Raw genomic sequence first — 121,896 nt, forward strand, 5'->3', positions numbered from 1 at the left:
ATATGTAAGTATATCAACTAAAAGGGATCCGTTGAATCTGACCAGTTTGTGGATGTATTTTATTCCTGCTGCTCCCCTGTTGTTGTTTTTTATTAGTCCCTTAGTGGCCAAGCTGATTTTTCTCAGATCTCACAAGTGTCACTTTATGTGCCAATAACTCTGGAATGTTTCAACATATTCCAGTAATTTTTTATAACGTTTTTTTCATGACACATTAAACTTTATGACCATGTTCATTTAGTCCAAAATGTTTTGCATTTATTTATGAAAGTAGCAGAAAAAAAGAAGCAATTTTCAAATGTTTATACCCTTAATCCAGATAGTCATACCACAGAAAATAGTTGCTAAATAACATCTACCTTACATCAACAGCATTTGTCAAATGTCCTTGGATTTTGATAGGTTTAACAATTTAGCAGCAATTTTTATTTTTTTCAATGAAAAAAAAAACATTTTTATAAACATCATGTCACAACCAACATGGTTAAGTTCAGCGGACGACACAACATATAGCAACAACGGGATGGAATGGGGCGAGGAAGGACCTAACTGTAGGGAACGAGGGATTGGGCACCTCCTGAACTCCAGCCTCAGCCTGTACCTAAACTCCCCTAACGCCCTAAGCGGGTCCTTCCCCCGCTGCAGTCACATTTATAGTCCCCGATTGTCACCTCACTATTCCCTGGCTGGCGCACTGGTCGGCAAGGACGCTAGCCTCACCAATGGAGATGTTGTACAACACAGGGAGAGTGACAAGACAGACAGAAAGAGGGGAAATTATACTTAACGACTTGCTCTTCTGTAAAGCACCACACAGCAAGGGATAAGGCTCCAGAAATCCAAACCACCTCCAGCAGCAGCTAAGTCACTGACACCAGATAGCTCCCAAACTCCTAGAGCCTAGACTGGTCGGCAAAGTAAACTCAATGATCAGTATTCGCTGCGGATTGGACGCTTTGTACAGCTGCAGCGTCCAAATGCACCAGAGTATCCTGAAGCCTAGATGACAGACATAGCCCCTAAGAGCAGTATCATTCCACTGTATGTCAGTGGTCCATCTCCAAAACTCTGAGTAGTACTCCTCAGCCGGCCCCCCTGCAAGATTTTACAGAGTCGATACTCAGCCAGGAAGATGCCATCAGGATCCCCATATACCAGCGCCAATGCCGCAAAAAACTCGTCCACTGACAGCAAAGATGGTGGATCTGTCGGCAGGGAGAAGGCCCAGGAACCATAGCTGCCAAGAATCCAAAAATGAATCGGGACATCACCCTTCAACATATTCAAAACTGCTACCAGGTAGTTTATTAACCCTTCAAGTGTTTTTCAGGCACTATTGCAAAGAGGAATGACAGGAATGAAAACATTTATTTTTACCATTGCTAACACACAAACAGGCCACTACAGCCTGCAGACCCTAGAAAGCTTGACCATGTATTTAGGGGTCTAAATGGCCATGGTCGGTGCTAATATAAATCGTGGCTGATGCAGCAGGGTGCCATCTATAGAGTACACCTGACTGTCATTTTCACCTGTCGGGGGATGCTAATCACATCTTAGGTGAGTAAAAAGGCATATTGGTGGTCAATAAGAGGTTAGATCCTCCACCTGGTTCCATTTATTTGGGCTTTTTTACGTAGAGCCAATTTTATTGTGTTTCCAAAGAACACAAGGCTACCGACAGTAACATACATAGTAACATAGTTAACAAGGCCGAAAAAAGACATTTGTCCATCCAGTTCAGTCTATATTCTGTTAGAATAAATCCTCAGATCTACGCCTTCCTAAAGAACCTGATAACTGTAAGATACAATATTGTTCTGCTCCAGGAAGACATCCAGGCCTCTCTTGAACCCCTCGACTGAGTTCGCCATCACCACCTCCTCAGGCAAGCAATTCCAGATTCTCACTGCCCTAACAGTAAAGAATCCTCTTCTATGTTGGTGGAAAAACCCTTCTCTCCTCCAGATGCAGAGAATGCCCCCTTGTGACTGTCACGTTCTTTGCTATAAACAGATCCTGGGAGATATTTGTATCGTCCCCTTATAAACTTATACATGGTTATTAGATAACCCCTCAGTCTTTTTTCTAGACTAAATAATCCTAATTTTGCTAATCTCTCTAGGTATTGTAGTTCCCCATCCCCTTTATTAATTTTGTTGCACTCCTTTGTACTCGCTCTAGTTCCATTATCTCCTTCCTGAACACTGGACATCATACAGTAGACACGAGACTCGGTCGCGGACATCACATAAAATACATAGACTGCTATATACATCATGGAGGTTGAAGTATCAGCTCTCTCTCTCACTTCCCCAGTTATAATTAATCCCATATGTTCAATGTGAGGGTGGTATGTCCCCTCTCTGGGCATGTCTTTATGGATTTTAATTTTTCTCTAAGACAAGTTCCAATCTCAAGTACTACACTATTGTGCAAAAATTTTAGGCAGATGTGCAAAGAAATGCTGCAAATAAAGCTTTAAAAAATAGTGTTGTTTATTTTCACTACTTAACAAAATGCAAAGTGAATGAACAAAAGATAAATCCAATCAATATTTCGTGTGATCGATCCGTTGCCTTCACAACAGCATCAATTCTGCGAGGTACTCTTGTACAGTTCTTGAAGGAACAAATAACCACCGATCTTCTGTGGATGTAGGATTCCGCAAATCCTTCTGTCCGCTACACACAGGGGAGGGAGAGAAGGCTGTGTGCACAACATGACATTATGGTAGTTCTTATCTCTTTTCTTTAACACTTAAAAACAATTATTTTTTCTTTTTCCCCACAAGGGACAAGAACATGCAATCGTTTCATCCCATCGAGAATATACTGTGCAACCAATGTTGCACAATGTATTATCTATCATCTCAGTGCTTTGCTGACAGTTATTATTTATTATTATAGCGCCATTTATTCCATGGCGCTTTACATGTGAGGAGGGGTATACATAATAAAAACAAGTACAATAATCTTGAACAATACAAGTCATAACTGGTACAGGAGGAGAGAGGACCCTGCCCGCGAGGGCTCACAATCTACAAGGGATGGGTGAGGATACAGTAGACGAGGGTAGAGCTGGTCGTGCAGCGGTTTGGTGTATCGGTGGTTACTGCAGGTTGTAGGCTTGCTGGTAGAGGTGGGTCTTCAGGCTCTTTTTGAAGGTTTCGATGGTAGGTGAAAGTCTGATATGTTGTGGTAGAGAGTTCCACAGTAGTTCCAGTTAGCCTATCAGGCCGAACACCGGCGTCTACATCTACACTACGTTCCAAATTATTATGCAGATGACATTTTTCTCGGATTTTCCTAAATGGTCGGTGCAAATGACAGTCAGTCTAATAAAAGTCATCACCGGTTAGATTATACATCGAATTTTATTGAAGAAACCTCCCAATGATAACAGTATAATCTCCAAAATGAATAAAAACTCAAAATGCACTGTTCCAAATAATAAGGCACAGTAGAATTTCTAAACATTTGATATGTTTTAAAGAACTGAACATTATTTGAAGTTGCTGGTGCCTCTGGAGTCCCTTGAACCTCAAGGTGTAGGATCCTTCAAAGGCTTACTGTGGTGCATAAACCTACTATTCGGCCACCCTTAATAATAAATAATCTTTATTTTTATATAGCGCTAACATATTCCGCAGCGCTTTACAGTTTTGCACACATTATCATCACTGTCCCCGATGGGGCTCACAATCTAGAATCCCTATCAGTATGTCTTTTTGGAATGTGGGAGGAAACCGGAGTGCCTGGAGGAAACCCACGCAAACACGGAGAGAACATACAAACTCTTTGCCGATGTTGTCCTTGGTGGGATTAGAACCCAGGACCCCAGCGCTGCAAGGCTGCTGTGCTAACCACTGCGCCACCGTGCTGCCCGCCCTTCTCCATGTCCCCCTCTCCTCCACACACGGCTCCCCATGTCCCCCTCTCCCACACCACTCCCCCCGTCCCCCCTCTCACACACCGCTCCCCATGTCCCCCTTTCCTCCCACACCCTTCCCCATGTCCCCCTCTCCTCCTCACACACCACCCCCATGTCCCCCCTCTCCCACACCCTTCCCCATGTTCCCCTCACACACCACTCTCCATGTCCCCCTCTCCCACACCCTTCCCCATGTTCCCCTCACACACCACTCTCCATGTCCCCCTCTCCCACACCCTTCCCCATGTCCCCCCTCTCACACACCGATCCCCATGTCCCCCTCTCCCACACCCTTCCCCATGTCCCCCTCACACACAGCTCCACATGTCCCCCTTCTCACACACCGCTCCCCATGTCCCCCTTTCCTCACACACCGCTCCCCATGTCCCCCATGTCCCCCTCTCCCACAGCTCCACATGTCCCCCTTCTCACACACCGCTCCCCATGTCCCCCTTTCCTCACACACCGCTCCCCATGTCCCCCTCACACACCACTCTCCATGTCCCCCCTCTCACACACCATTCCCCATGTCCCCCTCACACACCGCTCCCCATGTCCCCCCCTCTCACACACCGCTCTCCATGTCCCCCTCTCACACACCACTCCCCCCTCTCCTCCTCACACACCGCTCCCCATGTCCCCCCTCTCACACACCGCTCTCCATGTCCCCCTCTCACACACCACTCCCCCCTCTCCTCCTCACACACCGCTCCCCATGTCCCCCCCTCTCACACACCGCTCTCCATGTCCCCCTCTCACACACCACTCCCCCCTCTCCTCCTCACACACCGCCCCCCATGTCCCCCTTTCCTCACACACCGCTCCCCATGTCCCCCTTTCCTCACACACCGCTCCCCATGTCCCCCTCTTCCACACCCTTCCCCATGTCCCCCTCACACACCACTCTCCATGTCCCCCCTCTCACACACCCTTCCCCATGTTCCCCTCACACACCACTCTCCATGTCCCCCTCTCCCACACCCTTCCCCATGTCCCCCCTCTCACACACCGATCCCCATGTCCCCCTCTCCCACACCCTTCCCCATGTCCCCCTCACACACAGCTCCACATGTCCCCCTTCTCACACACCGCTCCCCATGTCCCCCTTTCCTCACACACCGCTCCCCATGTCCCCCTTCTCACACACCGATCCCCATGTCCCCCTCTCCCACAGCTCCACATGTCCCCCTTCTCACACACCGCTCCCAATGTCCCCCTTTCCTCACACACCGCTCCCCATGTCCCCCTCACACACCACTCTCCATGTCCCCCCTCTCACACACCATTCCCCATGTCCCCCTCACACACCGCTCCCCATGTCCCCCCCTCTCACACACCGCTCTCCATGTCCCCCTCTCACACACCACTCCCCCCTCTCCTCCTCACACACCGCTCCCCATGTCCCCCTTTCCTCACACACCGCTCCCCATGTCCCCCTCTTCCACACCCTTCCCCATGTCCCCCTCACACACCACTCTCCATGTCCCCCCTCTCACACACCATTCCCCATGTCCCCCTCACACACCGCTCCCCATGTCCCCCCTCTCACACACCGCTCTCCATGTCCCCCTCTCACACACCACTCCCCCCTCTCCTCCTCACACACCGCTCCCCATGTCCCCCCCTCTCACACACCGCTCTCCATGTCCCCCTCTCACACACCACTCCCCCCTCTCCTCCTCACACACCACCCCCCATGTCCCCCTTTCCTCACACACCGCTCCCCATGTCCCCCTTTCCTCACACACCGCTCCCCATGTCCCCCTCTTCCACACCCTTCCCCATGTCCCCCTCACACACCACTCTCCATGTCCCCCCTCTCACACACCCTTCCCCATGTCCCCCTCACACACCACTCTCCATGTCCCCCCCCTCACACACCATTCCCCATGTCCCCCTCACACACCGCTCCCCATGTCCCCCCCTGTCACACACCGCTCTCCATGTCCCCCCCTCTCACACACCATTCCCCATGTCCCCCTCACACACCATTCCCCATGTCCCCCTCACACACCGCTCCCCATGTCCCCCTCACACACCGCTCCCCATGTCCCCCCCTCTCACACACCGCTCCCCATGTCCCCCCCTCTCACACACCGCTCTCCATGTCCCCCTCTCACACCGCTCCCCATGTCCCCCTTTCCTCACACACCGCTCCCCATGTCCCCCTCTTCCACACCCTTCCCCATGTCCCCCTCACACACCACTCTCCATGTCCCCCCCTCTCACACACCGCTCTCCATGTCCCCCCCTCTCACACACCCTTCCCCATGTCCCCCTCACACACCGCTCCCCATGTCCCCCCCTCTCACACACCGCTCTCCATGTCCCCCTCTCACACACCACTCCCCCCTCTCCTCCTCACACACCGCTCCCCATGTCCCCCTTTCCTCACACACCGCTCCCCATGTCCCCCTCTTCCACACCCTTCCCCATGTCCCCCTCACACACCACTCTCCATGTCCCCCCCTCTCACACACCGCTCTCCATGTCCCCCCCCCTCACACACCATTCCCCATGTCCCCCTCACACACCGCTCCCCATGTACCCCCCTCTCACACACCGCTCTCCATGTCCCCCTCTCACACACCACTCCCCCCTCTCCTCCTCACACACCGCCCCCCATGTCCCCCCCTCTCACACACCGCTCTCCATGTCCCCCCCTCTCACACACCGCTCTCCATGTCCCCCTCTCACACACCACTCCCCCCTCTCCTCCTCACACACCGCCCCCCATGTCCCCCTCTCCTCCTCACACACCGCCCCCATGTCCCCTCTCTCTCGCTGACAGCAGCTCTGTATCTCTCTCCAGCGTCTTCCTCCATTCATTTCCCTCTGTAGATTGGTAGTAGCTGTAGTCCGGTCATGTGATCTGCAGAGCACGTGACCTAGCAGCGCCGTTTCATGGTAGACACTACCCTGCTGCGCTCTCGCGATATCTGGCCGTGTTTGTTTGTGGCTGTGCCGGGCCCTTCGCTCCGGGGTGGCTCGGCCTGTCAGTGGCAGCCGGCAGCCTGTATGTTGTGCGGGTCCCTCTCCCCGGGGAGCAGCGCCCACTGAGGCCTCTCCGCCCCGCGTGCACCGGAGCCCAAACCGGGGGCTGTCTCCACCATGGCGTCCGATAGTGACACAGAGGAGTTCTTCGATGCTCCCGAGGATGTGAACCTGACCTGCTCCCCGGCTGTGTGAGTGACACGTCTGCTATCTACTGTGCTGTGTACTGTGTGCATGTACCGTGCATGGCTGTATATACTGTGCTGTGTGCTGTATACTGTGTGCATGTACCGTACATGGCTGTATATACTGTGCTGTATACTGTGTACATGTACCGTGCATGGCTGTATATACTGTGCTGTGTACATGACCCCTACTGTGCTGTATACTGTGTACATGTACCGTACATGGCTGTATATACTGTGCTGTGTGCTGTATACTGTGTACATGTACGGTAAAGGGCTGTGTATACTGTGCTGTGTACATGACCCCTACTGTGCTGTGTGCTGTATACTGTGTACATGTACCGTACATGGCTGTATATACTGTGCTGTGTACATGACCCCTACTGTGCTGTATACTGTGTACATGTACCGTACATGGCTGTATATACTGTGCTGTGTACATGACCCCTACTGTGCTGTATACTGTGTACATGTACCGTACATGGCTGTATATACTGTGCTGTGTACATGACCCCTACTGTGCTGTATACTGTGTACATGTACCGTACATAGCTGTATATACTGTGCTGTGTACATGACCCCTACTGTGCTGTATACTGTGTACATGTACCGTACATGGCTGTATATACTGTGCTGTGTACATGACCCCTACTGTGCTGTGTGCTGTATACTGTGTACATGTACGGTAAAGGGCTGTTTATACTGTGCTGTGTACATGACCCCTACTGTGCTGTATACTGTGTACATGTACCGTACATGGCTGTCTATACTGTGCTGTGTACATGACCCCTACTGTGCTGTATACTGTGTACATGTACCGTACATGGCTGTCTATACTGTGCTGTGTACATGACCCCTACTGTGCTGTATACTGTGTACATGTACCGTACATGGCTGTATATACTGTGCTGTGTACATGACCCCTACTGTGCTGTATACTGTGTACATGTACCGTACATGGCTGTATATACTGTGCTGTGTACATGACCCCTACTGTGCTGTATACTGTGTACATGTACCGTACATAGCTGTATATACTGTGCTGTGTACATGACCCCTACTGTGCTGTATACTGTGTACATGTACCGTACATAGCTGTATATACTGTGCTGTGTACATGACCCCTACTGTGCTGTATACTGTGTACATGTACCGTACATGGCTGTATATACTGTGCTGTGTACATGTCCCCTGCTGGGCTGTGTGCTGTATACTGTGTACATGTACTCGAAAAGGGCTGTATATACTGTGCCATGTACATGACCCCTACTGTGCTGTGTACTGTGTAGGGGTCATGTGCATGTACATGTACATGTAGGGGTCATGTACCGTACATGGCTGTCTATACTGTGCTGTGTACATGACCCCTGCTGGGCTGTATGTACTGGGCTGTGTACATGGCCTGTATACATGGCCTGTATATATTCTGTGTGCATGACCATACTGTATATACTGTGCTGTGTACATGTCCCGTACTGTCTGTATACACTGGGCTGCATATACTGTGCTGTGTACATGACCCGTGCTGGGCTGTATATACTGTGCTGTGTACATGACCTGTACTGGCTATATATACTGTGCTGTGTACATGACCCGTGCTGTGCTGTGTACATGACCCGTGCTGGGCTGTGTACATGACCCGTGCTGGGCTGTGTACATTACCTGTACTGTGCTGTGTACATTGACCCGTACTGGGCTGTGTACATGACCCGTGCTGGGCTGTGTACATGACCCGTGCTGGGCTGTGTACATGACCCGTGCTGGGCTGTGTACATGACCCGTGCTGGGCTGTGTACATGACCCGTGCTGGGCTGTGTACATGACCCGTGCTGGGCTGTGTACATGACCCGTGCTGGGCTGTGTACATGACCCGTGCTGGGCTGTGTACATGATCCGTGCTGGGCTGTGTACATGACCCGTGCTGGGCTGTGTACATGACCCGTGCTGGGCTGTGTACATGACCCGTGCTGGGCTGTGTACATGACCCGTGCTGGGCTGTGTACATGACCCGTGCTGGGCTGTGTACATGACCCGTGCTGGGCTGTGTACATGACCCGTGCTGGGCTGTGTACATGACCCGTGCTGGGCTGTGTACATGACCCGTGCTGGGCTGTGTACATGACCCGTGCTGGGCTGTGTACATGACCCGTGCTGGGCTGTGTACATGACCCGTGCTGCGCTGTGTACATGACCCGTGCTGGGCTGTGTACATGACCCGTGCTGGGCTGTGTACATGACCCGTGCTGGGCTGTGTACATGACCCGTGCTGGGCTGTGTACATGACCCGTGCTGGGCTGTGTACATGACCCGTGCTGGGCTGTGTACATGACCCGTGCTGGGCTGTGTACATGACCCGTGCTGGGCTGTGTACATGACCCGTGCTGGGCTGTGTACATGACCCGTGCTGGGCTGTGTACATGACCCGTGCTGGGCTGTGTACATGACCCGTGCTGGGCTGTATATATTGTGCGGTATACTGTATGCATTGTGCTGTGTACATTGACCCGTACTGTATGTACTGTGCTGTGCACATGACCCGTACTGGGCTGTATATACTGTGCTGTATACTGTATGCACTGTGCTGTGCACATGACCCGTACTGGGCTCTATATACTGTGCTGTATACTGTATGCACTGTGCTGTGCACATGACCCGTACTGGGCTCTATATACTGTGCTGTATACTGTATGCACTGTGCTGTGTACATGACCCGTACTGGGCTCTATATACTGTGCTGTATACTGTATGCACTGTGCTGTGTACATGACCCGTACTGGGCTCTATATACTGTGCTGTATACTGTATGCACTGTGCTGTGTACATGACCCATGCTGTGCTGTATATACTGTGCATATGACCTGTACTGGGTTGTATATAATTTGCTGTGTGCATGACCCATACAGGACTGTATGTAATGTGCTGTATACTGTATGTACTGTGATGTGTGCATGACCCATGCTGGGCTGTATATACTGTGCATATGACATATACGGGGCTGTATATACCGTATACATGTCCTGTGTATACTGTGCTGTGTACATGACCCGAACTGGGCTGTATATACTGTGCATATGACCTGTACTAGGCTGTATATACTGTGCTGTGTACAAGACCCGTACTGGGCTGTATATATTGTGATATATACTGTGCACATGACCCGTCTTTTGCTATATACTGTGCTGTGTCCATGACACTTACTGAGCTGTATATACTGTGCAGTATATACTGTACTGTGCACATGTCACGTACCGGGCTGTATATACATTGCTGTATACTGTATGTACTGTGCTGTGTACTTGACACATACTGTACTGTATAGTTGTCCTGTGTATACTGTGCTGTATAGATGTCCTGTGTATACTGTGCTGTGTACATGACCCATACAATGCTGTATGTACTATATACATATCCTGCATCTACTGTGCTGTGTACATGACCCATACTATGCTGTATATACTTTATACATGTCCTGCATATACTGTGCTGTGTACTGTATATACCGTATTGTATACTGTATACGTGTCCTGTGTATAGCACGCTATGTACTTTGGTCGTGTCCTGCTTATATGTGCTGTATATACCGTGCTGTATATACCATGCTGTGTACTTTGGATGTTTCTTGTGTATACCACAATGTGTACTGTATACATGTCCTGTGTATACCATGCTGTTTACCGTGTATGTGTCATGTGTATACCGCGCTGTGTACTGTATGTGTGTCCTGTATATCCCATGTTGTATATGTGTCCCGTATATACTGTGCTGTATATTGTATATACTGCACTGTGCACCGCCGACATGTCCTGTGTATATTGTGCTTTACTGGCACATCTATATAATACATTTGCTGTATGCTACGTATATAATGTACACACATGTACTGTCCCCTTGACACATCTCATCTTTGCTGTGTGTCTGTCATCTATAGTCTGTATATACTCCACCCTATACACGTCTCCAATATACATCATGTATAGGATATATAAACTGCACCCTGACAAATCTCCTGTATACATTATGTATAGGGTGTGTATACTGTACTCCTGACTCGTTTCCTGTATACATCATGTATAGGGTGTGTATACTGTACCCCTGACTCCTCTCATGTATACATCTTGTATAGCGTGTGTATACTGTACCCCTGACACGTCTCCTGTATACATCATGTATAGGGTGTGTATACTGTACCCCTGACACATCTCCTGTATACATCATGTATAGGGTGTGTATACTGTACCCCTGACACGTCTCCTGTATACATCATGTATAGGGTGTGTATACTGTACCCATGACACATCTCCTGTATACATCATGTATAGGGTGTGTATACTGTACCCATGACACATCTCCTGTATACATCATGTATAGGTTGTGTATACTGTACGCATGACACGTTTCCTGTATACATCATGTATAGGGTGTGTATACCGTATCCCTGACTCCTCTCATGTATACATCATGTATAGCGTGTGTATACTGTACCCCTGACACGTCTCCTGTATACATCATGTATAGGGTGTGTATACTGTACCCCTGCTAAGTCTGCTGTATACATCATGTATAGGGTGTGTATACTGTACCCATGACACATCTCCTGTATACATCATGTATAGGGTGTGTATACTGTACCCCTGCTAAGTCTGCTGTATACATCATGTATAGGGTTTGTATACTGTACGCATGACACGTCTGCTGTATACATCATGTATAGGGTGTGTATACTGTACCCCTGACACGTCTGCTGTATACATCATGTATAGGGTGTGTATACTGTACCCCTGACACGTCTGCTGTATACATCATGTATAGGGTGTGTATACTGTACCCCTGACACGTCTGCTGTATACATCATGTATAGGGTGTGTATACTGCACCCCTGCTAAGTCTGCAGACATCACACTGCAGATCCCGTTTCATGTTGTCTGCTCAGAAACTACCACATGTTGACTGTGTATATTCTGTACCCCATGTCTACATGTTTACTCTATGCCAGGAGTCAGCCTGTCGTGGCAGTCCAGCTTTTGTGACAATACAACTTTGAGCATGCATGCATGGACATCTGCATGCTGGGAGTTGTAGTTGTACATCAGTTGACCTGCCACATGTTGCTGACCCCTGCACTACACTACGTACCCCTTGTATTACCCTGGCCTGTGTACGCTGTGGCACCAGGCACACACTACGTCTGTAATCGCGCCGCAGTCCTGATTTCCATTCTCACAGGAGCCATGACGGGTGAGCCGTGTTCAGTTATGGTGGGTTCTGCAGCTTACGGCTCAGTTCCTTCTTTCGGCGGGTCTGTCCTTAGCACAGTAGATGTCTGGGGCTGATCCAGCACCACTGACCCCAGCAGATCCATTGCCGTACGATGTGTCAGTGACGTACACAGCAATAGTAGCATCGTGTGCTGAGTATATATTCTCATATTGTTCTGGCTCTTTTCACTCAATCTGTGATGGAGCCTGCGGTACAGATGTGAACACGGCCTTGTGTGGGAAATGTCATGGGCGGCCTGTGGTTCTGCTGAATTTCTTCCTTCTCTGGTGTCGTTACACTGCCGGCTTTTAGCTGACTAATGTCTGATGGTGAAGTGTACACTCCTTGACAACATCGTCCTCCTCTTATAGCAATGAGGAGTCACTAAGATGCTTTCACTTTCTCGTTTTTATTAATTTATCTCTACATCCCCCCTTACAGCACCGTCTGTGTGGGGGGCTGCAGCACTTCACATAGGGTGGCCTATAACTGGATTGTATATAATGATGTATTACTTTTTAAATTGGTTTCATCTGATAGCATATTGCTAAGATGTGGCATCTATATATGATTGTTCGGGGTCCAACTTCTGGGACCCTCACTAATCCTGAGAGTAAGGGGGACACTGTCTGGTGTAGCAGTACCTCCCCTAATATTCTGTCTGTACAGCCAGCTTCCAGGCAGGGAAAGGTAGGCTGTAGTTCCCTTCCCAACCAGTGATATGCCATGGATAGATGAGGAAGGACAAACCTTTGTATTTAAAGCAACCCTCCATCCTCAGACTGGGAACTGTGGATACTTTTCTTATACCTAGTCACCCTACCTGGTGCCCTCCGTTTGCTCAGATTAGTGCCCCTTTCCTCTGGCTTCCAGGATGGCGCGAGGAGTGCGACACTAAGGCTGTGTGCACACGTTGCAAATTTTTCACGTTTTTTCGCTATAAAAACGTGAAAAAAACGCATACATTATGCATCCCATCATTTAGAATGCATTCCGCAATTTTTGTGCACATGATGCGTTTTTTCCCCCCGAAAAAAAACGCATCACAGTAAAAAACGCAGCATGTTCATTAATTTTGTGGATTTTTTTGCGGATTTCCCACTATATTATTGCATTGGGAACCTCCGGAAAAATCCGCAAAAAAGCGCACCAAAAACGCTGTAAAAATGCATGCTGATTTCTTGCAGAAAATGTACGGTTTTGCCCAGGAAATTTCTGCAAGAAATCCTGAACGTGTGCACGTAGCCTTACTACTGACTGCACCTCTCCTGCCTTTGCTATTCCGGGATACAGGAAAGCCATGGAGTCATGGGTCAGACACCACCGCACTCCTCATACTTCTCTGGAAACAATGTGCACACGTAGGAAATGTGGTGCAGAATTTTCTCCTCTGCATCTGCAGTTTCTGTGCAGTTTCTGTGCAGTTTCTGTGCAGTTTCTGTGCAGTTTCTGTGCAGTTTCTGTGCAGTTTCTGTGCAGTTTCTGTGCAGTACAATGTAAATCAATGTGAAAAGAAAAAAGCTGTGCACATGGTGCAGAAAAATCTGCGCAGAAACGCTGCAGAACTGCACAAAAGAAGCGACGTGCACTTCTTTGAAATCTGCAGCGTTTCTGCGCAGATTTTTCTGCACCATGTGCACAGCTTTATTTTTTTCACATTGATTTACATTGTACTGTAAATCACAGTGCAGTTCTGCTGCGTTTCTGCAGCAGAAAAATCTGCTGCAGTTCTGCACCAATTCTGCACTAAATCTGCATCGTGTGCACATACCCGAAGAAAGAAAGGCCAATCTGATGAGGAGAGACAGCGGGCAGTGTCTTTTTTTATGTGCTAGGGCGGAGGGCCCCTTTATGATGACCGTCCTTTCTCTGAGTTTTCCACACTCCTCTGTTGTGCAGCCTCCTCAGTCCACTATCCCGCTGTCTATCCCTATTCTCACACCTTTAATCGCTGACATCTCTGAATGTTGCAGATCTCCCATCACTAATCTGTAAGATGTGATGTCTCCCCAGGAGCGCCGTCTCCCACTGGCGTACCATCGCTTCCTCTTCATTCTACACATTCTTGCCTGTCACTGTGAACCCTCTCCCTTTAATTAGGTGCTGTCATAAAGCACCTGTGGCTCTCCGTACCCTTGTGGATGTTATTAGCAGCACTAGTGTGTCTGATCGGGGCCCCTCTCTCTTCTTCCCAGGTCCACGTCTTTTATTTATTGATGTTTTCCTACTAATGGAATCTGTGCTGTGCATGACAGGTACGCCCTGCTATTGTACCGCAGATGAAAAATCAATACCTCCTAATGTGCCATGGCATTTGTGCTTGGCTCCAGTTTACATTGCGTTGTGGGTTAGCCATAGTGCCCGGCCTGCCAATGGAAATGTGATGTAAGCGTGTGTTCACATCAAACAGAAATTAAAACCTTCAGGTACAGGACTTGGGGACTGTTAGAGTTATTTTTACTATAGGCCTAAAGGCAACAGGCAGGTAGTTGCTAACAGAAGCAGCGCCAGCTCACAGCGGTCAAGGAGCGCTCCTGCCAGCCATAAAGTTGCTCCACGTCAGCAGAGCAGCTTTTCCTCTTTCGGACTGCTCTTGACAGGTTTTGACGGGTAGTGACAATATTCTGATTGACCGCTGGCTCCCCGCAGTTAAGCAGCAGGGAGCCGATTGCCAATCGGCATGTCCTCGGCAGTCACTACCTGTCAACAGAGCAGAGCGGAAGAGAAGCCACTGCTCTGTCGACGTGATGCCAGTAGAATCTACTACCTGCCTTTTGACTCTTAGGCTTGTAGGGAAAATAAATATATAGTCCTGGATAACCCCTTTAAGAAGCACATGCCTCTTAATAGATCAGGCTCTTCTGATGAGCAGTGTGCACCTCTGTATGCCATGCCAGAGATCTTACTCCAACTCTGTCGCATGTGTGTCCTGCCCCAGCTCAGCCCATTTTGTCAGAAATAGGAAAAACTGCCACAACAACTCAAACAAAAGCTGCAACATTTTTTGGATCCGTCTTTTAAAAAAAAAAAAAAAAAATTTGTATCACATTCTATAGGAAAAGTATCATACAGGATGGTCATCCGATTAACATCAGTTTTTTTTTTTCTCTGCATATACCTGAATACCACTGGTGTTGTGACACCGCTAGTGAAAACGTTGTTTTTTTTTTTTTTTTTTGCCTTGTTTTCACATGTCCATTTTTTCTACTGGCTGTCTTCCAAGCAGATTCCAAATGAACTTGTGAACAGAGCTTCAGGCTATGTTCACATGTTGTCTTTTTGCTGCCTTCTTTGTCTGCAATCAAAACCTGCTCTCTTTGAAGGAAAGAAGTTCCTTACAGAAAAACCTGCTTTTTTGTGTGTTGTTTTTGTTGCATTATTTTTTTTTCTGCGTTTTTGTTGTTGTGCATGTTGACCGTTTAGTGCCTCCCCCCAAAACATGGTGCATCTTACTTAGGTTTTTGCACCAAAAACACAGCAAAAACTGATACCTGTTTTTTTGGGTTTTTTTGCTGTTTTTTTTTTACACTTCTTTCTTTCTATGTGTGAAAAAACTCTGCAAAAACGCTGAAAGAAGTGACATGTTGCAGTTTTGCCACATACAACAGTGTATATGCATGAGATTTCTGAAATCTCACAGCTTTTGCTGTTACTGTAAAACGCAGCTTAAAATTTGCACTAAAAAACAAAAAAAAAAAGCAACGTGTGAACAAAGCCTTGAAAGGGTTTTCCATTCAGGAAGGAAAAGTCTGAAGACCTAGGATTCGTGACAAAAGGTGCACAACCACAAGTTTGCAAACCGTATGCATGCTGTCACAGACCATTCTCACTCAGTTTGCCAAAAAACCAGACATGAATTGCACCATAGACCTGTTAGGAGTTATCTACCGTATTTTTTTTTTCGTGCCCTTTAGGGTATGTGCACACGTTGCGGATTTACCTGCTTTTTTGCAGCGGATTGGCCTGACACAATGGAAGTCAATGGGTGCAGAAACGCTGCAGATCCGCACAAAAGAAGTGACATGCTGCGGAAAATAAAACGCTGCGTTTCTGTGCGGATTTTTCTGCAGCATGTTGTGCACATCAAGTGTGCGGTTCCCATAGACTTACATTGGTTTTGCACTACATTGCAGATTTGATGCCAAAAAACGCTGTGGATCCGCAATAAAATCTGCAACGTGTGCACACAGCCATAAAGGTAATCTGTCAGTAGGATTTCACCCCCAAAGTGCACAGGTTTTTTTCCCCCCCAGCTGCGCTGTCTGGCCGTTCCCGTTTTCAGCAGTATGGCAGTCAGGGGGCTATCATCACATAAGGCAGAGTTGCTGTTTGGAAGCCGGGTGGCTTAGAGCGTCTGTCACTAGCTTTGTGGCCAGCATGGGGCTGAGCTTTGCAGACATGTCCATGCCAAAACTGTAAAGTTCAGTATTGATTAGTAAAGCTCTTATCAGCAATCCTGAGATGCTGATTCTTTGAATGCATTTTTTTCTTATTTTTATGCATTTTGGTGCAGGTTTTAAGCAGCGTTTCTTGGAAAAGCTGGGATTCTGCATATAAAACTATAAGGCTATGTTCACACGTTGCGTCCTGTCCTATGGGTTCTCCCGCAGCGGATTTGATAAATCTGCAGGGCAAACCCGCTGCGGTTATCCCTGCAGATTTATCGCGGTTTGTCCTGCGGGTTCCGCTGCGGGATTTTACCCCTACTATTGATGCTGCATATGCAGCAATATGCAGCATCAATAGTAATGTTAAAAATAATAAAATCATGATATACTCACCCTCTGACGTCCCGATCTCCTCGGCGCTGCAGGCGGCGGTCCGGTTCCAAAGATGCTGTGTGAGAAGGACCTTCGTGACGTCACGGTCATGTGACCGCGACGTCACCGCAGGTCCTGGTCGCACAGCAAACCTGAGACCTGACGGCCGCGTGCAGCTCCGAGACTTCAGAGGTGAGTATATCATGATTTTTTATTTTAATTCTTTTTTTTTTTTTACTCAAATATGGTTCCCGGGGCCTGGAGGAGAGTCTCCTCTCCTCCACCCCGGGTACCACCCGCACATTATCCGCATTACTTCCCGCATGGTGGGCACAGCCCCATGCGGGAAGTAAGCGGATCAATGCATTCCTGTGGGTGCAGAATCGCTGCGATTCTGCACAAAGAATTGACATGCTGCGGGTTGTAAACCGCTGTGTTCCCGCGCGGTTTTTCCCGCAGCATGTGCACAGCGGTTTGCGGTTTCCATAGGGTTTACATGTTACTGTAAACTCTATGGAAGCTGCTGCGGACCCGCAGCTGCAAAATCGCCGCGTTTCCGCGGTAAAAACCGCAATGTGTGAACATATCCTTAGGGTATGTGCACACGATGCAGATTTAGTGCAGAACTGCAGCAGATTTTTCTGCAGCAGAAACGCTGCAGAACTGCACTGTGATTTACAGTACAATGTAAATCATTGTGAGAAAAAAAAGCTGTGCACATGGTGCAGAAAAATCTGCGCAGAAACGCTGCAGATTTCAAAGAAGTGCACATCACTTCTTTTGTGCAGTTCTGCAGCGTTTCTGCACCCCTCCATTATAGAAATCCACAATGTTAAGATCTGCACAAAACACGCACAAAACATGCATAAAAAACGCACCTGCGGATTCTGCCAGGAGATGCAGATTTAGTGCAGAAAATTCTGCACCACATTTCCTACGTGTGCACATAGCCTAAGGGTCTGTGCACACGTTACGGATTCTCTGCGGATCCGCAGTGTTTTTTGATGTGCAGAAACGCTGCAGATCCTCAATTGATTTACAGTACAATGTAAATCAATGAGAGAGAAAAAACGCTGTGCACACTTTGCGGAAAATCCGCTGCGGAAACGCTGCGTTTTAAAAGAAGTAGCATGTCACTTCTTTTTTGTGAATCTGCAGCGTTTTTGTACCCATTCCATTACAGAAAACCGCAGGGGTAAAAAATGAAGTAAATCCGCCAGAAAACCGCAGCAAGAACGCACAAAAAACGCTGCGGAGCCACACAAAACGCAACAAATCCGCAGGTGCGTTTTCTGCCAGGAGAGGCAGAATCCGCACCAGAAATTCCTAAGCCTAATCCGCAACGTGTGCACATAGCCTAAATGTATTATTTTTATAACTTTTCTTCAGGAACCTCATTGAAGGCTACAGGAAAAAAAACACCCAGAGTCCTTAACGCGCAGTGATCATAAGTTTTCATTAAATTTCATCCACTAATGCTTCAGCTGTGAAAGGGAACCTTTCATGTCCCACCTTAATCTGCAGGTTAATAGTGCGGCGTCCGCCCGGCTTTAGAACGCTAACAGCCCGGCTGTTGGAAGGAAATGGACTTTATTCCTACTGGCATTTGGTGTCGAAGTGTACGCATCTCTTGGCAGGAAACAAGCAGGAATAGGTGCGTTTTTTTTATTCATGTGTTTTGATGCAGATTTTCCCCCACTCAGTAGTATGGGTGAAATCTGCAACAAAAACGCTGAAAGAATTGTCATGATGCAGATCTACAAGTGAATAATAAGCGTCGGGTGCACGAGACTCCAGGATTCCCATTCATTTTGCAGGCATCAGGAAACCCTTCAGATTGTGGGACAAATCTGCACAGGAAAAAATGCAATAAATCTGCAACATGTGCACAGGCTCTAAGTGCGGATGAGAGGCTGCGATTCCGGGTGTGAGAATTTATTTTTATTTTGCATCATTTCCTTCCACTGAGAAATATTTAAAATGTCCATAAACCCCCTTCAGGAGACATAAGCAGCTATTTTTAATTGTGCTATTATTTGACATGAAACACTGTGTCCTCCAGCATTTTCACAGATTGCTCTTCTCCCCATATGTTGTTTGTTTTTTATCCGTTCTGTCTGATCTGCCAGCTAATATCTATACATCGTTTGTCTGATTTCTGTGTGCAGGCCGCAGTGATAAAGGTGCAGTAAAATAATCCTACACCCTAGCAGATTTAGGCATTTCCTCCTAAGCTGCCACTGGACTCCCGAGCGTTAAACTGCTGTATAGTGGAGAGATTAGTCTTGTGTAGGTGTAGTCCTGGTCCCAGCCCCTGCCAGCGTGTAGTGCGAGATACATATAGCGTCAGCACTGCCAAAAGCAGCACATTACAGCGTGTCCTGGGTGTAGTGCGCGGCTGCGTTGTCACTACTGCTGTATACTGGCTACTTGGCTCATTAATAGGTACTTGCTGCATCCGCTCTTGTCTGTCCTCCCGTCACACAGATTTTCCAAGTTTAAAGGGTAGCAATCGTCAAAAAATAACCTATTGCTTAGATCAAATTTTTAGGTTGACTGTATTTTTTTCTTCAAATTTTGCCATTTTTCCATATCATAAAATAAAATTTTTAAATCTTGCAATTTTCACACTGTCCACTAGAGCAATTCAGGCTCTAACTTCCTGTAGTTTCAGGAAACAACACATGTACATGAACCCACCCTCTGATTTTTGTATTGAAGCATCTAATGAGCCTTTGCAAACATCACTGTGTACGGAGGGGGGGCAGGGGAGCTGTGACATCACCAGTTGTGATTGGTGGATCCTGTGTTATCCACTGTGTGCAGCTGTCAGTGTAATCCTTCCTCTATGGATAAGGAAACTCTTGTGATCCATTCCTGAAAGTACAGGAAGTAGGAGACTCAAAAAGTCTGTGGCCTGTGTGGAAAGTACAAGATTACTATTTTTTTTAAATAAAGGTTGTAATAAATAATAAAAAAAAAAAAAATACATGTAACACAGACCTGATTTATTCAAAGTCGTGTTTTATTATGATGATGATGTTGATGATTTCTTTTCACAACTGTTCAGCTTAGAAAATTTTCGTTAAAGTGAGAAATCGGCTGCCTCTGCAGACCCATGGGGCATGGTTAAGACTACCTTTTAGTCAATAGTTTTAGTTTTTGCCCCAAACTTATCATAGTGCTTCATGCTGTCCTTTAAATTTTGATGTTTTGAGACAATGTAGTCTTAGTGTGCATCAATACTGATGAGCGAACGTGCTGGGATAAGGTGTTATGTGAGCATGCTCAAGGTCTAATCGAGTGACTTCAGCGTCCTCGAAAAATATGTTCCAAGTCCCCACGGCTGCATGTCGCAAATCTGTTCAGCAGCTGCCACACATTCAGGGATATCCTAACAAACCAGCAATCCGTGCATTTGTTGCAACTGTCAAACATATTTTTCGAGCACGCCGAAGACACTCGGTTAGCGCATGAGCATGCTCAGATAACACCTTATCCCAAGTTCTTTCAATCTTTATTAAGTTACTTTGTGTCAGAAATTTATGGAATTTAGGCCAAATTCACCCGTCTGGTTTTCGCTCATGAGTGCTATCCATGATTTTCACAGATAGCGCTTGTATCAGGGTCATTCACATGTCCATGATTTTTCGTGGTCCAGGGAAAATTGCGGAGATGTTTCCCGGATTTTGATCCAAGGATCATAGCAAAATCGGCAGTGCAAATCAATGGGATTGGTGGTAGTGTGCATTGCACACACACAGTCACAATTCCCCTGTTTTCCCCATGCAGGTGGGCAATCATATGCCAGCACGTATGCAGTTGTTTTTTTTTTCGGTCACGTGTCAGCTAGACTCAACTGGCAATGGAAGAAAATTGAGAGTAGCGGAGGAGTCTGGTCAGCACGTGAGCCCACTGTGCACATTACCCCCTACATAGGAAACACAGGGGAATCGTGACTGTGGGCTCATGTGATTGTAAAGATGTATATTCATTAGATTTTGGATTTGTCCATCACTTTAATACAGTAGGAAGTGTCCTGTAATTCTGGATAGCAGTGGTTTTTCCTTCCTTTCTTGGCGACCCTTATGACAGCACTTGGCCCCCTGTTATCGCAGAGGATTTTACCCGCGTAGATTCTTTTTCAGCTCATCAGGTTTCCTGTTTAATTATCTTGTACCTGAGCAGAAGGTGAAGTAAGGACAGGTCTGTCAGCGAGGCTGTGTACATGATGGGTGTCAGCAGACTTTTTTTAAAAAACCTAATAAAGGCATCTTAATACTACTTTAGGCCTAGTTCCGATATCTTATTTTATTCCCTTGCACTTGGAAAAGTCAAAACTAGATCGATTTATATTAGTGCGATTGGATCAGGTTGTCATTGGTGTTTGGTCAATGTGTCCGTTTTTGTCATCAGTGATTTTCCTGCAGGCAAAAAATTAAAATATATATTGCAAAATTTCCCTTACATATTTGCAAGGGTAAAAATGCACAGCATGCGGCATGCATAAATGTTCTTTTCACAGGCCCATAGACATCTATGGGTTATTCCGATATGTGGCTTGGATCAAAAATGGACGCGTCCGGATTTTTATTTTTTTTGCAGACCCTCGGTTCACAAAGCAACATTGACATGTTAACCGCTCCATAGATTACAATGGATGCATGTTCTATCTGTAAATAAAAAATTAATAGAACATCTATGTGAATGAGTTTGAGTAAGCGCACTGCCACTCCATTTTGCAGTCCCAGCAGCCGGACCACCTCTGATCAATACTTGTTAATATTGACTATAGTTGGGTAAATCCGAAGCGAAAACTGATCAGGGGCACAACCTTAGTGTCAGCTCTGAACCATGCAGAATTGTGAAGTCAGCTGTGGGCTAATAATGCGAGCGATAGGGACAATACAAAAAAAACATAACTAAAGTTCATAGGATAATAAAACTGATTACATAATCTAGGCCTCAGTCCACACAACTGCTGCCCTCTAGATCTGGGCCCGGATCCAGGACTTTTAGGTTAGTCCTAACATTAAAAAGCGTCCGACCTTCGGAATGGAGCAATTCCGGGGCGTTTATTGCCAGAGGGCGGCATCTTTTTCTACAGGTTTAACCTGTCTTCCCGGTGCAACTAATGATAAAATCACAGCAAAAACAAACAGTTAATGTGGGTTTACCTGCCAGTGATCAGCAGCGATCCTAGATCTTCTTCTCAGCCTATGAATGGGCGTAATGTGGGCAAATTGCTAGCGGCAAACCAAGTACAATACTGAAGGCTAGGAAAAAAACTTTGACTTTGTGCCACATAGTGCTGGAGTTTTTTTTTTTGTTTTTTTTGTCTATTGCTCGCTTTTTCTTTAATGGGTGTCCAATCTTTGAGGCCCCCCTAAATTATTAAAACTGTTCTAGCCCTGTGTCCTTTTCTCTATTTTTTCTAATTGCACATTCCATTGTAAGATGGGAACATCTTGTTGTCTATTTTTTGTTTGTTTTACCTGCCAATCAAATGGGAGAGAGAGAAAAGCCTGTCAAGGTACAGCCTTGGACTAGTCGTCTGAGACATGAAGAGACCGGTTCATTAAGACTAGCTTTGTACACGCCAGTCTTAATGTAGAGGCGTAATGGAGTATTCATTGAGACTTGCCACCCCTTGTAAAAAGGCCAAAAGTTGATAAATGTTTGCGATTTATAAAGATGTTTTATGGCAGAAAACTGGTGCAAATACTTAGAATCGGTCATAGTCCCCGGGGTCAGCAGAATCGGTCGTAGTCCTCCCAGCGTCAGCGGAATCCGTCATAGTCCCTGGCGTCAGCGGAATCGGTCTTAGTCCCCGGGGTCAGCAGAATCGGTCGTAGTCCTCCCTGCGTCAGCGGAATCCGTCATAGTCCCTGGCGTCAGCAGAATTGCTCATAGTCCCCGGCGTCAGCAGAATCTGTCATTGTCCCCAGGGTCAGCGGAATCGGTTGTAGTCCCCGGGGTCAGCGGAATCGGTCATAGTCCCCCCGGCGTCCGCAGAATCGGTCATAGTCCCCCCGGCGTCAGCGGAATCGGTCTAGGTCCCCGGCGTCAGCGGAATCGGTCTAGGTCCCCGGCGTCAGCGGAATCGGTCTAGGTCCCCGGCATCAGCGGAATCGGTCTAGGTCCCCGGCGTCAGCGGAATCGGTCTAGGTCCCCCGGCGTCAGCGGAATCGGTCATAGTACCCGGCTTTTGCGTTTCAGAGTAAAACCTACCCACCCGCAGTTGCTCAGCCAGAGTCTGATTCATGATACCCTTGGCTCTGGCAGCATGAATCTGGTTTCCTTTAAAAGTCTGTATTTCCTTAGGGTAAACATGGTGGCACCTGGTAAAAGAATCAGCATGTGCCAGCGTTTCCTGCAAGATCTGGGCATAACAGATGCTCCTATTTGTTTCTGGGAAAGTATCAGATCACAGTTTATCAGCATCTACTCTTCTAAATGATATCCGAGGGAAGAACACGATAAAACTCACATGCCGATACAGTGGTGAAAGACTATCTGCATATTATCGCTAAACGTGCTGTGTAATTGATGTCACCTTGAGAAATGACATCCCGCAGACCCCGGTGTATGGAGGCAGACTGCGCTGTTCATTAGATAGAACAGAAAGCTGCAGATTGTCACCGCGTCTTCCAACCCTCTTCCTGGCATTGTCATTTTCCTTATACCTATTTTTGCAGCAGAACAGTTGATGTCCTATGACGTGTTTGCCTTAACGCTCTGCTAACTGGAGGCTTGTCTGTAGTCTATTTTTACAGAACGTTCCTATTTAAAGTAAGTAAAATAAAAACACAAATTATCACCTATCCCCCTGCTGTGGAGACATGGGGGGTCAGCGGGTGCTCTAGTCCACTAGCTGAGATCAGGGATCATCCCACTGATCGCTCGCTCTCCTTTTACCGTTGGCATAATACTACTGAGACAACACAGGGTGAGGGTAAGACAGTGTGGCAATACTTTTATTGAACTGCAAAACAAACAAATAGCATATAGAACAGTCCCAGCAAATACCCAAGATGGTGAAAATTAGTGTCTCACCCTTCTACTGACTCGTCGGCATAAGAGCAGCTGTGACTTCAGAGCTTCCAGGGCCGACTACCCTCAACTGTGGCATGCACAGAGAGGAGGTACAAGGCTAGGTGACTGGATGGTCACAAACTGGATTCTCAGAACCTCTCTATGGAACTAGGTGACCGGGGGGTCCCATTCCTGGCTGTCCCAAACTTATCCATGGGGCTCAGGTAACTGATGGGTCCAAATCCTGACTACCCAAAACATATCCATGGGTTCAAGTGATGGTCAGTGGAACAGATCTTTAGTCTTTCAGCCGGGGCCATGGTCCCCTAAGCAGGCATCCTGTAGAATGTTAAATCTGTGTCACTCGTGATGGAGCCATGATCTGGCAGCTATCCTGTAGTGTGTTCCTGGCTGTGGTTTTGTGCAGAAACACTGGATCTTTGGATGTCCTTGATACTGTATATATCTTGTTACAGAGGCATATCTTTTTATAGTTCACAACTGTTCTTCAAGCCATTATTCACAGGTCAAGGGTAAGGGGTGATGAGATTAACTTGCATTGTTTGTTTAGTTTATCCTTCAATGTTTGCAAGTCAACAAACTGCATGTCCTGGTATAATGTGTATTCAACATATCAGCAAACCTCATTGTTCAGTGACCCTGCATCCCTGTTTTGCAAATATAACAGTACAATAAGAAATAGGAGCTGATATAAGATATAACCTACAAGAAGAGTCAATGTTTCAGACTCTTGACCAACCAAATAAAGAAAAACATATATTCAAAAGTCAACATATTGATAAGTCTATTCCTGCTGGTTTGCTGAAAATAGACATCTGGATAATTAAGATTAAATGCTGTTGTCGTACCCCTCAAATAGGTGATACATTGAGGGTCTCGCTGCTAGTGCCCAGAATGATCCAAGAATGCCAAGGCCCAGAATAATCCAAGAACAGGTCTTGGTTGAATGAAATGGTGCCAAACTAAAAACATTGAACCTGATTCATTAAGATTGGATTTAGATGCACAAAAATTATTGACATGTGAGCTCCCTGAATGAACTTGTTGCATTTTTCAACTGCCATGCTCCACCGCCAGTAATGTATGCCAGCCAGGGATTGGGAAATATTTCATCCATGGCATAAATTATGAATATGTCGAGCTTGTGTTTACACACCCTGTTTTGTAAGAGCTTCACCCGCTTTTCTAAATGGCATACGTTTATTTTATTTTTTTTAATGTTACCATATTTTTTTTTTGTTCAACTTTTGAGTTGTACATAAATTTTGCAACATTTTGAGGAGTTTTATCGTGTTCATTCTGTCATCAGAGGCTCCATTTAGAAAAGTAAAAGCCGATTCTATGGGAAGAATAGTGCTGCTGGCATTGAGTTAAGAATCAGGCAATCCGACAGAAAACCATATAACGTGTGTAAGCAGAATATAATAGCGTATACATAATGGTAAAGCTGGAGAAAAAAATTTTTTTTTTTTTTTTTTTTTTTAAATCTAACTATCAAATCCAACTTACTTTTTCCATGTTTTTGACAAAAAAAAAATCAGACAGGATAATGTCAAAGGATTGCCAACGGATGCACCTGAATTCCGTTTTTCAGTGCTTCTTACCTAACATCAGCAGAGCCTCTGACGTTATGTGCTCCATGCCAAATGGGTAGAAGCTTGGAATATTTGTATTTGTTTATTTATTTTTTTAACATGAAAAACAGATAGTAAAAATGTATCAAACATGGGTGAAAATTGAGTCTAGCACACTGGTGACCAAAAAACGAACCTGAATCCTTCTTAAGGCTTTATTCAAATGTTGCTTTTTTTTTCTGCGGGCAATATCTGCTTCTTAGGCAGTAAATAAACTGCTTACAAATAGCCGATTTTTGCCATGTTATTTTGCTGTGTTTTTCATGATCCCAAAAATTCAGCTTTGCTTCCACCATAGAAGCATGAACAATGCAAGGTGTTAGGCCACCAACGCAATGTGACACCTTCAAACTTTAAAAAAAAAAAAAAGAGGCAAATCGATCAAATTATTTAGTGGACAAAGATTTTTTTATTTCTGAAAAAATAGTGACTATTCTGAACAATAAAGTGAATCAAAAAAACCGGATTACGTACCGGTAATGCTCTTTTATAGAGCGCACGACAGCACCCACTAGAGAGAGGGGATCCGCCCCTAGGAACAGGAAACCTACAGAGAGATAAAAGGGGCGGCCCCCCCTCGCTCCTCAGTTGTTTTACAGAGAATAGGAGGAACCGCCGCCAAGTTTTAGTTAACAGGTTCAGGTATATACATATATACACATATTTACAACCTCATATTATATCTTTCTAATATTTACACCTCACCAAACAAGCACCATGTGCAACTATATACAGAAAAGGGAGGGATGTGAACGGGTGCTGTCGTGGGCTCTATAAAAGAGCATTACCGGTACGTAATCCGGTATTTTCTATTCGCCACGACAGCACCCACTAGAGAGAATTGCAGAGACTATAGACTGGGTGGGTTTACTGAGTCAAGGACCGATACACCAAAAGTTAGATCAGAAGCAGAGGATAGATCTAATCTATAATGTTTATAGAAGGTATTTGGTGAAGACCAAGTTGCAGCCTTACATAAGGTCTATTGGCACATTCGCCCTTTCTGCCCAGGAAGTCGACAAGGCTCTTGTAGAGTGCGCTCCCACATGCATTGGAGGATCTTTCCCTCCAGCTTTATACGCCAAGATTATGGCCTCTCTGATCCAGCGAGATAATGTGTTCTTTGTGACTCCGGCACCCTTGGTTTTACCCTGGAAAGACACAAAGAGAGCCCTACTCTTCCTCCAGTCCCTAGTTCTCTCTAAATAGGCTAGGACAGACCTTTTTACATCTAGGGTGTGAAGTCTTTCTTCTTCTGGAGTTGAGTGGTTCTCATAAAAGGTGGGTAACAAGATCTCCTGGGATCTATGAAAGGTAGAAGCCACCTTAGGGAGATAACAAGGATCTGTTTTTAAAAGTATCCTATCTGATGTTACCGTTAAAAAGGGAGGATCTATAGATAATGCATGGAGATCGCTCACTCTTCTGGCAGAGACTAATGCCACTAGCAAAACAGTCTTCAAAGAAATGTTCTTTAGTGAGGCTGTATGGAGAGGCTCAAAAGGTGGTTGTGTTAATGCATTCAAAACTATCGAAAGATCCCACTGAGGAACCCGAGGAATGTTAATTGGTTTTGATCTTTCACAAGCGGATATAAACCAGGATATCCATTTATTTCCTGCAATGTCATGATTAAAAAGAGCTCCTAATGCTGAAACCTGCACCTTCAGAGTGCTCACGGAGAGCCCTAATTCCAGCCCTTTTTGTAGAAATTCTAATATTTGAAATATAGGAATCTCAGAGGAAAATTGTGTAGTATGAAATTGAAGGAATTTCCTCCAAATTCTAACATAAATCCTGGTAGTTGAAGGTTTTCTGCTCTTCATAAGAGTATCGATTAACCCATTAGAAAACCCCCTGAGATTTAGTAACCGCCTCTCAAACTCCAGGCAGTTAAGTTCATGCCCTTTGCCTGAGGATGGAGGAATGGACCCTGAGAGAGCAGGTCCTTGGACTGAGGCAGAATCCATGGATCTGACACTGACATCGCCCTCAGCCATGAGAACCATGGCCTCTTGGGCCAAAATGGGGCTATCAACAGAACTTTTGCGCCCTCCTCCCTTATTTTTCTTATTACTATAGGTAATAGATTCCATGGAGGGAAAGCATAGGCCAGATCGAATGTCCATGGCGTCTGGAGGGCATCGAGTATGTCTGGCTTGTCCTCCCTTGTTAGAAAAACTGTTCTATCCAGACATCCTCTATTCTTAATGTCCTCCTCCAATACAAATTTTTGTAGCTGCCTAGTATGGAACTGTGCCCACTGTACCGCAGGAATGCACGATGTTAGAGAGCCTAGCAATGACATGACCTGTCTTAGTGACATACTACGTCTTTTTATTGCTGAGGACACCTTATCAACTATGGAGAATTTCTTATCCTCAGGCAGTTTACAAATCTGGTCAACGGAATCCAGAAGGAGCCCAAGGAATCTTTGACACGTTACAGGCTGAAGTCTAGATTTTTCCCAATTAACTAGCCAACCCAGGGATTGTAAGGATATGACTACTTCCCGTAATCTCTGCTCACACTGTAGGGGGCTCTTTCCTACAATCAACAGGTCATCTAGATATGGAATGACCAAAGTATCCTTTACCCGTAAAAAGGACATTACTTCTGATAGTAACTTAGTAAAAATCCTTGGGGCCATAGATAACCCGAAGGGCATTGCTCTATATTGTAGATGACGAATTTGCCCCTCTATACAAACTGCTACCCGAAGAAATTGTTGGTGTGAATTATGAATGGGAATATGGTAGTAAGCATCTTTTAGATCCAATACTACCATGTAACAATTTGGAAATAGATTTTTTATAGCTGAACGAATGGATTCCATTTTGAATGTTTTAGGTTTTATAAAGGAATTCAGCTTCCTCAAATTGATTATAGTTCTGAAAGAGCCATCCGGCTTACTAATCAGGAACAAGGGAGAGTAAAAACCTCTCCCTATCTGAGAAGATGGAACCTCTACTAGGACATGTTTGCGTAGGAGGGTTTTAACCTCGGTTTCAAGTGCCTCTTGCTGAGGCTTGGATCTTAAGGTGGTAAGAAGGAAAGAATCCGGAGGAGTTTTAATAAAGTCTAGTGTGAGGCCTGAGGATGTTAATTTAATAGCCCATTGATTAGTTGTTATTTCTTTCCATTGATGACTGAATTGTTTTAGTCTTCCCCCCACCGGAGAAATATCACTGATGGAATTTATCGGTTGGCTTGAAGGGGCGTTTATTAAACAGATTTCCTTTTTGTTTGAAATCCTTATTATTCCACCTGTCTCTGAAGCCTCCCTTTCTTCCGAATGGTGGCTTCCTGAACGCCCTTCTGTAAGACGGAATAAAGGGATTAGGGAATCCTTTCTTCCTCTCGCCCGCCTTAGTGAGAATATCATCAAGGACTGTGCCAAACAGGTACTCACCCTGACAGGGTATGGAACATAATTTGGATCTTGACTGGGCATCCCCCTTCCAGTTTTTTAACCATAAAGCCCGCCGAGCCGTATTAGCGAGATTAGCTGTCCTGGCCGCCAGGCGGAGGGAATCAATTGAGGCATCTGAAATAAAAGCCGCAGCACCTTTAATCAAAGGGATAGATGCCCTTAATTTTTCTCTAGATACGCCACTTTTAATCTTCTGATCCAGCTGATCCAGCCAGACTAGCATTGATCTGCCAGTACATGTGGCTGAAAGAGCCGGCTTGAATGCCGTGACACAGGCCTCCCACGATTTTTTAAGGAGTGCGTCTGATTTCCGGTCCATAGGATCTGATAAGGAACCTGCATCCTCTACTGGTAAGGAGAAACGGCGAGATGTACACGCAACTGCCGCATCGACTTTTGGTATCTTGGCCCAGGTATTCAAATCCTCATCATCAAAGGGGTAGCGCCTCTTACAGGATATTGGGACCAACCCCTTTTGACCTCTACTCCATTCTTTTTTAACGAGATCTTTTATGGCCTGATTTATTGGAAATACGTGGCCTTTCTTCTGAGAAAGACCAGCGAACATAACTTCTTGTGGCGTCTGGGGTTCTTTTGATTCAGACACCCCCATCGTATTTCTCACTGATTTTACTAGGTTGTTTATGCCCTCAGTTGGAAAACAGACGAAGTCCTCTTCCTCTGAGGAATTAGATTGCTGAGAAATATCAGAGTCGACCTCCCCACTCTCCGCTGATGTGTCAGCTCTAGGAGAGGATGTTTTCCTCCTTCGTTTCTCCATATTTACTGAAGAAGTAGAACCACCTCCCAACGACTGGAGTTCTTCCCGAATTATGAGACGTATCTCATTCATTTTAACCGATTCCTCCTGCCGTAAGGTGTTGTCTATACATGCCTGACACAGACTTTTAAGATAGGAGTCAGGCAGGGGTTCGGTACATATGGCACATTTTGTGCTTACTCTTCCCCGTCCTCTTTGCCTAGAAATAATATAAGCAAAGGAATCAATATAAGCTTCAGTGAAGCTATATACGCACTCACCCAGCGTAATATTTATACCGGCTGCGGAGATGCCTTAGCTTGGAGGATTTTCTTCCTGATTTTATCAGTGGAGTCACTTATTTTAGAGTGTCCACTATTCCTTTTCCTGGCTTCACCACTAGGGACTAATGGCTCTTCCATACGGTGCACCCTGACCTCCTCTTGGGACGACATAATGGCACACTGACTGCCTTAACTGACTACACTTTATAGTGTAGTAATGTACACACCCCTTGCTTTGTCTCCACTTTTTTTTTTTTTTTACTTACAGATCCGGCGTTTAGAGTAATGGCACCACATGGGGGAATCCAATATGGCGGTTCCCCCGGAAATGACCTCCAACACCGTGCCCCGGAAGTTCCTCTCCATTTCCGGGACGCGGACGCTACTGCGCATGCGCCCGCGTCCTGTATGCCGGGAGACGCCGCTGCCTGCTGCATCCCACCATGTCACCTCTTACCTTGGAGGGACAGGAGGGCCTCGTATCGTGGAACCGTCTCACCGCTGCCCAGACGCACACCGGAGGACGTCGCACCAGGTACCCGCACTGTCGGCGTCTCCACAACGGTGTCCCAGCAGGGAGACCGTTGGATAACTTCAGGCTGCCTGTCAGCCGCACCAGATGAGGGGGGAGCCCGCAGGATCATTCCCCCGACTCTGTCTACCTGCTTCTGGAACCCCTGCCGCTCAGCAGAGTCGTACAGGCGGTAGTCCAGGCAGGTCTTCCTCTTCCTATCCATAGAGTCTTCTCTGTGGGTCTCCATCTAGGAACAGGAAACCAACTGAGGAGCGAGGGGGGCCGCCCCTTTTATCTCTCTGTAGGTTTCCTGTTCCTAGGGGCGGATCCCCTCTCTCTAGTGGGTGCTGTCGTGGCGAATAGAAAATATACAATTATAAGTTTCTTATCAGCGGGAGAGGTGAATTGACCTGGAATAGTTTACCAAAGACATTGGCAGTGCATTTTGTAGGATGGACATTGTTTAATTTTCCACATTCATCAGGGCCATTGAGTTCCCCTCTATTGTTCACTTTCACACATTGGTCAGGCACTGTTACCCCATAACTATAGTAATCCCTACTGCCATTCTCCGGTGAGGAGACCAGGACATTTTAGCTTAAACTAGAGAAAATCACAAAAATATATTGAGTTTCACCTATTGCTGTATCAGCTTTTCTCACTAATAAACTTATAGCTTCTTCCGATACTGTAAAATGCATCTTTTAATTTTCATTTAAAGAAAAATGCAGCAAAAACGCAACATGTGACCATTGCCTAACACAGAATGTTTGGGGATCCATTTAAAACTGCTGGCTTTAGTTTTTCATTCATGTTTTATGGTATCTCCTTAGACATGATTGACCGATTCAGTTCACCAAAATCATATACCTATATATATATATATATATATATATTTTTTTTTAAAATTTATCGTCGGTAAAGCAATTTCCTTCCTTGTGATGGATCCAACTTTTATCTGTTTTGTCAGTTTTTACCATCAATGTGGCATGGCTTTCTCATATACCACAAAAAATTAAATTTGGTTCTTTCCTAAGCCTCTCTTGGCAAATAATCACTAAAAAAATGGACAGTACATGGGTGCAATCTACATGCTGTTCATATTTTTTTTTTCTACTGACCTATTCACTTGATTGGGCAAGTTCTGTCTGCAAAACGAGTCCAAGTAAGAAATTTCTCACCTTTTTGTCTGTGAAAACAGCCCCCAAACATGTGAATAACCCCATAGAATATAATGTACAATGCTGTCGGTGAAGGCCGCTGTCAGTATCCCCCGACACAGAAGTGTGAATAAAGCCTAATGTGCTCCTAATTTTACATCACTCCCAGTTTTTGTTCTTATTTTCTCCAGACCTGGAGATGTCTAGTGACTAATTTTCTCTACCCAGATGTCACTTCTGTCACAGGCAGTTGACTGCCTTTAATAGGAAAAATGTAGGAGTCATTGAGTCATAAACCCTAGACATTAAAAATGATAGTTTTTTCCTTGCAACTTTTTTTAAGCCCATTCATCATTGGTATCTTATTAGTATCCGATAGGAGTGAAGTCATCGGTGGAAAATGATATGGTGACCCTAATTTTTCTTTAGCGTAAGCCACATATATTGAATGTTATCGATGCATTTTCGATTTCCGTCATTTGAGCTTTTAACCTTCGGTGGAAGTTTTCCCAACCCGCGGAGCTGCCGTACAGGTGCTTCCTTCTACTCTAGTAAACATGTCGGAAAATACCATTTATTTTAAGGGAGTTTCATTATTAAAATCAATACTGAAAATGGGCAGTGAAGCGTGAGCAGCCACGTAGGAGTTTATCAGGATATTGCCAGTGACTGCAAGAAAAAATGGTGGAAAGGCATTGGTTGTGAGTTTGCTACCAAGCTGGCACATTTGGCTCGAATCATTATTGCATTTGAACCTCTTTTTGTCTAATTTTTGTCTTTTCTGCCTGGTTATAATTTGGGTGTTTTTTCTTTTTCTTTTCTATGTGATTTATATACTCGCAGTTCATTGAGGGATGTAGGAAAAGTAGCTATTCGACACGTGATCGGAAGTATACAAGCGATCTCGTGGCGACTGCTCGATCTAGCTGAATGTAATCCTAACAGTGTGTACGTTACTCACAGCTGGGATTCAACATGGTACAACATAATAAAGAAAACCCCTTCAGTGTGGATTTCTCACTTTATGGACATGTCTGTTTTTGTAAATCCTTATATTCCACGTAATGGAAATCCGGTGGATTTTTTTTTTTTTTATGAATTTCTTTTACGCGGTTGTTCCTCCTGGAACTGAGCGAATACATTAATAACGATGCATCGCCATTCTGCTGGTCAATGCAGTTTGTCCCTATTAAGGCTGACCTTGTCATCAGCGAGTGTATGAAGCCGCACGGTGTGGCAACATGCTTCGTCGAAAAGGGGCAACGCTAACCCCTAGTTGCTGTGGTCCTCATGTAATTCCAGGAATGGCACAATGCTGAGTTTTTCCAAAGAGCTGATGCTTAATTATTATTTCATGGGGAATGCAGGTATTTACAGCTGGTGATGATAAAAGTAGAAGTGTATTTTGTTCCTTCTATCCTCTGTAGGATCTGGTGTTGGAATTATGCCCGTACAGCCGGTGTCGCCCGTCCGACATTCACAGGCCTCGTGACCCGAACTCGACAATCTCCTATACGACTATGAGGCCATTGCGTTCGGGTCAGGAAACCTCCGGCCGATCCAGACACCGAGACCCAAGTCTGACCGGGAAGGTCGGACATGTGAACCTGTGAGTTCTTACTCCAGGATCAGATGAAGCTTCATTTTCTGCTTCTTCCCAGTGTGACGACATTCTTCAGATTTTCCTGCATGTTCCGTCAGGCCCTGCCACGATCCGCAGAGTGTAAAGCGTTAATGCAGCCTGTGTACTGGATAAAGGAGGGCGGCATTTATGAATAATTTACCCGATGTGCGCTCATAACTAATGAGCACTTGTATTTTCATTGCAGAATGAATCTGAAGTAACATAATAGGATAATAGATTCATTTCTTATTTTTAGCCATGATTGCCTCTGGTGAAAGACTGCATGAAATGCAACACGGTTCACTCTTCGCTTTGTTTTCTCATTTTTTTTTTTTTTTTTTTTAGTTAAGTACCGTAAATAAAATTGTTGAAAAAGGAAAATATATTGAACAAATGTCTTGAAGCAAAAAGTATGTAGAACAGTCGAGCCCTGAATGCCCACCTATAATAGAGCCCCCTGAGGGAGGAAACGTCATACAGTGCCGCTGCCCTGTGCTATCGTTCCTATATACAGTAATGGGGTTGTGTATACATCAGTCAGCCATGGTATTAAATTCTTCATGACCGGGTTACATTTTTTTTTAAATGTTTTTATTCCTCCCACTTTTTCAATTTTCTTTATAGCCAATTCTGACTGTTCAATTTTTTTTTCTTTTTATGGCGTTTACCATATGGCTAAATTAAATTTTGATGTTGTGATAGATCAGACTTGTATGCTCCGTTTTAATTTCTTTATTCTTTAAGGGGTTGTTTAAATTAATGTTGACTTTTTTTTTTTTTTTTTTTTTTTTTTTTAAGTTTTTACAAAGTATTCTTTTTTTTTTTTTTTTTTTTTTTTTAAAGTTTTTAAGTCCTTTTAGATTGAAACCGTGATTGTTTGGTTAATTCTTCGACATAATACAATATTAGCTTACTGCAGTACATAGTTAAAATAACATTTTCCTATGAAGCGTAGCCACAGGGGTGGCTTCACAGGAGGATGAAGATGCAGTCATCGGAGCCTTCAGCAGACCCCCGGCTGCGAGCCCCCAGCAGGCAATGGAAGCCTTTACACTGCTTTAATGCCGCTGTCGACGATGGCTGTTTAACCATGTAAATGCCACTGCCTTTGAGCTGAGCTCAATCTGGTTGCTGCAGTTACAGGAAGATGCCAGCTGTAAATCGCAGCCGACATCTCAGATGTATGTTGCGGGCTCAACTCCTGAGCCTGTTTCCTACCTCATCACACATTGGAAGGGGTAGAACCACTGACAAGTGAGGTGAATGGCTTATATTATTTCGTTACATTGGCAGCCTGTCACATACTGGGATGTATCAGGCAGGGAATGAGTGGTCTGTTCTTGGAGGTTGTGTATGGAAGACGGGGAAAAATGGTTAAGACAGTGTAAGGATCTAAGTGACTTTGACAAGGGACAAACTGTGAAGGTAAAATGACTGGGTCAGAGCGGCCGTTTCCATGGAGTGTTCAGGAAAGGTTTGAGGAAAGGGCTCTGTGATGGCGTGCGTCGCCTCCAAAGTCCCCCGGCCTCAATCCAATAGATCATCTGTGAGATGTGCTTGGAAAGCAAGTCTGATCCACAGAGGCCGCACCAAGCAGCTTACAAGACTTATCCCATCTGCCAGTGATCCCAGATCCCACAGGACAACGTCAGACGTCTTGTGGGGTCCATGCCCTGATGTAAAGGGTCAGAGCCATTTTAGTGTGTTTTAGCCTATTAGGGGGCAGCACTCTATAAGAGAGGTGGTTTTAAGGTTGTGACGGATTGGTCTATGTATCTGGTGTTTTGCGATTACTTTATATGCTTCCATAATTACTTTTCACAAAAAAGTTGAGGCAGCACACCAAATCCAAAGTTATAAAGTGCTTTTTAATAGCCCATGTGGCGACATTTCGATCATGGGTACAGACCTTTCTCAAGTCTGTACCCAGGACCGAAAGGTCGCCACATGGACAATTAAAAAGCACTTTATAACTTTGGATTTGGTGTGCTGCCTCAACTTTTTTTGGAAAAGTATTTACTAGGACTGGTATGTACCTGTGAGGCGTCTGCACCCTACCTCTTAACTGTGCTGTTTTTTCTTTCTTTTTTTTTATTATTGCCTCCATATTTAGTCAAAAAATCAGAAATTGATAAAATTGAACTATCACATTTGATATATTTTAATATTAATTGGCACTTATTCAGTTTCTTCTAGTAAATTGTCTTCGGTGACTTTATATTAGGAAAGTTTTTTTTCATTCTATATAAAGAATGCAAAGAACGCAACAGTCCGGTGGACATGCGAGTTGCCGCAGAGCAAACCCCTACCTGCCAATTACCGAAACAGACGGCTCTTCTCCTCCCCAAGGTCGTGCAGGAAAAGCCGTGTAGGTCGGGACTGTTGACTCGGCAAGATTTTCTGCTGTTCTCTAGGATGGGGTCAGTGTGTAATTGTGAAGTAAAATATATAATTTTACAAAAAGCTTTATTTCTGTATCACAGCGGGGGGAGGGTGAATCATGACTGCAGCGTTTTCCGTGAAGGACACAGGTTTTTCCATTTTGATTGTCAGGTTCTTGCTGCATTTTGCTTTAAAACTACCTTCCTTTTTTCCAGTTGCCCTTGTTTTACAGATACAGTTGAAACCCGAAGTTTATATAAAGACACACATGCATGTTTCTTCTCAATATCTGACATGAAATAAGAATAAACCTTTACCGTTTTAGGTCAATTAAGATTATTATAATTATTTGCCAAATGCCGGAATAATGAGAGAGAATGTTCTCAGGCATTTTTATTACTTACTGCAAAGTCAAAAGTTTACATACACGAAGATTACTATGCCTTTACAAAATTCTGGACTGCCCATATGATGATGTCAGGTGTTTTGAAAGTTTTTTTTGCAACATGAGTTAATTAGAGAAACACCTGTGGATTTATTTTAATGCACACCTGACACACACTGCTTCTTTGTAGCATCATGGGAAAGGCTAAAGAAATCAGCCAAGATATCAGGAAGAGAATTGTGGACTTGCACAAGTCTGGCTCATCCTTGGGTACAATTTCAAGATAGCTGTCATGGTGATCATGATCGGTCCTCCATTACTTCCAGATGATGCTGTTATTGTTAGTCATTGAGTCTTTTTTTTGTGGTGTCTCCATTACGTGTTATGTATAATTTTGTTGTTTTATGCACCATATGTTGCCTTCTATAGTTCTTTATGGATTCATGATGTGTAGACTACGTATGCTGCATATTTTGCTGACACGGAATAATATAAGAACAAGATACTGTGCTATTGGGATGTGATAGAAAAGAATGTTGTTGGTTTTTTTTTTTGTCTTCCAGATTGATGAGACAACGAAAATTTGTAGCAATTAAAGGGTTTTCTCAAGGTATATTATGAGGAGAGGGGGCTGTGCGGTCCTGAAGATGGACAGTTGGCTCCAGCGGCCCTGTCTCGCCGCCCTGTCTACAAGTAGAGGAAGCTTGGCCTGTACAGCATAGCAAAATACGCCAAGTTAGGGTACTTTCACACTGGCGTTTTTTGTAATACGTCGCAATGCGTCGTTTAGGGGAAAAAACGCATCCTGCAAAGTTGTTTGCAGGATGCGTTTTTGCCCCATAGCGTAACATTACCGACGCATTGCGACGTATTGACACAAGTCGCAACCGTCGTGCGACGGTTGCGCCGTGTTGTGGCGGACCGCCGGGAGCAAAAAAAAGTTAAATGTAACGTTTTTTGCTCCAGACGGACCGCTTTTTCCGACCGCGCATGTGCGGCCGGAACTCTGCCCCCACTTCCCCGCACCTCACAATGGGGCAGCGGATGCGCCGGAGAAATGCATCCGCTGCACCCGTTGTGCAGTGCTAACAACGCTAGGGTCGGAATCTCGGCCCGACGCAATGCGACAGGCCGAATTCCGACGCTAGTGTGAAAGTAGCCTTACTGAGGTTGGCCATATAGCATAGAGCCGTGTGCTCCTGGCCTGGGTATCTGGCCCCTCTGAGACTGCAGCAAACTGCACTCTAAAACTAATAATCCCTCTGTTCTTGCGAATACGGGATACATTGCAAAAGTCCTTGTTTTTATAAGCATTTTGCAATTTTTTTTGCCATTTATGACTTTGAGACAAACGCCTTGTAAGAAGTGAAATGATTAAGGGTCTATATCCTCATTAATATGGCAGCTGTATGTCAGTGCTGCTTTTTCTCAGGTGGCCCAGGCACTGCTCCAGCAGACTGTCTTCCAAATTTGGCTGTGAATTCCGCACTAATGGCCGGAAATCAGAAGAACGGCGCTTCACGTCCTTACAGTAAAATGTAAGGTCGTGTCGCTTGCTGTAATGCTTCCAGAAAGATCACCTCCGGCAGACAGATGCTAAAGGGAGCAATGAGGCGTTCTTTATCCTACCGACCGTACTTTAAGAGCCAATATAATGATTGGGTTTGGCTATTTTTCATGTTTTTGGTGACGCTCACTTATAGCGTCAGTTACAAGGCCTATAAGGGATGGTGATTGTTCCATTTGTGTTATTTTAGATGCTTTCCTACATGGATGAGACAAGGCTCAGTCTGACCTCCATGGGCCACCGGTGTGAGCCAGTAACCGCACAGTTTGAGCAGCCAGCGATTTGGTGGAGTTTTATTTATGCATGATGTTGGCACACGTCTATTGGCATGGCCCTTTAAAGGGCGAAATATTGACTTTCAACATTGCAGCTTCCAATAAGTAGCTCTATACAATCTGTTCTACCACTGTGAAAAACCTGTTTGCATCTTTTCTTTGTCTACCCAGGGATCATTGTATGACCTATAGATCTCCCCATGCCAAATTTTCACTCTCATTAAAGGGAACCTGTCACCCCGAAAATCGCGGGTGAGGTAAGCCCACCGGCATCAGGGGCTTATCTACAGCATTCTGTAATGCTGTAGATAAGCCCCCGATGTTACCTGAAAGAGGAGAAAAAGACGTTATATTATACTCACCCAGGGGCGGTCCCGCTGCTGGTCCGGTCGGATGGTCGTCTCTGGTCTGCTGCGGCGCCTCCCATCTTCATTACAAGACGTCCTCTTCTGATCTTCAGCCATGGCTCCGGCGCAGGCATACTTTGCTCTGCCCTGTTGAGGGCAGACAAAGTACTGCAGTGCGCAGGCGCCGGGCCTCTCTGACCTTTCCGGCGCCTGCGCACTGCAGTACTATCATCTGCCCTCGAGGGCAGAGCAAAGTACACCGGAGCCGGAGCCGTGGCTGAAGATCACAAAGGCCCAATTTAAACAATAGGTCTGATGACCGCTTCCCTAGAAGAAACATTACCGCTTACATCCTTTATTGCAAGCAACCAGAACAGGGAGATGGGAGTAAGCTGCTGCCTGACACCTCCATACAGATTAGATTTCCATACAAATGGCAGGTTCCATGGACCATTCATCTAATGCTTGCAGCCATCAGTGGACAGCCCACCCACGTATTACATAGAATGACATTTATTTATAAGTAATGCTGCGTGTCCTGGAAAATAAAGCTACCTCCCTGACACTAAACCAGCAGGGATTGCTAAATGATGGGAGCTCAGAGCCCAAAGATAACTGTATCTCTGGGTACAAATGGATTGTAATGTGAATGGTCTATCCTGTGCTATTTTAGGAGGTTATTTAGACTTATTATCTATTATTATCTATTATTGATTTCCTATTTTTGTTTTTCTGCAGATCCCCAAGAAAGCCAGGAACATTCAATCTGCAGGTACGTTGCGCTACTAAATATATATATTTCCTGTATTATTTTCTAAGGTCCACTTCCGTCTTTCTGTTTTTCTGTCATGGAAATCCCAAGTTGCTGATTGGTCGTGGCCGATCAGCGACGGGCACAGTCCCGCAGTCAGTGCCCGCAGTCCATACTCCCCCTCCCCCCCCCCCCCAGTCAGCTCTCACACAGGGTTAATGGCAGCGTTAACAGACCGCGTTATGCCGCGGTGTAACGCTGTCTGTTAAAGCTGCTATTAACCCTGTGTGACCAACTGTTTACTATTGATGCTGCCTATGCGACATCAATACTAATAAGATCTAATGTTAAAAATAATTACAAAAAAAAAAAAAATCATTATATACTCACTTACCTTCCATGGACCCCCGGATCCAGCTGAGTCCTTTCCCGCTCCTCGCGACGCTCCGGTGCCCGGTCCATGCATTGCGGTCTCGCGAGATGATGACGTAGCGGTCTCGCGAGACTAATACGTCATCATCTCGCGAGACCGCAATGCACTCTTGGGACCGGAGCGTCGCGAGAAGCATCAGTAAACGCCTCTGCTGGATCCGGGGGGCCGACGGAGGGTGAGTATATAACTATTTTTTATTTCAATTCTTTTTTAACAGGGATATGGTGCCCACATTGCTATATGCTACATGAGCAGTGTTATATACTATATCTCTGTGCTATATACTATGTGGCTGTGCAATATATGACGTGGCTGGGCAATATGTGACGTGGCTGGGCAATATACTACGTGTCTGTGCTATATACTACGTGGCTGGGCAATATACAACGTGGCTGGGCAATATACTACATGGCTGCGAAATATACTACGTGGGCTGCGCAATATACTACGTGGGCTGCGCAATATACTACGTGGGCTGCGCAATATACTACGTGGGCTGCGCAATATACAATGTGGGCTGCGCAATATACAATGTGGGCTGCGCAATATACAACGTGGGCTGCGCAATATACAACGTGGGCTGTGCAATGTACTGCGTGGACTGCGCTATACACCGATGCGTTAGAATCGGGTCACCATCTAGTATGTGTGTATATATCTATATATATATAATTGTCTAAGGGTTTTTCTGTCTGTCTGTCCTGGAAATCCCGTGTCTCTGATTGGTCGAGGCCGCCAGAATCATCATTGTCCATATACTACAGGGACATGCATATTCTAGAATACCCGATGCATTAGAATCGGGCCACGATCTAGTATATATATATATATGTCATTGCCAGAATGCTATCTGTTATATATTTGGATGACCTGTATAGCTTTGTGTAATGTGACTTTCCGCCTCAGCCGCAGAGTGTGATTGCATACAGTACAGACGAAAAGTTTGGACACACCTCATTTAAAGATTATTCTATATTTTCATGACTATGAAAATTGTACACTCACACTGAAGGCATCAAAACTATGAATTAACATATGTGGAATTATATACTTAACAAAAAAGTGTGAAACAACTGAAATTAGGGCTTATATTCTAGGTTCTTCAAAGTAGCCACCTTTTGCTTTGATGACTGCTTTGCACACTCTTGGCATTCTCTTGATGAGCTTCAAGAGGTAGTCACCGGGAATGGTCTTCCAGCAATCTTGAAGGAGTTCCCAGAGATGCTTAGCACTTGTTGGCCCTTTTGCCTTCACTCTGCGGTCCAGCTCACCCCAAACCATCTTGATTGGGTTCAGGTCTGCTGACTGTGGAGGCCAGGTCATCTGGCTTAGCACCCCATCACTCTCCTTCTTGGTCAAGTAGCCCTTACACAGCCTGGAGGTGTGTTTGGGGTCATTGTCCTGTTGAAAAATAAATGATGGTCCAACAAAATGCAAACCGGATGGAATAGCATGCCGCTACAAGAAGCTGTGGAAGCCATGCTGGTTCAGTATGCCTTCAATTTTGAATAAATCCCCAACAGTGTAACCAGCAAAGCACCCCCACACCATCACACCTCCTCCTCCATGCTTCACGGTGGGAACCAGGCATGTAGAGTCCATCCGTTCACCTTTTCTGCGTCGCACAAAGACACGGTGGTTGGAACCAAAGATCTCAAATTTGGACTCATCAGACCAAAGCACAGATTTCCATGGGTCTAATGTCCATTCCTTGTGTTCTTTAGCACAAATAAGTCTCTTCTGCTTGTTGCCTGTCCTTAGCAGTGGTTTCCTAGCAGCTATTTTACCATGAAGGCCTGCTGCACAAAGTTTCCTCTTAACAGTTGTTGTAGAGATGTGTCTGCTGCTAGAACTCTGTCTGGCATTGACCTGGTCTCTAATCTGAGCTGCTGTTAACCTGCGATTTCTGAGGCTGGTGACTCGGATAAACTTATCCTCAGAAGCAGAGGTGACTCTTGGTCTTCCTTTCCTGGGGCGGTCCTCATGTGAGCCAGTTTCTTTGTAGCACTTGATGGTTTTTGTCACTGCACTTGGGGACACTTTCAAAGTTTTCCCAATTTTTCGGACTGACTGACCTTCATTTCTTAAAGTAATGATGGCCACTTGTTTTTCTGTTCTTAGCTGCTTTTTTCTTGCCATAATACAAATTCTAACAGTCTATTCAGTAGGACTATCAGCTGTGTATCCACCAAACTTCTGCACAACACAACTGATGGTCCCAACCCCATTTATAAGGCAAGAAATCCCACTTATTAAACCTGACAGGGCACACCTGTGAAGTGAAAACCATTCCCGGTGACTACCTCTTGGAGCTCATCAAGAGAATGCCAAGAGTGTGCAAAGCAGTCATCAAAGCAAAAGGTGGCTACTTGGAAGAACCTAGAATATAAGACATCACTTCAGTTGTTTCACACTTTTTTGTTAAGTATATAATTCCACATGTGTTAATTCATAGTTTTGATGCCTTCAGTGTGAATGTACAATTTAAATAGTCATGAAAATACAGGAAAATCTTTAAATGAGAAGGTGTGTCCAAACTTTTGGTCTGTACTGTATTACTAATGCATAGACGACCATCTCTGGTGCCCTTTGGATCGCCACCGCTCGTAGAATCCAAGATTGCTTTCTTCTCTGTGTCCAAAATAGCCGCTGCAGTTTCAGTGTGTGGAAACTGAGCGGAAACTCTCCAACACTACCTCAAAAATCATCAAAAACTTGGAGATTTTGCTCAGTTTCTGCAAAGAAAACTCTACAAAAAGACTCCGTGTGTACATAGCCACAGAAATAGGAACCGCTGTGTTAAGTCTGACGCACACCTCCGCCACCCCACCAAATGCTGTGAGATGGACCTGTGCTGACGATGTCAACTTTTAAAGAGACAGGGAAGGAGTGGTTCAAACTTTCCATAGCGCTTCCCCTTTTTAAGTACCATTTTTGGACACAAAAGTCAGTCCCAGAACATGGGAATGGTATCAGGTGGGGATCAAAAGAAGCGAGCGATGCACACAATGTCACGATTGCCCTGGATTCCCCGTGCAAGTGGGCAGTCAGGTGACAGCATACACATCTGGTGAAATAAGTATTGAACTTATCAATAGAAGAGAAGTGAGAGAAGCCGGCTGTCTGAGTCTCGTAGTATTTGTAAAGGTGCTCTTGACATGAAATTCTCATCACATGTCGGTAACAACCAATCCAATCCACACAGGCAAAGAAATTAAACCATAGATGTCCATAAATTAAGTTGTGTAATAATGAAAAATGACACCGGAAAAAAACTATTCAACGCATGAAAAAAGAGAGGTGCAAATAGTCATGGAAAGTCATCACACTAGTTGAAATCTATTTCAGCTGGTTCAACTGATGTCTATAAAAAGGTGTCTCATTACTAAGGTGCCAAACAAAAAAAAATCTCATGATGGAAAAAAGCAGTAAGTTGTCTCAAGACCATCGCAACCTTATTGTTGCAAAACATACTGATGGCATTGGTTACAGAAGAGATTCTAAAATGCTTAAGGTTCCAATGAGCACTGTTGGGTCCATAATCCGGAAGTGGAAAGGACATAATTTTACCATAATCCGGCCACGACCAGGTGCTCCCTGCAAAATTTCAGAAGGGAGGAGTGAAAAGAATTATCTAAACAGTTGTCAAGGCCAAACCAATGACCACCTGTGGAGAGCTACAGAAAGTCCTGGAATCGGCAAGTACAATTGTTTCAAAGAAAACAAAGTGATTCACTCAACTTTCATACTGGGAGAATATAGTCTGGTCAGATGAGAACAAAATTGAACTTTTTAGATGCCATAATATACATCATGTTTGGAGGCCAAAAGGCACTGCACATCACCCTGTAACACCATACCAACAGTGAAGGTTCAGGTGGGAACATCATGGAGTGGGGCTGTTTTTCAGCATACCGTATAGGCAAACCTCATATAATTGGAGGAAGGATGAATGGACGAATATACCAATGTACCTAGAGATTCTTGATAAAAATCTGCTGCCATCTACCAGGATGATGAAGATGAAACGAGGGTGGACATTTCAGCGAGACAGTGATCCCAAACACACTGCCAAGGAAGCTCTCAATTGGTTTCAGGGAAAATAAAGCTGCTACAATAGCCCAGCTAATCACTGGACCTGAATCCAATAGAAAATGTATGGAAGGAACCAAAGCTGAGTTCATAGGTGCTCACGGGACCTTCAGGATGTGAAGGGTGTTTGTGTGGAAGAATGGACAAAATCACACCTGAGCAATGCCTGCGACTAGTTTCTCCATACAGGAGACCTCTTGAAGATGGCATCAAAAGCAAAGGCTTTTGTACAAAGTATTAATTAAATTTCAGTAAGCGTGTTCAGTACTTTTTCTCTTTCATTTTTCATTATTACACATATGTTAATTTATGGACATCCAAGGTTTGATTTCTCTGCCTGCGTGGATTGGATGGGCTGTTACCGACATCTGGTGAGAATTTCATATCAAGAACACCTTTACAAATACTACAAGACTCAGCCAGCTTATCTCACTTCTCTTCTATTGATTGAGGCACAGAAGTCTAGTCTGCACATGATCATATGCAAATCACATGTAATCACGTGACCGCCCCTTCCCATGGGGCATACAGGGGAATCGTGACAGTCTTGCATGCCGCACACATTTCAGCAGTCTGCAGTCACTGAGAATCATTGCAGATTTTTGTTATGAGACCGGACAGCCCATCTGAGATGGCCTGAAAAGTGTAATGCTGGTTCCATTTTGTCCCATGATGGCAGACGACATGGCAAAGAAGGATCTGTCGTGATGGATCTTATCATAAACGATTCTTTGTTCTGCTGGGAAAGGAAGTGAAAAAATGCCTGAAATTATCCAAGGGTTTGTTTAGTACAAGTGTCTGACAATGTCTATTAACAGATTCAGCCGTAGGGAGGCACCAAGTAACATTAGACATCTACGCCGACGGCTGTGTAACTGTGTACAGCTCATTCATATAAATGCTTTATTGCATCTGAGTGAAGCAACTTTGCAATGGAAATAAAAATCCATCAGTGGTTTGTGTGTTCAGCTCCAATGCAGATCTGTTTGTCTCCATGATTACTAATTACATACAAGCCCCTGCGGTCTGATCCTGCAGTCATACTCGTGTCTATCAGTCTTCTACTTCTTACTTCTGTAGATTTTCTAGGATGAAAAGTTGGAGTAGACTTGATCAGCAAGTGTTTACTCCTGGGTTGGAAAAATAAACTGTAGCATTAAAATGCTGATGTTGGTTTGGACTTCTCGCCAAGGCTGCTGTTCTATTACTGTAGACTCCTATGTGGTTATGTAGCCGAGCGCGTTACCACTTCCTTCTGTGATATATGCTAGATTCGGTTGCACATCCACTGCGCTGCCTCTTACAAAGGGAGAGACTTTACCTAAAAGTGATACATTGCTGTATTTTTTATATTTAGTGTTGGCTTCATTCCTTAGGTGGGTATTAACTGTACTGTAGCACAGCCAGCAATTGCCTTTTTCTGGCTCGCCGTTACTTGCCTGTTTGGGTTTTTTCTTTGGCAGCCTACGCCTGTCCGCCTTTTTCTGGGGCCGCCTACGCCTGTCCGCTTTTTTCTGGGGCCACCTCCGCCTGTCTGCCTTTTTCTGGGGCCGCCTGTCCACCTTTTTCTGGGGCCGCCTCCGCCTTTTTATGGGGCCGCCTCCGCCTGTCTGCCTTTTTCTGTGGCCGCCTCCGCCTGTCCCCCTTTTTCTGGGGCCGCCTCCGCCTGTCTGCCTTCTTCTGGGACCGCCTCCCCCTGTCCGCCTTTTTCTGGGGTCGCCTCCACCTGTCTGCCTTTTTCTGGGGCCGCCTCCGCCTGTCCGCCTTTTTCTGGGGCCGCCTCTGCCTGTCCGCCTTTTTCTGGGGCCGCCTCTGCCTGTCCGCCTTTTTCTGGCGCTGCCTCCACCTGTCCGCCTTTTTCTGGGGCCGCCTCCGCCTGTCTGCCTTTTTCTGGGGCCGCCTGTCCGCTTTTTCTGGGGCCGCCTCTGCCTGTCTGCCTTTTTCTGGGGCCGCCTCCGCCTGTCTGCCTTTTTCTGGGGCCGCCTGTCCGCTTTTTCTGGGGCCGCCTCTGCCTGTCCACCTTTTTCTGGGGCCGCCTCCGCCTCTTGCCTTTTTCTGGGGCCGCCTCCGCCTCTTGCCTTTTTCTGGGGCCGCCTCTGCCTCTTGCCTTTTTCTGGGGCCGCCTCCGCCTCTTGCCTTTTCTGGGGCCACCTCTGCCGCTTGCCTATTCTGGAGCCTCCAGGCTCCTGAATGATGATTAACACTATGGTTGAGAATCCGGTATGTTGCCACTGGTGTTCAGTTCGAGGTGATGTCCATAACATATTCTTGGTGCTATGGAGGTAAAATACAAGTTTTTGCTGTGTAAATGCCATCCTACATGTAACTAGCACACACCAACGGCAGAGAACATGCTGTAATGTGCCCTGAAAGATGCCAGCTACGTATGATACAAGCTCCAGAAACAGCCAAGCTCTTGACTGATGATTTAGGATTGCAGTGGGGTAACCGATAATTGCAGATCCTTCATTTATGCCTACAGCAAATCTATAATTTACTGTGGATGATTGTCATTATAGAACTGAAGCTCATATATCAGGGTATTGCCTAAACGGCAGCTTCCTGTGATAAACATATGATCATGAATTTACAAGATAAATTTGCCCGTCTAATTTAGGCTGGCACCAGTGGATCAGGAGTTGTGGGCTTTAGAAAACACGTAATCATCATTACATGGTTAGATTACTGAATTTAAAGGGCAGCATAATGTAGGGACAGAGACCCTGATTCCAGCAATGTATCACTTACTAGACTGTATTTTCGCTGTTTCAATAAAATTAATGTTTTGTCAGCCGGAGATTATCACTTGAGGACTAGTTTGTTTTGTGACTCTAGTCTAGTCCCGTCTCCACAACTCATTCTGTCAATATATAGTATGCAAAAAAAGCTTTCGGTATAAAAATGGCCAAAGCTTCCCCACAGCAATAACACCGATACTGTGTGCCCCCCTCTCTTATAGTCAGTATACTTGCATCTAGGGGTTCCCACCCTGCCCCATTACCTATACTCGCGTCGAGTTTCAAGCCGCCCTCTAACTGGCAGTATCATACTCTGTCCAGCTTACACGGGTTGTCTAGGCTTGCGGCTCAAGTCTGCCGTCATTCTATGTGACTGCTTACTTGTGAATCCTCACATCGTGTGCACAGTCAGGATTCTGCAGGCGGTTATGTGACTGCAAGGATGTGATTTGCTATACTCCTGGCCACATTCCGACTAGACGTGCCCAGCCTCTCTCAATACACATTTATTGAGCGAGGTCACTCACGTCTAGTCGGCATGTGACCGCATGTATGCAAATTGCATACTTGTTGTCGCCCGCTCTCCTAGTGGTGGCACCAGGATCCTGACAAGTCTGCAGTCACATAGAGTAATCTGCAGAATCCTTCCCAAAGCCTGGACAACCTCTTTAAAATATTACCCTATAACCCTTATGACCAGTATATGGGCCATATCCAGATCTGCTCTTCTGTGTTGGGTTACTCACACAAGTCGCCATCTGGAGACCGACTCCATGGCTGTTTGTTGGACCTGATACTAATGCATCAAGCTGGCAGACAGCCACGAGGCACACATCATAGACCTGCAACCAAAGGTTGGGGACTCCTGACTTATGGCATTATAGCTAATACTATATCTTAATATTTATATGTTATGTCTTAAAAAAAAAAGTCCAAAGTTATTAAAGTTTGTATTTCCTTAAGAGATTTTGGAGGTCATTCTGATTCCGCACCTGCCTCTCATGTCCGTTCCCCTTTGTAATCTGTGTGGCAGGCAGTGCTTGGTCAGGACGGTGACCGTGCCAGGAGGGCAATGGCTCCCAGGTTTGTCCCTGAAGGAGTGTTCGTGACCCAGATCAATTTGATGGGAAATCACAGGAGGTAAATCAAATTCCAGGCTGCGGGAGAGCGTCGGCTCATCTAAAGGAGGAACATATTCCGTACAGGCATTCGTCTTCAATGGCTTACTGCGGCTTCCCCTGTACATGGGAAAATGTCTAATATTAAAGGAATATATTCAGGAATAAAGTAACAATTACTGCTGTGGCAGTGTTTATTTCATGTTCTGTTTATGGTTTCATAATTTGTGAAATATTGGCATTTCTTGTTGACCACTAGATATTCGCACTAAAGACTACACACAAGAACCCTCGCCTCTTTATTTCGTATGGGGCGAGAGTCAGACACCCCCACCTGTACATATTAGATGGTTGAGAGCCAAACAATGCTTCATTTGTCTTCACGCCCTCCATGCACACGATAACTGCACTTGATACTTGACTATTGCACTTAAACACATGGGCTGATGACCGGATCATGCAGCTTCATATGAAAATCCCTATTTATTATAATTGCCAGACCTGAAATAACGAGCACTCTTCACCTATTGTGTCCCCCCATTTCCTTGTAGATTGTAAGCTTGCGAGCAGGGACCTCACCCCTAATGTCACTGTTTAAATTGTCTTAACTCGTACCGAATTTATTGTTTGTACATGTCCCCGCTAATTGTAAAGTGCTGCGGAATGTTGGCGCTATATAAATAAAAATAATAATTATTATTAATGCTTCAGATGATCACTCACCCGAAGACCATCTGAGCCGACCCTCCCAAACACAGGAACGCTCACTTAGCCAAGCGGTTGTATTCTCTACGTATTGTTTTCCTGATTAGCCGCCGGCCACCATGTCAGTCCTCGGCTAATCTGGAGGACAATGTGATCATCAGTCCAAAATCGGACATGTCCAATCACCATCTCTCCCAACCATCCGATGATCCGTGCCCCCATACAAATTAGATATTATCAGCTTTATCTGTTGTGTTTGGGGGCCTTTAAATGGTACAGACCCCAATGGAAGGACTTCTTTCCCCTTTTCTTTGTGTTTTTTATGTGTATATGTTGGGCTCAAAACATTCAATTTGAGTTTCTTTAGAAAATACCTTCTTTTGTTTCCTTGCTGATTGCTAGCTAAACAATAAGTAAGCTGCAATCCGTCAGTGAGCTCCTTCTGGCAGAGTTTGCATCTATATTCTGCCACTTACTGAGCTCATCCTTGCTGATTTTAGGTTCAGCTCCGCTTTGATCTGGTCCACAGTTATAAATTAGCTGAGAGGAGTTTAGAAAAAGACAGAACGAGCTCACTGACAGATTCTCAGATAACTCACTCTGTCTCCAGCAATACGGTGCAACACAGCAGCTGCACAAGGCAAATTATGCAAATATTTTTATGAAGGCGTATTGCAAAAATGATTTTTCGCCCAAAATACATGCATTTAAAGAGAGGAGAAAAAAATTGCCCCTCCAAAAGTTGTCTATATTCTTTTAAAAGAATATTTATAATGTTAGTGGAGTCTAAATCGGAGCACTTTTTCCCTAAGTGGCGTTAAGGTTGTGAGGCCACAAAGCTTCCAGGCAACACCGAATATTACGTGTACAGACACCCCTGTGCTAACCAGGCTCCTCCTCGGGCTGGTGTCTGGCTGTGAGGCAACTGGCTGCAGCACGAGCCTCCCCTTCCCCTGCAGTGAGACCACCAGCCATGTAATGCCCGGCAGATACAGGCTATATGGAGAAGGCTGGGGATGCCATTGTTGGCTTGTGTTACTGATGACTTTGACTCTCTGGTGCAGTGAGGGGTGGGGAACAGTTTTTAAGGTTTGACCTCAGAAAGCAAATCCCGAGCGATACAAAAGGATATAATCACGTGTGCGCTGTAATGTGCGTTGTGCTGGATAACGGCGAGTAAATATTCCTACGGACAACCTTGGTGCAAATGTTGTATCAGCAAGCGGTACATTCACTTCACCTTCCTGCCGTAGATCCCAGAAGAAATGTGCTGCCATGTGTACAGCCGCTGATCTCCCGAAAACACCGTGTCACTTTCCTATGTTAATTCACATTGATACCAGTCCCCCGAATCAGCAGAATAGAGAGCGCCGGCCTCAGGAGTGTCACCGATCCAGAAAAACCCCTGCACATGGATTAACAAAGACCGAAAATGCTCACTGGAGATCTGCACCCCCTTCATGTGGCTCATTAGTGGGGTGCCAGGATCAGATCCTCATGTATCGATGGACCAACACAATAGCCGAGTTCAGACGGCGTAGTTCACAGTCTATATACCAACCATAAATGCCCGCACTGAACTCGGGTCTCCCGACCCAAACGTACATCCATATGTGTAGGAGGCTAGAAGTTCAGGTTCTGATGCCCATAGTCACTCCAGGCATCATGGTCTATATATGGACCACAGAATAAGTCTGTCTGACCCGGCCTTAGGATTCATTTCCAATAGGTTGGCACTTCCTTATTAAAGGGAACCTGTCACCAGGTTTGGCCACTATAAGATGCGGCCAGTGCTTTTCAGGGCTGATATACAGCATTCTATAATGCTCTAGATAAGCCACCGATCCGACCTGCAAGATTATAAAAAATAAGTTGTATTATACTCGCATGCAGGGTGGTCCGGTCCGATGGGTGTCGCAGATCCAGGTCCAGCGCCTCCCATCTTCTTATGATCATCGCCCTCCTGCTTGCTTCATGGCATCCGGTGCAGGTGTACTTATCTGCCCTGTCGAGGGCAGAGCAAAGTCCTGCAGTGCGCACGCACTGGGCCTCTGACTTTTCCCGGCGCCTGCGCACTGCAGGACTTTGCAGATCCGACATTTCGTTACTGCACACAACCACCTGATCTAGATATATTTTGGTCATTAGACCAGTTCTTGTGGGATCCAATTAGTGCAGTTGATTAATAACTGGGCTCGCAAGCAGTTTGCACTCATTAACTTGCCGGTATTTTCTGGCAGTCATAAAACACAGCGTGGCAGATATACCAAGACTATATACGCATCTGTCTATAGCCAGGATGGCCTGTAGGTGACCAATTAACCGTCCAAATAGTTTTGTGTCTGGCAGCCTTAGACACTTGCAGATCAGCCAGTTGGACGCACAGCATTGTAAAAAGTTTGAGACTTTACAGTGTATTTAAACTATATGGTATATTTTAATAAAAAGAAATTGCCAGGACTAAAGCAAATGCAAAGAGTAAAAGTAGTTTTTATTGATTATGTAGTAAACAGACATATGTATCCAACAATACAGAAATACAACAATGAGTAGACGGGCACCAATAACAATTCATTCACTTATGCCAAGCACTATATGCAGAAGATAATACACACATATGATGAATAAAAGACGATAACATCAAGCAAATATAGTGACAATATAGTTCAGACTGGAGTGCCAGAAGTAGTAGTTCCCTGTAGATGGAATCACATGCAAATAGTGCATAGAATAGTACAAATATACACGAATTCCACTATTGCTTTATGCAGGAAACTTTGAGGTACCCCTTGCAGTTTTTGATTAGTTTGTGAGCCCTTTTGCAGTCTCGGTGCAGAGGGAGGTGAGCCTTAGTACAAAGTCCTCCAATTTAAGGCTGTGTTCACATGTCCGGTTATAATATGTTAGAACAGATCCAGCAGAAATCGGAAAACCATTTTGCTGACACAGCTGATCTCGGCTGAATCCGTTAATGCGGTATCTGTTGTCGTCTGTTTCTAATTGATCCGGGCAAGAAAATCCTTCTTGTTGCCGGATACGATAGAAATAGATGTCAACGGGATCGGGGAAATAACGATTGGCCTTGTTGGATTTCCACAAGCCGGTTCCCAATTACCCCAATGGTGAGTATGTGCCAGATACCCCGGCAGGGCTTACTCCCACCCTGGATTGAAATAAAGGTGTATGCTCTGCAGTTTGGGAAATGCCTACTTACTGCATAGTGTGGAGAGAAGAATGCTAAAACCTGTATGGTCGGCAATGACCCCTAGGACCCCCATATATTCTGGGAGAAAGGGAGAGTGTAGCTGGTGTAGGATTATGTTATCGTCTAGGCTTCCCATGCTGCTGTGCAAGCAACTGCAGTATGGACCTAAAGAAATCCTATGAATTGCTACATAAGCTCTGGTCCCCTTCAGTCCCAGTACTGATTATCCCCAATACCACTTACAAAGTAGAATTATCACAAGTCATATTCTCTCTGGTCAGCGCTGCGGCTAATGATTGGCTGCGGCGGTCACATACCTGTCTGGCCAGAACAGAAGTGTGGAGACCAGTGGAGAGCGCAGGCGTTGGGATAGGAGTGGTGGGGGATTGGGAAGTTGAGTCTGACTTGTATAATTTGAGAGCGTTCTGCATGGCAAATATAAATGCAATGGGTGCACAATCAATCGGCAGCTTTTCCTCCAGCAATTCTTTCTTGACCTTGCTTCCACAGTCCTGGTCTTCATCAACTTTTGAGCCGAACTGAGTTCTTCTGTAATAACACAGACCAGGTCTTGCTGCTTAGGAAACACAAAGGATCAGCTCCAGGCTTTACAGCCGTCTCGTAAATCACAGGAACAGGACTTTGTATACTTTGATTGTAGCCTCCTGTCTGCTTTGTGTCCTGTCACGTCTGGGTCTTACTGTGATCATCAGCAAAGTTGGATGTCTTGTATCCTTATACAAATCGTAGTAGTGAGAAGCAAACATCACTCTGCATCATTACCCCGTGAGCAATTAAATACCCCCTGAACAGTCATTTTGTGCTGACTGACCCCCTTTAGGGGGCTATTACTGTCTGATCATTATGGCATAGCCACTCCAACAGGAGTCATTCTGATCACACAATTACTATAGAAAAGAATCCAAAATGCAAATCTTTAAAAAATGTCTTATTTTAAGGTTTTAGGTGTTTTTAGAGCCTTCAAATATGTTTTCCATTCCCCGGTGAAGTGTCACTAGCGTTGTTTGTGTAAGGTGTAACTCTTGCGTTGTATCGGGAATGTCTCCAGAAGGCAGTCCTGGCGTTCCTCACCACATCTGATTGTTGGCCTTCAGCAGGAATGGCTTAACCTGTCGTGGCCCTGTCATCTACATAGCTGAGACATGACTGTACTGCTGATCTACTCAGATTATGTATTTTTTTCAAAATTGTGAACTTGCCATAGAATTAAGTATTTGCTGTACATTGTTAGTCATCTGTGTATTGTTTTATCTAATTTTATATTTCACAGGAAGAAGGCTCACATTCCGAAAATAATGGCCCAGAAACTGGAGCCGCAGAACCAAAGCAAGATGACTCTAAAGAGGTACGGTGCTCCTACAGCCGCTCACGTAAAGACGGACTCAAAGTTGTTGTTTTTTTGTTTTTTTTTAATCTCTTACAGAATTAATGTTTAATCATATTAAAAAATGTGTGTGTGGCTTACAACAGTCCATCAAGTTGGACCAGTGTCACCAGTTATGGACCTTCAGTGGTTTTAGGCTATACATACAACCTCATTTCTGAATCCAGTAATGGGCTGTATCAGACATGGCGTACAAGTCCATTGGGGACCCCCAATGTGTTGGCGCAGGAGCTGCAGATGATTTAACTGTTCATTGATTGACAAATATATTAAAACCTTAACGACCCCTTTAGATGTCTCCATACTTTTTTGTTGTCTGAATAATTTATTAAAGAGGGTACTCTTAAGTTTATAAGTTATCCCCTATTCATAGGCTGGAGGTAGACGACAATTTCACAATTGCTGGGACTTGGAAATAACTTCTAAACTTGTGAATAGTTTATTTAAATAGCTATCAGTTCAGCTGATCATCTGATGTGTATTGGAGCCTCCGAACTTCCTTGATGGAGTACTTTATGAAAGAAGGATCGGGCTCCTGGATTTTCAATGGCTGAGCTTTTGTTCAGAAGGTGGCTGCTGCCCAAACATTCAGTTGACAGACGGCTATCTCCTATGTTTGGCCAGCTTATAGGGGGTTTTCCTCTATTTTTCTATTGATGACTTATCCTTTGGATAGGTCGTTAATATCGGATCGGTGGGGATGTAACACCCGGCAGCCCCACCAACCAGCTGTTCCCAGTGCCTGAAGCGTCCAGATGTGATCAGTTGCGAAGCAGAACAACACAGCTCTGTCAACTTTTAGTAGCCACAGTGGATTATTTCTTTCGAAAGAAGCAATTATGCAGTATCTGGGCGCGGACGCTGTAGGCATCGGGAACAGCTGATAGGGGAGGGTACCGGGTGATGCATCCTCAAAGATCTGATATTGATGACCTATCCAAAGGATATAATAGTAGTCGACATCCTCTTTAACGCTAGCCAAAGTCTGATTAATGGTTCATTAGGGTTAGCCAAAATTGTAGAATTGGTTTTCATGGAACGGATACAGAGAAGTGTTGGAGAAGGCAATGTGCAGTGTGGCCGTAATTACCGCATACAATATTGATGCGTTAAGCGGTCACTTCACCCCTGCTGCCTTTTATCACCGTAGTGGTTTCTTATGTCCTTCACATTGCCAGCTGCTACTCGTATTTCAAGGCTCACAGACACACGTGAAGGCCAAAATGTGGTAACCGGGCCTCGTCTTAACATCATCGCATTTAAAGTTTATTTTATCTTCTCCAACATAATCTAATTTCTGTTTCTGAGGCATCTTACATGATGTCCATGTGAGTAGTTCACGTGTGCACGAGCCCCAAGTGTGATGAAGGTTCATTTACATCGCAGTATTGATGTATCTGTGTATATTTAATATTTCAGATCATTAATAGCATTATTGAAGAAAGCCAGAAATCCTGTGCCATAGAGGAGAGCCCCAGTCCTGGAAATGCGGAAACAATAATTCTTGAGAGCACTTCTGGAAAAACAAATCCGGCGCCGCTGTGTAACATCCCTGAGCTGGTGATCACAGAGACCACCTTACCTAATGATGACCTTCATCATGAGGAACTTGAGGACTTCACAGGGATGAAACCCAGTCAATTGCCTGATGTCTCCATCCCCATCATTGAACAGCTGGTGGAAACCTCTAAAATCGCCGATATTATAGAATTGGCCGATGGTCTTAAAATTACAGAAGAGCAGGACAGACTTCAGGACAAGCCTAATGAGCTTGAAGAGGATTCAGAAAATAAGCCTAAAGACCCTTTATCCTATGAAACTTCTGAAAATATAGAGCAGTTAGCGCCCGCTAAACCTCCCCGACAGATTAATGTGGAGCCCGATATTGTAGCAAGTACTAAGAAGTCTGGTCCTACACGTCCCCCACCTCCTGTAACAGCCCCACCACCTAGACCGCCGCCACCTGCACGGCCGGCACCACCGCCTCGTAAGAAGAAAGGGGATGAGAACGAAAGCCCAAGATCTTCAGGACTGGAATGTAAGTGTTTGTCTTGATCATTGCTGTAAATAATTATCTGATTTACTATTTTCTTAGTGTTTGTTCATAGTAAAGGTTTGTAGTCAATACGGCCACCATTGCGCCTCATTCAAGGTTTTTGCCTTTCTTTCCCAGAAACTAAGATGGCAACTGATTTTTATAAAACTCTTAGTCATAGTGATGAGTTAAGTCATAGGTTGTGGTCAACCCCACCAATCATACAGAGGTAGAGGCCCTCAGCCGAGCGCGGAATTCCCTTGCGGCTCTGCTCGGCTTTTCTCTGTAAGCATTGTTAGTGATGTATTTACTCGTACGAGTCTGCGAGTCCATAAACAGCTGACCCCACTTTTTGGGGACAGCTTAAGCCACCATTATCAGGTTGAATGTTACCAGTCTTGCTCCTTATAGGGTCTTTTCACTCCAGTGAGCACCCTGTCCTCTCCATTGATTACTAGACACGGCTATATATATTTTGTAGCCATTGTGCCTGGTAATGTGCCGCGGCTCTTTGTTATCTCATCTCTATGGGTGATGAGCCGGACCCCACAAGTCTAATGCTAATCACATATCCTGAATGTAGTCCATCAATATCAAAGTTCACTAAACTCCTTCAACCCCTTAATGGCAGACATTTGTCCTTTTGTGCACTTTCGTTTTTTTTTTTCCTCCACTTCTTCCACGAGCCATAACTTTTTAATGTTTCTGTCTTGTAGCCGTATGAGGGGCTTATATTTTACAGGACAAATTGTATTTTTGAATGATAACGTTCACTTTACCATAGAATGTACTGAAAAGCGAGAAACAAATTCCAAGTGAGGTGAAATTATTTAATAAAAAAAAAAATTTTGACATTATTTCTTGGTTTTCGTTTTTACTTTCACCGTACAGTAAAAAATAATTTGGAAATGTGATTCTACAGGTCTGTATGAGTACAGCGATGCCAAACTTGTATGGTGTTTTATTATTTTACTGACTCTCAAAGTTCTGAACTTTTATTTGGTTTGTGTCCTTGTAACTTTTTTTTTCTCCTTTCTGTTAATGGAGCTGTGTGAGATCTTTCTTCTTTTGCATGCTGAGCTGTAGCTTATATCGGTACCATACTGTTTGATTGCTTTTTATTGAATTTTTTTGCTGGTTTTGGGGGAGTACAGGGGCTTAAAAATTGAGAAAATTAGCATTATTTATTTATTTTTGTTTACAGTTTTCACCTAATGGATTAAGTTTACACGTTCATAGATCAGACTTTTACAGACTGAGATACCAATATTACTTATTTTACTTTCATTGTTTTAATTTCCTTTGTTTTGAAATGAGAAAAGGGGGATAATTCAGACTTAATCCATACATATGTTTTGGGGGGTTTTCTTACAGACTCATAGACTTGCATTAGCGAGTTTAATCCTTACAATGTCTCCGTTATTATTTTTTATCTGCATAAAAACAGTCACGTGAACAGCTACCTAGATTATAGCCAACGTGGATGAGGAGCGAGGGTCGGATATCACGTCGTGAAGGCGTGAAATAAGCACATAATGGTTGGCTTCGTAGATTATATTGTGAGAGGAGTCTGGAAAGCCTGGGAACGTTCGTTATTCTTTACTTTCAGCAATTATGATTTTTACCAGCGTGTTATATGTTTAATGACCCTTTAAAACATTTTATGTCTTGCTGCCGTAGAAGTTTATCGGCAACTTTATTTTGCTCTGTTAACTTTCACCGAACTCTACAAAACGTTTAATAGAATTCTTCACTTCAACCATGTGGAGAAGCGGATTACCGTGCTCTGTGGAGCTGGCGCAGAGAGCGCTCCGAAGCTGCAGAATTAGGAATGCAGCACGTTCACAATATTTCTATATATCTCAGAGAACTTTCTACTCCAAAAAATGTACAATGTGTGATTATTTCAAGATTTATTGCACAGTTTATATATGTAGCATGAATGAGTTTCCTACTATATATATTTTAATACATACTGTGCCTTGCGAAAGAATTCGGCTCCCTGGAACTTTTCGACCTTTTCCCACATATCATGCTTCAAACATGTAAATTTTTGGTGAAGAATCAACAGCAAGTGGAACACAATTGTGAAGTTGAACGAAATTTATTGGTCATTTTACATTTTTGTGGAAATTCAAAAACTGAAAAGTGGAGCGTGCAATATTATTTGGCCCCTTTACTTTCAGTGCAGTAAGCTCATTCCAGAAGTTCATTGTGGATCTCTGAATGATCCAATGTTGTCCTAAATGCCTAATGATGATAAATATAATCCACCTGTGTGTGATCAAGTCTCCGTATAAATGCACCTGCTCTGTGATAGTCTCAGGGTTCTGTTTGAAGCACAGAGAGCATCATGAAGACCAAGGAACACAACAGGCAGGTCCGTGATACTGTCGTGGAGAAGTTTAAAGCCGGATTTGGATACAAAATGATTTCCAAAACTTTAAACATCCCAAGGAGCACTGTGCAAGTGATCATATATAAATGGAAGGAGTATCAGACCTCTGCAAATCTACCAAGACCCGGCCGTCCCTCTAAACTTTCATCTCAAACAAGGAGAAGACTGATCAGAGATGCAGCCAAGAGGCCCATGATCACTGTGGATGAACTGCAGAGATCTACAGCTGAGGTGGGACAGTCTGTCCATAGGACAACAATCAGTCGTACACTGCACAAATCTGGCCTTTATGGAAGAGTGGCAAGAAAAATGCCATTTCTCAAAGATATCCATAAAAGTGTCATTTAAAGTTTGTAACAAGCCACCTGGGAGACACACCAAACATGTGGAAGAAGGTGCTCTGGTCAGATAAAACCAAAATCTAACTTTTTGGCAACAATGCTAAACGATATGTTTGGCGTAAAGGCAACACAAATCATCACCCTGAACACACCATCCCCACTGTCAAACATGGTGATGGCAGCATCATGGTGTGGGCCTGCTTTTCTTCAGCAGGAACAGGAAAGTTGGTTAAAATTGATGGGAAGATGGATGGAGCCAAATACAGGACCATTCTTGAAGAAAACCTGTTGGAGTCTAAAAAAGACCTGAGACTGGGACGGAGATTTGTCTTCCAACAAGACAATGATCCCAAACATAAAGCAAAATCTACAATGGAATGGTTCACAAATAAAGGTATCCAGGTGTTAGAATGGCCAAGTCAGAGTCCAGACCTCAATCCAATCGAGAATCTGTGGAAAGAACTGAAAACTGCTATTCACAAACGATCTCCATCAAACCTCACTGAGCTCGAGCTGTTTGCCAAGGAAGAATGGGCAAGAATTTCAGTCTTTCAATGCACAAAACTGATAGAGACGAACCCCAAGCGACTTGCAGCTGTAATCAAAGCAAAAGGTGGTGCAACAAAGTATTAAGTTAAAGGGGCCGAATAATATTGCACGCCTCACTTTTCAGTTTTGGAATTTACACAAAAATTTTAAATAACCAATAAATTTTGTTCAACTTCACAATTGTGTTCCACTTTTTGTCGATTCTTCACCAAAAATGTACATTTGGCATCTTTATGTTTGAAGAATGACATGTGGGAAAAGGTTGAAAAGTTCAAGGGGGCCAAATACTTTAACAAGGCACTGTACATATTAACAGGACTTTGTCTCCAGGTTATTGATACCCATTTGACCGTAGCATGATGTAAGGGCAGAGACCCTGATTCCAGTGAAGCGTCACTTGCTGGGCTGCTTGCTGTCATTTTGATAAAATCCCTGTTGTCTTTGCTGCAGATCTTCCAGTTCTCTGAATACTGAGCTCTGTATAACCACGCTCACGCCACTGATTGGCTTCTTTCTGCCTCTGCACAGTGTACACAGAAAGCAGGCAATCTGGTGGGGGCGGGGTTATGCAGAACAGTTGACTAGGAGGCACAAGAGATGTAGTCCGGTAGTGATAATACTCTCTTGATGGAACATTGAGTTTATTAAATTAGCAAAACACAACCCAGTAAGTGACATGTTGGTGCAATCAGGCTCTCAACTTCTACATTGTGGTGGCCTCAGATTACATGGCAAAAAAAACCTGATGATAGAATCCCCTTAAAGGGAGCCTATTGCCTTTTCTGACAAATTGTTTTGACAAAACACTTGTTTCTTCTTAGGCTGGGTTCACACTTGCGTTTGGCTGCGTATTTCCTCCCTTAAGCTCCGCCTACTTCCGTATGTGTTCTGCGTACCGATCTTTAACCCCTTCATGACCCAGCCTATTTTGACCTTAATGACCTGGCCATTTTTTGCAATTCTGACCAGTGTCCTTTTATGAGGTAATAACTCAGGAACGCTTCAACGGATCCTAGCAATTCTGAGATTGTTTTTTCATGTCTACTTTACTTTACTTTTTTCAAGTCTTACTTGGAGACAAAAAATTTTTTTGCTAGGAAGTTATAAGGGTTAAAATTTGACAAGCAATTTCTCATTTTTACAACAAAATTTACAAAACCATTTTTTTTAGGGACCACCTCACATTTGAAGTTAGTTTGAGGGGTCTATATGGCGGAAAATACCCAAAAGTGACACCATTCTAAAAACTGCACCCCTGAAGGTGCTCAAAACCACATTCAAGAAGTTTATTAACCCTTCAGGTTCTCCATAGCAGCAGAAGCAACATGGAAGGAAAAAATGAACATTCCTCTTTTTAGTCACAAAAATGATTTTTAGCAACAATTTTTTTATTTTTCCAAGGGTAAAAGGAGAAACTTGACCCCGAAAGTTATTGTACAATTTGTCTTTAGTATGCCGATCCCCATATGTGGGGGAGAACCACTGTTTGGGCGCACGACAGGGCTCGGAAGGGAAGTAGCGCCATTTGACTTTTTGAATGAAAAATTGGCTCCAATCTTTAGCGGACACCATGTCGCGTTTGGAGAGCCCCTGTGTGCCTAAATATTGGAGCTCACCCACAAGTGACCCCATTTTGGAATCTAGGCCCCCCAGGGAAATTATCTAGATGCATAGTGAGCACTTTGAACCCTCAGGTGCTTTACAAATTGATCCGTAAAAATGAAAAAGTACTTTTTTTTTAAAAAAAAATTTCTTTTAGCCTCAATTTTTTCATTTTCACATGGGCAACAGGATAAATGGATCCTAAAATTTGTTAGGCAATTTCTTCTGAGTACACCGATACCTCACATGTGGGGGTAAACCACTGTTTAGGCACACGGCAAAGCTCGGAAGGGAAGGAGCGCCATTTGACTTTTGAATGAAAAATTTGCTCCGATCGTTAGCGGACACCATGTTACGCTAACATTGGTGCTCCCCTAAAAGTGACCCCATTTTGGAAACGAGACCTCCCACGGAACTTATCTAGATGTGTGGTGAGCACTTTTTACCCCCAAGTGCTTCACAGAAGTTTATAACGCAGAGCCATCAAAATTAAAAATCTTCTTTTTTTTTTTTCCTCTAAAATGATTTTTTAGTCCGCAATTTTTTTATTTTCTCAAGAGTAATAGGAGAAATTGGACCCCAAAAGTTGCTGTCCAGTTTGTCCTGAGTACGCTGGTACCCCATATGTGGGGGTAAACCACTATTTGGGCACACGTCGGGGCTCGGAAGTAGTGTCGTTTTGAAATGCAGACTTTGATAGAATGGTCTGCGGGCATCACGTTGCATTTGCAGAGCTCCTGGTGTGCCTAAACAGTAGAAACCCCCTCACAAATGACCCCATTTTGGAAACTAAACCACCCAAGGAACTAATTTAGGTGTCGTGAGCACTTTGAACCCCAAGTGCTTCACAGAAGTTTATAACGCAGAGCCGTGAAAATAAAAAATCATTTTTTTCCCACCCAAAATTTTTTTTAGCTCCCAATTTTTTATTTTCCTAAGGGTTACAGGAGAAATTAGACCCCAAATTTGTTCAATTTTTACTGAGTACGCTGATACCCCATATGTGTGGGTAAACCACTGTTTGGGCACTTGTTGGGGCTCGGAAGGGAGGGAGCACCATTTGACTTTTTGAACGCAAGATTGGCTGAAATCAGTGGTGGTGCCATGTCTCGTTTGGAGACCCCTAATGTGCCTAAACAGTGGAAACCACTCAATTCTAACTCAAACACTAACCCCAACACACCCTTAACCCTAATCCCAACCCTAACCACAAGCCTAACCCTAACCCCAACACACCGCTAACCCTAATCTTATCCCTAATTTCAACCCTAACCCTAAGGCTATGTGCCCATGTTGCGGATTCGTGTGTAGATTTTTCAGCACCGTTTTTGAAAAATCCGCAGGTAAAACGCACTGCGTTTTACCTGTGTATTTATTGTGGATTTCCTGCGGATTTTTTTGCGTGGATTTCACCTGCGGTTTTACACCTGCAGATTCCTATTGAGGAACAGGTGTAAAACGCTGCAGAATCCGCACAAAGAATTGACATGCTGCGGAAAATACAACGCTGCGTTTCCTCGCGGAATTTTCTGCACCATTGGCACAGTGGATTTGGTTTTATATAGGTTTACATGGTACTGTACACCGCATGGAAAACTGCTGCGAATCCGCAGCCAAATCCGCACCGTGTGCACATACCCTAATTCCAACCCTAATTCTAACCCAAACCCTAGTTCTAACCCTAACCCTAGTTCTAACCCTAATTCTAACCCTAACCCTAGTTCTAACCCTAATTCTAACCCTAGTTCTAACCCTAGCCCTAACCCTAGTTCTAACCCTAGCCCTAACCCTAGTTCTAACCCTAGCTGTAACCCCAAACCCTAGTTCTAAACCTAACCCTAGTGGAAAAATAAAAATAAATATATTTTCTTTATTTTATGATCCCTACCTATGGGGGTGATAAAGGGGGTCTATTTACTATTTTTTTTTTTTTATTTTGATCACTGTGGTAGAACCTATCACAGTGATCAAAATGAATGAACGAATCTGCCGGCCGGCAGATTCGACGGGTGCACTGCACATGCGCCCGCCATTTTGGAAGATGGCGGCGCCCTTCCTAGATGCCAGATGGACACCAGGAGGGATCCCGGGTCTCCGGAGGTACGGGGGGGTGGGATCGGACAGCACGGGGGGGAGGGGCTCCGGACAGGACGGAGGGGAGAGGAGGGCTCGGGGTCTCCAGCCATGGCCGATGATATTGCAGCATCGGCCATGGCTGGATTGTAATATTTCACCAAGTTTCATTGGTGAAATATTACAAATTGCTCTGATTGGCTGTTTCACTTTCATCAGCCAATCAGAGCGATCGTAGCCACGTGGGTGCAAAGCCACAGCCCCCCCCCCCCAGGCTGAAGTACCACTCCCCCTGTCCCTGCAGATCAGGTGAAGTTGGAGTTAACCCTTTCAACGCGATCTTGCCATGACGCCACATAGGCGTCACAGGTCGGATTGGCACCGACTTTCATGACGCCTACGTGGCGTCACAGGTCGGGAAGGGGTTAACATTGCGTACACAGGGACATGCCTCGTATGTGGATGCGTCCACATGCGCCGTTTTGACATGCACGCCGAATGCAACATGTTGCATTTTCTTGCGGTCGGTGGGCACGTCAAAATGCCGCATGCGGACGCATCCACATGCAACGCATGTCCCTGCTTACCCAATGTTAAAGATGGATACACAGGACGCATGCGGAAGTAGGCGGAGCTTAAGGGAGGAAGTACATAGCCATACGCAGACCAGCCAAAAGCAAGTGTGAAACCGGCCTTAAAATGACAATTCTGGAGCATCTTTTCCTAGAACTGTGAGCATTACCTGTCCTGTTAGTCGAAATTTGAGTAAATTGACAATTGGGCGGCACCAGTTCCCTTGTAAATTGAGTCCAATCTTCTCTGACAGTGTCAGAGTGTAGGGATAAGCAGTAATAACAGGGATGGTAATGCCCATTTGCCAATGTATTCATACATTTCCAGGAGGAATAACCGAAGAAAGGCACGAGACAGACGTCTAAGACAACGTGTGAGGTTTGGTATTCATTGGGGAATAAAGCATTTATTAAGTAACGGCAATGTTGGGAAGCAGGACGGGTCCTCTTCGTACTGTACAGGCGATAATATGGTTTTCCACTTCTAATTTCCTGACATTGATGTTTATTTCCAGTTACAAAAGACGTCTTTCTTGCTGGAGGACTACTGTCTCCAAACGCCATTGCAGAGGGTTTGAGCCGAGACTCTCAGCCGTCCTTGGATCTAGCTAGTGCAACCAGCGGAGACAAAGTGGTGACCGCTCAGGTGAGTAGGCAATGTGCTGGTCCTCACATTGATCCCTCTACATTACACATTGTAGATTCGGGTCCCATCCATTCCCTGCATCTAGCCACCGCTATCAGTGCAGAGGTGGTGGCATTCCCGGACATTTGCACTATAAATTCGACCACCCCTCCATTGACCGTAGAGAACAATAGGGCCCTGTTCTTGAGATCAGCGGGGATTGCTCCTCATCTTTAGGTGGCGGCACCCCCACTCTGCCCCAAATGATGTCCTTCCTGGCATGTGAGGATCGAAGCAAAGGGGTCCAGCGAGGAGGCCGGAGCTAGTGACCATTCCTGCACTGCCTAGAGGACTATTGGAGGCTTTATAACTTCAGCTTGGGATTTTGCAGCATTGCACAAACATAATTACAAGCCTTGTAACATCCTGGCTGCAATTTAATAAAAGTAGCAAGTACATTGATCTAATAGTTTGTTTAGTCTTTCAAGTCTTAACAGTTTTGCCTTGTGTAACTTATATTTCGTATGAGTCACAAATACAGGCGGACTGATAGAGGGTAAGGTACAGCCATGTGCCAGGCCGACCGCTTCTGGCAGGACAGTCAGTATGGTGCCACCTCCCACCTCAGATTACACAATTTGCACTTATCTTAGATCTCGAGAATGACTGGGGATATTCATATGTAAAGTTCTTGGTAACAAAAGGATCATTAAAGGCAAGGTGTCACTTCAAGTAACACTATATACCTGCAGTCATAGCAGTAATCTGTTGTAATTGTTTAGCAGCTTACTGGACCGGTTGCTACAGGGAGAAAATGAAGTTATATTCTCACTGCAGCTGCTCGCTTCCAGTCATTGAGGGAATGCAGGAAGCGGTTACAGCAGCAGTGCAGGGAGCGGTTACGCCATCTGTGCAGGGAGAGGTTACAGCAGCAGTGCAGGGGAGCGGTTACGCCATCTGCAGGGGAGCGGTTACAGCAGCAGTGCAGGGGAGCGGTTACGCCATCTGTGAAGGGAGAGGTTACAGCAGCAGTGCAGGGAGCGGTTACGCCATCTGTGCAGGGAGAGGTTACAGCAGCAGTGCAGGGGAGCGGTTACGCCGTCTGTGCAGGGAGCGGTTATGCCGTCTCTGCAGGGAGCGGTTACACCGTCTGTGCAGGGAGAGGTTACAGCAGCAGTGCAGGGGAGCGGTTACGCCGTCTGTGCAGGGAGCGGTTACGCCGTCTGTGCAGGGAGAGGTTACAGCAGCAGTGCAGGGGAGCGGTTACGCCGTCTCTGCAGGGAGCGGTTACACCGTCTGTGCAGGGAGAGGTTACAGCAGCAGTGCAGGGGAGCGGTTACGCCGTCTCTGCAGGGAGCGGTTACACCGTCTGTGCAGGGAGAGATTACAGCAGCAGTGCAGGGGAGCGGTTACGCCGTCTGTGCAGGGAGCGGTTACGCCGTCTGTGCAGGGAGAGGTTACAGCAGCAGTGCAGGGAGCGGTTACACCGTCTGTGCAGGGAGAGGTTACAGCAGCAGTGCAGGGAATGGTTACGCCGTCTGTGCAGGGAGCGGTTACGCCGTCTGTGCAGGGAGCGGTTACAGCAGCAGTACAGGGAGCGGTTACGCCATATGTGCAGAGAGCGGTTACAGCAGCAGTGCAGGGAGTGGTTACGCCGTCTGTGCAGGGAGCGGAGAAGGGATCGGTTGCGGTAGCGGAGAAGGGATCGGTTGCGGTAGCGGAGAAGGGATCGGTTACGGCATCTGTGCAGGGAGCGGTTACGGTAGCGGAGAAGGGAGCGGTTACGGTAGCGGAGAAGGGAGCGGTTACGGTAGCGGAGAAGGGAGCGGTTACGGTAGCGGAGAAGGGAGCGGTTACGGTAGCGGAGAAGGGAGCGGTTACGGTAGCGGAGAAGGGAGCGGTTACGGTAGCGGAGAAGGGAGCGGTTACGGTAGCGGAGAAGGGAGTGGTTACGACAGTGGTGCAGGGAGCGGTTACAGCAGTGGTGCAGGGAGAGGTTACGGTAGCGGAGAAGGGCGCGGTTACGGAATTGGTGCAGAGAGCGGTTACGGAGCGGAGAAGGGAGCGGTTACTGCATCAGTGCAGGGAGCGGTTACGGCAGCAGTGCAGGGAGCGGTTACACCGTTTGTGCAGGGAGCGGTTACACCGTCTGTGCAGGGAGCGGTTACACCGTCTGTGCAGGGAGCGGTTACACCGTCTGTGCAGGGAGCGGTTACACCGTCTGTGCAGGGAGCGGTTACACCGTCTGTGCAGGGAGCGGTTACACCGTCTGTGCAGGGAGCGGTTACACCGTCTGTGCAGGGAGCGGTTACACCGTCTGTGCAGGGAGCGGTTACACCGTCTGTGCAGGGAGCGGTTACACCGTCTGTGCAGGGAGCGGTTACACCGTCTGTGCAGGGAGCGGTTACACCGTCTGTGCAGGGAGCGGTTACACCGTCTGTGCAGGGAGCGGTTACACCGTCTGTGCAGGGAGCGGTTACACCGTCTGTGCAGGGAGCGGTTACACCGTCTGTGCAGGGAGCGGTTACACCGTCTGTGCAGGGAGCGGTTACACCGTCTGTGCAGGGAGCGGTTACACCGTCTGTGCAGGGAGCGGTTACACCGTCTGTGCAGGGAGCGGTTACACCGTCTGTGCAGGGAGCGGTTACACCGTCTGTGCAGGGAGCGGTTACACCGTCTGTGCAGGGAGCGGTTACACCGTCTGTGCAGGGAGCGGTTACACCGTCTCTGCAGGGAGCGGTTACACCGTCTGTGCAGGGAGCGGTTACACCGTCTGTGCAGGGAGCGGTTACACCGTCTGTGCAGGGAGCGGTTACACCGTCTGTGCAGGGAGCGGTTACACCGTCTGTGCAGGGAGCGGTTACACCGTCTGTGCAGGGAGCGGTTACACCGTCTGTGCAGGGAGCGGTTACACCGTCTGTGCAGGGAGCGGTTACACCGTCTGTGCAGGGAGCGGTTACACCGTCTGTGCAGGGAGCGGTTACACCGTCTGTGCAGGGAGCGGTTACACCGTCTGTGCAGGGAGCGGTTACACCGTCTGTGCAGGGAGCGGTTACACCGTCTGTGCAGGGAGCGGTTACACCGTCTGTGCAGGGAGCGGTTACACCGTCTGTGCAGGGAGCGGTTGCAGTAGCGGAGAAGGGAGCAGTTACGGCATCGGTGCAGGGATCGGTTACGGCATCGGTGCAGGGATCGGTTACGGCGTCGGTGCAGGGATTGGTTACAGCCACCGCTCATTACACAGTGAGCACGGCTGTAATCTCCAGAACATTGACTGACCGCTAGATCTACAGCATGTGTGTGTGTGCAGGGCAGGCTGTCTATCAAAGTGCATGATCCGCGCTTGGATAATTTGATTACAAACTGATTGTGCTGCGGAGTGGCGATGATCAGCATTTGGATATGTTGGATGTATTTTGCCCATTATTTGCAGATTACGTTAATTTTCCTGAAGAATAACAGCACAACCTCCTCTAAGGAACCAAATCAGAAATGAAAATATGTTTCCTACACTCAGCAATTACATTTTCCAGTCTTGCATCTTTCTTATTATTTTTTTTTTTTCTAGGAAAATGGAAAGGCAGCAGATGGCCAGCTGTCCAGCACCCCAGCCGAGAGCTCTGGTCCCCAGAGACCCCGGTCTAACTCAGGAAGAGAGCTTACCGATGAAGTAATGTGTATCCTCCTTCCATCACATTGCATTTCATTTCTGTTTTTTTGACGGCTTCCGTATTTTACTGCCCTTGTCAGATGTTCTGTACGTGTGAATGGCGGCGTACTTCACCGCTTGAGGTCCACAGATCCAGGTCATTACTACATAGTGTAGTAGACAATGGCTGTCGCCTTTACAGTGCTTAATGGCACTTGTTATGGGGATCGGCAAATGAGTCCACAGATCTAAGCCAGAGCAGAGCCGGAGCTCGGCATGATTTAATACTTTGTTTGCCTTCGCATTCTGTTGGAGTCCCTTGGCTTAAAAATAAAAATTGTTTCTTGATTAGAAAGGACTTTTCCCACCAGATAAAGTTCTCAAAATATGTAATGCCTTGCGGATCAGTGGAGGTCCAACCACAGGTCAAAGCTCCGCTGTCACCGACAGGCCCATAGAAAAATATTGGCGCGGCACTGCACATGTGGCCACTGCTTTCTATCAGCAGAGCCCCATTCTTGGACTTAGGGGGTCTGAGCGGTATCCCACCCCAATATACAAGTTATCACCGATCCTTTGAGCTTTTAATATTGGTAAAGATTAAAATCCACGCTCTATTAACCCAAGTTGAGAGCGTTCTACAATATCGGGTCTAGAGGCTGCAAAGGGTTTAAAGGAAGCTTATTTTATTAACCATTTGATTCACATTCAGGGACTTTTGTAGGTGATCAAGTGGCTTCATTTGATCCAGAGCTGCCCATAGTCAGAGATCTATAAGCCCACAGAGCTGGACTAAGATTTGTAGTACTATGTGAGAGGAGAGTGTGGTTCTGACATAACGTATTTATCCTTTGCAGAAGCCTAATATTGGTTATTTATGGGGGGTTTTTGCCATTGCAGGAGATTTTAGCAAGCGTAATGATAAAAAACCTCGACACTGGAGAGGAAATCCCTCTGAGTTTGGCAGAGGAGAAACTTCCAACTGGTATTAATCCACTGACGCTGCATATCATGAGAAGGACGAAGGAGTATGTCAGGTAAGGGTCTTCTGAGGGTCCTAAAGATTCCATGCTGGCTATTGATGCAGCGGTATCTCATCATATATCTGTACAATAATCAGATTATCGTCGCACTCTGCAGACCCCGCCAGTGGGAGAAATAGCACAATTTTGGCTACCTGCATTAAAGGGCAGTTTGCCACAGATTAATAATGTTTGTCCCTTTAAACCTGAATGTCACATGTCAGCCAATTTATTAAACCCAAACCACTGAGTATTTCAGAAAAGAATGAGGGGAATAAAAAAAAAAACACATGTCGCCACGTCCGTAAAAGTCCGTTCTATCAAAATATAAAGCCATTTACACCATACGGTAAATGTTGTGAAGAGGAAAAAAATTGCAGTACCAGAACAATAAGTATCAATAAAACCATCAGCTCAGAAGACAAAATCTAGTGAAAAATAATAATGTTACGGGTCTCAGGACATGGCGACACAAACAAAATTTTTTTTTTTGTTTTTTTTGGCTTTAAGTTTGTGAAATTTTTTCACCACTTTAAAAAGCTTTATTTTTTTTTAATCGCCATAATTGTACTGTTTCCAGGTCAGTTTTTCTGTACATTAAATAACATAAAATAAAAAAATGGTGTTATTGTGGGGTGGGTGGGGGCGGGTTCCACCACTTCACTGAACTTAGAATGTTCATCAGATTTATTTGGTAAATTTGAATGGTGTCAGTCAAAGCTAGTCGTCTGAAGATGATGGGCCGGGACGGGCCGCTGTGCTGGCACAAGTCCGGGAAGGTCTTCTCTGTAGGAGCACATCCCCTCGTCACGATGAGCTTGCCTTCCATTTCTGAGAGCTCTCGTCTGATTACGAGCACAGTACAATTATACTGAATATAGGTATTGAACAAAACCACAAGCTGCCGTAATGCTGCTCTGTAGAATACTGTCCTTTCAGTGCAGAAAACTTGCGGTTCCTGATTTCACTTTAATAGATACTTTTGTTAAAAATCACCGGTCATTTCAGCAAGGAAAATCCATAGCACTTAGTGTAAAGCCAGACTAGCAATTGAAGAGAGCCTCTAGAAGAATTCATTAACCTTTTGGTGGACAAGTATAGTACCCAAAATTTGTAGCCCAAATGGGTTGTTGCATCTTCTATTTTCAGGGTCACACTGCCCCCCTCCTGCCTCCTGGCTTGCTCCTTGTCAGAGGGCATGGTGAGCTCTAGAATGATTGACGGTTCGGACCAGCGGCATGGTTGATCCGCTGGTTATAGCGGTGCATTCACCGATGCCGTGAGCAGAGAAGTTTTCTGTGTGGGAAGGAAGGAGTGCTGAGGCACGGCGGCGTTAGTGCCGTGCTGCCAAGCTCTATAGCAAAGAGCTTGGCAGCACTGCACTCCTTAGGTGGAAATGTGGAAGTGGTGTAAAACCTAGGCAACAAGCAGTACAAAGCTGAATTAAAAATCACTTTGTTTTTGGGAACGGTGAGGATCTTTAAGGAGAGGAGAGGTACATTTCAATTTTTACAAACACTTTGCAGTTTTACCCATTTAAGAAGAGGAGACAACACCTTTTTAAAGGAATTGTCCATTAAAAAATAATCCATTTCCTCTTTTAGGGAATCCAGACATTTCAATGTTTTTATCAGATTTTCCATGTAGCTGAGCTTGGAATATTAGGTTCTGCACTGCAGAGCTGATCTCGGCCTGTTAGGACCCCGCAGCTCCTGCTCTCTTCCTACATCCAGCAATCCCGTGACCTCTGGGTCTGGCGGAGGAATCGCCCTGTGTATACAGTGACCAGGAAGGCAGAGCTGGTAATAAACTATCCCTGCCTTCCCAAAAGGGTGGTCAGCTACAGCCGGTCCACCAGTAGTTAACATTGTCCATTTCAGCACTGAAACAAGGATGAATAAAAGCTACATAGATTTCCTAGAATTATAGACTTATTTTTGCAGATTCTATCTATCTATCTATCTGTCTATCTATCTATCTATCTATCTGTCTATCTATCTATCTATCTAATTTTATTAGCTGTATTTCTTGTGTCCCTTTTGAGGTGTTATCACTGTATTTGCAAATTCTGTTTTTTCCACTTTTGCTATATTTGCGGATATGCTCAATCGAGAAAAAGCCATCTTTTGAATGAATAAGTAATTACGTAGTCAATATAAAATTTCCCTATAACCCATAGTTAGTAGATAGAAGTTTTTTACCCCTGTAAGTTGATCCAATCTTTGCTCAGCAAGATCTGACCTATAAATATATATATATATTGATTTCCAAACAAGCTATATTTCAGTCCGATGTTTACGTGTAACCTGAGAGTAACCTCTAATGTCATTATGAATTTCCACTATTCGGGTTTGGAATAGAATGGCCCGATCATTCGTAGTGTCACAGAAATAAATGTAAGGACACAATGCAATGAGCGCAGCTCTAACCAATTATTTTAGAAGAAGTTGTGGTTACTCATTTAATAATAATAATAATAATAATCTTTATTTTTTATATAGCGCTAACATATTCTGTAGCGCTTAACAGTTTGCACACATTATTTCTTAGTCTTAAATTGGAAATTCACCGTTGGTAAATCTCCCGTGAATTGCAGATTGTTTACTACAGAAATGCAGAAACTGTAGTTCTGCTATCAGAATCGCTTCTTTGATGTGCAGGTGCTAAACTGGACCAAAGTGGGTGTGTAGACGGCCCCACACAAAATATAAGGGGAGTGTGTATTTTGTTTTTTCTGCACTTGGATCACATAGCATAAACCTGGTGACAGAGACCCTGATCCCAGTAATGTGTCACTTATTGTGCTGCTTGCTGCAGTTTTGATTAAATCACTATTCTCTCTGCTGCAGATCTAGCAGTTCTCTGAATGCTGAGCTCTGTATAACCTCACCTACACCACTCACTGGCAACTTTCTGCCTATGCAAGGTGTACTCAGAAAGCTGCGAATCGGTGGTGGGGCACTGTGCTACAGAGCAGTGGGACTACATGGCACAATACAACTAGTATTACTGTACAGTACTAGTCTACTGCTGGTAGAATACTGGTTTTATTAAAAGTACAGCAAGCAGCCCAGTAAGTGACACATCAATTGAATTAGGCTTTCAGCCCCTACATCATGCTGCTGTTAGATTAAATTGCTACTGGAGGATTCCCTTTAATCACTTATTCGGTCATAAATAATATAATACTACCATACAGTAAGCATAAAACACCATCCTGATAAAGAAGCCCTCCACTTTATCTTCTAGCCCTTTGCAATGTTAAATGTACAGTGCATGTATGATTTGTACCTATCGCCTTCTCGCTCCTGTCCTCTTCTACGCAACGTGACGTCAGTCCTCACCAGCCGGCTCTTGCAGCGTGTTCTGGGTGGACCTGAAGACACTTTTTTAATGTAAGTCTATAGGATTCATCTTGAAGATTACATTAGGAAAGCGATTTCCGGTCCACACGAGACGCAGCTTGATTCGGTTACATTACCGATCACGTGGGGCAGGCCACCGAGACCGTTGGGTTTCTCGGTGCGTGCAATATGATTGCACACGGGCTAGAAGTTGAACATTTCATTGGATGTCACTTTAGCTCTTGCTGCAATTGTAGTTTCAAAATAATTGCGCTATTAATTTATTTTGAAGGGCCCCCTTAAATCCGGATGATCAGTGTCCTGTTGGGACCGCCAGCAATCTGCCAGTAATGCTGGCAGCAGGTGTTGGCTTTCCCACCATCGGGTTATTATAGCGGTAGATGGTTCCTGTTGGAAGCCATGTGATGTTTCCCTTCTAGGAAAAGATTTTCGGGGCTAGACTCATCATTTGCGTGTTTTTTTTTTTTTAAGTGACTTTTCTATTTTTTGTCTTGCGATATTCTGTGCTCTTTTTGCACAATAAGGCTACGTTCACATTGGCGTTCCGCCAATGTGCGTCGCTGTTGCGCCGGCGACGCAGCGGCGACGCGCCCCTATGTTTAACATAGGGGACGCATGCGTTTTTAGGGTGGCGTTTTTCAACACTTGCGTTGTTTCCGACGCTAGCGTCGGACGCAAGAAAATGCAACAAGTTGCATTTTCTGTGCGTCCGATTTTGGTCAAAAAACGACGCACGCGTCGCAAAACGCGCGCGTATTTTCGTGCGTCGCGCGTTGCGTCGCCGACGCAGGGCGGCGCAACGCTAGTGTGAACGTAGCCTAACCTCTTCAGAGTCTCATATCTTTCTTGAATCAAAAAATCATCTTTGTTTTTGTCTAAATGTACAGTATTTTTGTGACTTTTTAGCACAAGACGACATGTGTTTCCCAAAATGTTGCAACAATTGCGCAAACCATTTCTGATTATAAAATGGCATATAATAAATAACTGACAAACATCTAAAATACATTTTAAAAAAGGTGTAAATCATCAGAAGAATAAGGTGTCCATGTAACACAGGTGAAATATATCAAGGACTGCACACAAAAAAACATGTGCAAACGCAATAATGAATCTCATTTTTTCGGTCAGGAATTTACAATGTTTTTTTCTCTCTTAGTAATGATGCTGCACAGTCTGATGATGAAGAAAAGCTTCAGGCTCATCAGACAGACACCGATGGAGGGAAACTAAAGCAGAAAACGTAATTATATATTTTTCTTGTCTAGTTTACGCTGCGTATTCTCATTGTATTTTACGGCTACCATTGTACATGTAGAATCAACACAAAGTATACCGGACTATAAGGCGCACCCAGGTTTTAGAGGTGGAAAATAGGGAAAAAAATATTTGAAGCAAAAAAATGTGGTAAAATATGTAATAACATACTATTATATATAATAACACCACATATAATAGTATGTTATGTTGGAAGCTGCGGGACCAGTGTGGTGTCTGTACAGTACTATATGAAGATGCTGGAGGGTGAGTATAAGAATGGGGGCACAGGGCTTATATTTAAATCACCACTCCAGCACTGCAAAATAACACTGGAGTGCTGCTTTAAAATCCAATGGGAGAACTATAACTCCCAGCATGTCCTGCAGATCCTATAACATGCTGGGAGTTATAGTTCACTAAAGACGTGGCAGAGTGCTTTATTGTGTTTTGGAAAGACTAACCTCTTAATTGTGGCAGACAGCCACACTGTGGTGAGGTAAAAGCATCCCATGACTGCACACAGAGCCCTCCCTCTTGTTGCCTTTCCACAGCACAGATAATGGAAGCCAGCAGATTCTAGTGTTGGAGTCTGAAGGACCTGTGATGATGTCAAGAAGAGGGAGGGCTCTGTGCTGCCATGTGATACTCCAGCCCGCCGACTTCTGACATCATCACAGGTCCTCCTTGTGCACACTGCACAGCACTCAGCTCCAGCCCAGGAAGGTACAGTGATATCCTCTCCCCCGGACCCTGCTGCTGCTGCCTCCTCCTGCCCCGGACACACAGATCTCCCCAGCTGCTGCAGGAATCAGCGCTGGGGAAGCCATGTGTGTCCCTGCTTAAGTGCAGTATTCATTTGCCTCTCCTGGCTCACCGCTCAGCTGATACATGGACGGGGAGTAGCTAATGAATCCCTTAGAGACCTGTCATTATGACAGCATTGGCCATCTCTAATACTGTAAATCACAAAAGTGAGTACACCCCTCACAGTTTTGTAAATACGGTTGCTAGAGACATTACTCTCCTCCACCTTCTTTTTGAGGATATCTCACAGATTCTCAGTAGGGTTTATGTTTGGAGACTTGCTTTGCCAGTCCAGCACTTTTACACCCAATTTCTGTAGCAAGGCAGTGTCATCATCATGTTGGAATACTTCCCTGCAGGCTTGTTTTCAAAGGGAGGGACTCGTGCTCTGCTTCAGTATGTCACAGTACATGTTGGTATTCATGGTTCACTCAATGAACTGTAGCTCCCCACAGCCGGCGGCATGCATGCAGCCCCAAAACATGACACTCCCACCACCATGCTTGACTGTAGGCAGGACACTCTTCTCTTTGTACTCCTCAACTGGTTGCAACCACACGTGCTTGACACCATCTGGAGCAAATAAGTTTATCTTGGTCTCAACAGACCACAGGCCAGGATTCTAGCACCCCATGTCCTTATTTTGCTTGTCTTCAGCAAACTGTTTGCGGGCTTTCTTGTGCATCATCTTTAGAAGAAGCTTCCTTCTGGGATGAAAGCCATGCAGACCAATTAGATGCAGTGTGTGGCATATGGTCTGAGCACTCACAGACTCACCCCCCGCCCCTGTGACGTCTGTAATACTGGCCGCACTCGCTACGTCTATTGAAAAGAAAGACAACGTCTGGATATAACGCTGGTGGACATGTGCACTCGGATTCTTAAGTCAACCATGCTGAGGTCAGATCTGAGTGGAACCAGTCTTTTCAAACCGCTGTATGGTCTTGGCCCCCAGGCTGCAGGTCAGGTTTAGACATTAATGGCTGTGTGAGGAGTTAATTAGCACAGCAATTACACAAGCTGTATACTGACTACTCTACATTGTCACCTCTTCAGTGTTATCCCATGAAAAGATATAATAAAACATTTACAAAAAATGGAAGGAGCGTACTCATTTTTTGTGATATATTGTATGTACTGCATTGTACACTGTTCTGTTCACTTCTGCCGTACGATGGACCGTGCAGGAGGCTCCTGCATTCAGTGACCGTGAAGGACAATTCAAGAAAAAGCTACAATTAGTCACGACTTTGAAAATGTCTTGGATGATGTCCTCTTACTCTGCGCTGCTGTTAGTGCCGCTTCTGTCAGGAACCGATCCCTAGATTACTCTAAAAAGTCTCGGGCATTATGGAGCGGCCACTATTTATGGCTTCACAGAACATGGAGCCTATAATGTCAGCCTGCACATACAGGGTTAATCTGCAGGTGAATGGTGTTATAATGCTGTCCGGCCTCTGTACTGAGAGTGCGGCTACCAGGAGAAAACTAACTTGTGTTCCTCCTGGGAGCGGCTGCTTTCAGTCACAGAGGTGTGCCCGGAGCTGCTGCTGTCACCTCTCACCGCTCCTATAAGTGAGTGCTTAGCGATGATTGTACCCTCTCCGGACATGCCTGTATAACTGCCAGCAGGCGCTCCCTGAAGAAATAATTCATTTTCTCCTGGTAGCCGACAGCGTCAGCATGCTATTTACCTGCAGATTAACCCAGTATGTCCAGGTTAATAGCATTTGGGGACATGACCGTTTCTCCTTCACCGTACTCCACTAACTTGGTGAAACTAGCAAACTCTCTTTCTGCTTCCTAAAACTCCTCCTGAGTACAGGGCTTGGCTCATTGTTAACCCCTCCCTGCCTGCAATCTAACTTTCATTTTCCCTATACCATGACGTTTTACAAAGCATATCCTAAAATAAATAGTTGCATCAAACCTCAACATATAAAGAATGCATTAATTTAGTGTATCACCACACCAGTAACCTCTTCAGGGGGTATTTTTTTCTTCTGCTGTACTCTTAGAGCAAAATAAAGAGCCTGTAGAAGTCAAACAGTACAACCTTTTTAATGCAACCCAATTTCAACAATAATTTTTAGCCGCATATACGTGCATTTAAGTAAAAATAAATAAATGATCAGTCCCTTTAACTTTTGCAGATGGCATAGAGGTGCATACTTATGAGCTCATTCATGGTGTGCTCAGCCATTGTGCCTCTCTTTATATAACGTACCAGTTATCCATTACTTTGGTGACCCGGGATACCGACTGCTGAGTGCTGAGTTTAGACATCATGTAGATGGGTTTTCGAAAACATCCACATCTAGCTGAAAAATCATCATGGTACGGATCTTCACATAATGTAGCAGAAATTCTGCAGAATTTCACAATAGGTTTTGCACATTTTATATGTAGGGGTGCAATGTGGGCTGAGAATCTGCTGCAAAATCAGCATGCAAATTTTCTAACAGAATCGCCTTCCTGTAGCAAAGCGAACCTGCGGTAGTGCTGTAAACCAAAGGCAATCTTCAGGAATACATGTAATGATTTGCACCCTTTCATATATATGTTCTTTTCCCTGTAAGAAATGTGACACATTATGTAACATTGTGAAGTGCAGAAGTCAATCATTAGTATGTAAGTTTCTGGGCAAAACTTTCCATGTTGCAAAACGTTCCTTATTTCTGATTTATTTTTTTCCAGCCAGCTAATCCTATTTAACATGTTCTATGCCAGAAATGTGTAAGAATCACTCTGTATTCTTTTTTAATCCCGGATGTCTCTGTTTTTAAAGGTTGAAATAAACAGAGGTTTGAATCAAGTCCTGATCCTTTTGTCCTATTTTTTGCTCAATCCTATTTTATCTTTTTCCTTTACTTCAAGGAAACCTAAATGTCCCAAAGTCAGTCTGGACTTAATATAACTCTGCTTTACCAATCCGTCCTCTGCTACTACTTTAATCAGAGGTGGCATATAATAGTAACCTATACAGAACACACCCCAGACGAAGACTTACATTAAACGTTCAGGCTGGGTTCTCTTTCATTTTGTTTCCTTCTTGTACAGTTTTGGGCTATTATTTGGGGTTTGCGTGTTTACAATTGTACATCTGTATGAGTGGCTCAGGATTTTCTTTATTATTTATTATTATTATTATCATAGCAGAAATTAGAAAAATGTTAACTTTTGCAATATTTTATTTTTATAGCACACAGCTGAAAAAGTTCTTAGGGAAAAAGGTCAAAAGAGCAAAACATCTGGCAGAAGAATACGGTGAGCGAGCCGTGAATAAAGTGAAAAGTGTCAGAGATGAAGGTGAGCGCAATGTCCTATGTCCTCTGTGTTCTGCTGTTTAGGGCTTACTCGCATATCTTTTAGAAGTAGAAATTGCTTCCTACTGAATGCTAAGCTCTGTATAACCCCGCCCATGCCACTGATTGACAGCTGTCACTGTACACAGCTGCCAATCAGTAATAGGGGCGGGGCTACACAGATTAGTTGACTAGGAGGCATGTGGCATCTAGTCCTGCAGTGATAATGTCCTGGTTATAAAACATTGATTGTATTGAAACAACAACACGCAGTCCTGTAAGTGGCACATTGTGGGAATCGGGGTCTCAGCCCCTTCATCATGGTGCTGTCAGATTGTATAGCAAAAGCCTCGTGACAGATTCTAATTAAATAAAAAAGATCTGTTTTTATAACTAATCTGGGATTTAAGTGGGATCAATTGTGTCCCTTTTTACTGAAAAGCCTCTGAAATTGCCAAGCTATTCCATTCCTATTAGGCATTTCAATGCATTAGGATAAGTGGGGGTCTCAGTTGTTGGACCATCACTGATGCACAAGTTCTCACCTGTTCTGTTCATAGGTGATGACTTTAATGTTCACTTTTCAGGGGAACCAGTCACCGGTTTCATGCTACATGAATCACGGCCAGAATGAAATCATGAAACGCTCCCTCATGATAGAGAGCTAAGGTTTGTTCTACAATATTGTGACTTTTCAGAAACACAAGCCGAGCATTGGGTGAAGAGTCCTCCTTCTTAAGACTGCCCATCTTGGCTTGATTGACAAATCTCTCCCTATTTGTGTTTACGGAGATGCCAGTCAGTAAAGGTGGTCCTGGCGAGGAGAAGCCACTCAGTGAGCACTTCTCCCTGTGGCCGTGTTTTCTCTAATATGCTGCTCTGTTTCAAAACAGAATAATGGAGCCCATCTGTATTTCATGCTGCCCGTGGTTTGTAAAGCGCAAAATTGCTGACCGGTTGCTTTTACCTATTCAGGATTTGCCTATAGCACAGGGGACCCCAATCTTTCTTACCTTGAGAGTCACATTCAGCATGATAGCACTGCAAGTGCCACGAGTACTTATGCCGAGTTCCCCTGTATCAAGTAATAATGCCCTCACCGTCCCTGTTGTGAGTGATACATGTTGGCTTGAAGTCTTAAATATTACCATTTTTCTTTCCTCAGTTTTTCACACCGATCCAGATGACCCGTCGTCCAGTGATGATGAGGGGATGCCGTACACCAGGCCTGTGAAGTTTAAAGCTGCTCATGGCTTCAAGGGTCCTTATGATTTTGAGCAAATCAAAGTTGTGCAAGATTTGAGCGGAGAACATATGGTAATCCTGACTGAAGACCATTTAATCTGTCTTTCTGGTTAAGTCTATTTCTCCAGATATTTCAGTCCGTATTTGTTTTGCAGGGCGCGGTCTGGACAATGAAGTTTTCACACTGTGGAAGGCTACTTGCCTCTGCCGGACAAGATAATGTTGTGCGGATATGGGTTCTCAAAAATGCTTTTGATTATTTCAATAACATGAGGATCAAGTACAACACAGAAGGTATGTATGGCTCAGCGTTGTTGGGAAACGTTTCACAGGAGCTGGTCCATCGGCATTATCGGTGATGTGTGGCCACTGGATGGGAGCCCCGAGAACTGCCTAATTTCTCCTGGCATCTACAGCGCTTATCCTTTTGGTTTACTGACCGGGCGCGATTCCACAACTATGTTGCTGGCATGGATGCCATCAGGTAGGAGGTTGTTCTTGGGTCACTTGTGGCCAGTGCATCGGATGCTGCAAATCGATTTTAACCAACTCTACTGAGAACACAGCTTTTTATTTCTCTCTCCCCCCTTTAAGAATCCATTCATACGTTTTGCTCAAGAAAACACATGAGGACTATAGATCAGAAGTGCCATTCAGTCCCTTTAGAAAGATGATCATCAGGGACCATATGAGCATTCCCTGTGTGAACATGCTCCACGATCATCTGATAATTGTTAGCTGGTCGCAGTTTTTTACGCCGGCATAAAATTCACTGATCACCTCAGACGGAGACATGCTGTCCGGGGTAATGTAGACTCTGGAAACGGACGCTCACAGGAATGGTGGTTCGCCCTTATGCAGGTTGCAGAGGGACGATAATTGCTCCATGTAAATGGAGCTAATTGAGCGAAGATCGACTTGATATATCACCGATCAATGCCCGTTTCATGTGCGTGTAATAGGATCTTTACTCCCCATATAGCATAGAAATAATTTAGAGTAAAATGCCCTTTAGCTTACAAGTATTCTCATGGGAGAATCGCAGGAAGATTTGTGAACTCCTGGTAAGGCTCAGAATTTATGGAGCCATAGCTACAATACTGTTCACCATGGATGGAACAAGTTTCCATTAGTGTAACAGACATGTATTGAACCACCCGAGTATGTGCAGAACACGGCTTTCCAATCTGTGCATAGACTTTCAATATATTGCATCTGTCCTCCACGCGGACACGTTGCACTCATTAGATCTTTCCTTTTTTTTTTTTATTCAAATAAATTTTTATTAAGATTAACAAGATAAATGACATGTTACATTCTCATTTTCAATACAAAGCTTTTTTCCCCCCCTTCAAACATTCCCCTTCAATCCCACCACCCCCCAACCCCACCCAACAAAGCAGCTCACCTTGCTTAGCACTTCCATCATTAGACCAATATACTATCTAATCCCTCGGCCAATAATATAAGCCACATTTAACATTACCATTAATTAGGAACCTTAATTAACTCTCCCTCTATAATACCCCTATCCCATAGCAATCCACGGAGACCACATTTTATTGAACATTTCGATTTTCCCTCTTTTTTTATAAAATCCCTTTTCCAATGTCAGGCCCTGCTTCACATACTGGAGGAACTCTCCTCTTGACGGCGGTTCTTCCCTAATCCAGTTTCGACTATTACCTTCCTAACCATGTATAACAATCTGGCAATAGCTATCATTAGGTTGTTATCCACTCCAATCTCATCCACACATCCCAACAAGCACACCACCGGGTCCCTTGGCACCTTACATCCATACGCACCTTCCATACGACTCAAAACTACCACCCAAAAAGCAGCCAGTCTCGGACACGTCCACATCATATGGAGTATATCAGCATCTGCAGTTTTACACCTCGGGCATTCAGAATCATCACGCAAACCAGCCTTATATAGCACCATCGGTGACTTATAAACCCTGTGTATCACATAGAGCTGTGACAGTCTATACGGTTCGCTCAGTGACAATCGTGGGACCCATTCTAGCACCGACTCCCCAGTCTCATTCTCCATTGGACCCAGATCCCTCTCCCACTTAGCTCTCGCCATTATTGGAAACCCCAATAGGAAAGTGTGCAACAGATCTTTATACAAAGTAGATATGACTCCCCCAGTAGTCCCTTCATTACACACATACTCCAGTACTATATCCCTCTGAATTCCAATACCTCCGTTTCTACTCTGAGCTCCTAAAGCCATTAGATCTTTCCTTGTGAAGTGCTTTGCATTGATTCCACTTTTTTTTCCTTTTTTTTTTAGGGCGTGTTTCTCCATCGCCATCTCAGGAAAGTCTTAATTCTTCCAAATCCGACACCGATGCGGTACGTATACTATCTGCAGATCTGGAATTCACATGATTACTGCCCATCATCCTGCTAGGTAATGGTGCATATTCACGGTTTAGACTTTTTAGCCGTATTTGTTTATCTGTTCTTGACTAGTGATGGTTTATTTATAGGGGTTATCCACTACTTCTATATTTATGGCCTCAATATCAGATCAGTGGTGCACCGTCGCTGATCAATCTTTCCCAATGCCAGTGGTGAAAGGTTGCGGAGCGGAAGGACACAGGTCAGTCAGCCCTATAATGGCCGCATCAGGGTACTGCACATCCACTGCTATTCTACTTGTAGGGAGTGGATCTCCAAGCCCCCGCTACTTCCGCTATATAGTTGACGGAGCTGTGTTGCGTAGCTCCACAACTGATCACATCTGGCGGCCACTGGCACCATGAACAGTTGATTGAGAGGTTCCGGGTGTTGCACCCCCACTGCTAAAGACATAAAAGTAGTGAACAACCCCTTTAAGTGTGAGTTTGCTTCCGGATTACTATATACGGTACATTTTACTGCTTTTATTACATTGTTGTATACTATCATCATGTGGATTTATTTTGTAGGCGTACTGCGGAGCAGATGACACGGATCCAGATGATAAAAATGCGCCTTTCCGCCAGGTGCCATTTTGTAAATATAAAGGACACACAGCGGATCTTCTTGATTTGTCCTGGTCTAAAGTAAGTTTATGAAGACTAGAAGGATAAAATCATGTCTTATTGCTAAGTTTTTTTCCACTTTTCCTTTGTAAAATTTTAGCTCAACTGTGATCACTCTGCTAAATGTGAACCCAGCCGATTGCGAAGTACTTTTTTTTTAATGATAGACCAGTGCAGTGTTCATCCTGCCGTTAAGGTAAAGGGGTTTGTTTCATGGTTGTTTTTTAGGAGTGCACCGCTCCTCTGACTTACAGGTTGCCGGGGGTGGTCACTGCTCAGGAGGGACAGTTCAGACCCTAAAACATGGTTGTTCTGCCAGCCGGAAATTGGGCTGGTCAGATCTAGTGATCTGGCCAACCTCAGAGCTGGGCTTTGGGGAGCAAGCTGCTTTCCTAAGAAACCGGCCACTGTAGAGGCAACGAGCTGTGAACTATAAAAAATAAAATGGCCCCTTTATTTAGAACGGAAAGGATTTTTGTTTTTACATGCACTGTACAATTTTAACCATTTACGAATATAAGACAAAAGTCATATTCTTCCCATAGTTAATCACTCAGCAGAGTATTAGTTTCCCTATGTATAGCATTGTTCTTGCTGTGCCCTGGAAACCATGTACCAAAAAATGCATGAGTTTTTTCTGCAAATTGCTGCTGTTTTTTGTTGAATTTTTGACCAAATCTTAAAGGCAGGGTCAGACGACCAGTTTCTCTCCATCCAAGAAAATTGGCCCAATTTATGCTTATCACATTCTGATCAGCGTATGATACGATTTTCTTGGACATGTAGAGGGGGGGGGGGGGGAAAGTGTCTCCATCTTCTTTATTATGTCAGTCCGTGATTGTTATCGGGATTTAGTCCGATTTTCTCTTCTTTTTTTTTCACGGCCCGTAGACATGAATGGGCTATGCAGTGTCTGGATGCTTTACTGCAAACCTGCCCTTTATAAATATGACCGCATAGTGTGCAAGGGTGATCCTCGTATATGCTGGGTACCTGCTATGTGAACAGTGTTATAGCTGAGAGTCCACTTTAATAAGAGTCAGTAAAATAATTAGCAATCTGGAACCGTTAGTGTGAATATAAACCTAAGAAGTCAGTGATTCCTCCCGACGCGTGTCTCATTATATGCACACAGCAGCCTCTACCTCACTTACCCTCGTTTCCTGATGTAACCTTGTCCAGACGCGGAGCGCACTTCATAATAGGGAAGGATATTTTATCTTAAGAGCTCCTCTCCCCACTGAACATAAAGTCCATTGAACAGGACACGATCTAATCAATATGCCATAAGCACTTTTTTTTTCTGTATTTAACGGCCATTCATTGTCCATAACAGTAGTTCTGCTACGTAATTATAGGAAAAAGCACAAATCACATGGCTGCAATTACAGCCGTGGCCTGGCCGAGCCTCCGCTGGTAATGATCCCCTATAAGTGATCTGAAGCTCGACTAGACACAGTCTCATTTTGTGTTCACTCCTGACAATAATTGATCTTATTCTATTCCCAGAATTACTTTTTACTATCATCGTCGATGGATAAGACTGTCCGTCTATGGCACATATCCAGGAGGGAGTGTTTGTGTTGTTTCCAGCATATAGATTTTGTCACAGCAATAGCTTTCCATCCGAGGGTAAGTGGCTTTTATTCTCTGCAAAGACAAAATATATATAGATAGATAGAATGATATATATATATATATATATATATATATATATATTTATATATATATATATATATATATATATATATATATATATATATATATATATATATATATATATATATATACATACATACAGTGGGGCAAAAAAGTATTTAGTCAGTCAGCAATAGTGCAAGTTCCACCACTTAAAAAGATGAGAGGCGTCTGTAATTTACATCATAGGTAGACCTCAACTATAGGAGACAAACTGAGAAAAAAAAATCCAGAAAATCACATTGTCTGTTTTTTTATCATTTTTTTTGCATATTATGGTGGAAAATAAGTATTTGGTCAGAAACAAACAATCAAGATTTCTGGCTCTCACAGACCTGTAACTTCTTTAAGAGTCTCCTCTTTCCTCCACTCATTACCTGTAGTAATGGCACCTGTTTAAACTTGTTATCAGTATAAAAAGACACCTGTGCACACCCTCAAACAGTCTGACTCCAAACTCCACTATGGTGAAGACCAAAGAGCTGTCAAAGGACACCAGAAACAAAATTGTAGCCCTGCACCAGGCTGGGAAGACTGAATCTGCAATAGCCAACCAGCTTGGAGTGAAGAAATCAACAGTGGGAGCAATAATTAGAAAATGGAAGACATACAAGACCACTGATAATCTCCCTCGATCTGGGGCTCCACGCAAAATCCCACCCCGTGGGGTCAGAATGATCACAAGAACGGCGAGCAAAAATCCCAGAACCACGCGGGGGGACCTAGTGAATGAACTGCGGAGAGCTGGGACCAATGTAACAAGGCCTACCATAAGTAACACACTACGCCACCATAGAATCAGATCCTTCAGTGCCAGACGTGTCCCACTGCTTAAGCCAGTACATGTCCGGGCCCGTCTGAAGTTTGCTCGAGAGCATTTGGATGATCCAGAGGAGTTTTGGGAGAATGTCCTATGGTCTGATGAAACCAAACTGGAACTGTTTGGTAGAAACACAACTTGTCGTGTTTGGAGGAAAAAGAATACTGAGTTGCATCCATCAAACACCATACCTACAGCATGGTGGTGGAAACATCATGCTTTGGGGCTGTTTCTCTGCAAAGGGGCCAGGACGACTGATCCGGGTACATGAAAGAATGAATGGGGCCATGTATCGTGAGATTTTGAGTGCAAACCTCCTTCCATCAGCAAGGGCATTGAAGATGAAACGTGGCTGGGTCTTTCAACATGACAATGATCCAAAGCACACCGCCAGGGCAACGAAGGAGTGGCTTCGTGAGAAGCATTTCAAGGTCCTGGAGTGGCCTAGCCAGTCTCCAGATCTCAACCCTACAGAAAACATTTGGAGGGAGTTGAAAGTCCGTGTTGCCAAGCGAAAAGTCAAAAACATCACTGCTCTAGAGGAGATCTGCATGGAGGAATGGGCCAACATACCAACAACAGTGTGTGGCAACCTTGTGAAGACTTCAGAAAACGTTTGACCTCTGTCATTGCCAACAAAGGATATATTACAAAGTATTGAGATGAAATTTTGTTTCTGACCAAATACTTATTTTCCACCATAATATGCAAATAAAATGTTAAAAAAACAGACAATGTGATTTTCTGGATTTTTTTTTCTCAGTTTGTCTCCCATAGTTGAGGTCTACCTATGATGTAAATTACAGACGCCTCTCATCTTTTTAAGTGGTGGAACTTGCACAATTGCTGACTGACTAAATACTTTTTTGCCCCACTGTATATGGATATATATATATATATATATATATATATATATATATATATATATATATATATATATATATATATATATATATATATATATATATACATATACATATACATACAGTTAGGGCCAGAAATATTTGGACAGTGACACAATTTTCGCGAGTTGGGCTCTGCATGCCACCACATTGGATTTGAAATGAAACCTCTACAACAGAATTCAAGTGCAGATTGTAATGTTTAATTTGAAGGGTTGAACAAAAATATCTGATAGAAAATGTAGGAATTGTACACATTTCTTTACAAACACTCCACATTTTAGGAGGTCAAAAGTAATTGGACAAATAAACAACCCAAACAAAATATTTTTATTTTCAATATTTTGTTGCAAATCCTTTGGAGGCAATCACTGCCTTAAGTCTGGAACCCATGGACATCACCAAACGCTGGGTTTCCTCCTTCTTAATGCTTTGCCAGGCCTTTACAGCCGCAGCCTTCAGGTCTTGCTTGTTTGTGGGTCTTTCCGTCTTAAGTCTGGATTTGAGCAAGTGAAATGCATGCTCAATTGGGTTTAGATCTGGAGATTGACTTGGCCATTGCAGAATGTTCCACTTTTTGGCACTCATGAACTCCTGGGTAGCTTTGGGTCATTGTCCATCTGTACTATGAAGCGCCGTCCAATCAACTTTGCAGCATGTGGCTGAATCTGGGCTGAAAGTATATCCCGGTACACTTCAGAATTCATCCGGCTACTCTTGTCTGCTCTTATGTCATCAATAAACACAAGTGACCCAGTGCCATTGAAAGCCATGCATGCCCATGCCATCACGTTGCCTCCACCATGTTTTACAGAGGATGTGGTGTGCCTTGGATCATGTGCCGTTCCCTTTCTTCTCCAAACTTTTTTCTTCCCATCATTCAGGTACAGGTTGATCTTTGTCTCATCTGTCCATAGAATACTTTTCCAGAACTGAGCTGGCTTCTTGAGGTGTTTTTCTGCAAATTTAACTCTGGCCTGTCTATTTTTGGTATTGATGAATGGTTTGCATCTAGATGTGAACCCTTTGTATTTACTGTCATGGAGTCTTCTCTTTACTGTTGACTTAGAGACAGATACACCTACTTCACTGAGAGTGTTCTGGACTTCAGTTGATGTTGTGAACGGGTTCTTCTTCACCAAATTAAGTATGCGGCGATCATCCACCACTGTTGTCATCCGTGGACGCCCAGGCCTTTTTGAGTTCCCAAGCTCACCAGTCAATTCCTTTTTTCTCAGAATGTACCCAACTGTTGATTTTGCTACTCCAAGCATGTCTGCTATCTCTCTGATGGATTTTTTCTTTTTTTTCAGCCTCAGGATGTTCTGCTTCACCTCAATTGAGAGTTCCTTTGACCGCATGTTGTCTGCTCACAGCAACAGCTTCCAAATTATTATTATTATTATTATTATGCATTTTTATAGCGCCATTTATTCCATGGTGCTTTACATGTGAATACGGGGCAGATATAGACAAATACATTAAACATGAGCAGATAACAAGGCACACGAGTACATAAGGAGGGAGGACCCTGCCCGCGAGGGCTCACAGTCTGCAGGGGGTGGGTGAGGATACACTAGGAGAGGGAAGAGCTGGCTGTGCGGCTGTTCAGTAGGTTGAGGATCACTGCAGGCTGTAGGCTTGTCGGAAGAGATGAGTCTTCAGGTTCTTTTTGAAGGTTTCTATGGTAGGCGCGAGTCTGATGTGTTGGGGTAGAGAGTTCCAGAGTATGGGGGAAGCACGGGAGAAGTCTTGGATGCGGTTATGGGAAGAAGAGATGAGAGGGGAGTAGAGAAGGAGGTCTTGGGAGGATCGGAGGTTGCGTGTAGGTAGGTACCGGGAGAGCATGTCACAGATGTATGGAGGAGACAGGTTGTGGATGGCTTTGTATGTCAGTGTGAGGGTTTTGAACTGGAGTCTCTGGGCGATAGGAAGCCAGTGAAGGGCTTGACACAGGGGAGAGGCTGGGGAATAGCGGGGGGACAGGTGGATTAGTCGGGCAGCAGAGTGTAGGATGGATTGGAGTGGTGCCAGAGTGCTAGAGGGGAGTCCAGAGAGTAGGAGGTTGCAGTAGTCGAGGCGGGAGATGATAAGGGCATGCACTAGCGTTTTCGCAGTGTTGCGATCAAGGAAAGCACGGATCCGGGAAATATTTTTGAGTTTGAGACGACAGGAGGAGGCAAGGGCTTGGATATGTGGCTTGAAAGAGAGGGCAGAGTCGAGGATCACCCCGAGGCACCGGGCGTGTGGGACTGGGGATAGTGAGCAGCCATTGACATTGATGGATAGGTCTGGTGGAGGGGTAGAGTGAGATGGGGGAAAGATGATGAATTCTGTTTTGTCCATGTTCAGTTGTAGAAAGCGAGCAGAAAAGAAGGCTGAAATGGCAGACAGACAGTGCGGGATTTTGGTAAGCAAGGAGGAGAGGTCAGGTCCGGAGAGGTAGATCTGCGTGTCATCAGCGTAGAGATGGTACTGCAAACCGTGGGATTCTATGAGCTGTCCCAGGCCGAAAGTGTAGATGGAGAAGAGTAGGGGTCCTAGAACAGAGCCTTGAGGAACACCGACTGACAAGGGGCGAAGTGAGGAGGTGGTGTGGGGGAGGGAGACACTGAATGTTCGGTCTGTCAGATATGACGAGATCCAGGAAAGGGCCAAGTCTGTGATGCCAAGGGATGAGAGGATTTGTAGCAAAAGGGAGTGGTCTACAGTGTCAAAGGCAGAAGACAGGTCCAGGAGAAGGAGGACAGAGTAGTGTTGCTTGCTCCTGGCAGTTAGTAGGTCATTGGTGACTTTAGTTAGGGCAGTTTCAGTTGAGTGATGGGAACGGAAGCCTGATTGTAACCGATCAAAGAGGGAGCAGGAGGAGAAGTGGGAGGACAGTTCAAGATGGACGTGTTGCTCCAGCAATTTGGAGGCATAAGGGAGAAGAGATATCGGGCGATAGCTAGACACAGAGGATGGGTCGAGGGAGGGCTTTTTGAGGATGGGTGTGATCTTGGCATGCTTGAAGGATGAGGGAAAGACGCCTGTTGTGAGTGAGAGGTTGAAGAGGTGCGTTAGGGTTGGGATGAAGACCGTGGAAAGGTTAGGGATGAGGTGGGATGGGAGCGGGTCAAGCGTGCAGGTGGTGAGGTGTGATCTTGACAGGAGGGTGGAGAGCTGATCTTCTGTCATGGTGGAGAAGCTGGTTTTTGAGGAGCAGGGCTGAGCAGCTAAGAGGGGTAGTGGGCGCTGTGGGCCAAAGCTTTCTCTGATCGTATCGATCTTCTGTTTAAAGAAAGAGGCGAAGTCATCAGCAGAAATGAGGGGGGAGGGAGGAGGTGCGGGGGGACGGAGTAGAGAATTGAAAGTGTTGAAAAGCTGTTTAGGGTTGTGGGACAGGGAGGATATGAGGGATGAGAAGTAAGTTTGTTTTGCGGCAGTGAGCGCAGACCTGAAGCTGGCGAGGGACTGCTTGTATGCAGTGAAGTGGTCGGCAGAGTGGGATCGCTTCCATCTCCGCTCAGCAATCCTGGAAGCCCGTCTCAATTCTTTGGTCAGGCTGGTCAGCCAGGGCTGCCTGTTAATTGTACGAGTTTTACTATGCATGAGTGGGGCGGCCGAATCGAGTGTTGCTGTTATTGTGGTGTTATAAAAAGTGGCAGCAGCATCTGTGTCGTGAAGGGAAGCTATGTCTGTGAGAGGGAGAAGGGACTCAGAGAGTGATTGTAAGTTGAGATGTTTGAGATTTCTGCGAGGGTGAGTGAGTTTGTGGAGTGGGGGTTGCACCCTAGGAGAGGAGAGGGATGAGAATGTCAGTAGGTTGTGGTCAGACAGGGGGAGGGGTGTGTTAGTGAGGTTAGTAAGGGAGCAGAGGCGGGTGAAGATGAGGTCCAGCGTGTGGCCATCTTTGTGAGTGGCCTCAGAGGACCATTGAGTGAGGCCGAAGGAGGCAGTCAGTGATAAAAGTTTAGAGGCAGCTGAGTTGAAAGTGTCAATGGGGACATTGAAATCACCCATGATGATAGTGGGGATGTCAACAGAGAGGAAATGAAGTAGCCAGGTGGTGAAGTGGTCGAGAAAGGTGGAGATGGCTAGTTCTGGGGGGCGGTAGATGACAGCCAGTTGGAGGGGGAATAGATGCGGACAGAGTGCACCTCAAACGAGGGAAGATTAGCGGAGGGTGGTAACGGGATTGGAGTGAAGGAGCAGGTGTCGGACAGGAGCAAGCCAACTCCTCCACCGCGTTTGTTGCTGGGGCGAGGGGTGTGAGAGAGGTGGAATCCGCCATAGGAGAGCGCAGCTGGAGAGGCCGAGTCAGAGGGGGTGAGCCAGGTTTCGGTGAGGCCGAGGAAGGAGAGTTTGTTGGTGATGAAGAGGTCATGGATAAATGGCAGTTTGTTGCAGATGGAGCGTGCGTTCCATAGTGCTCCAAGTAGGGGGAGCTGGGGAGTGGGGGCTGGATGAATGGGTATGAGGTTGTCGTAGTTGGGAAAACGTGCGGAGGATCGTGGCAGGGGGTTAGAAACGAGTGTGGGGATGAATTGGGGAGGGCCGGGATTTGGGGATATGTCACCAGCAATGAGGAGTAGCAGACAGATCATTAGAAGGTGGGAGCAGGATAGGACATGATGCGGCCGTGTGTGTCTGGATAAAAAGGATTGTATGTGGAGGAACAGTTCTGAGGAGAAGGTGAGATGGCTGGGGAGTATTGAGGGAGAAATGACTATTTCCTTACTAGGTGGAGTGATTGCAGGAGATTGTAAGAAGGAAAGTAGTATGGGGGTGAAAGAGAAAAGAAACCGAAACATTGTAGTGGTCGGTGTTCTGTTACCTTCCAGTCAAATGCCAAATGCAAAACCACACACCTGGAATCCACCCCTGACCTTTTAACTACTTCATTGATTACAGGTTAACGAGGGAGACGCCTTCAGAGTTAATTGCAGCCCTTAGAGTCCATTGTCCAATTACTTTTGGTCCCTTGAAAAAGAGGACGCTATGCATTACAGAGCTATGATTCCTAAACCCTTTCTCCGATTTGGATGTGGAAACTATCATATTGCAGCTGGGAGTGTGCACTTTCAGCCCATATGATATATATAATTGTATTTCTGAACATGTTTTTGTAAACAGCTAAAATAACAAAACTTGTGTCACTGTCCAAATATTTCTGGCCCTAACTGTATGTGTGTATATATATATATATATATATATATATATATATATATATCCGGGGTGGTAGGTAGTCTTCTGTATTTCCACACCCTGGCTCTCCGCTCCATAAACATCATGCCCAGTCTGAGTAATGTGTATGCATTGCCAGTCACTCACTTGTGAAATCGAGTTTTCCTCAGGTTGCTGCATTCCAGAGTTCTTCAGCACCACACAATGAAGGTCCGAGTCCAAGGTCATTTTTAATAAAACAACTTTACTGAGCTCGTCCAGTTTTATCACAGACATGGCAATGTAATCTTCATACTACAAGGACATTCCTTTCCCTGAACCTGTCCCTGGTCCTTCCTGTCATTTCTTGTTCCTGTACCGTATCCTCCGGTACCGCAGCTCCCTTAGTAGCCATGCTAGCTTGTTTCTGATGCTCATCGTCCACTTTCCCCATCCTGGGCGAAACTAAAGGATGCCACTGCCAATCCTTTTCAGACCGTAGGTCTCGGACGTTCTGGGATTTATCATTAAGCCTAGCCGCTGTCTCTCTCATGCTGCTCTGATCCTCTCCACCTCATGCCTCATACCGCCCGTGGGGCCTGGACTTTTTGAGCTTCTCCTCAAAGACTCATTCCTCTCACAACCTGACAGATCTGACTGATTACCTCAGGGAGACACTCTTCCAGCCACAGCCGGGCCCCATCTCCTTTCTCAACTGTCACTACTCTGACTGAAACCAGTTCTTATCCAACTGAATCTAATCTCCTACTCTACAGTGCCCGCCAGTGTTCTAACTCCTAAATGACCCCTTATTAATATTAAACCTTACTCTATCACTATATCTCCCTATCTCTGTCCCTAACCCATAAAGAAATATATAACTTCTAAGTACATACGAGAGCACGCTGTTTGACATGTTAATACACAATAAAACAATAACAGATAGTCCATCAGTTTACATGTGAAACGTACCCGCTTTATTAGGGAAGTGTGCAAAGGTATGCAGGGCATAAGCTAGCCCCCAGTACACCACTTACATGAGCACACATATACAGTAGTGTTTAAAATAATAGCAGTCCAATATGACTAACTAGATTAATCATGGTTTTTGGTATAAACTATATTGCCACATGTCAAACAACTTACCAGTTGGTGCAGTAGATTCTAAAAAAACCAACAGACTCCGCATTCATGATCTGCAGGTTTCTGAGTCTGTGTATGCTCTCCAATGCTTTAAAATGGAAAGCCAAACCAGAGCGATATGGAAGAAAGTGGATGACTACCATTGGAATGGATGGAAAAATAGCCAGAATGGCAAAGGCTCAGCTGATGATCCGCTCCAGGATGATCAGACAGTCTCAAGTTAGGCTAGTTTCACACTAGCGTTTTGCTGAGCTGCGGAGGGCTGCGGACTTCCTCTGTGAAGCCCCGGCCGCTCAGCTCCGCCCACTTCCGCATGCGGCTCGAGTACCTATCTTTAACATTAGGTACGTAGGTCGTGCGGATGTATGCGGATGCTTCCGCATGCGTCATTTTGACGATGCGGCGACTCACGTAAAACGCAGCTGGTTGGAATTTCTTTTTTTCTCTGCAGCGTGAAAACGACGCATGCGGAGGCATCCGCATACATCAGCACGACTTGCGTACCTAATGTTAAAGATAGGTACTCAGGCCGCATGTGGAAGTGGGCGGTGCTGAGCAGCGGAGGTGTGGCCGTGGGCGGGGCTTCACAGAGGAAGTCCGCAGCTCACCAAAACGCTGGTGTGAAACTAGCCTTACATCTGAGGACTGTAACAGTTAGAAGACACCTGTGTGAAGCTAATCTCTTAGCAGGAAGTCCCCGCAAAGTCCCACTGTTAAAAAAAAAAAGAAAAAAAAAAAAGACACGTACTGAAGCGGATACAATATGCCAAAGAACACATAAACTGACCTAAAGAGAAATGGAGAAACATTTTGTGGACTGATGAAAGTAAAATTCTTTTTGGATCCATGGGCCGCAGACAGTTCATCAGACAACTCCCGAACTCTGCATTCAGGCCACAGTACACCCTGCACACAGTGAAGCATGGTGGTGCAAGTATCATGATATGGGCATGTTTCTCTTACTATGGTGCCGGACCTACTTACCACCTACCAGGGATTATCTTACACTGAAGAGGAGATGCCCTTAAAATGGGTGTTTCAACAGCACAATGACTTTAAATACACCAGTAAACAAGCTAAATCTTGGTTCCAGCTGACTATCACAGGCTCATCCTATAGATCAGGGGTGGGAGGCCCCAGGGCCATTTACGCCATTTCTCAGGGACCGCATTCTTGGGCAGGGAGGTGTATTTTGATTGCCACCAGCTCATTAATTTCTTCTTGCTCTGTTAGCACACACACATTGTTCACTACTGAACACTGAAGGGCATGCAATGAAAGATTACGTCCTGACACCAGTGCCAGAGTCAGGATGTACTTTGTTGGTGGAGTTTGTACGGCCCCCGAAGGATGGTATAATTATCCAAATGGCCCTTCGCAGAAAGATTCCCCATCCCTGCTCTAGATGTAAACAGTCAGGTTTTTTTGCAATCAGAAATCTTGTATAATTTCTTTCCTTAACAGTAAGTCCTATATCTCGTCAGCACCATACCTTGGAAAAATACACCTCTGGCATCTGCCTGTAACAGAAGCCACCGAGATCGCTGCTGTTCAGCCATTTTAGTGCCACTGTCAATTGCTCACCATGACATTATTATGGCCCATGTGCTGGTGCACTGGCTGCCACAGACCCCAGTTCCCGAAACGCAAATGAGGGGTGCCAATGAGCTGTCATGTCATGGCTGTCATCTTAATCCTCCTACAGGAGAATGGCATTTTAACTATATACTGCAATACTGTAGAATTGCAGTATATAGAAGAAGCACATCCCTTAAAAAGACTAAAAATAAAAAAAATATAAAAATAGTTTTAAATATTTAAAATAAAAAATATCTAAAAAAAAAATGGAATCACTCCCTTTTTTCTACTTTAACTGTAAAAAAATTGCTATTTCCTCTTCCGTAAAAAAGTCTTAATAATAAGAATAAATAAAAAGTTGACTTTTGGGAGAAAGGAAGGCAAAAAGGAAGCAAAAAAAAAAAAAAAGCAACAGAAATGGATTAAACCACTAAAACCCTCTATCTGTATGCTTTATTACAATACATAACTGTCGGAGGGTCGGCCATTACTCAAGACCACCCACCCACCACAGGCCACAACCTACAGCCTCTGCATGAGAGTTGCCCCAATTCTGGCAGAATTTTGGGGGAAATTCCTGGCGGCTGCAGTCCTTTGGCAACATCAGGTGTTTGTCGGCAGCGGGACGGAAGCGGCCAGCTGATATATATAGTAATCATAGACCGATTTTAATTTAGTTATTATTAACAAATGCTGGACCGCCCCTGTATACAGACTCCTCCTTACCACATTCATTATGGCTGGAATACCTCTTTTAATACCTCATTGTACCCAGGTTAGTAGAGATGTAATATTGTAACATGATGATTTTTCGGCGCTCACCAATACCTTCCTGGTCAGTGGTTACTGTGGTCCTAGTCCTTTTTCCCCATAGTTTGTAAGCTTGCGAGCAGGGCCCTCACTCCTCCTGGTATCTGTTTTGAACTGTATTTCTGTTATGCTGTAATGTTTATTGTCTGTACAAGTCCCCTCTATAATTTGTAAAGCGCTGCGGAATATGTTGGCGCTATATAAATAAAATTATTATTATTATTATTATAATCGATGATATCTGTAGATATAGTGCCTGACATATTAAACCTTCCGTTAGATCTGCTTTGTATCCGTTTGTTTTCATTCTTGACACTTTTACCCTCACTTTACTATTACGCTGAGGTCTTTTTTATAGCAAACATCCCTCTAATGACTGTGAAATACAGCTTTATTGTTGTTCTTCTGTATCACACGCTCTCGGCACTCAGCTGGGGTTTGTTCATTTTATTAGCGACTATAAAAGGTTGGCTAATTGTTCCGAGATATGATTGTTTTATGGTTCGCAGCACCGGGGGGGAAGAAGGGGTATATATCCGGAACATGAAAGGAAATTTGCAATTTATAGAATTTCTAAAGAGGAATTTCCCTACTGTAAAGAACTGGGCACTAGTGATGAGTGAGCGTTCTCGGATAAGGTGTTATCTAAGCATGCTCAAGCGCTATCCAAGTGACTTTGGCATGCTCGAATAATATATTTGAGTCTCCGCGGTTGCTGCTTGTTGCGTGGGTTTCTTGCCACCTCCACAGTCTTTCATACTGCCATGAACTGTCAATCAGGAGTGCATGGCTCCTTCCCAAGTAGGAAGTCGGGAGGCAGGAAAAAACCTTTTATAAACTATCCATTGTCACAATTATACTATAATTTCCATATTATCTGAACAAACAGATAAAAAAGTACAATTTCAGCTGCATAAAACGGCTCACGCCCCCATGTCATTAAATAATAAAACTCTCACTGCTAGACCTAATACTGCAATATTAGTATGTATGATAAAGTTTGTGTTTTGTTCCTTAGAAGCCCCTGAGTGTCGCCCAATGACCCTTGACGCTTTATTATGGATCCTCCCAGCACAACGCAAACAAGTTATGGATCCAATTCTGTCCTTCCCTTTCCCCCTCCCCCCCCCCCCTTCGTCTTTGTGTCTCTGCAGGGATTACGAGAGTCCACCATCTATTTAACGTTGATGGTATCATTACTCTCCCAGCCCTCCAAGAAAAGTACAAACTCCCTCCTAGAGAAATATTCCGCTATTTACAACTCAAGAACTTTATTACCGCACTTCTGAGAAACTCCACCCCGCCTTACATGTTTACTCCTTTCGAACAAAGGTGTCGCCAGAATCCACAGACCCCAGGTACCATCCCACTCCTCTACTCACAGGTGTCATTAAGGCTACGTTCACACTAGCGTTATGCCAGTTTGCGTCGGGCGACGCAGCGGCGACGCATGCGTCATGCGCCCCTATATTTAACATGGGGGACGCATGCGTTTTTGTTTGTTGCGTTGTGCGACGCATGCGTCTTTTTTGCCGCAAGCGTCGGACCAAGAAAACGCAACAAGCTGCATTTTTCTTGCGTCCAAATTTCGGCAAAAAACGACGCATGCGTCGCAAAACGCAGCGATTTTGCGTGCGTTTTGGTGCGTTTTTATTTGCGTTGTGCGTTGCATCGCCGACGCAGCGGCGCACAGCGCAAATGTGAACGTAGCCAAACCTTATACCTCTCGCTGGGGGTCTGATATCGGCTCTGCCCTTACGGACTCAGACTGGTCTCAGATATGGTCCTCTTCAACCGGTGGAATCCCAAATGCCTTAATGCAGGGGTGGGGATTCTTTTTTTTTTTTCTGCTAAGGGCCATTTGGATGTTTATACCATTTCTCGGGGGACGTACAAACTCCGCCAACAAAGTACATCCTGACTCTGGCACTGGTGTCAGGACGTAATCTTTCATTGCATGCCCTTCAGTGTTCAGTAGTGAACACTGTATGTGTGTGTGAACAAAGAATCTGCACGGGGGGCCTGATGAAAGGTCATCGAGGGCCGTAAATGGCCCTGGGGCCTGAGGTTCCCCACCCCTGCCTTAATGCTAGAGACAAACTATAAGGTGATAACCAAGATGGTACCTAACCCCAGCTAGGGTCGCCAAAGCAGTTCCTGGCTATTCTCCCAAGTGTGTTAGACGTTGTGATTCTGACGGGAATATGTACCATATGTGATGGATGTGCCCCATGGTGCACAGCTTTTAGACTAGGGTATATCGCCTTAATCTCTCAGTAACAGACACCTTAAAGGGGACCTGCCACCCCCCCAATCACCCCACCCCGAGCCACCTTGTGCTGCACTAATGCTGCATTCTGACAAGGGGGCTCTTTTAGTTCGGGTCCCTGGCACTGCTGCAATAATCGATTTTGAAATTTGTCCCTCATACCTGTGAAATCGCCAGGGGGGTAGGTCTTTCCCCCCTAATCCAGACTCCTCACAGCCGTCACTCATGGCCTCCGGGCGCCGCCTCCTCTTCCTTCATTAGCGTCCCCGGCGCCTTCGAACTTACAGCGCAGGATCCGGGGACGCTAGTGAAGGAAGAGGAGGCGGCGCCCGGCACGCACAGGCCATAAGTGGCGGCTGTGAGGCGTCTGGATTAGGGGGGAAAGACCTACCCCCCTGGTGATTTCACAGGTATGAGGGACAAATTTCAAAAGCGATTATCGCAGCAGTGCCAGGGACCCGAACTAAAAGAGCCCCCTTGTCAGAATGCAGTGCTGCACAAGCTGGCTCTTTTAGTTACAAACGCCAGGGGTGGGGGTGACAGGTTCCCTTTAAAAAAGAAAAAAAAAAAAACTTGGGAAGCCTTACTTAACAAACACATCCCTACAACACCCAAATTCTAATTTCATTTATATTCCTAGCGGCGACGCAAACTATAGCATTGGCCTGGAAAAAATCAAGTGTAGATTTGTCAGAAGTCAAGAGACGCCTTTCTTGGTAGATGATCAATGAAAAATTATCTGTCATACTTATGGAGAAAGTCTGTAAATTTGAGAGAATTTGGCTTCCGTGAGCGGAATACGCCAACCACACTCCCTTCGCCAAACCTTCACTACCGTCTACACGCTCCTGACTCCTCCTATTTCTTTATATTAAATTTAGACTCCACTACCCCACACTCCTCGGGCTCCTTTCCCCCCTTCTTTACCCTCTACTCCCTCCCATCAGTTACTTTAGCCCGTTCCCTTGTACTTCACCCAACTAAATGTTTTTCTTTTTGATCACTGCACTTTACCTGTTTGTTTATTTTATTAATTTAATGAAAATCTATTGTTGGGGGGGAAAAAAAAAGTTAATATATTTTTTATGATCCAAAGATATACTGTCCTGGTACCGCTGTTTTCCGGGGGTGGCAGCAGATTCAGGGGCGGCTGTCATTTTAAGGCGCGTCATCCAGATGTGAGACCCCCTGTACTAGAACAGCCTCCTTTTTACAGCAGCATTGCTGATGCGCGACGTCGTCCGTTTTGATTGTTCGCTGCCCACATAACCAGTGATGTCCCCTTATGTGTCTCTGTAGGATGACCGATACTTCTTGAGCGGATCCTTGGATGGGAAACTTCGACTTTGGAACATTCCGGACAAGAAAGTCGCCTTGTGGAATGAAATCGATGGCCAGACGAAGCTGATCACAGCTGCCAATTTCTGTCAGAACGGCAAACACGCGGTGATCGGCACGTACGATGGAAGGTGCATATTCTACGACACAGAGGTATTTTGGCTCCGTCAGGGTCTCCTGTGTCCAAGCACATTGTGGGATTCCTCTTTGTACGCCAGCCTCCTTACAGGGGTCGTCTCGTGAAGAACAGCACTGTCCATGTGACCCTGCTAGGGCGTATAGACATCGTATAGGGGGTCCCCAACTCATGACCCCCTCCATAGACCGGAATGGAAAGCTGCTGTGTGAGTGGCTGTCGTTATGACTGTCGTGTCTGGCTACATTTCCTTGGTTGGCTTAATCAGTAAAACCTATTGATAGATGTGTAGACCTCTTGAAAACTGACCACATATATGTGATCATAAACAGATTGTTAATTCACAAATTAAAAAATAAAGACAAAGAGTTACCCGTCTCAGAAAATGGTGGCAAGCCATTTATTTATTTAATTTAAAAAAAGTTCTGAATTTTTTTTAACTACTAAAATTTGTATTAATAAAAATACAAAACAAGCCTTATATCATTGATATCGAGAATGATACTGCCAGGTCATATTAACTTCATAAAGAACACTATACATACAAAACCCCAGAAAACAAATGGGGCATTGCAATTTATTATTTATTATTATTTTTTTCCCTTAATTTTTTCCCGTTTTCTAGTACATTGTATGGTTAAATGACTTGTATCATTCAAAAATACAAGTCTTCTAAAAATAAAAAAAGCCGTCATACCGCTACATAGACAGAAAAATTTAAAAAACATTTTTACTCTGGAAAGCACAAAAACAAAAAAAAAAGTGTTTGTGTTCTTTAAAGGCTATGTGCACACGTTCAGGATTTCTTGCAGAAAATTCCTGAGAAAAACCTGAAATTTTCTGCAAGAAATCTGCATGCGTTTTTGGTGCGTTTTTTCCGGACATTTCCCAATGCATTTTATAGTGGGAAATTCGCAAAAAAAACCGCAAAATTAATGAACATGCTGCGTTTTTTTTACCGTGATGCGTTTTTTTCGCGGAAAAAAAAAACACATCATGTGCACAAAACATGCAGAATTCATTCAAAATGATGGGATGCATATTGTATGCTGTTTTTTTGCAGTTTTATAGTGTTTTTATCGCGAAAAAAACGCAAAAAATCAGCAACGTGTGCACACAGCCTAAAGGGTTGATAAGGTCTGACCAGGATACTTTCAAGTCCTGAAGCTGAAACTTAAAGGGGATGTCCACAACTAGGCCAACAACCATTCTCGTTCCCCACGCTTGGCCCTGATCAAGCTAATACTTGCTTCCCGTACTGGAGCCATTCCCGCATTGTCGGCACTCGCTCTCTCCGGGGCTCCTGTATGGTTATTGCGACACGAGACCCCGGTGCCAAGTTAGTTTTGGCGTCACTGTCCTCACCTTCTGTTGTACTGAACGTGAAGAGGAAGTTAGAGATGAGCCGCAGCCCGGACTTCCTCTTCATGTTCAGTTTCTCCGAAGGCAGAGGCAGTGACGCCAGTGCTGATTGGGCGCTGGAGTCACATGTCATACCACCGCACAAAAGCGCCATACAGAGAGTGCTGACATCGTGGTAACGGATCAGCACAGGAGAGGAGTATAGACTTTATTATTTTATCAGGACCAAGTGAGAAGGGGTTGTCCGAGCACTGAACAACCCCTTACATTCACTAACACATGCACATGCCTAATGCTTATTATTGATTCGGGTTGTGCGTGGCTGGGAAATCTGGGGCATGGTCCACAGTGGATTCTGAATTGTGTTTTGAAGGAATTTGTTTTTGGTTTTTTTTAGCATCTGAAATACCACACCCAAATACACGTGCGATCCACAAGGGGGCGAAATAGGGTCGGAAGAAAAATTACTGGAATTGAGCCATTGCCTGGAGAAAATAAGGTCATTAACTTAGTAATAATAATATTTTTTTTTTCTTTAATGGATATTGATGTGAAAACATTTATAATAATTCTGAGATTTCTAACGTCTCGTTGTTTTCTCTGTTTCAGATCTTGGTGACCTCTAACGATTCAAGAATACGGCTGTACGACTTAAGAGACCTGTCCTTATCTATGAAGTACAAAGGCTGTGTGAACAGCAGCAGCCAAATCAAAGCCAGCTTCAGGTAAGGAAAAACGCAACACCTTTCTGATTTTTATTATGTGATCGGACGGCCCAAAGTATGAAAATAATTTATGAACCTTATAATAAAAAATGACAAAAAGTCACAAAAAATTTCCTAAAGTCAGTTAGCAGAATTATTCATTCCTGGGTCATATTTCAAGGCTCAGAATTGGTTGATTTCTGAATTTTCTATTTTTGGGGGCGGTTAAATAGTTTCAGACAACAGTGGTTTTGAAGGGTTTTCAAATGTTTTTGGAAGATTTTTTTTCTTCTTCTGAGGCATTTTTTTGCAGGCTTCTGATTGAACAGTGCTTAGTTTAGTGTTTTCCATTATCGGACACTTCAAATTAGTGACCTGCTCTTTCTCCCCCTAATTCTCTTACAAAACCAAATATATAAAAAGGGAGTTGTTTTGTAGGAGAAATGAAAAGGAAGTGTCTTCTAAGGGTATGTGCACACGTATCTGTGAGTGCTGCGGATTTTTCCGCAGCGGATTTGAAAAATCCGCAGTGCAAAACCGCTGCGGTTTTTACTGCAGATGTATCGCGGTTTCTACCTCGGTTTTCACTGCGGGTTTACACCTGCAGTTTTTTATTGGAGCAGGGGTAAACCTGCAGCGGAATCCGCACAAAGAATTGACATGCTGCGGATTGTAAAGCGCTGCTTTTCTGCGCATTTTTTTTCGCAGCATCTGCACTGCGGATTTCGTTTTCCATAGGTTTACATTGTACTGTAAACTCATGGGAAACCGCTGCGGAAACGCTGCAGGTCCGCAGCAAAACATGTGAACATGGCCTAAAGGTCTCTCAGCGCAGAAAACACAAACCTTGAACCCTCCCGTGACCTTGTAATTTTCTGTTATTGTTTTTTACTCCCCTTCTTCCAACAGCCATAATTACTCTGTTGCCTCATTGGGGGACACAGGACCATGGGTTTTATGCTGCTGTCCACTAGGAGGCGACACTGTGCATAATCTGAAAAAGATTAACCGTGGCTCCTCCTCTGCAGTATACACCCCTGGACGGCGTCAGCCTTCTCCAGTTTTTGCTTAGTGTCGCATAGGAGGCACACCTAAAAATTTTTACTTCATTTTTTCCGACGGATTACAGATGAAGAAAAGAGGGTCTCCTGTGAGACTCCCGGCATGGCTCCTTCCTCGGCCCCTTATTACGGGGTGCCCGGTTGAAGTCGAGATGGTTATTCCCCATGTCGCTCCTTCCCCAGTCTCTCGGGTGCTGGTTCGAAGTCGAGACCCCCCTCCTTCCCAAATTCCTTTTGGTTTCTGGGTTGAGGTCGAGGCGAGGATAAAGCCCCCTGAAGGTCATAGCAGCACCCTCCCTAATCCCCCTCTGGGGGCATTAGGTTGAGACTTCTCAGGTAGGGCCTGTACAGGCAGCACTCTGCAGCTCCCAGCAATGGGCCAGCACACTGCGCCTGCATCCAGGGACCCCAGCCCAGCTGCGGGCTCCTGTCGGGGCTGGGGGGAGTGCAGGCAGGCATGGCACAATAGAGACACAGGGCTCCCTGCACCCCTGTCTCTGCGGCAGCACCAGCTCTATACTGTCTCAGGGGGACCCCTCACAGGGCCCCCCTTCCGCTTATAGCCCCACCGCTATCCTGCCTTTAAATCAGGGGGGGGGGGGGGGGGGGGATGGAGGTCCGGTTCAGATCCGACCCCCTCCCGGACTTTCGCGCCGGCCTGGAGCCTTTCTGGGCATCAGTTATCTAATTTAGGCCGCGGCTTCACCTCTCCGCCCCCTTCTCCCCCTTCCACTTCTCCTCGGCGGCCATTTCTACTGCAGCAAGGATTAACCCTTCATCTCCTGGTCAGCAGAACCAGGACCAGGCCAGCCAGTCTCCGGGGGGGGGGGGGAGCGGGGGCACAGGACTGTGGATCTTCGGCGCTGGACCTAGGGGCAAACTGGTGGGGTAAGATCATAGCTGGGTTTTTTACTCGGCTGTGAATCCATATTCCCTATAAGGCTCCCCTATAGGTTCCTCTGCATAGCCACCCCTGTAGGGTCCTCTGCATAGCCAGCCCTTCTGCACTCTGTGCACTCTGCCCTGCTCAAGGTCCAAGAGAACCAGGCAGGACTGCTATTATGCATTCTGCACAGCTTGCAGGACCGCTCTCCCTAGTGGCAGCACGTACCCGCACTGCCAGGACTGCACTCAGACTACTGTGTCAGAGCCCCAAGAAGCCCCTGCCAATGCCTCTGTGCCTAATGCCACGCCGGAGTGGGTCACTCAGATGTCGCAATCTATGAGGCAGTGTATAGATAACCTAACCTCCACATTGCTTCAGGCTCTCCAGAGTCATGCCTCGGCTATGACTGTTACCCAGCAAAGTGGAAGCTTGACTCAGGGACAGGACAACCCTGGCACATCACGTCTAGGTCAGGACGCAAGCGGACCCATAGGTCAAGTCCATCTGCGTCATCCCATAGCACACGGTCATCCCCTTCTAGGGAGAGACACCGTAGTTCCAGGTCACCTAGACCGTCCCCTTCCAGGGACAGACCATGCAGATCTCCGCAGCGATCCCCGACCAGAGAAGGCCTACGTCCCAGCTCACCCAGCAGGGGACGCCTCAGTGATACACTGGATTCGGAAGGCATCTGTGACTCCGACTCAGACAAGGAAACGGAGGGGTCCCTAATCCCAATCCCTCCTAGCAATACAGCGCTAGTTGAGGACTTCCATCCATCGGGTGCTGGACATTTCTGATCCGCCACCAGAGGCCCCAGAACACAAGATTTCCTTTGAAGGACCTCTGAAGCCGCCTAAGGTTTTCTCTAACCACCCAGAGTTTAAGGCAACCTTAAAAAGCAGTTTTCACAGCCTGAGAAAAAATTCGCTAATCGCAAATATCTTGAGGCTAGGTACCCCTTCCCACAGAAGGATACCAAGGAATGGACAGACCCACCCGAAGTGGACCCCCCAGTCTCTAGACTAGCAGCACAGACCCTCCTTTCACTGCCAGATAGCTCAACCCTCAGGGACGCAGCAGGCCGGCAGGTAGAACGCATGGCTCGTTCAATATTCGAGGCTGCAGGGACATCCCTGGCTCCTGCGTTCGCTTCTGTTTGGGCTGCCAAGGCCATTCTGGCCTGGGCCACAAATTTACAAGCTGGCCTCCAAGCATCCGCTCATGAGCTGTCGGACCAAGCGGTTCAAATAGCAGTCGTAGCAGATTACATGCTTCATGCAGCTCTGGATTCAGCAAGGGGTGTAGCGGGGATAGCATCAAACGCCATCACAATTCGGCGTATCCTCTGGCTGCGGGAATGGAAAGCGGACGCAGCCTCAAAGAAGTCCCTCACGCACCTCCCCTACCTCAGTGGGCGACTTTTCGGTGAACAGTTGGACACGAAGATATCCAACGCCACCGGGGGTAAGAGTACCTCTCTTCCCCAACTGAAACCTAAATGCACTTACAAGAAGCGTAACCAAACTCTATTCCGATCCTTTCGGAACTCCTTGGGCTTGTCCGTCTCACGTCCAGCACAAAATCGTAACCGCTCCCCACGCAGGGACAACTTGCGATCGACACAACTGTCGGACAAGACCTGGCAGTCAAAAGCAGCCCAGTCTAAGCCCAGAGGAGGAAAATCTCAGACTTTCTCCTCATCATGACTCACTGACTCCGGAAGACACCACATCCGTAGGCGGCCGACTTTTGCTCTTTCATCAAGTCTGGCTGCCTATTACAGAAGACAGGTGGGTCAGGGAACTAGTGTCTTCCGGATACAAGATAGAGTTCACCTCCAACCCACCGGACCGATTATTTCTCTCTCTCCCCCCAAAACCACCAGCCAAGTCTCGTGCCTTCCGATAAGCTGTCTCCTCGCTTTTCCAAGCAGGAGTCCTAGTACCGGTCCCCACGGCTGAGCGCTTCCGAGGGTTCTACTCCAATCTATTCGTAGTCCCCAAGAAAGGAGGCAGCGAGCGGCCCATACTGGACCTAAAACAACTCAACAAATATGTACGGGTCCGTCACTTCCGCATGGAGTCCCTTCGGTCCATTATTGCGTTCATGGAGAAGGGAGAATATCTCGCCTCCATAGACATACAAGACGCATACCTGCATATACCGATTGCACCTGCCCATCAGAGATTTCTCAGGTTCGCAATCAACCAGGACCACTACCAGTTCGTGGCTCTCCCGTTCGGAATCGCTACGGCTCCCAGAGTGTTTACCAAAGTCATGGCAGCAACCATGGACGTCCTGCACTCCAGAGGCATAGTAGTCGTTCCATACTTGGACGATCTACTCATCAAGGCTCCCACCTTCAAGCACTGCGAGCTCAGCGTCTCAATCACAATCAACACTCTGAGTCGCATGGGCTGGTTAGTCAACCTACAAAAGTCATCACCAACCCCGAGTCAGTCTCTGACCTTCCTGGGAATGCTATTCAACACCTCCATGGGTCTAGTGCTCCTCCCCAAGTACAAGGCACTGGCTCTCCGCCTAGGAGTTCGTACCCTCCTCCGCAAACCCCCTCGATCTCTCCGGTTTGCCATGAGAGTCCTCGACAGGATGGGGGCAGCAATAGAAGCGGTCCCATTTGCCCAGTTTCACCTCAGGCCTCTCCAACTAGCCATCCTCAAGTCCTGGGACAAGAATCCTTTCTCTCTCGACAGGGAGTTCCGGCTAACGTCATCAACCAGGAGGTCCCTGCACTGGTGGCTCAAGCCAACCTCGCTAGCAAAGGGGAAATCCTTTCTCACAGGTCAATGGAAGGTTCTGACCACCGATGCGATTTTGTGCTGGACGTGAGACGGACCAGCCCGAGGAGTTCCAAAAGGATCGGAATCGAGTTTGGTTACGCTTCTTGTAAGTGCATTTAGGTTTCAGTTGGGGAAGAGAGGTACTCTTACCCCCGGTGGCGTTGGATATCATCGTGTGACTCCTCGCTGTTCGTTGAACCGTGAGGAATCGCCACATCCAATAAATTGTACTAGTGATATTTATCTTAGACTCGCGTCTCCACAAGATAAATTGACATGCTGCAGTCTGGAAAGATGTGCTACGTGTCCGTCTCCGCAGGTGAGCCGCGGGTGACGCATAGTGAGTGTGGGATTTCTTGAAACTCCATTCACTATGCTGTAACATCTGAACTCTGCGGGTTAGACGCTGCGCAAGTATGCAGCTTCCAACCCGCAGCGTTTACTGACCATGCGCACCTACCCTAAGTGTTTTTGTTTCAGGAGTCTTTTGGGGTAGACTTCTCAAACAATTCTGTGCTCGTGCTGTTCCGCTGAGTTTTGTTTGGACTTAGTGTGATGATTTCTGTACACAAGGGGAACCAGTACCATACTAGTGATAACACATTGCTAGGATTTGTGATTGATTCTCGATTGGTAGAGTCTAGTGATAAGCGAATGTGTAAGTGTTATCTGAAGATCTTCATCGCATTCAAACAGTCCCTCACTACTTTCAAGACCACACTCACCACAGCTAAACAAACCTACTTCTCATCTCTCATATCTGTCTCACAACCCTAAACAGTTATTCAACACCTTCAATTCTGTCCCCCGTCCCCCAGCACCTCCTCCCTCCCCACTTATCTCCGCTGAAGACTTTGCCTCATTTTTCAAGCAGAAGATTGATGACATCAGAGACAGTTTTGGTCAACAACCCCCAGAGCCCTTCCTCCCGACTCCCCAGCCCTCCACCTCCAAAACCAACTTCTCCACCATTACAGAAGATCAACTCTCCACTCTACTCTCAAGATCGCATCTCACCACCTGTGCACTTGACCCGCTCCCATCCCACCTCATCCCAAACCTCACCACAGTCTTTATCCCAACCCTAACCCATCTCTTCAACCTATCACTAACAACTGGTGTTTTCCCCTCAAGCTTTAAACATGCCTCCATCACACCTATCCTCAAAAAGCCCTCTCTTGACCCATCCTCTGTATCTAGCTATCGCCCTATATCACTTCTCCCTTATGCCTCCAAACTACTGGAACAACATGTTTACCTTGAACTGTCCTCCCATCTCTCTTCTTGCTCCCTCTTCGACCGCCTACAATCTGGCTTCCGGTCACACCATTCCACTGAAACTGCCCTAACTAAAGTCACCAATGACCTCTTAACCGCCAAGAGCAAGCGACACTACTCTGTCCTCCTCCTCCTCGACCTGTCGGCTGCTTTTGACACAGTGGACCATTCCCTATTATTACAGACCCTCTCATCCCTTGGCATCACAGACTTGGCCCTATCCTGGATCTCATCATACCTAACAGACCGGACATTCAGCGTCTCCCACTCACACACCACCTCCTCACCTCGCCCCCTATCTGTTGGAGTCCCACAAGGTTCAGTCCTTAGGCCCCTGCTCTTCTCCATTTACACCTTTGGCCTGGGACAGCCCATAGAATCTCATGGCTTTCAGTATCACCTCTATGCTGATGACACACAGATCTACATCTCTGGACCAGATATCACCTCCCTTCTAACCAGAATCCCTCAATGTCTGTCCACTATTTCATCCTTCTTCTCCGCTAGATTTCTGAAACTTAATATGGACTAAACAGAATTCATCATCTTTCCCCCATCTCAAGCGACCCCCCCAACGAACCTATCCATTAAAGTAAATGGCTGCCCACTTTCCCCAGTCCCACAAGCTCGCTGCCTCGGGGTAATCCTTGACGCTGATCTCTCCTTCAAACCACATATCCAAGCCCTTTCCACTTCCTGCCGACTTCAACTCAAAATATTTCACGAATCCGTTCATTCCTCAACCATGAATCTGCAAAAACCCTAGTCCATGCCCTCATCATCTCTCGCCTTGACTACTGCAACCTCCTGCTCTGTGGCCTCCCCTCGAACACTCTCGCACCCCTCCAATCTATTCTAAACTCTGCTGCCCGACTAATCCACCTGTCCCCCCGCTATTCCCCGGCCTCTCCCCTCTGTCAATCCCTTCACTGGCTCCCCATTGACCAGAGACTCCAGTACAAAAGCCTAACCATGACATACAAAGCTATCCACAACCTGTCTCCTCCATACATCTGTGACCTCGTCTCCCGGTACTTTCCTGCACGCAACCTCCGATCCTCACAAGATCTCCTTCTCTATTCCCCTCTTATCTCCTCTTCCCACAATCATATACAAGATTTCTCTCGCGTATCACCCCTACTCTGGAATTCTCTACCACAACACATCAGACTCTCGCCTACCATCGAAACCTTCAAAAAGAACCCGAAGACCCACCTCTTCAGACAAGCCTACAACCTGCAGCTACCACCGATCGACCAAACCGCTGCATGACCATCTCTACCCTCACCTACTGTATTCTCACCCATCCCTTGTAGATTGTGAGCCCTCGCGGGCAGGGTCCTCATTCCTCCTGTACCAGTTATGACTTGTATTGTTTAAGATTATTGTACTTGTTTTTATTATGTATACCCCTCCTCACATGTAAAGCGCCATGGAATAAATGGCGCTATAACCATAAATAATAATAATAATAAGATGCTCGGTTGCTAACCGAGTGTCTTTAGCGTGCTCAAATAATATGCTCGAGTCCCCGCAGCTGCATGTCTCATGGCTGTTCAACAACCGCCACACATGCAGGGATTGTCTAACAAACAGGCAATCCGGGCATGTGTTCCTGCTAACAGCCGTGAGACAGCAGCCGCGGGGACTCTAACTTATGTCTCCAGACACTCTTTAGGCACCCAAGCATGCTCACATAACACCTTATCTGATCATGTTTGCTCATCACTAGTCGAGTCCCAACAATTGGAAGGAGCCGGCATAATGGAGTAGCCACAGTACGGCACAGTCGCACTTTTTTGGTGCAGGTGGGCATTGCCGTGTAGATAAAATGCCCCTTCAGGGATCGCAGTGGTCGGACACCCACCATTCAGAAGAATTTTGCATACCATAGATAAGATCAGGAGACTCCTTTGATTTACACTATAACAGGCCTTTCTTGTGTTTTCAGCCATGACTTCACTTACATCGTGAGCGGTTCTGAAGATAAATACGTGTATATCTGGAGCACTTACCACGACCTGAGCAAATTCACCTCTGTGAGAAGAGACCGCAATGATTTCTGGGAAGGTATTAAAGGTAAGTTATAATAATCTGACATTTGTAATAACTACTGACATCTGCTGCACGTAAGTCGCAATCACACTAGCACGGTGACTCAGTGGTTAGCACCGCAGCCTTGCAGCACTGGAGTCCTGGGTTCTAATCCTACCTTGGACAACATCTGCAAGGAGTTTGTATGTTCTCCCCGTGTTTGCGTGGGTTTCCCCCGGGTACTCCGGTTTCCTCCCACTTTCCAAAGACATACTGAAAGGGAATTTAGAGTGTGAGCCCCATTGGGGACAGCGATGATAATGTGTGCAACCTGTAAAGCGCTGCGGAATATGTTAACGCTATATAAAAGTAAAGATTATTATTATTAATAACAAGAAATGGGCAACAAGCGTCCACTGACCCCGGAGTTTTCTCATAGACTATTGTATTACTGACGATTACAATCGCGCTCTTTACACTGTAGCTTCTCGCTACAGAATGTTGTGACTACACTGACAGCTCGGGGTTGTTTTGAGATAATGGTCATTTATTGTAAGCTCTAATGTTCGCCCTTCCCCTTGCTCCTTCATTTCTCGGTGCATCATCCTTCCATGATTTACGTCCGCTCCGTGAGGGGGAGTACAGTACTCGGAAGCTGTATTCGCCCTGTTCACACCTGCTGACTTCCATAGTAGCATTCCTTCTGTGCTGGACACTATGTTAAAGTGCCGGCAAAAAGAAAACTTTACATGTAAAATCCGCGTCATGATTTCACTTCTTAAAAGTGCACACAATGGGGAAAAGGATCAAAAACTGTCCAATGGCAAAAATGACTGAGTAAAATGTAAATATCCACAATAACACACTTGAATGTTAAGATTTTATGGTTTCCTTGAACTTATAGAACATTTTTGCCGGCACTGTACTTTAATGCAGCGTCAGGGCATACCCTTCACTATAATATTCTGCATGTTGTATTTCAGCACATAATGCCGTAGTCACATCTGCAATCTTTGCTCCACATCCCAACCTGATGGTACCGCCGGATGCATCTACTGACAGACAGGACACTGACCAGAAGGGGGAACAGGGCGAGACTATAGACAACATACCATCAGGTGAGAGGGTTACCTTTTTTTTCCCTCGGTAATTGTATATATTTTTTTTAACCCTTCCCATGTATATGTTACCTTGGGAGCGTGGGTTACTGATCATGCACCTTACACAGCGTGTGCTGGCTGTGTTTTACAGCTGTGTCCTGGCTCTAACAGCAGCAACCACAGCGAGCTCCAGTCGCTGCTGCTGCTCTAGAGATCAGGGCCGATCACGCAACGCTGTACGTAGAGAACCTGTCGGCACCATTTCAGAATGGAAAGATGAAGCTGTAATGGCTCAGCAATACTGATTAAATTGGAACCTTTGGTGAAGCAATCCACATTATAGTTCTCTAATCACCATTTGACGTTTTCTGCTAATTAGGGCCGGTCTGTGCACTGGGTCTTCTCCCTGTCTGCGATTGCTCGGCCCCTTCGCCTGCCTCCGGTCTGTGACAGACACTAAATTTCCTCCACAAAAGTGGACAGTTTTGGTTCTTAATTTATTCCTGCTGCTCCCATGAGTATAAAGAAAAGAGAATAAAAGAGTTTAATAATAATAAAAAAAACAAAAAAAACAAAACATTTGGTGTTTGCCACCTTATAAAAGTTCAGTCTATGAAAATCTAAATTGAACCCATAAGATAAAATCTGTATGGGGGATGAGAGGGGGGAAATAAAGCATCTAATCTGGGGTTTTTTTGATCTGTCGTCCACCGATCAAAGCCACATACCCAGCACTGATAGTAATAATAACCACATCTTACCACGCAAAAAATAAACCTCACACCGCTCCATCGATGGATGAGTTAGAAAGAGGACTGGTCGCGGAAGATATGGACACAAATCAATTACACAATTCTTTTTTTAAAGCACTAAAATAAAAACTGTTCAGGCAACGTCATTCTCCAGGTCAGTACGATTATGGCAAGATTTGTATATATTTTTTTCCTCACAATGAACCTCCCTGAATGCCCAACTATGATGTGCTGATTCTTAATGACTATCCTGCACAATAGCGACAATCCCCCCCTCCGCCTGTGCAGGCAATCGGACTAATGTGTGACCACAAGCACTGGAAATATTAGGGTACAAGTCTGTAGTCACTCTTTGTGAATTCTCACAGCAAGCACATCGCACACTGTCAGGATTCTCCTTGCGGTCACATGCCGACTAGACATGTGCAGCCTCATTCAATGCAAGTTTATGGAGCGAGGCTAGACATGTCTAGTTGGAATGAAGCCAGAAGTATACATATCACTTACTTGCTTTCACCTGACCCGACGCTAGCACTGGAGAATTTTTACAGTGCGCGCTTGCTGTGACAATTCACAAGTATACAGACACAAATTTGCAGTTGCAGAGAGTAACTGCAGACTTGTACCCCAAGGTCGGACAACCCCTTTGAAAGAATCAAAAGAACACTATGGTGCGCCATAATCAGAGCGTAACTGCGATATCTACACATGTTCTGTAGAGAAAAGTGGTTGTAAATCTAGTCAGTACATGGCCACCACTAAGCGGTTATAGCTTAGCGCAAAAACATTTTGCAACATTGAGTTCTATCTGTACTTGCGCACAAATTTTGTGACTTTTGATGTTGTTACATTAGCTATGGCCAATTCTGCAAAGTTTCCAATAATGCGCGACCACCAAATTCATCATAATTTATGTCACAAAAGTACATGTTGTACTCCAGTGCACAGTTCACCAAAATGGAGAACAAAACACCGGTCTTGATGGATCAGTGCCCAAACATGCGCTTGCTTTTTTTTTTTTTTTTAAATCCCATTAACCTGCAGATATGGGATTAATAGCGTTCTGAAGCTACCCAGCGGCTACACTGAGAGCCCCGCTGCCAGGAGGAAATGCCGGCTGTCAGTCAGTGCCGGTGGCGCGGTTGTAGCTGCCACTCACTATGCACTGAGCGATGTCTGAAGCCATGCCGGCCAGCACTGAAAGCCTGATGCTGCCCGGAGGAATAAAGTTAATTTGCTTCAGACAGCGGGGCTCTCGGTGCGGGCACCAGGCAGCTTCACAATCTTATTAACCTACAGATTGACCCGATACCTGAAAGTTAACAGCATTTTGTTAACATCTTTCCTTTAACAGGGAGTCCGTCAGCCCAAACTGACATATAAACTATAAAAATTGCAGGTTTGGGCCCCGATTCATTTTTTTACATGACCGATTCCCTTGTAAATATCTGCAGTGATACTGGAAGGACTGTGTAGCACAGAACTTGAATATTATGGATTTTATTTATACTGTATTTGTCTTTTCCAGGTGCTTTGAAGTCTGATCACACAGAAGTGCTGCTGTCTGCAGATTTTACCGGCGCGATCAAGGTGTTCATCAACAGGAAGAAAAATCTATCTTAATGTGAACTGTGACAGAATCAGCCTGTAGGTTAATGGCCTCCACTCCTAGTATAATAAGCCACAAAGCTGCCCGTCAGATATTACTGCAGCAGACGCCCACACAGGAGCATACAGCTGGATGGCGCACTCTTGGTCTCACCACTTTACCTCTCTGAAGCAACTTCCAGTAAAAGTTGTGCTGCTTATTCCCCCCTGACGCTCGCCCACACTGCCATTCTGCACCTTCTTTTTATATCTGTAATTTAAATAAATTCATTGAGCGCGTAATTGTTTAACATAAGATAGGAATATTCTACAGCGACATCCTCTTTCTGCATCCTGGGTAGATTCCTTACAACCCCACTCCAGAGTTTTTTTTTTTTTTTTTATTTAATTGCTGGAGTGGTGTATATATTTATATATTTTTGCACACGCTCATTAGACGCTTCGATACAAGATGGGGTCAGAGTGCGTTCTCATTGTTGCTAATGGACATATGTTGTTTCTTAAAACAGGACGTTAGTCTTAAAAAAGCTGCAGTGGACAGTGTGAAAGTTGTAAGATTTTCATTTTTTTTTTTGTGAAACACTACCCCCCCCTCCCCCCCAAAAAAAAAAAAAATGACACCAAAGCCTGTTTTAAATAATGGGTCATCATTTTCTGATGACCTTCAGCAGTACAGACCGCCCCGAAGTCTGTGTTCGAGCTACAATAAAGTAAGCAGTGTCTTTTTGATGAGTTTTTGGAGCAGAAAAACTATTCCAAAAACTCAGTGTGAACAGACCCTTGGTTCCATACAGCAAGGTCCTTAGTGATCTGCACGATAAATCCTTCATTGTCTCTTATTGTGGGAAGAAGCTGCCCACGTACAGCTGCCTTTATCCAAGTGAAAAGGACGATGTTCTGATGCCCCATGTAGCCCAGGGACAAGATTTGTTCAGTTTTGAGACCATGTTTTCCGTCTCTCATATAACAACTTTAAAGGTCAATTAAGATTAAAATATATATTTTTTTATAGCTTACTCTTCCAAAGACCCCATCAGTATCGCATTCTCTAGCACAATTAGCCAATATGACACATATTAGAGAAACGCAGAAGGCCTCGTAGGAAAAAAAAATCAGCTTTATTACATCCATATGTTTTACGTATTGATTTGATCATGAAATCCACACATCATGACAAAACAAGATGAGACACTTTCACCAGCTACAGAAGCATGCGTGTATGTACAGTTACCACAAGGGGGCAGAAGAGTATAAATAAAATCACTGAAAGCGTAGAGCAGAAAACTGCTGGTAAAAATAAAGAACCTCCCCATAAGGATATTGCCAATGTGCAGACCTGGTCAAAATTAGACTGGAGATATACATTTTATTTCTTCTTATTATTTTTTAATGCATGTAATTGAGACAAAAAAATAATTTTTTTGCAGTTTGGTTTCATTAAAAATGTTGCACCGTTTGGCTTTTACAGTCTCTGTTGTTTGCTTACGCATTCAATTATGATGTGGGCTGTGCTCATATATCAGCAGAAAGGAGCTAAAAAAAAAAAAAGTCAGATGGAGATAACAAGACTCCTGATGGATTCCCTTGTGATCCATTCTGCCAGTGCAACACAGAAGGCAAAGGGGGAATAATTCTTAATGAAACCCAATTCCAAAAATTATTTTTAGCTTAAGAAAAAAAGAGAAAAAATACATGCATTTAAGTAAGAAAAAAAATAGACCCAGAAGTGGACAAACCCTTTAAACTACAGAAAGAACTCTGAATACTCAATGTGGCAAGAAGTGCATTGTCTGTTCTCCACTCATTTATTTGTACACTGCTGCCCCCTTGTGAACAATTGTATGTATTCCAGGTATCTTATTTTGCTTTGTCTTCCGTCATTGTTTGCTGCCGTATGGATTTTATCATGTATGTGTGTAATATATAAGTAATAGAAAATATATATATATATATATATATATATATATATATATATATATATATATATACATACATACATAATGCTTAGAACTCCTATATGGCCTTGTGCTTATTATGTATAGAGATATAACGTAACATTTATGGAATGTTGGACTATTTTTTCCATACTCCCATATATTAGGTTAAATATATTCAGGTATCACAGGTCCGCTTGCTCAGAACGATAATGTATTCCCATAGTCTAGCCGATGTCCCAGAAATCTCAGATGTGAGCAGAGCCCGGGATAGATAATGGAACAAATATGTCCTGTCTGGTTATTCTGCTGCATTAATATCTTTCCAATTATATTCCGGCAGGCAAAAAAAAAATCTCCCATGAATCCCTATGACCGGCCGCTAAAAAGAATGAGCTGGAGTATTTGGTTTGGATAATTGCTGAATGTAACCTTTCCTTTATCCTTCAGGGCGCCATCATCCGCGTAACGTCCGGGGTTATGGCGTAGTAACCTGTCCCTCTGTAGAGGTTGTGCGGATCTCACGTGTGTATCATTGGTAGCTTCTAACGATCCACAAGTCTAGATCTTTGTTGTGGACACAACGAACAGCGGGCAGACAGCGCCATTTCGTCATAGCCTTCATCTTCACCACCACGCCGAGCTTTCTGGTGTCCTGAGGTCAACGCCCGCATAAAATCCTGACTCTGTGGATCTCTGCTGTCAAAAAAACATTCTCTAGTTTATATCACAAAAAAAGTTGAGGACATTTTTTTCAAATTCTTTCCTTTCTATATTTAGTCCATGTTTGGTTTTACATTATCTTACACTCCTTCCACCTCCAGAGCTGCTTTCGTAATTCTGCATATTGCCCTTATGTTCTGTGCACATGGCTGTGTTATGGCTATATGTCGGCGTTTAGGAGCCATAGTATGTCAAGCATGGGATTGGATCTCATCGGCACAAGGTCTGATCTCATTCATGGCAATAAATAAGACCCCGGCTACGCAGAGCGGTAATACAGCAATGTGCAAGAAGTGTATGGGCATGTGCACACTTAAGTATTTGGTGCAGAAAACCACTTCTGCATTTCTTGGCAGGAAAAACACAGCCTAAATAGGCGCGTTTTTATCACTTTTTTATGTGTTTTTGCTGCAGATTTTTCCCTACTAATTAGGGTGGGTCAAATTTGCAGCAGAAGCACTGAAAGAATTTACTTTAAATCTGCAAATCAAAAATAAGTAACGCGTGCATGAGACTTCGGTATTCCCATTAACATTGTTCAGGTTTTGTAAGACGAAATCTGTAGAGGGAAAAAAAAGCGACAACTCTGCAACGTGTGCATAGGCCCTTAAAGGATGTGTCCAGACTTAGGACAAAAGTCTGCAGTCACTTCATGGAACTGCAAACTGATGAATTGTGACTGTGTTACACAATTTCCCAGTATTGCCGAGGTGAGCAACTGCATGTATGTGATTTGCAGTCTTGCGGTCACATGCCGACTAGACTCGGAGAATTAAGACTAGTCTGTCCATGACTTCAAATTACATACTTGTGGTCACGCGGCCGTCCGCTCGCAGCGGTGATACCGGGGAATCGTGACCGTGTTCTGCGTTACGCGCTGCCGCAATTCAGCAGTCTGTGGTTAAGGAACGTTGTGAGATTTTGTTTGGCTGCTGCCAGAATCTAAAAGACAATCATCCAAGAATGTATCAAATAATTTTTTTCTTCTGGGGGGGATTCCAAGCAGCTGTGCTGCTCCTGTGGTTTATGTTGGGAATTGCAGCTCAGCACCATTAGTTTGGATATGATTGAGCTGGAGAACCAGACTTGGAATATTTGTATAGGTGGTGTAGATTCTGGGGTAACAAATGTAACCGTCTCATCAGCTTCGTTCCGCTGGACAGTGCTCGATAAAAGGCAAAATGCGAAACTTGGCTCTGGAGGAAGAAGAAGAAGAAACCCACCACCTTAATAATTTGTGTGTTGACTATGTTTAAAACAACTTCATTTTTTATGTAGAATTTGAATACTGTTCCTAAGCAGAGTTCTCCTTTAATGTTGATTATACGGGACACCGTCTATCCTGCCGATCATCACCGCTTTTACCGTCATGCGATATCAACCCACTTACCTAAAACTTTTTGCACCTTTTTACTTTCCTCAGATATTCTCTTGGTGGTACCTCTACTTGGAATAAAATTTAACATGTTTCGAAATGGGTCAACACATTGTACAAAAATAATTGAATCCGCAGAATTTGGTAGTCGCCACTTGCTCAGTCTCCTTTTCTGTTGTGAAAATTTTGCTTGATTGGTGACACTTGCTTTGCACACCCGGGCACAATATATCCGTGTAAAGTGTAGATGAAAAACTCATTCCTTACCTTTATGATCAAGAGAGACGAGATGATGACTTTACTTCTAGGGGATTCTTGTTTTTGAGTTTTGTTTTTCCCCTTTCTGCTTTCGTATTTGTGCCCCCCTTCAATCCCAATTGTGCTTTAAAACAAGAAAACAAATGAGAAAAACTTGTTTACATTTTTTAACTATTGTAGTAAAGTTGAATCTTTTTCTGTTTAGATATTCTGAGTAATGAAAATGTATGTAAATATAATCACCAGGTACCAATGACGTAACAGAAAATGTTATTGATGGTTAAAAGTGTAACACAAAAATGAAATAAAATAAAAAAAAACTTCTCATTTAAAGTTTGTCAATGATGGTATGAAAGGGAAACAATAGTCTGGCCTCTGGTCAAGACTTGTTCTACCATGCAAGTTGATCTCCATTCCAGGGTTGGGCTCTGCGCCATTCCCCTAAAGCAGCAAAGGGCTGTGCTCCACAGAGGGATTCACTACTTGCCCAGCAAATCTTGCTGATCTCATCTTCCAAGGCCTTGTAAGGTCAACTTAGGCTACTTTCACACTTGCCTCGGTACGGGGCCGTCGCAGTGCGTCGGCCCGACGTACCGACGCACGTTGTGAAAATTGTGCACAACGTGGGCAGCAGATGCATTCGCTGCCCATTCTAAAGCTCGGGGAGGAGGGGGCGGAGTTCCGGCCGCACATGCGCGGTAGAAAATGGCGGACGCGACGTACGAAAAAAGCGTTACATTGAGCGTTTTTTCGTGCCGACGGTCCGCCAAAACACAACGGATCCAGTGCACGACGGACGCGACGTGTGGCCATACATCGTGATCCATCGGCAATACAAGTCTATGGGGGAAAAAAACGCATCTTGTGGGCACATTTGCAGGATCCGTTGTTTTCCAAAAACGACGGATTGCGACGTACGTCACACGATGCAAGTGTGAAAGAAGCCTTAGACACCTGTGTGTCTGATTATCCAGCCAGTGGGGTGTTCAGTTGCGGTTTGTTTGGAATTTGCCAATATCCACTTTCTTCTGCTACAATATTCTTACAAGCTTTTGTGGTTTCTGAAATTGTCATTTACTGCTCATCTGACCTGCTGATTAACCCATTGACTGTTGTAAGCATTGCAAACTGCTATTAAGGGACTGTTCACATTATGTTGCAATCATCTGTGTGAACTGTGATCTCTGCAATCTGCATCCACTGCTCTACAGACTTGCTCATCAATACTTCTTCTGGTTTAAGCATTATGAGCTATTTAGAGAGTGTTCACATTACACTGCAAACATCGTTGCTAAACTCATGTTTCTGTATTTTGCTTCTACTGCTACCAGCTGTTTAACGCATTGTCTGTTGTATGTGTTACGAACTGCTATCTAATAACTGTTTACATTAAGCTGCAATTATCTATGCAAAACTACAACTTTCATCTTCATAGTTACAAAGATTGAAAAAAGACAGTTACATCAAGTTCAACCTTTCTCGACCAGTTATAAATGTCTTCGTCTTGGTTCAGACCTGCCATTCAACCATTCACATGCTCTATAGTGTTTGTCTACACTTCTAGCTCTGCGGCTTCCTGGTGTTTAGTAAACGCCTGTTTGCTTGCTGTCCAGCATAGCCTGTTGTCCAAGTCTTCCAACACTTTCCCGTAACCCTCAGCCAATGTTGACCTGCAACTTGATGAAGCAGCCTCACCAGAATACTCAGACTATGAATCGCAAGAGTGCAGTGGCAGCAATACAGTTTCCACTGTATGCAGAGTATTTTTATGGACTGGTCATTCTACTTGCTGTGAGCCAGCAGGAGGTTGTCCAGACTGTGGAAGATCTCTCAGCCTGCGTGGATTCACTGCTTCAGGCTTACATGGCTTCTCCTCCCCACAGCATAATTCTTACCTGGGACATTCTGCTTGGGGAACATCTCCACATTGACCTACTCTTGCTCTTTTTGATAGAGATTTGTGAACCAATGCATTGTACACTTTAAGCTTTGTCCCCAGCTATTTTTTTCTAATTGGGTGAAAGTGGCATATATTTATTCTTTACCTGGAGGAGTTTTGACTTGGGTTGCACCATCCTTCATGACGGCCTACCATAGAGTGTTTGATGATCCAGGTCACGTTCACTCGGCCAGTGATTCCGTACTGTGACTTAAACAAAAGACTAACCCTTTGGGACCTTATGCCATATTGTTGTGTATTTTGCTGATTTGGCCTGGAACAATGATCCAGTGTGTACACAAAAAGCTGCCAATCAGAGATGTGGGCAAGGTTTTACAGAGCTCAGCATTCTGAGCACTGCTAGATCTACAGCAGAGAAAACTGATTTTTATCTAAATGTCAACATGGAGACCAGTAAATTACACCTCTCTGGAATAGGGGTCTCTGCTTTACATTCTGTGGCTCTTGGTGAACATAGCAAAAACCTGGTCCTCGATTCCCTTTAAACACTCACCCAACACGCATTATTTTAATCTTAAAGCTGTCCCTCTTGAGGATGCCACATGAATGCCTCCAGCCCAAATCTGTACTGCCAATAGTAACATTTGGTAGGTAGAAATTATTGGATGTGACCACCATTTTCTGGTCTTGATTACCTACATCGAAAGTTAACTTTTTGGCAACACTGAGAGAGAACATTTTCTTTATTAGCAGGACAATATCACACCAAAATATACAGCAAAAAAGTGGTTTGGTGTGAAAGATCTTGTTTGTGCCTAACCCTGTTGGGATGAGTTAGACCGCTGACTGCCAGCCGGGCATTCTCGCCCAGCATCAGTGCCCGGACTCACTAATGCCCTTTTAGCAGAATTGAAGTCAATCCCTGCAGCCATATCTTTAAATGTAATGGGAAGAACTCCCTGAAGATGACAGGTTGTGAAAATAATAAGGGGGAGGATCAACATCATTTCTTAAATAATTAATTACCATAATAGTGATTCAGAGCCATTAATCGAAGGTCATTTCTCGCACATGACTGCAAGATGAACTGGAAACGTACGAGCGAAGAAGCTGGAGGTTTGGAAGAGATTATATGTGATGAGATTACGGTAGAGGTATACTAATTAATATAATAAATATTAATCTCCCAACCCTTACATATCCAGCAGGAAATTGACACACTTAGGAAGCTGAAGGCAGATATAGGTGGATACTGCGGGGAGTATCCCTGCTGCACCATTCAGGCTGTGCCCTCTGTGGCTGCACCATTCAGGCCGTGCCCTCTGTGGCTGCACCATTCAGGCCGTGCCCTCTGTGGCTGCACCATTCAGGCCGTGCCCTCTGTGGCTGCACCATTCAGGCCGTGCCCTCTGTGGCTGCACCATTCAGGCCGTGCCCTCTGTGGCTGCACCATTCAGGCCGTGCCCTCTGTGGCTGCACCATTCAGGCCGTGCCCTCTGCAGCTATGCCCTCTGCGGCTGTGCCCTCTATGGCTGTACCCTCTACGACTGCCCTTTTCCCCCCCGAGACTTTTGCATAGCAAGTGGAAGGATGTCACTAGATTGCACCAGATATGCTGAGGTTGTGGGAGGGGGGCTAGTGGTAGTACTTTTATTATTACCCAGCTCACTATTCTGCATGGGGTGGGTGGAGGGGCACCAATACAGTGGAGGAATGTATAGTTTTGGAGGATCACTGAGGGGGGCTCATCATACAGACATGTATTAGATGCCACAATGAATGTCCTCTTCTGTCTTTCAGCGTTAGAAGCTATGCTAAAATAGATAAAGTATTATTTTTACTGAAGTTTAACTCAATTTCAGCAAGTAATGTTAGGGACACGGGGAAACTAGAAAATCTTTATGTACATGTTGTACAGCTAGATGCTGCACTTCACATTACATCAAAATCATCCTATATATTTGTCATGCCTCATACAGTGGCTTACTAATCTTTGATTCTGAAGTCTTAGGTTGTAATAAAATCAGGGTTTAAAATTAATAATTTGTTAAAAGAACATGTCATTAGGATGTAACACCCATAACTAATGCCATGAGTGTCAAAGGCATTGTCCAGGCTTGGGGCACAAGTCTGCAATCACTCTGTGACTGCAAACCTGTGAATCTTCACAGTGCACATTGCCAGGATTCTCTGGTGCTGGGCTCGGGTGGTCATGTGACTGCAAGTATGGGATTTGCGTACTTCCAAACATTCTGACTAGACGTGTCCGGCCCAGCTCAGATCAAGTCTAGTCTACTCAGCACATGACCTCATGTATGCAAATTGCATGCTTGCGGGCACGCACCATCCTGGCGTCTGCATCGTAGAATCCTGACCGGTCGCACACTGCGCGCTGTAAGTATTCACAAGTCTGCAGTCACAGAGATAGACTGCAGACTTGTTCACCAAGGCCGGACAACCCCTTAAAGCCCTTTTAATGCTTATTAAATTCTTACCTAGTTTGTAGAATTTGATTTGGAAGTTATAGAGAAATGCAGAATTCAGGCTTGCAGCTCTCCTGATTTTCTCCCTATTACCTGCCAGCTTCCGCTCTTTCACTGACAGGTCCTAATTGTCTCAGGGACTTTCCTTCCCTGCCTGAGATTTCGCGCAGGTTCTGGCATTGCCCACTTACTGCACAGTCACCTCACCAGTGGGAGGCGCATGTGCAGAAAGCTCCTGTTGACATTGTGAAAGACAGATTATCAATCAGCCAGACGTTCGATTTACTTGCACGAGTTCTTGGTTTTCACAGACAGCACTATTACCTAATGTAGTAAACAGAGTTGTTCACATGTACGTATATATTTCAGACTGAACAGTCCTCACAAAATCACGGAGACATGTCTGATATTGATCCCAGTCTCAGCTCAAACTCCAATGCAAGTCAATGAGTCCTTGAAGAATCGACAGGACTCTGAATGACTGCTTATTGTGAGAAGTTTGAGAAATCACCATCAGTTGGTTTTTTTCCTGTATGATAAATTATGAAACGGACCAAACTCTGATAAAACTGAACATTTTTTGTGAACGAGAAAAATCGCTGACATCTGAATGAGGCATAAAATGTCCAAATTAAGTTCTATTAACAAGGTATTTTAATAAAAAATTAAAGGGAATATAAACACATTGCATTAGTTAGGGGTGTAATATCCTGAGGACAGGTTTTTTTTCTTACTTTTAGGCATTCTGGTTTCTTTCATGATGAACAAGGTGAGGTGGTACTTTTTATACCAGATGGTGCGTTCCCTTTAAGAGTATAGGATACAACAGTCCCTACTGACAGTGGTACCTCCCCGAAGGACAACAGAAGGAATGCAAGCATATACTCATTACAGATCAACTTTACTTACAGGGAGGCAACAAGCTTGATAGTTAGAGGTTAACAGTTGGTATAAAGCAATAGACTGACACGAGCATCACTTTATTTTTGCTTCTAAGAGGCTGCTGGCAATCCCCTCAGCAGCACTTTCTTAACTCAGTCTCTATGTTGTCACATTCCAGTATAGCACACTTTCATAGTGCTGGTCATAGCCTCTCGCTTAGTCACCTTCCTTAGCAAAAATGCCCTGGATGAGGTCTTATCTGGCAATTGCACACTCTTCTTGCTGTGTTTCAGTCCATTACACAAAGGCACCAGTCTCTAGCTGTGTGCCTTTCCTCTTCACACTCCATCATCAGCACTCAGACTCCTCTTGGTGTGGCAATTCCGATGTCTGTCACGTCCCCCGCCATCCGCTTCCTGTACTGACTGTCAGCGCCGGCCGTAAAGCAGAGCACAGCGGTGACATCACCACCGTGCTCTGCTTTACGGCCGGTTCTGACACAGTCAGTGCGGGAAGCTGACGGCGGGGGACGAGACAGACATCGGAATGTGAGTATATACTGTTTTTTTTTTTTTTTTACTTTTACAATGGTAACCAGGGTAAATATCGGGTTACTAAGCGCGGTCCTGCGCTTAGTAACCCGATGTTTACCCTGGTTAACCGGGGACTTCGGCATGGTTGAAGACAGTTTCAACGATGCCGAAGTCTTTCCCCTGATCGTTGGTCGCTGGAGAGAGCTGTCTGTGTGACAGCTCCCCAGCGACCACACAACGATTTACCAACGATCACAGCCAGGTCGTATCGCTGGTCGTGATCGTTGGTAAGTCGTTTAGTGTAACGGTACCTTAAGTGGCAGAAAGATTCCTAATCTAAGGCAAGTGAGTGTATTCAGTAAATGTTATCTATACTAGATAAAAAGTGGAAGTATAGCCAGACCTGATGGTCATAGAGATGTAGACATGCATTTAAAAGGGTGTTGTGTTCTTTAAGCGTTGTGCCTGCTATCTGATCAGATGTTTCATCACTTCATTCAGTAAAGAAAAGTTCAGTTTTGCACTCTGGTCTCTTTCATTCATCTCTACTTTATTGGGTCATGGCCTGCCATGTCAAGCGGCAGTATGCGGTCTGCAGTGGTATATTGCTAAGGTAAAATCACACAGTACCAGCCAAGATCGCCCTTTTTCTGTAGCATAGCATGGTTCAGATGCTGGCTGGAGGCGGAAACACCTAGGAAAAGGTGTGACACGTCAGAGAATGGCCACCAGAAAAGAGGACCAGGAACAGTAAGTGCAGTGAAGGAAAGACCAGTGCCATTATGCTGTTGGAAGTGAAAGAAACCGTGTGAGACAAGCAGGTTCATCATTGGGAAACCAAGACCCTTCTTCCAGGGATTACAGAGTGAAGAAGATGACCTAGGCCTGCCTGGTCTGTATGCTGAGGCAGTGGAAGCCCATTCAGGAAATCCACAAAAGGCTAATTGAACTCTCCTGCCTGGATCGACAACTGGAGAGCAGCCCAAGTCCAGATTCCCTTTGACAACTGAAAGTGGCCAGGATAGATTCCATCATTCTGGGACAGCTTTGAGGAACAGTGCTGCCACAAAGAAATAATGAGGTTTGACCAGCAGAGGGGGTTTGGATTTATCCATGAACATGGTACTAGTCACGATATGTATGTCAATAGGACTGAGGTGAAAAAGTAATCTACCACGAAGACTATACTATCCCCTGATGAGCGGGTAACATTCCTGAAGCTTATAATAATAATAATAATAATAATTTTTATTTATATAGCGCCAACATATTCCGCAGCGCTTTACAAATTATAGAGGGGACTTGTACATACAATAGACACTACAGCATAACAGAAATACAGTTCAAAACAGATACCAAGAGGAGTGAGGGCCCTGCTCGTAAGCTTACAAACTATGAGGAAAAGGGGAGACACGAGAGGTGGATGGTAGAAGAGGGGACGGGAAGAAAAACATTAGACTCGAACAAAGACGACCCAGGAAAACATACTCAGAAGGGAG

General features: G+C 45.0%; 1 protein-coding gene across 2 annotated transcripts; it reads left to right on the forward strand.

Moving 5' to 3' along the window:
- Nucleotides 1-6,694: 6,694 nt before the first annotated feature.
- Nucleotides 6,695-114,932, forward strand: WDR44 (WD repeat domain 44). 2 transcript variants are annotated; one of them, XM_069746932.1, is made up of 21 exons: nt 6,833-7,118; nt 39,288-39,321; nt 52,883-52,957; nt 54,416-55,034; nt 63,082-63,212; nt 66,760-66,861; nt 67,741-67,877; nt 72,387-72,470; nt 76,494-76,600; nt 77,762-77,913; nt 77,997-78,135; nt 80,146-80,207; nt 80,786-80,902; nt 82,391-82,513; nt 96,546-96,737; nt 98,480-98,581; nt 98,692-98,807; nt 106,767-106,894; nt 107,833-107,967; nt 110,230-110,348; nt 112,694-114,932. In XM_069746932.1, exons 1-20 carry the CDS (start codon nt 7,045-7,047, stop codon nt 110,322-110,324), a joined length of 2,724 nt encoding a protein of 907 aa, XP_069603033.1. In that variant the 5' UTR covers nt 6,833-7,044; the 3' UTR covers nt 110,325-110,348; nt 112,694-114,932. The 2 variants fall into 2 exon arrangements, with proteins under 2 accessions (XP_069603032.1, XP_069603033.1); XM_069746931.1 differs by lacking the exon at nt 112,694-114,932 and having other exon boundaries at nt 6,695-7,118; nt 110,230-110,901.
- Nucleotides 114,933-121,896: the final 6,964 nt, after the last annotated feature.

This window comes from Ranitomeya imitator, chromosome 2 (assembly GCF_032444005.1).
Source record: "Ranitomeya imitator isolate aRanImi1 chromosome 2, aRanImi1.pri, whole genome shotgun sequence".
In the NCBI taxonomy this organism is placed as follows: Eukaryota; Metazoa; Chordata; class Amphibia; order Anura; family Dendrobatidae; genus Ranitomeya; species Ranitomeya imitator.

Excerpts from the sequence above, each read along its gene's own strand:
- WDR44 (XM_069746931.1), top strand. The coding sequence starts at position 7,045 with ATGGCGTCCGATAGTGACACAGAGGAGTTCTTCGATGCTCCCGAGGAT. Across the intron at positions 77,914-77,996 it reads ATTTGAGCGGAGAACATATG|GGCGCGGTCTGGACAATGAA; the intron begins GTAATCCTGACT and ends TTTGTTTTGCAG. Across the intron at positions 98,582-98,691 it reads CATTGCCTGGAGAAAATAAG|ATCTTGGTGACCTCTAACGA; the intron begins GTCATTAACTTA and ends TCTCTGTTTCAG.